General features: G+C 43.8%; 13 protein-coding genes across 22 annotated transcripts in view; 9 read left to right on the top strand and 4 right to left on the bottom strand.

The window, feature by feature from the left end:
* Positions 1-2030, bottom strand: part of kbrs2 (NF-kappa-B inhibitor-interacting Ras-like protein 2) — a 2611-nt gene extending 581 nt beyond the window's left edge. Inside the window, 4 exon segments of one of the 3 annotated variants that reach the window (NM_001140669.1) lie at positions 534-681; positions 1097-1340; positions 1457-1575; positions 1940-2010. In NM_001140669.1, the coding sequence (NP_001134141.1) occupies positions 534-681; positions 1097-1340; positions 1457-1550 (486 nt within the window). In that variant the 5' untranslated portion in view covers positions 1551-1575; positions 1940-2010. 3 annotated transcript variants of the gene reach the window in all.
* A 305-nt stretch (positions 2031-2335) lies between these two features.
* dnjc7 (DnaJ homolog subfamily C member 7) lies at positions 2336-15473 on the top strand. 3 transcript variants are annotated; one of them, XM_045714247.2, is made up of 15 exons: positions 2336-2354; positions 2910-2993; positions 9095-9183; positions 9302-9426; positions 9651-9764; positions 9972-10046; positions 10163-10281; positions 10401-10554; positions 10768-10932; positions 12339-12430; positions 12559-12632; positions 12868-13014; positions 13179-13331; positions 13719-13796; positions 13920-15473. In XM_045714247.2, the coding sequence occupies exons 2-15, from the start codon at positions 2920-2922 to the stop codon at positions 13955-13957; spliced, it is 1497 nt and encodes a 498-aa protein (XP_045570203.2). In that variant the 5' UTR covers positions 2336-2354; positions 2910-2919; the 3' UTR covers positions 13958-15473.
* A 322-nt stretch (positions 15474-15795) lies between these two features.
* On the top strand, positions 15796-36587 carry odad4 (outer dynein arm docking complex subunit 4). Its single transcript, XM_014192868.3, has 11 exons — positions 15796-15966; positions 32309-32440; positions 32735-32888; positions 33002-33063; positions 33177-33333; positions 33586-33810; positions 33909-34116; positions 34920-35006; positions 35168-35364; positions 35976-36076; positions 36169-36587. Exons 1-11 carry the CDS (start codon positions 15850-15852, stop codon positions 36196-36198), a joined length of 1470 nt encoding a protein of 489 aa, XP_014048343.1. The 5' UTR covers positions 15796-15849; the 3' UTR covers positions 36199-36587.
* LOC106601018 (heat shock 70 kDa protein) lies at positions 24052-27428 on the top strand. Its single transcript, XM_014192866.3, has 2 exons — positions 24052-24206; positions 25186-27428. Exon 2 carries the CDS (start codon positions 25209-25211, stop codon positions 27141-27143), a length of 1935 nt encoding a protein of 644 aa, XP_014048341.1. The 5' UTR covers positions 24052-24206; positions 25186-25208; the 3' UTR covers positions 27144-27428.
* Positions 36588-37532: 945 nt separating the features above from the next.
* On the top strand, positions 37533-42614 carry LOC106601016 (2',3'-cyclic-nucleotide 3'-phosphodiesterase). 3 transcript variants are annotated; one of them, XM_014192862.3, is made up of 4 exons: positions 37533-37703; positions 39126-40676; positions 40781-40908; positions 41712-42614. In XM_014192862.3, the coding sequence occupies exons 2-4, from the start codon at positions 39146-39148 to the stop codon at positions 42174-42176; spliced, it is 2124 nt and encodes a 707-aa protein (XP_014048337.2). In that variant the 5' UTR covers positions 37533-37703; positions 39126-39145; the 3' UTR covers positions 42177-42614. The 3 variants fall into 3 exon arrangements, with proteins under 3 accessions (XP_014048337.2, XP_014048338.2, XP_014048339.2); XM_014192863.3 differs by having other exon boundaries at positions 37578-37703; positions 39113-40676; XM_014192864.3 differs by lacking the exon at positions 37533-37703 and adding an exon at positions 38042-38316.
* Positions 42615-47014: 4400 nt separating this feature from the next.
* LOC106601015 (ATP-citrate synthase) lies at positions 47015-74326 on the top strand. 3 transcript variants are annotated; one of them, XM_014192860.3, is made up of 28 exons: positions 47015-47298; positions 53348-53527; positions 57608-57730; positions 59998-60060; positions 60455-60645; positions 61760-61839; positions 62689-62819; positions 63781-63899; positions 64480-64678; positions 64782-64899; positions 65074-65228; positions 66549-66642; positions 67108-67137; positions 67823-67964; positions 68173-68341; positions 68439-68543; positions 68657-68853; positions 68945-69026; positions 69312-69422; positions 70987-71114; positions 71246-71339; positions 71561-71715; positions 71869-72019; positions 72180-72323; positions 72429-72542; positions 72636-72718; positions 72874-72950; positions 73099-74326. In XM_014192860.3, the coding sequence occupies exons 2-28, from the start codon at positions 53369-53371 to the stop codon at positions 73191-73193; spliced, it is 3309 nt and encodes a 1102-aa protein (XP_014048335.3). In that variant the 5' UTR covers positions 47015-47298; positions 53348-53368; the 3' UTR covers positions 73194-74326. The 3 variants fall into 3 exon arrangements, with proteins under 3 accessions (XP_014048335.3, XP_014048336.3, XP_014048334.3); XM_014192861.3 differs by lacking the exon at positions 67108-67137; XM_014192859.3 differs by lacking the exon at positions 67108-67137 and having other exon boundaries at positions 66549-66681.
* A 560-nt stretch (positions 74327-74886) lies between these two features.
* LOC106601012 (kelch-like protein 11) lies at positions 74887-81371 on the top strand. Its single transcript, XM_014192856.3, has 2 exons — positions 74887-75458; positions 75762-81371. Exons 1-2 carry the CDS (start codon positions 74929-74931, stop codon positions 77344-77346), a joined length of 2115 nt encoding a protein of 704 aa, XP_014048331.2. The 5' UTR covers positions 74887-74928; the 3' UTR covers positions 77347-81371.
* A 563-nt stretch (positions 81372-81934) lies between these two features.
* LOC106601013 (kelch-like protein 10) lies at positions 81935-84802 on the bottom strand. Its single transcript, XM_014192857.3, has 5 exons — positions 84234-84802; positions 83489-83975; positions 82794-83411; positions 82558-82707; positions 81935-82456 (listed from the first exon to the last, which is right to left on the bottom strand). The coding sequence occupies exons 1-5, from the start codon at positions 84428-84430 to the stop codon at positions 82088-82090; spliced, it is 1821 nt and encodes a 606-aa protein (XP_014048332.3). The 5' UTR covers positions 84431-84802; the 3' UTR covers positions 81935-82087.
* A 120-nt stretch (positions 84803-84922) lies between these two features.
* LOC106601014 (cytosolic 5'-nucleotidase 3) lies at positions 84923-91680 on the top strand. The gene is made up of 9 exons (XM_014192858.3): positions 84923-85120; positions 85916-86014; positions 86143-86212; positions 86352-86398; positions 86596-86681; positions 87468-87557; positions 87719-87881; positions 88089-88289; positions 88514-91680. Exons 1-9 carry the CDS (start codon positions 85118-85120, stop codon positions 88622-88624), a joined length of 870 nt encoding a protein of 289 aa, XP_014048333.1. The 5' UTR covers positions 84923-85117; the 3' UTR covers positions 88625-91680.
* A 151-nt stretch (positions 91681-91831) lies between these two features.
* Positions 91832-97270, bottom strand: LOC106601011 (peptidyl-prolyl cis-trans isomerase FKBP10). Its single transcript, XM_014192854.3, has 10 exons — positions 96957-97270; positions 96068-96213; positions 95707-95896; positions 95474-95619; positions 94387-94576; positions 94131-94276; positions 93781-93970; positions 93281-93423; positions 92972-93135; positions 91832-92749 (listed from the first exon to the last, which is right to left on the bottom strand). The coding sequence occupies exons 1-10, from the start codon at positions 97148-97150 to the stop codon at positions 92561-92563; spliced, it is 1698 nt and encodes a 565-aa protein (XP_014048329.1). The 5' UTR covers positions 97151-97270; the 3' UTR covers positions 91832-92560.
* Positions 97271-98266: 996 nt separating this feature from the next.
* On the top strand, positions 98267-108579 carry LOC106601010 (endoplasmic reticulum protein SC65). The gene is made up of 7 exons (XM_014192853.3): positions 98267-98904; positions 104261-104410; positions 104973-105144; positions 105438-105566; positions 105699-105844; positions 106818-106901; positions 107719-108579. The coding sequence occupies exons 1-7, from the start codon at positions 98437-98439 to the stop codon at positions 107863-107865; spliced, it is 1296 nt and encodes a 431-aa protein (XP_014048328.1). The 5' UTR covers positions 98267-98436; the 3' UTR covers positions 107866-108579.
* Positions 108580-109426: 847 nt separating this feature from the next.
* Positions 109427-133364, bottom strand: LOC106601009 (disintegrin and metalloproteinase domain-containing protein 11). Its single transcript, XM_045715014.2, is given in 26 exon segments — positions 109427-112012; positions 112387-112404; positions 115430-115520; positions 116611-116722; positions 116888-117056; positions 117303-117355; positions 117357-117423; positions 117840-117945; positions 118152-118215; positions 118683-118733; positions 118840-118920; positions 119187-119279; positions 120312-120383; positions 120693-120792; positions 121160-121211; positions 121752-121842; positions 122066-122150; positions 122327-122493; positions 122701-122772; positions 122850-123022; positions 123161-123221; positions 123387-123450; positions 123705-123787; positions 127980-128046; positions 128747-128823; positions 133183-133364. Coding segments are annotated over 26 exon segments (2139 nt in total). The 5' UTR covers positions 133237-133364; the 3' UTR covers positions 109427-111996.
* Positions 133365-139145: 5781 nt separating this feature from the next.
* The window catches only part of LOC106601008 (P43 5S RNA-binding protein), a 4321-nt gene continuing 3737 nt past the window's right edge, over positions 139146-139729 (top strand). Inside the window, exon 1 of one of the 2 annotated variants that reach the window (XM_014192848.3) lies at positions 139146-139531. In XM_014192848.3, the coding sequence (XP_014048323.1) occupies positions 139400-139531 (132 nt within the window). In that variant the 5' untranslated portion in view covers positions 139146-139399. The remainder of the gene's footprint in view (positions 139532-139729) is intronic. The other variant, XM_014192847.3, reaches the window with a different exon arrangement.

Genomic DNA, 139729 nt, shown 5'->3' with positions numbered 1-139729 from the left:
ATCTTTAGACAATAATGTAATTTTAAAATTCAAAGCGATCTCAAAAGGCAGTAACATTTCTGACATCGCTAAAAGAATAGAGGAATGTTTTTATAATTCTTCAAAATATGGATTTGTTTCATGTACTCTAACTTAAAATAAAATTCAGATCATCCATGCTAAAATAGTTGCCATATTTCATCTGAGTAGATGGCATGCCAGTAGTGTAACAAATCTCCTGATTAACTAACAGTAATATAGTCCCTTATGTATCCTCCATGATACAAACAACCCTCTTGATTTTCCATTTGATGTCAACATTTCCTTGTCGTCAAAGATCAGTCTAAATGGTCAAATATGAGTCTAAATATCAGTCGAAATATCCATGAAACCATTGGTTTCTGATTCAGTCGGTGTACATTCGTGCAGACATAAAATTGCCTGTATTTGTGATTGATTTTTAGCCTGTCTATTGCGTTTCTCCTCTCCTTCCCTCCCTTTCTCATTCTTCCCTCCCTCCCCCTTCTCCCTCAGCTATCGACATAGCCACTCCCCTTGTTCTTATTGCGGCTGAGGGGGAAGGATGATTTGCTCTGGGGCTGGGTCATCTTGCTGGCCAGGTGGACAAAAGGTTCGATGAGGGTCTTCCGGTCTGCCACAGACACCTCCCACAGACGCACCTTTTCTGTCTTGGCCCAGTGCTGGGCCACTTCCGAGTCCACTCTCCTCTGCTCCTGCATGTCCAGCTTGTTGCCCAGCACCACTATGTTCACCTGTGGACAGATCATCTCATCCATTTAGCACAGCCTCACATCACCTGGATATCAGCAAGTGGAGTGTGGTGTGTAGATAAGAACTTTAGGACAAGACACACCATAACGAATGTCGCCACGCGTAGTACATAACCTGCTGGCTGTTGACGTGCGGTGGTGATTCAACACGTAGAACCATCAGGAAATTAACAAAAAATAAAGGTGGCTGACGGTCTGCAGTCTGCCGTTCATCAGGACGGCCGTTCATCAGCAGGATCCGTTTTGTCCTGAAGTCTGCGCTGTTATTTAACTAGCCTACACGACACTGTGCTTCACAACTACCATTGAAATTGATGAAAGTCCTTACCTCTTTCTTATCACGGTAGCGGTCAATGTCTTTCTTGAGGGCCTCCATGCGTTTGAAGGACTCCTTACTGTCGATACTGTAGACCAGGACAAAACCGTCTGCAAAGGAGAAGTAGTGGCGAGGGAACTCCAGACCATCACGAAGACCCCGGGTGTCGTAGAAGCGCACTTGCTCTCGAGTGCCACGGTCCGTTTCTATGGAGCCAATATAGATATCCTCCAGGGTCTCCATGGGCTCTGAGCCTAGGGGGGAAAATGAGGAGAGCACTTTGGGATATCAAATGGGACCAGCGGATCTGTGTAGACAAAACATCAACGTTGTCCTTGATCTAGCTAGGTCTTACAAATTAATTACTTACCCGCAATATGATTGGCATACAGCAGTTGCTCCAGGACAGCAGTCTTGCCAACGGCAGCCAGACCACACACCACCACTTTACAACTCTTGCCCATGATGATGATCCGTCTCTTGGCAACTCTGTAATTGAATAACAAGTCAGATGACAGATGTCTCTGCAGCTAGCAAAACACACACACACACACACACACACACACACACACACACACACACACACACACACACACACACACACACACACACACACACACACACACACACACACACACACGTTTTTCTTACAAGTCATAGAGGTAGGACGCTTTCCCTCACGTAGCAGAACATGATACCGTAGCTAGCTAGCTAACGTTTGTTAGCTAGCTACATGCTAACGTTTAGCATGCATTTAGTTAGCTAACTATTCTATTTAACTGATATTGTCCGTTGTTATGTTCGTCCAGATAACAACTCAATGCAACATTTAATTTCCTTGCAATCTTTTTACCTTTAAAATGTAAATACAGCGCTCCCGTAAATTCCAGACACCACTACCCCAAAATACTTCCTGTTTACAATGCTTACGTAACGTCTTCCTCACTACTTTTAGTAACTGAGACCTCTAGCGTACGATGGTGGTAAAGACTTGTTTGAGCCACAGCCGCAGAGGATGGAAGACGTTAACATTTTCTATTTTAATAGAGCGAGCTAGTTCAATGTTACTCTATTTTTACTGACAAAATAGCCTGTCATGCATTGTTTTACCCTGGCTGGGGGTCTGTTTCTGCTTTCTTGCCAATGCCAACTCCTGGTGGGACAAAAACTATTGGGGGAAAACCCCTTTTAAAGTGAGACTTTACGGCCGATCTGCCAATTTCTGTCTAGCTTCCGAAGAGTTTGGGCTACACACTGTTATGAGAAAGGTGAGTCTCTCACGAACTCATACGTTTCTGTTGTTTTGATTTAGGACGTAAGCCTCACAACACTCGTCTGAAGGTTGCCCGGTACCAGTTAAAACAATTAATGTCAGTATATATGGAAGTAGTTTAGTGCCTAAAAAAAGTGGTTAAATATGTGTGTCATTTTTTTTATAAAAAGTTGCCTGATCTTTCTTATATCTTAAGGGTAGACAATTAAAAACAAACTTAATTTTGGCCTATGTTTTTCCATGTATAAATCTGTTATCCAATGTGTTTCTATGGGCTAATAGCAGTAAGGCCAAATTCGAGGTGTTATCAATTGATATTTTTTATACCTAAATTGGTCCTAAAATTCAAAATCAATATCTAAATGATCCTTGGTATGACCATCTTAAAACAATTAAATATGTTAGCTTAGTAGATGCTGAATGACCAAAAAGGTTTTGGGAAATACAGGACTAACTTTCAGTGATCGTCTTGTCTAGTTGTCAATCAACCCCCCCCCCCCCCCCCCCCCCCCCCCCCCCCCCCCCCCCTCTCTCTCTCTCTCTCTCTCAGTCCCAGCAAAATGGCGACGGTTGATGACTGCGATGTGACCATGGATCCTGAAATGGAAATACTCAGCGACGAGGAATTGGAGAGGTACGTTGCGGAAAATGTACAACAAATGTTACACATTAGATTTGAGTGTTCTCGTGCCATTGTCATGTTATTATAATCTTGGTCTGGCTAGTATTGGTTGGCCTTTGCTTTGTGTCACACGGGAATTAGGCCTTGCTAACCGGTTAGCCATTTCTTTTTTTGAAAAATCCCTACCAACAAAGATAAAGTTGACTTTATCTGTTGTGTTAATGTTACCTAACCAACAAAGTTAGTCACAGTTTTTGACAAAGTTTGCATCGTCGTGTGTTGTTATGGCTAGCTAACGTTAGCTTGCTATTGTACTAGCTAGTTGGCTAACTAACGTTAGCTAAGTAGCCGTTAGCTATGACGGTCGCAAAGCCTATGGTTAATGTTTTTGTTCTATATATTTTTTTAACCAAATGTGTTAAGCTAATTAGTTACTTAGCTAGCTAACATAACTGTTAGTATTGCTATGTACCCACGCACGACCCAGAAAAGTCCCCAAAATATTGCCCCACTCTGCCCACTGATTGTCCTCGCTGTGTGACGTTCTTCCAGAACATTCTCAGGTTTTGATGACCTGAACGTGACAGCTATAAATTAGGCTTTGCGTGGGGTAACTTACTATTGACTGACATGGTCTTCTTGGTATGCCTGAAGGGTGATCAATTTTTGTTTTACTGTGATGTTATCCGAGGTTGTCAACTAGGCCTAGCCAGATCCATATATTAATGACGCTGGGCCTAGCTAATATATTCCCACCACTAGTAATTATGTCTCAACTTTCCTCTTGGCAACAGTGGGGGCCACAAGTTCAACAACCAACCAATGTGTTATGATCAGGTGATATAGGGGTAACTGTCCTGTTTCCTCAAGAACATTACAAGGGAAAGGCATTGTCTTGGAAAATTGCCTTTATTTTCAGTTTCGATTCATTGTCAGCTTTCTTGCTCTAATTGTGATCTGAACTGAAGCATGGTGAAGATGTTGGGGCGGCAGGTAGCCTAGTGGTTAGTGTTGGGCCAGTAACCTAAAATTCGCTGGTTCGAATCCCTGAGCTGACAGGGTAAAAATCTGTCACTCTTGCAAATAAGAATTTGTTCTTAACTGCCTAGTTAAATAAATAAAGATTCCAAGGAAATGGCAGTTGCCCTCTCCCTGGCTTGTCTTGCCATGTGCTCCCTTGTGATCTGCCTCTGTATTTCCCACTGAGCTCAGATAGCTGCTCTGTTTGAGCTGTGGCCACTACCTCTAATTCCATTGGCTGAGACCCCTCACTGCCTGCTGGTATGGCTCTTTCTATGTTTAGATGATTTTGCGCAGCTCCTTACCCCCTCTCCCACCTGCACACCAAGGTTAACTCTTCCAGCATACATGTTTGGAAACAGTAGAATACACTGCGTGCACAATTATTAGGCAAATTGTATTCCTCTGGATTAATTTTATTGTTGAACAAACACAATGCTCTCAGTCAATCCAAAATGTTATTGAACCTCAAACCTGAATGTTTAACAAAGGAAAAGTGAGTTTTGTTTTTCTCAGGGAAATATAAGTGCACAATTGGGCAACTATTAGTGTGCACAATTATTAGGCAACTAAATTACAAAAATAATTTCTCAACTCGTTTATTCTCAATTTTTCGAGTAAGTGTAACACAAAATGACAATTATATACAATTTTTGGCCTTTCAAAAATATTCAGTGACCAATATAGCCACCCTTATTTTCAATAACTGGCATGAGCCTTCCATCCATGGAGTCTGTCAGTTTCTTGATCTGTTCACGATCAATTTTCGCTGAAGCAGCAACCACAGCCTCCCAAATGCTGTTCTAAAAGGTGTATTGTCTTCCATCACTGTAAATCTCATGTTTGAGAAGGGCCCACAAGTTCTCAATAGGATTTAAGTCAGGTGAGGAAGGGGGCCAGGTCATTATTCGGGCATCTTTGAGGCCCTTGCTGGCTAGCCAAGCAGTGGAGTACTTGGATGCATGTGATGGAGCATTGTCCTGCATAAAGATCATGGCCTTCTAGAATGCTGAGGACTTCTTCCTGTACCACTGTTTGATGAAAGAATCTTCCAGAAACTGGCAGTAGGTTTGGGAGTTGAGTTTCAGTCCATCTTCAACCCGAAAAGGTCCAACTACCTCATCCTCAATGATAGCAGCCCATACCAGTACCCCTCCTTCACCTTGCTGGCACCTGACTCAAAGTGGTGCCCTGTGTCCATTACTGATCCAGCCACGGGCCCATCCATTTGGTCCATCAAGAGTCACTTTCATTTCATCTGTCCATAAAACCTTTGAAAAATCTGTCTTCAGGTATTTCTTTGCCCAATCTTGACACTTCAACTTGTGAATCTTATTCAGTGGTGGTCTTGTTTCAGTCTTCTTGACCTTGGCCATGTCTCTGAGCACTTGACACCTTGTACTTCTGAACACTCCAGGTAGGTTGCAGTTCTGGATACGGTGGCACTGGACGATAATGGGTTCCTGGTAGTTTGAGGTTTAATTCTTCTCAAGTCTTTTTCAGTTAATTTGCGCCTTTTCTTCCCCATGCGTTTTTTGCGCCCCAGTTGACTATTCGCAACAAAACGTTTGAATGTCCGGTGGTCACACTTCAATAGTTTAGCTATTAAGAGTGTCGCATCCGTCTGAAAGGCATTAAACATTTTTGGCTTTTCAGTGTCAGTTACATTTCTTTTTTGGCCCATTTTTACCTGAGGTAATGAGGCTGCCTAATAATTATGCACACCTTGATATAAGGTGTTATTCACTTTTGCCACACCCTCCCTCATTACACAAATACATATCACCTGAAAATGATTAAATCCAATAAGCATTCAAGTTTATATGGTTTGGAGTTCGAAAATGTGAATAGAAGCAATGATAAGATCAGAATACTCACTTGCCTAATAATTGTGCACGCAGTGTAGTAGTGTTCAGGAAGCAATCTGATAGTCTATCATAGACCTAGATTAGCCCTGGTCTACAACCAGAGTGAATAATGATTTAAAGAAGATCTTTCATCCTAGTATTGTCCCTTGTCTGTGTTTTGCTTGTCAGCAGTTACGTATAATATGCAGTATCATGTAACATCCTACCTCCTTGCAGTCTGCGATACGGGCTAGGATGAAGTCATTGATTACTTGCCAATGCACCTCGAGGTTTTCCTCTAAGTCCCTTTTCACATTTACTTGGTCTATTTTGTCTCTGTGGATGATACAGTACGACCTGTTAGGGATGGGCATTTGACCTTTTTTGACCGAGTACTCACATTATTATGTTTTTGAGTACGCTAATCCTAACTGCTAAATTTGATCATTTACTATTCAGTCAATAAAATAAAGTGGCATTTATGATTTATTTATTGAATCTATAATACCAACTGGTTATATTATATCATGGAACCCTATCTATCAAAAGGTAGAAGCCTATGGCTGTGCAATGGCATAGCCTTGTTGTGTTTAATTTAGAAGACAATACGCTATTATTTCCCAAGCCCATATCACAGTCAAGACACCTATTTTATAGTAAAAAAAACAAAACATGATGTAATATAACAGAATAATGCGAAGTGATTTGCATCTCGCGTCTGGAACTGTTATTCTGTGACAATTTGAAACCGGGCTCATTTTTGGCTAGTTGAGAAAATTATTCATGGTTAGAAACCAAAGTATGTGTACTTTTAGTTTATTGTGCCTGTTCCTTGGAATTTTCTAAATGGATGAACAATTCTACATTGAACACTGCATGTGGATGAATTATGGCCAGGGCATCTGTTTGGTGAGTAGGCCTAGGTGTAATGATTCTGATAAAAAAAATATGCTCTGTCTTAATCAAACAAATGTTTTGGCATATTTTCAGTGTGGAACCTGTCTATCCACTTCTAATTGCAAAGTAGGGTCATCACTAACATTAGTTACCACAGCCACAAAGTCAAACCCTGCCAGTTTCCACAATTTTGCTCTGCAAAATCAGATTTTAAACCTAACCCTTAATCACAGTATTTTTAGGGAGTCGATCAGCTTTAATATGGCATAGATTGTAACTACCATGTAATTGTCTGCATCATTTCCAATCCCCCATATATTTTTGTAAGTATATCTTTTTAAAATATGTTTTACTTTTATTTTCTCCTAACCATACCACCCCTCCCCTAATTGGAGTAAACTAATGGATAACAACACACCGACTGCGTCGTTGAATTTTGGTACACCAGAATTACATTCATTTCCAATGAAAAGCTGCGTTTGCCTTGCTGCGTTGCACTGCGTTAGGTGTGGTGCATACCTTGGATTTATCTAACGTGGAACAAGCTCCCTCACGACACCAGGACAGCGGAATCAATCACCACCTTCCGGAGACACCTGAAACCCCACCTCTTTAAGGAATACCTGGGATAGGATTAAGTAATCCTTCTAACCCTCCCCCCCAAAAAATATATAGATGTACCATGTAAAGTGGTTGTTCCACTGGATATCATAAGGTGAATGCACCAATTTGTAAGTCGCTCTGGTTAAGAGCGTCTTCTAAATGACGTAAATGTATGCGTCAAACTGTATGCATAGACAGTTTGACAGAAATGGTAGCAGAAGGTGAATGTTGAACTTTTGTTGCACACATATCCAGATGATGCTGCGTACTATTTAGCATCTGACACTGTCGGTGTGTTTAAAGCGTTAGGCTTCTACTTCCAGCTTACACATACTATATACATTTTACGGAGATGTTGTATTTTACAACCGTTATCTTTTGTTTGTTTTTAATCACTTCCTTCAGCTACCCTCAACTCTATCTCTGAAGACCATCCATTGTTTATTTGCCATATATTTTTCAGCAGTGATGTTTCCCAGAAGTTCTGAACCTTTCTATTCTCAGTTTCTACAGATTGTAAGTTAAAAAAATTTTTTTACAAAAATTGCTAAAAGTATTATTGATCAATTGACTGACTTAAGTCACCCGGTAGTGCTATTTGCAGAGTTACCTCCGGGTAAATGTTGAAATTCTTCAGCCATTCCTGGACCTGTGACCAAAAACAATCTACGTGTGGACAGTACCAAAACAAATTATCTAATGACTCTGTCTTGTTGACGTGAAATCTGACGTGAAATATATATATGTGTATGTTGCAATACATTTTAATAAAACAATTCTAAGTTATGAATCCAACATCTTTTTGTGTATCATTTCATACACCATGTGCCATGGAATCGATACATCAAATCTTTTATTTTGCAATCTTGGGCCAAAAGACAAGTATCTTACTTTCCCCCTTCTACTTGCCTCTCCCATTTTTGCGGTAAGGCTGCAATTAGTTGGTAGTAATTTTAGGATGAGCGGACATTTCATTATTTTTGCTAGCTGCATGTGAGACAACTCCACCACTCCTATTTATGATATTATTTATATACATTTTAAACATTGTTTTGAATATATATATATATAACTGTATTTGTTCTGTCTTTTCTGGTGGATTAAACTGAAATTACGAACAACCTAAGGATTGTTTTTAAAATAGCAATATTTTGGAGTTCATTTAATTTTCAAATAACCAAAAGTGAGAATAAAGGGGAAAAGGCCATACTGTTCACGCTATGCCTAACCTTAAATTAAGACCAAATAGCTCATTTTTATTTATGAATTTTTACAATATAGCCAGTTTTGACTGTGGCTGTAGTAACTTGTTACAACCACAAAGTATCCTAAGTGGAAAATTATGCAATTATTTCAAAACGTGTGTGTGTGTAGAGGGAGCGGTCCGAATGCAATTGAGTTAGACCCGGAGGGGAAAGGGAATTTAGGCAGCAGAACTGTGTGATGCTTGGCTTGGTTTCTTTTTTGTTGTGTCCCGCAAATGCATGTGTACAAATGGAACACTAGAGTCAAAGCAAATGAATGTTGTCTTCAAGATAAAATTGACCAAATAGTTCTACAGTATTTGGAAAAAAATGTGATCTCTGGTTAAAGATGGAGTTTTGACATCAGTTTGAGTCCTCGATTAGTCATGCCCATCCCTACATCCTGTCATTATGCAGTTTTACTCAGAACTCTCTTGGGTAATGTCAACAAATGGCCTCATTCTCAAGTTCTTTCTGTCTTTTATTTCTCTGTGTCATCCAGGGAAGCGGAGAGCTTCAAGGAGCAAGGTAATGCCTACTACATCAAGAAGGATTACTCTGAAGCATTCAACTACTACACCAAGGCCATAGGTAAGAATTCTCAGGGATATCAACTGCAAAGAATATCCTCTTTATAGAGAGGGGGAACATCTATTCTTGTTAATGACGGTGAGTGATTAAAAAAAAAATGTCTATGTGTTCTCGACAGACATGTGTCCTAAGAATGCCAGTTACTATGGAAACCGGGCGGCCACGCTGATGATGCTGAGCCGGCACAGAGAGGCGCTGGAGGACTCCCAGCAGGCAGTGCGGCTTGACGACACTTTCATGAAGGTAGGGTCCACCACCAGGCGTAGCAAGCCTTGAATACCCAGCTAGCTCCTAGGCAGACAAGTTAGTCAGACTTTCCAGTTTGTCTCATCTCATAATACATTTGGCAGTTGGATGAGTACAACGGTTAAGGTAATGGAAAGATCTGAGTCATGGTTTGTGGGTGGGTCTCCTCCCTGCCTGTGTCAGTGTTCCTGCCTGTTAACTGTGAGTCAACTTTCCCACAGGGTCATCTACGGGAGGGGAAGTGCCACTTGTCCCTGGGCAACGCCATGGCAGCCAGGCGCTGTTTCCACAGGGTTCTAGAACTGGAGCCTGACAACAGCCAGGCACAGCAGGAGGTGGGTCAGACAGTCTGTCTGGCAGACTAGGTCATAACAGCAATGCATTGTAAAGGGCTAATTGCTCTACAGTAATTGAAATCCTTTGTTAATTGTGAGATATTCCGTGAGTTTTGCTTAGATTGAGGAAAACATCAGGCAGCGTAGAGGATTCCTTATATAAAAGCGTAAGTTTGAATTCTTGTTCAAGTTTGGATCTATTTTCAGGTAAAGAATGCAGATTCCGTCCTGGAGTATGAAAAGATGGCTGAAATAGGATTTGAAAAGCATGACTTCAGGATGGTAGGCTCTTGGCTGCATGTTGTCTTTTATCAAGCAAATTGTTAACTTTATTTGGGGGAATGGGCAGATTGGTGCTAGATTTGATAGGACAGTGTTTCTCTCGCTGGACTGTGCAGGTTGTGTTCTGTATGGACCGTGCCTTGGAGTCGGCCTCCGCCTGCCATCGGTTCAAGGTGCTGAAAGCAGAGTGTCTGGCCATGCTGGGACGTTACCCAGAGGCCCAGTCGGTAGCCAGGTAAACAAGACATTGTTGGAACCTGGAAAACCATTAAATAAAGGCAATTTCCCTAGCTGATACACACCATTGGAAATGTGTGTTGTCATGTAAGACTTGTTTCTTTGTCGTCCTCTCAGTGATATCCTGCGGATGGATGCTACTAATGGCGATGCCCTGTACGTCCGTGGTCTCTGTCTGTACTATGAGGACTGTATTGACAAGGCCGTCCAGTTCTTTGTCCAGGCCCTGCGCATGGCCCCTGACCATGAGAAGGCTCGCCTGGCCTGCAGAGTGAGTCCTCCATCCACCAGCCACCAGGACTCTAGCCCTGCAATTAGGCTCAACTAACCTGCCTAATAATTATGCTAATGTGGACAAATTGCCTCATCCTTACCTTTTGTAAGAGGTAGCCACAGAACACTATAACCAATTATTTCTCCACTACTGGCTTGCTGACACATTAAGTTTGCAGAGGTTGCTAAGTGCTCTCTCTTTTCCACACAGAATGCCAAAGCACTCAAAGCCAAGAAGGAGGATGGGAACAAGGCCTTCAAGGATGGGAACTATGATGCGGCCTACGAGCTGTACTCTGAGGCCCTGACTATAGACCCCAACAACATCAAAACCAATGCTAAGCTTTTCTGTAACAGGGGCACCGTGGGATCTAAGGTGAGGCTCAAACACACAGCACCAGGAGGAGAACCCCTCATCTGCCATACCATGTTGTCTTGTCTTATGCCATACCGTGTTGTCTTGTCTTATGCAGCCATGGTGTTTCTGCAATTTTGGTCCCCAGTTCACTTCGGCCTATTATTATTATTATTATTATTATTATTATTATTTTAGTCTTCATTGAAAGGCTCTCCGTTCGCTTGCAAAGGAGGTATTGCTGTTTTATATTACACCGTGGTTGTTTTGCCTTTTCAGCCAGGCAGCTGATATTTGATACATTTAGGTCCCTATAAAATGTGTGCATTTTTTGTTGTTGCCTGATTCCGTTTAGCGTTTTCCCAAATTCAGTTTTGTTTTTCCAGGGTTTGTTTTTGTTCTTCAGGTTTTCGCTCTCTAAATCACACTTTTTATATAACATCCTAATGTATTTATTATTGTCCACAACCATGCTTAAACCACATCAGGAGACCACTTTTGAGGTCTGTGAAAAATCTATGAAATTTTGATTTTTGGGTATACTTACCCTTTAATTCAACTGTGGACAAGCTAGGGACCTCTTTGGTCACAATGTTTCTGTAGCGCTCATGTGATTGCAGAGTTTGTAAAACAAATGGCCGCTGGATTGATAATCCATGATATCATTCTGTCAGGTAGGCAGGCATAGGCTACTTTGTGTGTTTTTAATATTTTAATTGTATGTTTTTGGGAAAGCCTTTCCATATACCAGAAGATGGTTGTCATGACATTAGCATCATCACTAATGGCTACACAAAGTTGTAGGCGCGCACACACAGGGGCATTCCTGAGCCATTGCCTCTTCAGAAAGTTACAGGAAAATATGAATCACTGATGCATGTCTTGTAATAATCTTGGACAAATTTAATGCATTTTATAATAAGTTCAATAATTTAGTTGATTTCCTACTAAGTAAAATACATTGAGTTGTTGAATTCTGTTTTAATATCTGAATTCCGTGATTCCATCCGAATTCTTTGCAAAACAGATTTTAAAGGGCCTTATACCTGTATAACTCTGCTCAAAATGTTTCCTGGCAGCATGTGTAGCTTGTTAGATTGTAAATCCTCCAGGAAGTCACTCATATGGACCATTGTAGCGCTACAGTACTGGCTGTGAGGTGGCCTTCTGCATGGGCACCTGCATACTCACTCTGTCGCTCACACGTGGGCACACACTCACACATACGTGCCACAAACCCTCACACACCTCTCATACAGTGAGGCCCCTCTTACTGTGTGTATTTTTAGCGGTGCTCTGCACTTTGCCTCATTTTCTTTATCTAGAACTAGGCCAGCATCTTTTCTTCTGCCGCACGCTTCTTTGCACATTTCCCAGTCCTCTTACTCTCTTATTTCAGTACATTTTTTGTAATTTTTTTTTCAAAGCTGAAAAAAATTGACCAGGCCATTGAAGACTGCACAAAGGCAGTTAAGCTGGATGAGACCTACATCAAGGCCTATTTACGGAGAGCACAGTGGTACGTCAATCTACCTTAGTTTCCTAGCAATATGTCCGTAGTGCTTATTATTAGAGTGCATGCAAGAATATGGATATTCATTTGATATGGTTATGATCCCTCAAGCTTGTTTCTATATCTGTGTTCAGTTACATGGACAAGGAGGAGTACGATGAGGCTGTGAGGGATTATGAGAAGGTCTACCAGACAGAGAAAACAAAAGGTATGTCTGTCTCATTGGTGTGACTCAACCACCCCTCTCTCCATCCCAGCCACCACGCTACCTCTCTGTCTGGGTCCTGTTGCTTCACACTCCTGTTTCCCCCCCACACCCTGTTATGACACAATGTCTCTGAGGGGTGGAATTACTGTATAGCTCCTCCTGCTGTTACGGTGCTCTAACTGCTCTTGGTTATTAATACTATCTTTGTCGTCTCACTCTTAACTCCTTTCCTTAGAACACAAGCACCTCCTGAAGAATGCACAGTTGGAGCTGAAGAAGAGCAAGCGAAAAGATTACTACAAGGTGCTAGGAGTGGACAAGGATGCCACAGAGGACGAGATCAAGAAGGCTTACCGTAAACGGGCCCTCATGCACCATCCAGGTAGCTAAGAGAGCCCATTTCTCAGTTCAACTATCCAGTCTATTTTACTAATATAAAAAAGCAATGTGTCAGACATATTTCAATGCAAAGGGGAAATAAAACATTGAACTTATTACCTTCTCTCATTTCCCCTGATTGACGGCCCTGGTTTGTCTCTCTCTCAGACCGTCACAGCTCGGCCAGTGCTGAGATTCAGAAGGAAGAGGAGAAGAAGTTTAAGGAGGTGGGCGAGGCGTTCACTGTGTTGTCTGACCCTAAGAAGAAATCCCGCTACGACAGTGGTCACGATCTGGAGGACGACACGGGCAACATGGGAGGTGAGGGCTGGAGATCAGCAGGGGGGAAGGGGCTGAAACTGCTGTGTCTGTTTGTGAAATTACCCCAGGCATCATTTCACACCTTAGAATAGAATGCCATTTTTTTTACTACGATGCTGGCTGCTCCTCTGCTCTGTTTCGTTAACAAAAACAATAACAAAGGCGCTGGGGTGAAAAGTGGCGCTCTCCCCCCCCCTTTAGGTATTTCAGCTTTAATAGGGACTAAATTACTTGATTTAAACACCAACTGGGTTCAGCCATTTGTATTTCAGAGCTGTAAACATTTGTTTACCACATTAATTTTACATGGTTAGTTTTGTGAGATTGTACTGGCTGCTTCCCTCAGCTGTGATGTTGATCCTCATAATGTGTTTCTGTCCCCAGCAGATTTTGATGCCAACAACATTTTCAAGGCATTCTTTGGTGGTGGAGGTGGCCAGGGCTATAGTTTCGAAGCGAATCAATGTATGTATACAAACAGCTGTAGGAAACAACAGTACTGTTTTTATGATTTAACAAATAATAAATTCACAATTCGGCCTATTTCAGATTCTGTTGAATAATTTACACTTTTGTTTTGTGTTGTAGCATCCGGACCAGGAAATTTTTTCTTCCAGTTTGGTTAATTGGAGGATCCTAGTACTTATACAGTAGCTCAATCATGGACTCTATTCAAATGGATTCACCCCCCCAACTCCACCCTCATTTTTAATTTGTCTGGCTGTTCCTCAGTTGGACTCTGTCATTACCTGAACGAATAATGCTGTCAAATCACATCATGCAACAAACGAATGACGCAAGGATCCATTGAAGACTAATACTATTTTGATATTTGGTTTAATTTTGTCAAACAATAAAAACATTGAAATTCAAATTTGTATAAAAAGAATGTTGGCCCAAAAAAGTATGAATCATAATGGAACTATTAAACGGGACTGTGCAGATATCTGGCCTTCTGAAGGCTCAGGCCAAGATGTGACTTCAAGATGGGGAAATCTGAGATGAACCTGGGGACCTACAAACCTCCTACATTTGACCTACTGTCCAAGCAGTATTCAAAGCATGCATATCTTGCCCAGTATTTAATGGTGAAAAATTCCATGGGAAACTGAACAACTTGCATGTTGTGTGGGCAGCCTACTTTATACCCAACAACCAAAAGATGACTTAGCAGCTGTGGATGATTGCTTAATGAAAGAAGTCTCCATTTCATCATGTTATATGAACAGTTAATTATTTTCCATAACAGCCTGGGGTAAATAGAGTTAAATCCATAAACTACTGCTTAAGTACAGTCAGAAGATGGCTGTGCTGGTGTACTATGCCAGGCCTGTTGCCATCTTGTGGTCAGCTTCCTCACCACAGGTTTTATGTTTGATGTTGCCATTCACCGGTTGCTACATTGTACATTTTACTGGAATGTAAAGTGTTTATTTGTGTTGATAGTTTGACTGTTTTCTTATTTTTTTTTTAAATGTATATTTATTGTAAATTGGCTGTCTCAGAGCCACTACCAGATGAGGATGCTCCTCTATTATGGAAAAGACTGAAAAAGGGCACCAACGAACAACATCCTTTTGGCACAAACTCAGGAAATGAATTTGGTTGTGCTTGCCATTTTATAAGATACTGTGTAGACATCTATATATTTAACTGGCTGTGTACCCTAGAATGCTGAACTTGAGCAACCACTCAGTCAACTAGTACAGTAAGTACCATCTCACTCACAGCACACATAATGCATACAGTCTATGATTGGGGTTATCTAGAACGTGTCTAGGCAAACTGTCAAATGAGTTAACATCTTATTTTGCCCATGCTGTTTAAAAGTATACCCTAGTATAATGTATAGGTTGTCTATGGGCTATGACCCTAGCAGTATTTAACTATTCAGGCCTGAGTTCCACTGCCCTGTGTAAATTATGCAGCTAATATAAAAAAGAGCTTATCATACAATTGCTATGACATTATGGATGGTAGAGGTTTTGATCTTATTTTTAAGATCTCGGTGCACTTTTAAGAGGAAGGCATCACCATCCTGGACTTGCTCTCATGAAGCCCTCAACAGTCTTGACTATGGAGTCTTTATCAAACAGCCATGTAAATAAAGTAGGCCTCTTGTTCCCCCCTTCACCCTTCAAATGTCCCTTTTGTCAATGTTTGTATTGCGTTTTTATTTTATTTTCGAGGTGTACCCCAAGCTCAAAGAAAGTGCTAAAAACGTAATATTTTGGGTTGCAAGACACTTTTTTTGTGGCGTTTTGGAGAGATGGCAGGTGGTGAATGAGTATAAAATCCTATGCATATTTAACTGTTCAAGGTTAGGGTTAGACAAAAGATTAACAGTGTGGTTAAGGTTAGGTTTAAAATCACGTTTTAAGAAGATACATTGTAGAAATAGGCTGGGTTTATGCCTTTGTGGATGTGGTAACTAGTGACGACATAGAATGACCCATCGAGAGACTTGTTAGGCTGGTTGCTAGGATACCACTGGGACTTTGTTGCAAAAATTGCAAACATGTCTGACAATGAAGGAGACCAAGGACCCAAAAGCACATTTTCTACTTACATGGCCGAGGGGGACCAGTTGTACCACAAAGGAGAGTATGTCAAAGCCATTGAAAGCTACTCTACGGTACGGCTTTAACTTTACTCTGTGTTGTTAACTAGCAGCTACAGTACTGTAGCTAGTAAAGTTAGCTAGCTAACGTTAGTGGGAGAGAGGATTGGCAGAAGTAGGAAGAGGGTGGAAGCAGGAATAGGTGCAGGGAGGACTATTGTGTTGCTTCGTTCGTAACCAAGTGCTAAATGGGAATTTACCACATACGACAAAAAAAAAAATCACTTGAACACCCCTCCAACTGGTAGCTAACAATTATACTAGTGGGAAACTCGTCAATCAGCCTGCCCACGGCTCTCATGTTATCTATTAAGGAAATATTCGTCAGTTGAATGCTACAAGTTATTATTTATAAAATACATTTATTAATATGGTTGTTAAACCATATGTTTTTACAAGCATGATCGCTGTACTTTTAGTATGTGGTTTATGCAGGTTGTTGGTCATTAGCCAATCAGCGTTTCTCAACGAGTTCAAAGCACGTGAACGCATCCAACTGGTATTTACAACTTCGCCATAGAGGACTGCATACATTAGCCTGGTCTCATAGACTAGACGTAACATAGTAAACGTAAATCCGTGACACTCAAATTTGACTTTAGGTTCGGTAAGGTTACTTAAGGGAGGGTGGATAGGCTTATAACGCGAACGTCTAGGAACCCGCTGGTTGCATGTTCAAACCTCAACACAGACAACTTGAGCATTTGAGCTAATTATGAACTTCAACTATTCACTACTTTTTAGCTACTTTGCAACTATTTAGCATGCTAATTAACCCTCCCCTTAACCCTTTAACCTAACTCCTAACTGTAACCCTAACCTAGCTAACATTAGCTACAACAAAGTTGCCCCTTGGCAACTTTGCAGTAATTTTTTTCTGTGTTATTTCTTACATTACTAGCCCAGAATTTATTTGTTTGTTATTACATACAGCCGGGAAGAGCTTTTGGATATCAGAGTGGCGGTAACACACCAGCATTACGACCAGGAATATTACTTTCCCGAATCGGATCCTTTGTTCGTACCCTCTAGGGCAATTTAACTGATTCCAGATGCTGATCCAAAACACCACTGGCGGAAAAGAGGTATTTGGAGTGGACTTCTAGTCCAACTCAGGAGGTGCACACACCACCCACTGATTACAAGGATGTTACTCACTAATGTTCAGTCTCTGGATAATCAAGTTGACAAGCTCAGGGCGAGGATTTCCTTCCAAAGAGACATCAGGGATTGTAACATACCCTGTTTCAAGGAAACATGGCTCTCTCAGGATACACTGAGTCCATACAGCCAGTTGGGTTCTCAGTTCATCGCACAGACAACAATAAATATCTCTCCGGGAATAAGGAGGGCTGGGGTGTATGTTTCATTATTAACTACTGATTGTGTGATTGTGATAACATATAGGAACTCAAGTCCTTTTGTTTACCCGACCTAGAATACCTCACAATCAAATGCCGACCGTATTACCTCCCTAGCCGCGTCCTCAGAGCATGCGCAGACCAGCTGTACCCAAGCAAGAAAACTGAACTGAACTAAATGACTATCTTACACTCACTTCTGTCATCATGAAGTGCTTTGAGAGACTAGTCAAGGATCATATCACTTCTACCTTACCTGACACCCTAGACCCACTTCAATTTGTTTACCGCCCAAATAGATCCACAGATCCACAGCCCTATCCCATCTGGACAAGAGGAATACCGATGTAAGAATGCTGTTCATTGACTATAGCTCAGCATTCAACACCATAGTACCCTCCAAGCTCATTATTAAGCTGGAGGCCCTGGGTCTGATCCCCGCCCTGTGCAACAGGGTCCTGGACTTCCTGACGGGCCGCCCCCAGGTAGTGAAGGTAGGAAACAACACCTCCACTTCGCTGATCCCCCACAAGGATGCGTGCTCAGCCCCCTCCTGTACCTCCTGTTCACCCATGACTGCGTGGCCACGCACGCCTCCAATCATCAAGTTTGCGGACGACACAACAGCAGTAGGCCTGATTACCAACAATGACGAGACAGCCTACAGGGAGGAGGTGAGGGCCCTGGGAGTGTGGTGTTGGAAAATAACCTCTCACTCAACATCTACAAAACAAAGGAGCTGATTGTGAACTTCAGGAAACAGCAGAAGGAGCACCCCTTTTCCACATCCTTGGCGTACACCACTGACAAACTGAAATGGTCCACCCACACAAAGACAGTGTGGTGAAGAAGGCACAACAGCACCTCTTCAACCACAGGAGGCTGAAGAAATTTGACTTGGCAGCGAAAACTCTCACAAACTTTTACAGATGCGCAATTGAGAGCATCCTGCCAGGCTATATCATCGCCTGTTATGGCAACTCCACCGCCCGCAACCGCAGGGCTCTCCAGAGGGTGGTGCAGTCTACCCAAGCATCACCGGGGGCAAACTACCTTCCCTCTGTGACACCTACAGCACCCGATGTCACAGTAAGGCCAAAAAGATCATCAAGGACAACAACCACCGAGCCACTGCCTGTTCACCCCGCTATCATCCAGAAGACGAGGTCAGTACAGGTGCATCAAAGCTGGGACCGAGAGACTGAAAAACAGCTTCTATCTCAAGGCCATCAGACTGCTAAACAGCAATCACTAGCACATTAGAGGCTGCAGCCCTATATACATAGACTTGAAATCATTGGCCACTTTAATAATGTAACACTAGTCACTTTAATAATGTTTACATATTTTATTACTCATCTCGTGTATATACTGCATTCTATTCTACTGTATCTTAGTCTATGCCGCTCTGACATTTATATATTCTTAATTCCTTTACTTTAGATTTGTGTGTATTGTGTATATTGTTGTGAAATTCTTAATGTTACTTGTTAGATATTACTGCACTGTTGGAGCTAGAAACACAAGCATTTCGCTACACCCTCAATAACAGCTGCTAAACACGTGTATGTGTTCAATAAAATTAGATTTGATTTCAACATATTGTTAAGGCTGCGTCAATTCAATTCAATTCTGGTATCAGAACAAAATTTAACACTAGGCTACTGAATATATTTTCAGCTGTTTTATTAATAGAATTAGTCAAGCAGAATAAATGGTAAATGCAATCTTCGTATATACGGGTTCACTGTAACACCTCGCAGGGCAAACAGAGAACTGAAAATGACATAAGTTCTTCATTAAATACTCTGACAGAGATAGTTCCCGCTCACTACTGGCCTGTCAGAGGGAGGATGAGCGTGGTTTAAACTTACTCATCCTATTGTTGGCGTGCAGGCTGGTCCCAGCCTCTAGACGCATCTTTGTTGCCAAGCATAGTTGTCTTCTAGCTTATCTTCGTGTGTGTACCCGAGAGTCAGACACCCAAGGACAGTGCCTGTTCTTGTGCCACAGCCATTCTCCCCTCTATCAGTTCCTCACATACACCTGTCCATGAGCGGCCCCACCACCAGGCATTGTGTGTGTGTGTGTGTCACGAGTCTACTCAGCCTACACTCCTACTAGCCAGCAACCCTCCAGTTAGTCATGTCTATTATATGTTGCTCAATCTATGTTAATACAATATAATGTAAATGGTAATGCATCACATCTAATAAGTGAAATAAAACCCAACAATATGTTTTGCCAATTCGTAACATATCATACCAAGTCGATGATGGACATCCACAAATTAATACATACCATTAGAAAACGTAACATATCACACTAAATATAGTGTCTTGGATTTACACCCCCCCATCGGTTCCTGAATGGACACCCCTCCCCTGCTTTACTAGCTGTAGACAGTGTCCATCGCCCCCAGCACACAGCAGGCGGGAGCAACATCATGTGCTAGCTAGCTTGCTAGTTAGCTAGCACACGGTGTGGCCCCTGTTTGCTGTGTACTGGAGAAAACCATTCCCGACAGGCGGGGGCAAAAGACACTGTCTACCAGTAGCCCCAACATCCCACCAGCACAGCTAGCTTGCTAGTTAGGTACACCACATGCTAGCTAGATAGCACACGGTGTCGCCCCCATCTCCCACCTGCTGTGTACGGGACTAGCTTGCTAAAATAACACACAGTGACCTTCGCTCCAGCCTGCCAAACACCTGTCCTCACCGTTGTTAACGTAACTGCGAGAAAACAGTGCCCTACAGGCAGTGACGAAGGACACTGTCTACTGGTGTATGGCCAGCTAGCCACCGTTGCCGCCCCTTCGTCTGTGGGGTTTATCGGCAGCTGGCATCCAACGGTATTGTGCGTTAACGCAACCTACTGTACTGGTGCACCACCCACCTTCCGTCTCCTAGCTTAAAAGTTGACCAATATAATTATAAAGAGGGGTTTCTGCAGATATAGGAATGTCCACATGCAGGAACGCCCCGAATTGCAGGCCGCAATTATCTTGGTCCCAACAGAGATTGTCTCGCGGAAGGAAAAAAAATCATGTAAAAAATTAGCTGCTTCAACTTCAGTGGCCTTCCTCTCCTAGTCCGGCATGCGAGTTCAAGTGCGCCTAGTATATGTGTGGTCTCATTGAAATGGAGTAGGCTGCCTATGCATGGTTTGAAAATCACGTGGCAGTTATCATTCCAAGGAAATGTACTTAAATAGGATTAGACTATAATTTAATACAGTGTGTGTAAATAAATATTGATAATGGAAAAAAGTGGAGGGCGCTCAACCAATGTGAGTCCAGGTGCAATCAAAATGTTTTATCATCATTGAAAAGCGCAATGGTGAGTGAGAGTTGTTCTTTCATTTTCAATAAATATTGATTACTGATTTATTTGTCTCAGCCTGCAGATCGTCCTCCTGAAAGGTAGGCTATATCCTATAAGCAAAACGTAGTACAAGAGAAAGTGCAAGTGTCCGCTGTCGTCATTCTTGCTGCTTCAAGTTCAGTAGCCATACATCAGGTGCTCATGTGGTCTCAATTTAGCAGAGTAGGCTTTAGCGGCATGGGCAGAGAAGCACAGGGCAGTTATCTTTCCAAGGAAATCTACTTCCTAAATGATTAGGTTATAGTTTACTACATTGTCTAGAAATAAATATTGATCACCCATATTAGTCTCCATCTATTTTTTTTTTTTTTTTTTAATCGTCCCACTCTTAAAAGGTAGGCTATAAAAATAGCTCAAGAGAAAGTGCAAGTCTCTCCAACTCTGCTCTCTTCAAACTACACTGAACAAAAATATAAATGCAACATGTAAAGTGTTGGTCCCATGTTTCATGAGCTGAAATAAAAAATCCCTGAAATGTTCCATACTCACAAAAGCTTATTTATTTCATATCAACAAGCTGATTAAACAGCATGATCATAACGCAGGTGCACCTTGTGCTGGGGACGATAAAAGGCCACTTTAAAATGTGCAGTTTTGTCACACAACACAATGCCACAGATGTATTCAAGTTTTGAGGGAGCGTGCAATTGGCTTGCTGACTGCAGGAATGTCCACCAGAGCTTTTGCCTTAGAATTGAATGTTAATTTCTCTACCATAAGCTGCCTCCAACGTCGATTTAGAGAATTTGGCAGTACGTCCAACCGGCCTCACAACCGCAAACCACATGTAACCACACCAGCCTAGGACCTCCACATCCAGCTAATTCACCTGTAAGATCGTCTGAGGGGGTGTGGGGAGGGTGCTAAGGAGTATTTCTGTCTGTAATAAAGCCCTTTTATGGGGAAAAACTCATTCTGATTGGCTGGACCTGGCTCACCAGTAGGTGGGCCTGGCTGCCAAGTGTGTGGGCCTATGCCCACCCATGGCTGCACCCCTTCCCAGTCATGTGAAATCCATAGATTAGGGTCTAATTTATTTATTTCAATTGACTGATTTCCTTATATGAACTGTAACTCAGTAAAATCTTAAAAATTGTTGCGATAGCGAGTCAGACAGAAAGCCAGCGTGTGCGGGCAGGTGCTGTATGACTCTACTTCATAATTGGTCAATTCCCATCTCCCACTTGGTTATGAACGCAGTATATATTTGCATCATGTTTCCATGATAGACGGAGGGCTACAAAATATTTTTGAAAGGTTGCAATCACCACCGTCTGAATTTTGTGAGCAGTAAATACGTCTCATACTGATGTATTTATCAATACAACTAGCTACTGCTACATGGGAATTATGTTTACAATACAGTGCATTCGGAAAGTATTCAGACCCCTTGACTTTTTCCACATTTTGTTACGTTACAGCCTTATTCTAAAATTGATTAAATTGTTTTTTTCCCTCATCAATCTACACACAGTACCCCATAATGACAAAGCAAAAAAAAAAATTATTTAAGCAAATTTATAAAGCTCTGTCAGGTTGGATGGGGAGCGTCGCTGCAAAGCTATTTTCAGGTCTCTCCAGAAATGTTAGACCGGGCTCTGACTGGGCCACTCAAGGACATTCAGAGACTTGTCCCGAAGCCACTCCTGCGCTGTCTTGCCTGTGTACTTAGGGTCGTTGTCCTGTTGGAAAGTGAACCGTCACCCCAGTCTGAGGTCCTGAGCGCTCTGGAGCAGGTTTTCATTTCATCTCTGTACTTTGCTCCGTTCGTCTTTCCCTCGATCCTGACTAGTCTCCCATTCCCTGCCACTGAAAAACATCCCCACAGCATGATGCTGCCACCACCATGCTTCACCGTAGGGATGGTGCCAGGTTTCCTCCAGACGAGACGCTTGGCATTCAGGCAAAAGAGTTCAATCTTGGTTTCATCAGACCAGAGAATCTTGTTTCTCATGGTCTGAGAGTCCCTTAGGTGCCTTTTGGCAAACTCCAAGCAGGCTGTAATGTGCCTTATACTGAGGAGTGGCTTCCATCTGGCCACTACCATAAAGGCCTGATTGGTGGAATTCTGCAGAAATTGTTGTCCTTCTGGAAGGTTCTCCCATTGCCACAGAGGAACTCTGGAGCTCTGTCAGAGTGACCATCAGTTCTTGTCACCTCCTTGACCAAGGCTCTTCCGATTGCTAAGGACAATTCCTTCGACCTCTTGGCTTGGTTTTTGCTCTGACATGCATTGTCAACTGTGGGACCTTATAGAGAAAGGTGTGTGCCTTTCCAAACCATGTCTAAACGATTGAATTTACCACAGGTGGACTCCAAGTTGTAGAAACATCTCAAGGATGATCAATGGAAACAGGATGAACTTGAGCTCAATTTCAAAGTCTGATAAGTATGTGGGTCTGAATTGTTCTGTAAATAAGGTATTTCTGTTTTTTATTTTTAATAAATATATATCAATTTCTAAAAACCGGTTTTCGCTGTGTCATTATGAGGTATTCTGTGTTGATTGATTAAAAAATACAATTTTATCAATTTTAGAATAAGGCTGTAACGTAACAAAATGTGGAAAAAGTCAAAGGGTCTGAATACTTTCCAAATGTACTGTGTATTAGCAAATTCTTTAGCTACCATTTGTGTTTTTTGTAATTAAAATTCACAGGAGAATGTCACAAGCAGTTCACATTTGCTTAGCATAAGCAAGATATCCCCATAATGGGGATATCATGGGGATATCTTGTTTGTGGTAAGCAAATGTAAACTGATGGGCCATCAGTACGGAATAGGCTAGACTAGAATGGTATAGAACAGAATAACATTGAATAGAATAGAGAAGGATTAGCCGGTGTGTTCATCATTTGTCTTTCATTTAAAAATGAATACTGGATATTTTATATACTCTGGCTGTAATACAAAAAAGGATCTTCCCTGGAGGCACATTAACTTGTGGTGAGTTGCTTGTATACCACTTGTCCAGTAGGCACTCAACGGTCTTACAATACATATCTATTATTCATTAGTGAGACAAAATTATAGACTGACATCTCGTGAACTGTTGAGCAACTGCAGTGTTGCCGATAGACTGAAATGTCGACTGAATAAGGTTAAACCGCATGTTTTCATTTGTGTTGAAATTTGAATCATTAACTGTTTTTGATTATTTTAATCAAGACAAATAATGGTTTCATTATTTGTGTGCTGTGTGTGTGCGTTCTAGACAGGTCTCCGCGCCTCTCGAACACTCTGGAAAGACGAGAACTTTCTTTTCCTGCGCGTGCAATGCATGCGCCTCGCAGGTGCGTCATTGCGCAGGAATGCTGCGCTCTCATTGGGCAATGTAGTCAGAGCGTTCGAGAAATGTCTAGAAATCATAAGTACATTTTTTTTAGGCAATGGGGATGGTATATATTCTGGTGAAGTAACGTTAAATTCAGATTCAAACATCGACTCAACGAGAATACTAAAGGGAAAAGAGAAGACCACGCTCGAAAGACCTCTACATTCATAAACTGTAAGTAAAGGGAAACTAATTCAGTACCCTATTTTCATAATGGCTGTGACAGTTATAAAATTGATAGAAATAGAAAATGACGCTATGTTGGTTGTGTCGACATAGCCGATTTAGCTATAACATTATGCCACAATATTTGGTTAACTAATAAAGAAATAATATTATAAAGATATAATGGTCATCCATTTATTATCTTATTTCATTGTTCAGACTATGCCTAAATTCTTTTTTGTTGTAGCATATTATAATTAGTTATTTCTTCGTTTTTAAGAACATCTGCTCTAATTCTGTGACGATAATACAATATTATTCAGGAGTGTTCATAGAAAAAAATGTAGGCCTGTTGTGAAAAGAGTTTCTCTGTAGTAGATTAGCAGAAATGATTGTGTCTACCATTGTCTTTGTTAAACCCCACTGAATATGTGCCTGGCCAGTATTAGTGTATAACACTAATATATAACACAAACATTGACAACAGTGTTGTTATCATACCTGGGTTCAAATGCATATTATTGTTTTTTAAGGACTTTCAAATACCAGTACATTTTGAAATATAAATAGTTGAATATTGGAATGTGTTTGGAAATACATTTGGAAAGTATTGGCATGTATTTGAAAATACTCAAATACACAGACAAGTGTATTTTAAAATAGAAATATTTCATGCATTTGAACCCAGAATTGTTTGTTCCTAGGTGTATTTGAAATGTATTTGAAAATAGTTTCAAATAGTATTTATATGAAATTATTAGAAAATACTTTCAAATACTTTAAATAGAAGTTGCCGCATTATCTGAAAATATTCAAATACACAGAAAATAAGAATTACAAATACTTAAGTACGCATGTATTTGAACCCAGGTCTGGTTGTTATTCCAGTATATTTAGGATAACATCTCTGTTGGTGGAGATTGACATTACTTGCATCTAGATTTTCGTAGAATAATATCAATTTCTAAAATATTTCATTATTTTGTAGGCAACTAACTCCAAACCATCAAGATGTCATCAGCTAAAGGCCTGTCTATCGGCATTGACCTGGGCACCACCTACTCCTGTGTGGGGGTGTTCCAGCACGGCAAAGTGGAGATCATCGCCAACGACCAGGGCAACAGGACCACGCCCAGCTATGTGGCCTTCACAGACACTGAGAGACTCATCGGAGATGCAGCAAAGAACCAGGTGGCTATGAACCCCAACAACACCGTTTTCGACGCCAAACGCCTGATTGGCCGAAAGTTCAACGATCAGGTCGTGCAAGCTGACATGAAGCACTGGCCCTTCAAGGTGGTCAGCGACGGAGGAAAGCCTAAAGTTCAGGTAGATTACAAAGGTGAGAACAAATCCTTCAACCCAGAAGAGATCTCCTCCATGGTCCTGGTGAAGATGAGGGAGATCGCTGAGGCTTACCTGGGCCAGAAGGTGTCGAATGCAGTCATCACAGTCCCTGCCTACTTCAACGATTCACAGAGACAGGCCACTAAGGACGCTGGAGTGATCGCTGGGCTGAATGTGCTGAGGATCATCAACGAGCCCACGGCTGCAGCCATTGCTTACGGTATGGACAAAGGCAAGTCCAAGGAACGCAACGTCCTGATTTTTGACCTGGGTGGGGGCACCTTTGACGTGTCCATCCTGACCATCGAGGATGGGATCTTTGAGGTGAAGGCCACGGCTGGAGACACTCACCTGGGCGGGGAGGACTTTGACAACCGCCTGGTCAGTCACTTTGTGGAGGAGTTCAAGAGGAAACACAAGAAGGACATCAGCCAGAACAAGCGGGCTCTGAGGAGACTGAGGACAGCCTGCGAGAGGGCCAAGAGAACGCTGTCCTCCAGCTCCCAGGCCAGCATTGAGATTGACTCCCTCTTTGAGGGCATCGACTTCTACACCTCCATCACCAGGGCTCGTTTTGAGGAGATGTGTTCTGACCTCTTCAGGGGAACACTGGAGCCTGTGGAGAAAGCCCTCAGGGATGCCAAGATGGACAAGGCCCAAATCCACGATGTCGTCCTGGTCGGAGGCTCCACCCGGATCCCCAAGGTCCAGAAGCTCCTGCAGGACTTTTTCAACGGCCGAGAGCTAAACAAGAGCATCAACCCAGACGAGGCGGTGGCCTACGGCGCTGCCATCCAGGCGGCCATCTTATCTGGCGACAAGTCTGAGAACGTCCAGGACCTGCTGCTGCTGGATGTGGCTCCCCTGTCCCTGGGCATCGAAACCGCTGGAGGTGTCATGACCGCCCTGATCAAACGCAACACCACCATCCCATCCAAACAGACCCAGACCTTTACCACTTACTCCGACAACCAGCCCGGGGTCATGATCCAGGTCTACGAGGGAGAGAGAGCCATGACCAAGGACAACAACCTCCTGGGGAAGTTTGAGCTCTCTGGGATCCCCCCTTCCCCACGAGGAGTCCCTCAGATCGAGGTGACCTTTGACATCGACGCCAATGGTATTCTGAACGTATCAGCGGTGGACAAGAGCACGGGCAAAGAGAACAAGATCACCATCACCAACGACAAGGGCCGGCTCAGCAAAGAAGATATTGAGAGGATGGTGCAGGACGCTGACAAATACAAAGCTGAGGATGACGCACAGAGGGAGAAGATGGCAGCCAAGAACTCCCTGGAGTCATACGCCTTCAATATGAAGAGCAGCGTGGAGGACGACAACATGAAAGGCAAGATCAGCGAGGAGGACAAAAAGAAAGTAGTGGACAGGTGCGACCAGACTATTTCCTGGTTGGAGAGCAACCAGCTAGGCGACAAAGAGGAGTATGAGCATCAGTTAAAGGAGCTGGAGAAAGTATGCCAGCCTATCATTACCAAGCTGTACCAGCAGGGAGGGATGCCCACAGGTTGCTGTGGAGATGAGGCACGGACCAGCTCTGGTGTCAGCTCCCAAGGCCCAACCATTGAAGAGATTGACTAAAGTGAGGGACTTGTATAAAGGACTTTTCAAAATGTATAAGTATCACTGCATACAATTTGCTATTCAGGAAATACTTTGTACTTATACTTATTTCTACTGGTTAAAATGTTAATGCATTTTTATGGCTCAGTGCTATTTAGGAAGTGCTATATATTTATTGGTTGTACTGTAAAGATGACAATATATAAACATACTGAAAGATTTTTAAAAAACACACTGATGTAAATCTGTTGTTTCATACCATATTTCATTGCTGGACATTGCAAATAAAATGTATTGAAACAAGTTTCTAGGTCTGTTGGCTGTTTCCTTGAATTCCTTCTCATCATAACACATTCAGTATTCACATTTATATAATATTTCTTACACAATATCATGAAATATTGTAAACAAACTTTGATAGATGGCTAAACCACCAGAGATTGGAGAACAGGTGAAGACACTCTTTATTATCTGATAACATCTGATACAATCACTACGGTCCTTCTTGGAAAAAGAGGCACAAATACATTTCTGGCACATATTTTAAAAAACTATTACAGGTCACAATTTTCTTTACTTTGTGCTTATTGATGTTAAGCAAAGAGAACCAAATACTGTATAGTTAATTGATTTTGAAGTATTTAAAGTGGAACTGACAGCATTTTAACTACTTTGCAGATATGAAACAAATGGACAATCATAATATTAGTAAAACATCAAATTCCCAGTTTATGCTTCAAAACCAACTTTATAAGAGGTTTTAAAAATATGTTCTATTTGTCTCAAAATTCCATGAAGTAAAGTAAGGCATTTTTGGGAGAATAGATGGATGCAGTTCAATGCATGATTAATATAATTCACCAATACATTTCTTGGTAGTCCAAAGAATTTTGCTATCAGGTTGTAAATTACAGCTGGCCTGGTACATTGTTTGCTGCTACCATTCATTCGGGATACACCGTTTCAGTTTCAATAACTTAATATTTTGAACAAAAACAGACGACTTTAACTAATGCTGGGAATGTCAATGCAATGAAACTATAAGGTGTTCACCCATAAAATGTATGTTTCATTCAATGAAAAACATGTTTTAAGTTTAAATTTGTTATGTGGCGTGTGTGTTTCTATACAATCATTCAAATTCGTTTCCAGCACCAATTAGCTGTTATGAGCGTTTTGGCTAGCTATTGTCCAATTTAATTTCTCATCAAGGTGTGAACTGCAACCCACGTCCATTACTACTTTAAGCCCAGTATTCTAAAAATGAAAACACAGCATCTACAGTACTTTTTTATCAACATCTTTGGGTTTTGTTAATAAAATATATTATAATTCGATTTTAAAAAGACTTTCAAAATGCAGATGTTTATTAGGTTACTGTACAGCAGCTGTTACCAAACTAGGGGTCGGGACCAAAGCTCCCACTGGATATCTGACACCTAACTTGACATTGTCTGGTAAAGACTCTGCATCAAAACTCAGCAGGACAGACAGTATCTTCTCTGTTTCACCACACTCTCCACCGGGTCTGCGTCACACCAAGCGGCAGGCGTCACAGACACCGGGAATCTTCAATTTCAATTGGTTCTCAACATTTAACACCACCCCAGTTATCACTCCTTTCAACAGCGCTCAGCTCCAGAGAGCATAGCAAATCAAAGTTCTTGTCCCAAGACGTGTGGTATCTTGAATTTTCCCGCCATGTGGCGTCGACTCAAGAAACTCTTAACAGTCGCCATTACACTTCACCTTCTTCGATATGATGATGGTCCGCAAACAAACGTTTAAAGTGTACCTACTGTGCTGGAATGTACGATCAATCATGATCTGTCCCTATTCTGTACGACCATGAACATAAAATTCAAAACCAAATAAATCCCTAACTTCTACCACACCCTCCACCCTACCCCAAAAAAACTCTCCCCAACCCCATTAAACTTTATCTATATCCTGCTGAAACACTCCACCTTTAGGATTGTTCAGCATGTCAACAACCATTTCAACAGTAACATCTGTTACCTCCAATATCTCTTTTGCCATCTCCACAATAACCTCCAACCTGGCATTTCTGCTTTCCACAACCCGAGTTGTATTGTTAACCTCACCAATAAAAGCTATGAAGTCAACTAAATTCAGTAGGTAGGTCCACTTATGTAGGTCCATAGTAGGTCCACTTAGGTAGTTCCACAGTAGGTCCACTTAACTACAGGTACATCCATGTGAGGTCTATCAGTCCTCACTGTAGTTCTACCAATCTGTTTTATGGCCTCTGCATATGATACATCATGACTGATCCTATATCTCTGAGCCACTTTAGCCTCTCTCTGTACCTGGCATCCACCAAATGCTGCACTGTGTTCACCCCCACAATTACAGCACTTAACCTTCACATTTCTTCTACATTCACCGTAGTCATGTGCCCCTCCACACTTGGCACATATTTTCTTTCCTTTACACTGAGCAGCTACATGTCCTATTATTTGGCATTTAAAACACCACAGTGCATATGGGACAAATTCTCTAAGATTGAAACTATCTGTACTTTTCCCAGCAAGACTTTGTCAAACCTCAGCATCACTGATAAGCCTCTGTCCTACTGATCAACCTTAAAGCCTAAATCACTCAGCCTCCCTTTGCATTTTCTTTACTTTCATCTGTTGACGTAGATATTGGGACCCCAGTGATGACTCCCCTCAATCTAGCATAATCACCAGGGACATGGCTTTTAATCTTCTTCCCATTAAGGTTTTCCATTTTCAGAATCTTCTCTTGCTGAGCCTGGCTACCACACAATATTAACAATATACAATTTCCGATGAACCGAGCTAATTTCACTTCAGCTACCTCTTTCTCTACGGCATTAGTTAGTCGGATAGGGTGTAAGTGAGGCCCTGTGGTCTCATCAAACATTATCACCACTTTCCACTCCAACACATCATTAATCTTGCTTCCTTGGCACTCTTTATGCTTTTCATGATCTCTCTTCTTCCTATGTTTTTCCACTAAAGGCCATTCCCATCCTTGACTCTCATCCTCCCACTCCACACCATCAGAACTGACACCCATATTGTTTGCATTCCAGCACAGCTGTTGCTTCACCAACTTTTTCTCCATTTCCGACCTCTCGCCCCTTCGTCCAAAATCTTTGCCATGCTTCACCTGCCCCACCGCCATTACACCTCGCGGCCATCCTCCCCCATTTACATGTTTTATTTGGATGGGCAAGGAGTTATGGTAGGGCGGACAGGCCCCCTAAGGCCCGCCCATAATGCTGACCCAGGTTTAAAGTTGAGAGATATCATTCACGCAAGGTAATGAGACAGGGTGTGTAAGTATGCCTCCCGGATAATATGCTAAAGTTGGCCTCATGTAAAAAAAGACCAAGGACATCCAAAATCCATCAGATTAACTGTTTTTAATGAAGCCAGCAATGCAAATAATTAATGTCAGTGATAGACAGTATACAGGTATTATTGCATGTTGACCTACCAATCGTAGTGAAATTAAATCTACTCATGATCAGTTTCATATATTTCATAGTATATTGTCTTGATAGCGGCATTGACGTTGTTGGTTGGCTAGCAAGCAAAATGTGACATTAGTTTACACACTGTTCCCATTTGGGAAAACTGGTCCACCCACTTGGTAGCTAGCAGTGGAGGCTGGTGGGAGGAGCTATAGGAGGACAGGCTCTGTGTAATGGCTGGATTGGAATAAGTGGAATAGAGTCAAACGTGGTTTCCATATGTTTGATGTGTTTGATACCGTTTCATTTATTCCATTCCAGCCATTACAATGAGCCCATCCTCCTATAGCTCCTCCCACCAGCCTCCACTGGTAGCTAGCTATCGTTAGTTCAAATACAGCAAAATGATGTACTGATATGAAAGTGCAATTGTAAACCCAAGGGTTGCACATTTTGTTGTTTGCCCTAGCGCTACATAGCTGATTCAAATAATGAAAGCTTGATGATGAGTTGATTATTTGAATCAGCTGTGTAGTGCTAGGGCAAAAACCAATACGTGCACCCCTTGGGTCCCGAGGGTCAAGTCTGGCTGAAATGTATGAAAGAGGTCCCAGGGGGAGGGTTCTCAGTTGAACGTTGACGCTCATCAGACAGTCTTTGCACTTTGAAACCCACGCCCACCATGATGTATAGCACCGCCCACTGGGAGAAATGGCGTGAAAAGAGTGGGCGTGTTTGAGTGGTAAGGCTAAAGCAACAGACTGGGGAGGTATATCTCACACAGCCAAAAGTCGGACACTAATGTGGTTTTCCAACAGCAAGGCTCAGATCAACATGGCAGTGTTGCCATTGTTTATAAAATGTTTTCATTATAACCACAAACGGAAATCATACGTGTGTACATTGTACAATCAATTAGTGAGAGAGCGCCTCAAACATCACATTCACATCATGGCACAGTTGGTTCCTGTTTCAGTCATGTCTTTGGTCACGTAAAAAAAACGAATGATTGGTTGGCAATAGAGCCTCCCACAATGCAAGAGATGGATGCAGGATGAAGTTATGAAAAGAAACTTGCAGTTGACTGCAGTCAAAATGTCATGACCTTAGATCACATGATTTTTGTAATGCTGTTGACATGTAGGCGCAAGTCGGACAATTATTATCCCCATAATGCAACACACTTTGAAAAGCTGACAAAAGTGATCCGCTCGAACTTGCCCAGTGTGGCCCCTCTTGAGGACTTTTTACATTTCTCCCAGTGGACTGAACAGCACAGGTTAACAATGCAGTGTGTGCATGCTCGGTTGCTCGTTTATTGACTGAGTGGCGTGACGAAAGTTGCATTACCGCCCCCTGCTGTGGAGTTTGTGTAATGGGTGATCTGATTAAATCTTGGGTGTCCAGGAAGGGACTAGTAGGAAAGATGATATCTGTGGGGTAGCTCTAATGATAGCTAAACAATAAACATTTAGCCACTTATAGCTAGCTATTTAGCTATGACCATATAATCAATTTGCTGTGGTTGAATACAATCTCTGTGTATGTGCATTTAGACAATTTCTTCTGTTACTCAGCTGTCAATCGAAAACGTATGTACTGGTTGCCAAGTCGTTTGGGCTGTCTCCCCAGTCAGTGGCTGGTGGCTTTTTTGCTACTCAAGTCTACACTACAAGTTTGTATTTGTAGCTAATGACAGTTCATACATTTCTTTCAGGCATTGATTCTTCAGCCAGATGACAAAAATTGTCTGGTTGCCAGATCCAAATGTTATGTAAAGATGGGAGATTCTGATAATGCATTGAGGGACGCAGAGGCCTCGCTCAAGGAGGACAAAGAATTCTTCAAGGTGCAATTTAAACATTTGGCATCATTATATAGCCCTGTTCTATTTTCAGCCTTTGGCTTTATTGTGTAGCAGTCATTGTATTATCTCTCAGCCAGTGTATGCCATTATTGAGGGAAGCTTTGTATTGTCTGCTTTGTTTGGAACGGAACAGATGTATCCCCCTGTTGGCCAGCTACTGTACTGAAATTCAACGTTTTTTTATTTTCAATGACCACTAGGGCTCCCTGTTGTTTCTGATTTGTCATCATTTCCCAAGCAAAATCCATTGATTTATTTGTATTCCTCATGTTCCAGGGTTTGTATCAGAAAGCGGAAGCTTTATACACCATGGGAGACTTTGAGTTTGCCCTGGTGTTTTACCACAGGGGGCACAAACTGCGGCCAGAGCTGCAGGAATTTAGACTGGGAATCCAGAAGGCCCAGGAGGCTATCGACAACTCTGTGGGCAGTAAGTACTGGGTCCAAATATTTTTGTAAAACATCAACAGATTGTTCTCATAATGCAGTTTTTGTAAGTTTTGCATATGGTTTTCTAAATCTCTTATCTTTCCACCACCTCAGGCCCCTCATCTGTGAAACTGGAAAACAAGGGGGACCTGTCCTTCTTCCACAAGGCAGATGAGGTGAGTCAATGGTAAAGCCTTGAGACGATGAGCTGCATCTTTTTCATAATTCCTCCCACCTCTGCATGTATGTCATCCTCATGATGAGTTCTTTGTGTGGGATTGGTTGGCAGGTGAAGAAGGGACGGCCAAAGGGGCTGATTCACCCCCTGAGAAGGGAAATGAGGCAGCAGAACAAGAAGACGCCTAAGAGTGAGAAGACAGCCAAGCAGCTTCTGGGAGAGCTCTACAGCGATAAGGAGTACCTAGAGAAGCTACTGAAAGATGAAGGTAGCGCAGCCAAAAATCTTTTACTTAGCATGTTCCTGTATTTTCACTCTTTCGTTTGAGTTTCAGTACACAATCAATACACTGTCACACTTGGGAAGATAGTCTTTTATCACGTACCGTATCTGGAGAATTGACCACTACGTGTCCTTTGATTTCCCTTACACAATCATTATTATCAGCATGAATTACAGAGCCCAGTGTGTGGTAAAGGGCAAATATTCCATTAAAGTCAAAGTCATAAATGGCCTCCAGACTTGGTGAAAGGTAAGATGCGGGGTGGGGAGAGACTGCAGGACCTCATCCTCAACTGCATCACCTATCTGGACACTCGCACTGAGTTCTGGCGCCAGCAGAAGCCCATCTATGCACGGGAGAGAGACCGCAAGCTCATGCAGCAGAAGTGGAACAAGACCCGGCAGAACCCTCCCTCTGATCCCACCCGTTTTGTACTCAAGAGCCTGGAAGAGATTGATGCAGGTAAGACAGAACAGACCCAAGGATGAATATGGTAGTTTGATGCTTATCAATACATCCTGGTCAATGGTAAACAATTCCCCCCCCCCCCCCCCTTTAAGCTTTGACTGCAGGCAATGCAGAGAGCAGCCTGAAGAAAGCTCAGGAGGTCCTGAAGTCAGTTCAATGCTGGTCAGAGGAGGTGGTTCCCAATAAGAAAGAGGTGCTGGGGAACCTTCACAGCTGCATTGGAAATGCCCTGATTGACCTGGGGAAAATGGACAGAGCATTAGACAACCATCAGAAGGACTTGGACCTGGCCAGACAATGGTGAGTGCTGTGGAGTGGACACTTAATTTCAGTCTGAAAGGTACACTCAACTGCGCATTTATTTTGATAGTGAGGCTAAAACGTTTAATTTGGCTCTATACGCCAGGATTTTGGAGATCAAATGCTAACTTCCCCTCTTATTGGTAATGTTGAGAGGTTAGCATGTATTGGGGGCATGATCTTTGTGCATCTTTCTCACTCATCTTTATACATGATTATCCTTAATCATGATAGCATCCACATTAATGTAGAAGTGTTCAGAAATGTTGTTCTTATTTACAATCAAAGGGATTCCAAAATGACACAATACATTATTTACCATTCATTTCTTTTGGGCACAACATAATCCAAAACACAATCAAAACAAACAGCAAATGCATCCAGCAAGTTTGTAGAGTCACAAGCTTGATGTTGTCATTGCGTGCTAGGAATATGGGACCAAATACTAAACTTTTGACTCCATTTAATACACTAAGTGAATTTGTCCAAATACTTGACACCTTCAAATGAGGGGACTAGATACATAAAGGGCATTCATATCTAAAAGGTAAAACAGATATGTATGGAAATAACCTCAAATATAAGGAGACATTCTGTACTGTCTCCTCATATAAAACATTTGATCTCAAGTCCAAAATGCTGGAGTATAGAGCCAAATAAAGAGTTTTAGCTTCACTATCCAAATAAATACGTAGGGGAGAGTATATGATTTTCTAATGACCCGCATTTCAAATCAAGTGCTTTTCACACACTGCATCTTATTGTTTTAACAGTGTTGTTTCACTTTCTTTGTTGTCCAACAGCAAACTCCCAGAGGCAAAGTCAAGGGCACTTGATAATGTTGGCCGAGTGTACGCCAGAATAGGAAAGTTCCCACAGGCTATCGATGCGTAAGTGGAAACTCAAAGTATATGGCATCACATCTGTGTTTTTATATGTTTTGATTGTTTGATGAAGCAAATAGTTTTCTTGAATACAAAGGACTCCTAATGTATGGATTCACTGTGCCATTCTATTCACTGTGTTTGTGTATTTGCTTCTCCATTCTCAGCTGGGAGGAAAAGATCCCCCTGGCCTGTGGCGGTCTGGAGAGGACCTGGCTGTTCCATGAGATAGGCCGCTGCTACCTGGAGCTGAAGCGTCACACCGAGGCCCGGGACTACGGCGTTCGCTCACTCGCTGTAGCCGATGAAATCGCTGATGAGAAGTGGCAACTGAATGCCTGTGTGTTGGTGGCACAGTCAGAGAGTAAGTGCAGGTAGAAGTGTGGAGAAACCCTTCCCTTGTTTGTGATGTGTACAGCAATAGCAATGGCCCCCTGGTCTGTATTTAAAGTTCATCTTTACAGACTCTTAAAGAAAACGCCATTATCTCATGTCTGAACTTGATCTAATTAATAAAATGTATTTTTTATGTACTGTGGTTCCATTGAGGGGCGGCAGGTAGCCAAGAGGTTAGAGCGTTGGTACAGTGTTGTTCGAATCCCCGAACCGGCATGGTGAAAAGAAATCTGCCATTCTGCCCTTGAGCAAGGCAGTAAACCCCCACAACAGCTCCCCAGGCGTCGATGCCATGGACGTCGATTAAGGCAGCCCCCCCGCACCTCTCTGATTCAGAGCTGGGTTAAATGCGGAAGACACATTTCGGTTGAATGCAGTCAGTTGTGGGAAAATGTCCGTACAACTCTGATCAATGCTGATTCTTTTGAATTACAACCTGGGGACAAAAGCGTTTATTTCATAGAAACTTTGGACACAAGTGTTGATTTCATGGAAACTGTGATTAGTCTTGGTCTACTTGATCTTGGTCATAGCATTAAACTGGTCCTAACAGTCCTTTCCTTATGTGTCCCCTCCCAGTGAAGCTTGGCAACTTTAAATCCGGTGTTGCCCACTTTGAAAGAGCTTTGGACAGGGCTAAGGTTCTCCAGGATGACCCTGCAAGGGATGCCATCCAGAAGGTTACCTGAAGATCCTTGTCAATTCAAGTCACTTCTTTCCTATTGTCAAATCACAATGGCTCACTGATACAATATTTTATGCCCTTATTTAGGCTCTCCGTGAGGCAAGGCAACGTTTATGAGCGCTCATCAGAAGATGACTGAAGAGGAGCCACAGACAGATGTTCAAAGACAATGTAATAACAGTCTTTTAAACATGCTTCTCTGACCTCCACTTGAGTTTTTTGCACTCTTTTATTTTAGTTTTTGATTTACGTATTTAGAAATAGAAAAATTGCACACATACAAAATGTACATACCCCTTACAGAATAAACTTAGGAGATACAGCTGAGGAAAGGGCTTCACTCGGGTGGGAACAAAATTGAATTATCCTATGACGTATTACTTTGGAAATCTATTATTCATCTACACAGGAATTCAATCGTAACAGCTATGTAGTATAATTTGATGTCTTCCTTTTCATTTATGTGTTTTCTGTAGTAATGCAATAAATGCATGTTTCCAGTGTAATGTTTTGTAGTGTCTCATTAATAACGCATTTTGTTAAGCCTTGCCTAGTGTTTTGGAGTCATGTTTGTTTGCAGTGTAACGTGCCACCGACTAATGATCCAGAAAGCAATTACTGTGTGTTGAGGTCGTTGGCACTTGGCACACATGGTATTGTTAATCTAATTAAAACTATCTGAGAGACAGAGAGAATGACCCAGAAGCTTTATACAAGGAAATATAGGTTAGAAAGATGGTTAAGATGTGTTTGGATTGCATTATGAAACTCATGAACTTTTGCTGATCTGGCACATTTTTCAGCAGAGCCTGTTAGCAGGTGTTGGGTAACTTGGGTTTAATTGCCTGTGCCAATGTACATGTAAGCAGGCCATTGGAGACGAAAACAACAGACAAGTACTGACTGGCACAATGCACCCAGTCAAAAATCATCGTATTGTTCTTTAGAACTGTGTACACGTTTCCCTGTAGTGTGTTTCTGTCTGATTACAAGGCTAGTTCCCTTTCTGCACTCTGATATCATTGTTTCAGACTGGCATGCTGACAATGCTGTTATTCACTAGGTAGCTGATTCCCTTTATATGGGTATTAAGAAATCCTGCCATGTTATCAGATCAAAAATGGATTAGACTCATCTGATCTCATTAAGTCCCCAAACTGCAAATTTCCATTACAGAACATGCATTTCTGGAAACATTTTATACAGAGCTTTATTTTTCAAGGAGTTTGTGTTGTGGAAGCGGACCTAAAATCATTAACTGCCAAAATATAAAATGACTCATTGTTGTCACTTATGCCATGAATTATCAGACTTTCTGGCATTATTGCCATGGGTTATGGAATTTCAATTCAACAAAACGCATATTTAATTTTCTTCTCCAGGTCTACATTGTCATTGCTGGGCCGTTCGCGTTGATAAGAGCGGGGGCGCGCAAACGATAGGAAGCACCCCACCCTCAAGAGCACTAAGCCTTGCGCGTGCTCAAGAGACAGTAGTTTCCGTTTTGTTTCCTGCGTGTTGTGGGCAGATTTCTGCGCGGAGCGCCGACTGTCCACTGCTTGCCAGCTTTGAAAACGCCTAAATTGCAGAGTCAGCGGCATACTCCTGACACAACAGGCACGGTAAGAAACCTCCGTCGGTAATCTCGTCCCATTCATAGCAATATGGTAGTTAGCCTAAATCGCCCGATTAAAAGCTGCTGTCATATAGTACGATCTTATAACTTGACTGAAGTGATCAGAATTTTCAGACATACTCGCATTTCAGACAGCCTATTTCAAAACTAAAGAAATTGTATCGTTATTGTTCAGACGTGGCATCTAAATTTGGACATGACATTGCCACGCTGATTTTTGTTGTATCTGTAGCGTGGTGATTGCATTGCAGCCACTCCCCGTTTCACCATTTCATTGTTACATGGCAGTAGCCGCGTTTACACAGTCGCACTCAAAACATTATTCTCATCTGACCGCCTTTTCCTGAATATTCACTTCCTAGAAATATTGGCCATTGAGCTGTTTCGAATGTCGTTTGTTTCTTGGGCAACTTTTCTAGACTGTAACGGGATGACCATGATTTTTTTTGTCATCTAATTTCACGACTCAATAGGCCATTGTGCTACTGACCGTCTGCTACTCAAAAATTATAATTTCTACGTACTTCTCTTGGTGTTACTTGCGATTTTTATTCAAGTGCGTTTTAAAGAGGATATACGAGCCCTTGTCCACACAAAAGGTTGGTATAATCAGTCGCAGGTGTTCATTTCTCACCCCGGCCTAGTCGTCGGAGGCTGAGTACGCCTCTACCTTTCTATTCGGCAATTTTGCGTAGCCTATATCTGAATCTTTTCCATTAGTCGATCTAATTCAGTACCAAATTGGTTATGCGTATTTTATCGGTTTTATGGATGAATGTTCATGCATTCTAATTGGCGTTTTGTTTCTTCCCCAGTTACGTTTTTCCCACCTAACGTTACACGTATAATGCAGACTGGCAGTCGTTCAAGCCGATTATGTGGATGTTTTGCGAATTGAGCCATGAAGGCATACATTACACATATCCTCGTCTCACACACCACTCCAAATATGCCATCTGTGCTTAAACCATTTAGTAATCAGGTCGATAGAGCCAAGCCAACCACCCAATGCCTTTGTCAACCCGGCAGAGGCCTTGCCCACGATGAGCTCTGGGTCCGCAGGACTCCAGAGGGGCGACACAGAGAAACCGCTGCAGTACAGTAATTAAATAAGGATTCTGCTCCTCCCTATAACGCTTATTAGCAATACCAGAATATATCAGTTGACTCCCTCACTCAGATAAGTGTGGTATCCCAAATATTTGCACAAAAGGGAAGAGTTGTCCAATTTTGTACTTTTTTTTTTACAGCTTGAAGTTTAAATGAATTCCAGCGCCATTGCATTGTTTGTATACTGTACAGTTTTATTTTGATCAAGTTCCTGTTTTCCCTATGTATTGAATTTGTATCATATCATTGCATGTACTTTCATGTTAAATCTTTTGTCTAAACCAGTGTTTATCATTAGGTCCATTGAGGAACCCAGATATGGATGCTGAGCAGAACCAGGTGTTGGACACCGCGTCAGAGACTGGAGAGCAACAGGAGACTGGATCAGGAGACTGCCCCCAGTCACAACTCGACTCTCCAATAGAGCCTGCAGAATCACCAGTGACTAGGCAAGAAATGGAGCATTTGCAAGATGTGGTGACAGAATCAGGAAGGTCAGAAGAAATGCAAGAGACGGCGCCTAAAGCAGAAAAATCACCAAAGAAATTGGTTGTATCTCCTGAGAAGGTTCCAGAGACCTCTACAGAAGTTGTGACTAAAGCAGCGACGTACCCAGGAAAACAACCAGAACTAGAGAGCTCAACAGAGGTCTCTGAGCCAGCTACAGCAATGTACGTAGAACGTGAAAACATCCAGACCGCAGAGCCCAAAAAGCAGCCAATGCCAGAGAAAACACCAGAGCCTCTAGCAGAGAATAACATTGAAACTGCGCCAGAGAAAATGGCAGAACCCGTCCCAGAGGCTGTTAAACTGTCTGAGCAGGCAGCACCCAAGCCTGTCACACAGCCAGAATCTGAGGATGTGAAACTGCTCGAACCAGAAGAGAAAGAGCCTGAGCAATCTGAGAAGCAGGCAGAATCTTGTATTGTGTTGGAGGTGGCGCCAGAGATGCCAGCGAAGCCTGAAACTGTAAAGGAAGTGGAGGCAGACAAACAGACCGAAGCTGAAATTGTACCGGAACCAGAGCCAAAGAAACCAGTAGCAGCTGAGACTGTGAAGAAAGTGGAAGCAGAGAAACCAGTAGCAGCTGAGACTGTGAAGAAAGTGGAAGCAGAGAAACCAGTAGCAGCTGAGACTGTGAAGAACGAGAAACTGGTAGAAGCTGAAATGGTAAAAGAAGTAGAGTCAGAGAAACAGGCAGGTGGTGATGCAGTGGAGCGGCAGAAGGCAGAAGTTGATGTGCAGGTCCCTGCTCCTGGCACTCTGTCTTTCGCTTTCCTGGAGCATGAGCAGACCAAAGCCACCCTTCGCACCTCTCGCACTCTAATCATCCTCAGAGGTCTCCCTGGCAGCGGCAAGAGCCTCTTGGCACGTGCCATTGCAGATAGCTACCAGGGTCTCTGCACTGTCTGCTGTGCTGATGACCATGGTGTGAAACCGGAGAGTCCAGAAGCATCGGCAGATGGGTACAAGGCTTTTGACGATGCTGTGGTAGCCTGCTGCAGTGTAGGAACATCTGCTCAAGTGATAGTGGTGGATGACACCAACCATACCCATGATCGGCTGGCCCGTCTGGGGGAGGTGGCAGAGCAGCACCGGCTGGTGGCCATGTTTCTGGAGCCCCGCACTGAGTGGAGCAGAGACTTGCCACAGTTGGCCAAGAGAACTCTGCGGGGGCTAGAGGAAGCCCAGATCCAGGCCATGAAAGTTCCTCTTGAGGAGACGTCCCTGCCCCTTTTCTTTGGCTGGTTCCTTCTCCCTGGCATCCAGGACAAGGTCAGGTGCACGTCCATGGATTTCCTGAAGACGCTGGACACGCTTGAGGCCTTCAAGAAGCACTTGCCTGACTGTGAGTTTAGCACAACTGATTCACAGAATTATTGTTTAGATCTAAATCAGATTTTAGTCTCTTGAGCTTGACTGTGACAACTGAGCTTGCTTTGTTTTTTTCAGTCACTGTTGAGGCTGAGAAAGAGGTGGACCTGGAGCAGTATTTCCAAGCCAATGGCGCTCTTCATTGCACTACCAAATTCTGTGACTATGGCAAGGCTGAGGGAGCCAAGGAATATGCAGACAAATCAGTAAGTCTGAAAGAATATTGAACAGAAAATATAAACGCAACAATTTCAACGATGTTACTGAGTTACAGTTCATATAAAGAAATCACTCGATTTAAATATTAATTTAAGCCCTAATCTATGGATTTCACATGACTGGGCAGCAGTGGGCCACCCACTTGGGAGCCGGGCCCAGCCAATCAGAATGTTTTCCCCCATAAAAGGGTTTTGTTACAGACAAATACTAATCCGTTTCATCAGCTGTCCAGGTGGCTGGTCTCATACAATCTCGCAGGTGAAGAAGCCGGATGTGGAGGTCCTGGGCTACCCTAGTTACATGTGGTCAGCGGTTGTGAGGCCAGTTGGACGTACTGCCAAATTCTCTAAAATGATGTTGGAGGCGGCTTATGCTAGAGAAATTAACATTAAATTCTCTGGTAACAGTTCTGGTGGACATTCCTGTAGTCAACATGCCAATTGCACGCTCTCTCAACTTCTGTGGCATTTTTGTGACACAACTGCAAATTAGTGGCCTTGTCTCCAGCACAAGGTGCACCTCTGTAATGATCATGCTGTTTAATCAGCTTCTTGATATGCCACACCTGTCAGATGGATGGATTATCTTGGCAAAGGAGACATGCTCACTAACAGGGATATAATATAAACAAATGTGTGCACAAAAAAAGCAAAATAAGCCTTTTGTGCATATGGTTAATTTCTTGATCTCTTTCAACTCATCTCAATCTGATGACCAGTGCATTGTTTAAATTTATTTTCACTTTTCAGTGGACTGTTTTGAAATATCATCTTTTCTTTTCCCACTCTAGGCTGTTAAAGAGTTGTATGGCTCTGCGTTCGAGCTGTCTCTCAGTGCACTCTTCGTCACACCTCGCACTGTTGGGGCCCGGGTTTCACTCTCTGAGGATCAGTTAACCCTGTGGCCTGCCGACGCTGAGAAGGAGGCAGTCCCTCTAGTCCCGGCTGCCGCCACACTGCCCGCTGGCAGCCGTGCCCACATCACCCTGGGCTGTGCGGAGGGCGTTGAGGCAAAGCAGACGGGCTTCGACCTGCTGGAGATCCTAGCGCTGCAGCAAGAGGGTCAGGAGGGGGAGCTGGTGGAGGAGATGGAGCTCGGCTCCCTGGCCTACTACGGCAAGGGGAGGTGGCTGCTCAGTCTGAGGGAGCCCGTCTCCGCCCAGGCCTGCTTCTCCAGCCTCTACGGGCCCAAGAAGGCCGACGCGACCAAGAAAGACGGGGACAAGAAGAAGAAGCAAAAGTGCACCATACTGTAAAGGAGAGGGGGAAGGTGGTGGTAGTGGATGGCTCGGGATGAGTGGCGTACTAGTGTTCTGATTTGTCTGTGGGGAGGTTTGTGTGTTTGTGCTACTGTTGGGGTTTGGGAGGCGTCGTTGATATCCACCCCAAATCCACAAGCTGTGTGCCTTTCTCTATTGCTTTGCTGCACAACCCAAGAGGCCTTTAAACCACAGTTTAGGTCAAGCTTAGCATCTTGTTCAGTGTCTTGTCATGAGTTTTAGTGCCATAGTTGCAATTGGATAGGATTTCTGTAGACAAGGCCTGATTTCATGGCTCAGATGTAGTACTGCTTCACCTAGTACCGCTTCTCCCCGTTTGTGACCACTATTTTTTCCCTACTCAATTAATGTCTAACACTATATACAACCCCTTCCACATATGTCAATGTTAAGCATTTAGATGTGTTTTCATGTTTGGTGTGAGTGGCTCAAGTAGTATTTTCATTGCATGCCAGGTTTAGCAGATGTAGCTCTAGTCATGATTAGCTTGTTTGCAAAAGAAGTTGCACATCTCTTTCAGTAATTTCTCGTGACACTGGTAATTTCCTGTGATTAGTCAGTCAGCCCTGTCATGTGTTTGTGCATTTGTGTGTGTGTTTGGTACGACGGAAAGAGCTGGGTAATTTCATAAGTAGCTCATGGGCCAAAAAGGGTGTCTGTGTGCTTGATCTGATGAACTGTGAATGTCATTCATAGAGGCCATTCCTAATTAACTCTTTTTGCACGATGCAGCAGAAATCAAAGGGAGAGTGCTGATGAATGTGCAGTTTGTTTCATTAGCTGGCACTTGGTACTTATCAAATGCTGTGAAACCAAGGCCACAATTTGCAATATTCTGTAGTATAGGAGACTGCAGTCTGGGATCATCCCTCTTTCTGTTAACCAGTTTTTGCATGTCAACTTGTATGTATCCACTGTCTGTTCATGACTGATGTGTAGGTCTCTTAGGGCAAAGCCATGCTTGTGTAGTTCTTCCAATGAGTCACTATTTTTGCACATGTTTTGTACACTTAATAAAGGAATTTGTTTTGCGCCAAATATTGTCTAATGCAATTTGTACTGTTACACCCTGTTCAAGACTGTTTCCTTGTCTCTACACCAGTGGTGAATTAAGCATGTAAATGTTGCTGAGGCAAAAATAAGTGGGATGTCAGCAAAGCCACAACACTATACATTAATTGCACTATACCACTGCTACACCTGGCTATCAGCGGAGCCTTGTCTGGAGGTGACACAGTTCATTCGGCCTCATTTACTGCCTTTAATAATTTTTTTCAACAGCTCATATGGCTGACTTGATTAAAGAAATGTGTTTTCTACTGATAATTGAGATGTACAAACTATGGCATAAGGGGACGACAAGCAGATTAGAGGCAATCTGTAATTTCAATTAATACATGAGCAACCTAGGATGGACGTAGTCAATATAACTTTAAAGCACTTTTGAAATGTACAGTGACAGAATTCAGAACATGGGCTTTTCTTACTGTGCTCTCCCTGTACCCCAAGTCAGAACAGTAGGATAAATAAAGGTGGCATATAAGCAGACAATGAAAGCTCTTACAATATTTGATTACATTTCTCAAAAACCGGTTATGGGCTACATGTACACCAAGTCAGACACAGTAGGTGAAAATAGACCAAATTAGGGTGAGGCACACGGGCTACTAACAGCTTACTACACAACATACACTTAGTATTACTTTCTTAGCTACAGTATACATATCTCCCTGGCATATTACATTTATGCAGAAGCATACAAGACATTTTTGGAATCACCTTGCACTGTGCTCACTTGAAAACGAAGGTATCATGGCAGTCCTTCTTGTGCAAATTTTGTCATTAAAGTCTGGCATTGTCTGTATTTATGGTGCTTTCAAGCCAACTGGGAACTCGGGGGGAGGGGGGGGGTTGTATCATGATGACGTCATAGAAAGAGGCCCGAGTTCCCGATTTACCATTCCAAGTTGGATGAAAATTTAAACCGTATTTTCCCAGTCGTAGCTCGTTTTTCCAGAGTTCCCAATGTCTTGAACTCACTAAAGTCAGATTTTGCAGTTTTGAGTGCGGCACAAATCATGCTTCATTGACAGTATGGACAATATTGAATGTTTATCATTTTAAACTGGAAAAGAGACCCATAATCTTAGACTTGGGACCACACAGCCACAGCCACTCCACTGAATAGCAGTCTAATGATTGCTTTGCAATGCTTGCAGTTAGCCACTGATTCCTTCCAAACCATTCATTGTTGAATTTGCGATTTCCAACTTGTTGTGTAATGTTTATGTCCAATGGCCGATGAGCACCGATATGTTGTATCTATAATTTTTATTCGTTATTTCTCTTCGTCTGACAAGGATTAAAAAGGATTTGCCACTAGATTGTTGACTTGATTCACGATGATGATGGCTAGCTAATATTTTGAAAGTATGATGTTGAAATTATCAGTCCAATCAAAGCTACTGTAGATATAACGTGATGTGACATAATTGTATCTGTGGCCAATGAGCTTGAGCCTTCTTGGATGGGCACTTCTAATGTAACTCTATGGCAGCACCCAAGGGGCTAGAATTTTAGAGCTCTACCCTTAGACTTGGTGGTGACGTACAGTCCCCGAGTGACAGAACACTGAGCCAATTATGGCGCAATGCTCCGTATTTTCTCCTAGCACAGAAAGCACTGAGCTAGGCTGAAACAACTGCATTTTGGAGCTGCCTTACTCAAGAAAACAAAAAAGAGACCATGTTTGTATGCAGCTTTATTAACTCAATGAGATATATATTTTTTACATTGTTTGCAAACTGATATGTGACATGTATTAATGCCAAAATAACATGCAAAACAGGCAAGCCCCCCCCCAAAAAAAAATCTATATATTTTGGTGCTAAAAATGTGGGGCTGCCCTGAATGACGGGTCGCCACTGCTGCGCACCCATTTGAACAGTTAGGAAGCTATTGACTCTTGACACTACAGTGAGACTCAGGCATTTTGTTTGTAGATGGAGAGGTTGACCAGCAGATGGCACTAAGCCTCTGGATACTATAAGTACAATGTATGAAGAGAACATAATCTAAAGTATATTTCTCATCAGGCCAGTCAATGTTTGAATCTACCAAAACTGAAGTGACATTGTTTCATCCACTTTTGAGGAAGTGTATCCTAGGCCACAGGCTCTCGAACACCCACAATCCTACCTTCGTTACATTTTATTCTGGAGAGGCTCTGAGGTGAATGACCCAATTGTCCGACTGTCTAGTGGTGTGCCATCACCTCCCATTGCACCATATTTCACCACAACTGTGCAAGTTTTGATATTAATCATTTACACACCGGTGTGTATGAGAGAAAGAATTGCAACTCTTACCAAGGTCTGTATTGCCAGCTGCACTAGACTGATGATTACACACACTGACTGTACAGGGCACTTGGCTCATCTGACTAATATGATGCAAAAGAGTCTTGCTCCTACCAAATGAAATTGCTCCACCTTGAAATGGTCTGATTTTATTACACATTTTAATGTATTACCCTGGTTCTGTTCGTCATACCGTAATGAACTATCTATACTAGAAAAAAATATTGCATTGGTTAGACAGCTGGTGTTGACATAATTTTTTGAATTTGTTGATTTGTGCACAAGGCAATACAAAACAATGTGATGAAAGGCAAGGCAAGCGATAACTGCATGTGCAGGATAGGTAAAAAATTATTACGATCTGGGATCCTTCAGACTTTCCTACCCTAAACCCTAACATTAACCCCTTACCCTAACCCTTACCTAACCTTAACCCTTAACCATTTTGAAATTCAACTAAAATCGGGTTTATGTATACACTAGATGATTAATAGGGGCGTTGTGTTGAAGCCACCTTGCCTCCATCTTGGCACTCCCCCCACCTTTGTAAAATATATTTTGGAAGCTATAAAATGCATTTATTAATGTCTACACTCGTTTTGCCACATTTATTCTATTAAAGACACCTTAATGCATACTTTTAAATTATATTATATGAGCTAAACATAAAAATAAAAAAACATATAAAAACATTTCCTCAAAGTATAATTTTTTTAGATGACTAATGTTACTGTCCCCACTACAACTAAAAAAGTACTTAAATGCATGCTATGTTCTTCCTTGAAACATTTAATTGAAATAGAATTCTATGTATTCTTATGGAGTACTGCTCCTACTGGTGAGTGCCAAAATGGCCGACCGGCGGCTTCAAAGCCTTCTCAATAACCAAAGACAGAGCATCAGCAAACCATGGTTTGGTATATATGCATCATTGGACGTCTCAAGGATCTCAGATTGCACGGAGCCCCAAAAAACCCTGAGGTGCATAAGGCACCTCCCCTTTCAAATATTACTCGAATAAAATAAACAAAAAAACGGTATCCTGTTTAATCAAACAAAGAAACAAATAGTTTGGGAATAAAAATACCAGAGGTAAAAAAGCACAATACTGCAGTTTGTACAATTTACTTCAAGGCCACTAAATGAAAATGCCTTTGGTGAATCATTGGCTACATGTTTATGTATTTATCTATATATGGTCAAGGCCAAGAGCAACGGGAAAATATAAATAGCCTTAATGTAGATCGACTTCAGTTCACTGGTGCCAGAATGTACTCAGATTATTAACTATTAGTATAATTGAAAAAGGGAGACAATTTTACTATCTTTTATACATGATCATGTGATTCCATTCTGATTGGCTACAATACTAAACAGACAATGCCAGCCAATCAGTGTCCTACAGTTGAATAGCGTAGTCGTTTCTTTCAACGAGAGATGGGTGTGAGCGTTATGAAGCAACAGCCATGGGGTGGTGTGACCCAATCGGAGAGCAGGAATATATCAGCCAAGTCTATCGTCAGATAGGAAGAGGAGAGAAAACTGAGGAAAACCCAGAAGTGTAGTCAGTGGTCCACGCCGACAGCCAAACCACAGATAGAAGGAGCAGTTAGCAGTATCTTTGGCCAAACTGTTTCTTTCCTAGAATTGCCGGCTGAAATCGTTTCACATCCGAAACGAACCAAATCTTCTCAACGCAAAATCTGGGAGATCTTTTCCACAACTCTCAAGATATAAAGGTGAGATACATCTATATCTAGATTTATTTCGTTGTTTACAGATTGCAAGGAGTAATTCAAAGCTGACTTGAAAGTTACATAAAGTAGTGTAACATGCGCAGTAAAAAAAAAATCTAACACAAAGAGTGTGTGTGTGTGTGGTGTGTGTGTGTGTGTGTGTGTGTGTGTGTGTGTGTGTGTGTGTGTGTGTGTGTGTGTGTGTGTGTGTGTGTGTGTTTACTGAGTAAGGGAAAGAAAGAGACAGGACGAGTTGAACTGGTCAATCAACAGTACCAGTCTTGAATTCATAAAGAATGAAGACATTATGAAATAATGATTGTGGCCACGGCATAGCTTACTATAGTTTATTGTAAAATGTGTCCCCTCATGGGCTGTGGCTAGTCTAATGCCATAAAAGCATGTTTATTTGTTTAGAAAATGTCCGTATTACCCTTAATGTAGTTATTTATTGCCATTTAATCATTTTCACCTATTTCATTCTGGTAAAATGTGAATCATAATGAATTAATCATTTATTTATATTTAACCTTTATTTAACTAGGCAAGTCATGTCTATGGCATGTCTTTGACTAAATCAAATCAAATGTTATTGGTCACGTACACTTGGTCAGCAGATGTTATTGCGAGTGTAGTTAAATGCTTGTGCTTCTAGTTCCGACAGTGCAGCAATATCTAACAAGTAATTAAACAGTTCCACAACAACTACTTAATACACACAAATCTAAGTAAAGGAATGGAATAAGAATATATATATATGGATGAGCAATGACCGAGTGGCATAGGCAAGATGCAATAGATGGTATAAAATACAGTATGTACCTATGAGATGAGTAATGCAAGATATGTAAACATGATTAAAGTCCCATTATTAAAGTGACTAGTGATACATTTTATTAAAGTGGCCAATGATTTAAAGTTTGTATGTAGGCAGCAGCCTCACTGTGTTAGTGATGGCTGATTAACAGTCTGATGGCCTTGCGATACAAGCTATTTTTCAGTCTCTCAGTCCCAGCTTTGATGGACCTAGTCTGACCTCGCCTTCTGGATGGTAGCGGGGTGAACAGGCAGTGGCTCGAGTGGTTGTTGTCCTTGATGATCTTTTTGGCCTTCCTGTGACAATTTGGTTCTGTAGGTGTCCTGGAGGGCAGGTAGTTTGCCCCCGGTGATGCGTTGTGCAGACCGCACCACCCTCTAGAGAGCCCTGCGGTTATGGGCGGTGCAGTTGCCGTACCAGGCGGTGATGCAGCCTGACAGGATGCTCTCAATTGTGCATCTGTAAAAGTTTGTGAGGGTTTTAGGTGACACACCACATTTCTTCAGCCTCCTGAATTCGAAGAGGCGCCGTTGCACCTTCTTCACCACGCCGCTCAAACAGATCCACAGATGATGCAATCTCTATTGCACTCCACACTGCCCTTTCCCACCTGAACAAAAGGAACACTTATGTGAGAATGCTATTCATTGACTACAGCTCAGCGTTCAACACCATAGTACCCTCAAATCTCATCACTAAGCTAAGGATCCTGGGACTAAACACCTCCCTCTGCAACTGGATCCTGGACTTCCTGACGGGCCGCCCCCAGATGGTGAGGGTAGGTAGCAACACATCTGCCACGCTAATCCTCAACACTGGAGCCCCCCATTGGTGCGTGCTCAGTCCCCTCCTGTACTCCCTGTTCACCCACGACTGCATGACCAGGCACTACTCCAACACCATCATTAAGTTTGCAGACGACACAACAGTGGTAGGCCTGATCACCGACAACGACGAGACAGCCTATAGGGAGGTCAGAGACCTGGCCGGGTGGTGCCAGAATAACAACCTATCCCACAACGCAACCAAGACTAAGGAAAGGATTGTGGACTACAGGAAAAGGCGGAACGAGTACGCCCCCATTCTCATCAACAGGGCTGTAGTGGAGCAGGTTGAGAGCTTCAAATTCCTTGGTGTCCACATCACCAACAAACTAGAATGGTCCAAACACACCAAGACAGTCGTGAAGAGGGCACAACAAAGCCTATTCCCCCTCAGGAAACTAAAAAGATTTGGCATGGGTCCTGAGACCCTCAAAAGGTTCTACAGCTGCAACATCGAGAGCATCCTGACTGGTTGCATCACTGCCTGGGACGGCAATTGCTCCGCCTCCAACTGCAAGGCACTACAGAGGGTAGTGCGTACAGCCCAGTACATCACTGGGCCTAAGCTGCCTGCCATCCAGGACCTCTACACCAGGCGGTGTCAGAGGAAGGCCCTAAAAATGGTCAGACCCCAGTCATAGACTGTTCTCTCTACTACCGCATGGCAAGTGGTACCGGAGTCCCAAGTCTAGGACAAAAAGGCATCTCAACAGTTTTTACCCCCAAGCCATAAAACTCCTGAACAGGTAATCAAATGGCTACCCGGACTATTTTTTTTTTTTCCCCCCCCCCTTCTTTTACACTGCTGCTACTCTCTGTTAATCATATATGCACAGTCACTTTAACTATACATTCATGTACATACTACCTCAATTGGGCCGACCAACCAGTGCTCTCGCACATTGGCTAACCGGGCTATCTGCGTTGTATCTCACCACCTGCCAACCCCTCTACGCTACTGCTACTCTCTGTTCATCATATATGCATAGTCACTTTAACCATATCTACATTTACATACTATCTCAATCAGCCTAACTAACGGGTGTCTGTATGTAGCCTCGCTACTTTTATAGCCCCGCTACTGTTTTTCACTGTCTTTTTACTGTTGTTTTTATTTCTTTACTTACCTGTTGTTCACCTAATACCTTTTTTGCAGTATTGGTTAGAGCCTGTAAGTAAGCATTTCTCTGTAAGGTCTACACCTGTTGTATTCGGCACACGTGACAAACAAACTTTTTTATTTGATTTGTCATGTCTGTGGATAGGGGGGTACTCCCTCTGTTTCCTGAAGTTCATGATCATCTCCTTTTGTTTTGTTGATGTTGAGTGAGAGGTTGTTCTCCTGACACCACACTCCGAGTGCCCTCACCTCCTCCCTATAGGCTGTCTTGTCATTGTTGGTAATCAAGCCTACTACTGTTGTGTCGTCTGCAAACTTGATGATTGAGTTGGAGTCGTGCATGGCCACTCAGTCGTGGGTGAACAGGGAGTACAGGAGGGGGCTGAGCACGCACCCTTGTGGGGCCCCAGTGTTGAGGATCAGTGAAGTGGAGATGTTGTTTCCTACCATCACCACCTGGGGGTGGCCCGTCAGGAAGTCCAGGACCCAATTGCACAGGGCGGGGTTCAGACCCAAGGCCTCAAGCTTAATGATGAGCTTGGAGGCTGCTATGTGTTGAATGCTGAGCTATAGTCAATGAACAGCATTCTTACATAGGTATTCCTTTTGTCCAGGTGGGATAGGGCAGTGTGATGGCGATTGCATCATCTGTGGACCTATTTGGGCGGTACGCAAATTGAAGTGGGTCTAGGGTGACAGGTAGGGTGGAGGTGATATGATCCTTGACTAGTCTCTCTAAGCACTTCATGATGACAGAAGTGAGTGCTACGGGGCGATAGTCATTTAGTTCAGTTACCTTTGCCTTAGGTTTTCTTTTTAAATCAGAATGTTCAAGTGGTCATGCATTTTAATAAACTTGAAATAAGATTATTTGAGAATCTTAATTGACACAAATCATGCATTATTAGTCCACTCTCAAAACACAGCTCTTGCTTTTTTGAAACCACTTCCTTGCTTTTCCCAAGTTCATTGTCCCGACAGATATCTTCTCTAGCAGGCAGACAGATGCTTCTTTACATTTTTGAAGCACTGAGGTATTTTTGTAATTTCTACCTGTCAGACCCAGGTGCAGATGTGTTGTTGTAGTATAAGGGAAGGTCATCTGGAGGTGTAGGGGACCAGGCCAGGTTAAGGTTAATTGCGTTCTGTCTTCAGTGCTGTGAAAGACAAATTCTGTTTCTGTGAAAAGCACTATCAGATTTTCTGATGAGAAGAAGCCTGTCTTTCCGCTGTAGGTGTCTGGTTTTGATAAGTGTGTGTGATATGCATATTTTCTGGTGTGTGGGCCTTCATTCGTGTGCGTTTGTTTGTCTCATGTAGCAGTCTACAAGCGTTGCGCCTCAACCACTCTTGATCAATGTTATCCGTGCTGGATATTTCATAGCGCTGACAAGCTGCTAGCAGAGGGGAAATAGACAGATATACTGTAGTGAGTCTGTCTCCTCCCCTCCTGTGTTATATTGGCCTCGGACCAGAGCTATAGTGACTGAGGAAGAAGAGGGATCAATACTGAAGATGCTCCAACACCACCTCCATTCATTTATCGTATCAAGGGCTAGCAGGGCAGCAGCCCAGAGCAAAGCCTTCTCTGGTAGCTACCAGGGCTTTTTATCTAAAAAACACTGTGATGCAGTGCATTACACCACTGCACCACCCGGGAGGCCACAGGGCTCTTTATCTGATGAAGGACACCGAGAGCAAGTTGACTGGGTGCTCCATCACTGCAAGAATACTTAAGAGCAACTTGTTGTTTTATTGTCAATTTCTTAGTAGTGATATTACAGAGACTAGTGACTGAGTGGGTCTGTATCAGCACAGTAATAGGACACATTTCTCATCATTGATATCCATCTGGTCTGTGGTAAAATAAATGATAACGCTCTGAGTGTAGCAGGAAACCAAGGCCAGATCAATAACAAAAGAATTGCAACATTGTGCTGGCAGAAGGAGAGAGAGGGGGGCTGGGGGATAAAGAGGGGGCAGGTGGTGTGGTGGAGGCTGGAGGTTGGTCACGTTTGGTTCTGTGAGTCTGGACTTCCAAGTACCACATTCTTCTGTATAATATCTAGAATGATTTCTTCATGATTAATGAACATTTAATTTTCAAATCCAAATATATTGAATGTTCTGTTGCAGAGGCAACATAGTGAGTGATTAAAGGTTGACTGACTGAGGTTGACTGACTGACGTGGTCCCAGTAGACTAGTCATTCGAAACTTGAGTTTGTTCCATTTAGGATATGGCTTAATTTAAGCCAGCAGGAGGATGCCAGGAAGAGTCACAACCCTTGTCTTTGCCATGAAAGGAAAACAAAATTCCATTTACACATCCTGTTGGGTTTTGGTATTTCTGCTTAAATTCAATGTGCAAATTTCCCCCTCATTTATGATTTGTATACATGTGTGCTGACAGACAGCTGCCTTTGATAGTCTCTTGGGAATATCCCTAGTATGGATTTCCGGGTCACGACGTCATACCAGGATGAACCTTCACCCGTTACAGGGTTTAGACACGTGACCATGACATCATAGTAGTCTGACAATCGGGTCATCAGGCTGATCTTGTTTGTGTATGAGACTGCACGTCTGAAACTGGCACGTCTCATAATGTGTAGTTCATAGTGGAGCGTCCTCTCCTTCAGGAGTGATGTCCTTTATCAACTGTTTATTCCTAGCTCTACAAACACTGACTACACCCTTTTTATTCAGTAGCAGTAGGTTCAAGGTGTGTCTGTGTGGGCGATTGTTTCTCAGTGTTTGTTTGAGACAGCAATGCATCAGCCTCTCTGAAGGTTGTTTAGTCGTGTGTGTGTGTGTGTGTGTGTCTGGTTATTGTCCTCTACACTAACTCCAGGCCCCCTCTCTTTGCTGTCGGGTGATTTTAAAGCTCTGTGTCTGTCTCAGGGTTCACCTGATTTTGTTTGAGAGGCAGCCAGATGAGGTTCCTTTATTCCATTAGAGTGCAGATCCTAGACCTGGGCTAATCAACTTAGCCTCAGCATCACTGGCTGCCTGGACAAGGGAGATGACTGGGTTGATCCTACAACATAGATAGAGACCTCTGATCTGCAGTTTGTGTGTAAATGAATAGCTCAGTATATACCATTATCATGTAAGAGGCGGCTGTTGTTAAAGGTAGGCCTATCTTCTCTGTGTCATATTTGGGAACATAACTAGAATATCTTATATACTTAAGCTAGTCACCCTGTACTGGTATGCACTTGTGGTTATAAACGGGTTTACCTAATCTCTCTTTCGACCTGTCTGTCTCTCTCTCTCTCTCTCCTCTCAGACCACTGTTCTCTGATCTACCATGTCGGCCAAAGCCATCTCAGAGCAGACGGGGAAGGAGTTCCTCTATAAGTACATCTGTACGTCTGCAGCTGTCCAGAACAGGTTCCGCTATGCCAACGTGACGACCGAGACCGACTTTGACCGGCTGGCGCAGGACCACCCCTGGCTACTCACTGAGGTAAGGAATAATTGACCCATCGAAGGCCCATTTTACAACCAAATAACGATCTAGTACCTATATCTTAACAGCTGCTCTTATGTCATTCAATCACCAATCACCAATGGCACGACTGTCTTTTGAGACAACTATTTCTTCATAATGATGACTGATCCACGCAAGGTTAAATGTTTGCTCAAAACAAGGATTACATTACATTGCAGTCAGTAGATTCAGTTTGGCCACATCATAGTCATAAATCTGACTCCATAACTATCACAATAGCCACCTTCCCTGACTGCAGCCTGCGTGAAATGCTAACATATTTTTTGCGGACACAATCACTTAGCAGGCCCATCTTCACTCCAGCCACTCTTCTGTCTGTAAAATGTAAACAAAGCAAAGTCAATGTAGAGGAGAATGAACGTCCGCATCGTCATCGGAATGTATCATGAGGAATAGAAAGTGACATCCACAATGGGAAGAGACACACTCTCTTTAAGAGCCGTCATAATTACCTCAGACCCCTCTTTCTCCCAGACTCCTAATATAATTACAGTATGACTCATCTCCCAGGGTAAAATCTCTATCTCTCACTCACTCACTCACTCACTCACTCACTCACTCACTCACTCACTCACTCACTCACTCACTCACTCACTCACTCACTCACTCACTCACTCACTCACTCACTCACTCACTCACTCACTCACTCTCACCTGGAAGGCTGTTTTAGTGCTTTATCAAGTTGGATGCAGTGAGGTATGGAAGGGAGGAGAAGGATAGAGGAAGGCAGGTGTAGGCCCAGATACACGTGACAGGATTGATTAGGAAATTCCATTAACTTTCCCCCTGGGCCCTCTCTGCCTGGTTTTACTGGCAGCATCCAGATGATAATGGCTCGAGTCTCATAAGTCACTTCTCTCTCCATCTCTGATTGATCCAAGAGAGGTAGCAGCCAGGGGTAGGGGGGAGGATGGAGGAATGGAAGGAGGGACCGAGAGACTGATAAACAGCGTCTATCTCCAGGCCAACAGACTGTTGAACAGTCACCACTACCTTAGTCACTGTTACCAGCTGGCTACCACCCGGTACTCTACCCTGCACCTTAGTGGCTGCTGCCATATGTACATAGATTGATTGAACTCTGGTCACTTTAATAATGTTTACATATTGTTTTACCCACTTCATATGTATATACTGTATTCTAGTCAAGGCTCATCCTATATAACTACTGCTGTATACACCTTTTCGATTCATATACTGTCTATATAGTGGGCTCCCGAGTGGCGCAGCGGTCTAAGGCACTGCATCTCAATGCTAGAGGAGTCACTACAGACCCTGATTCGATTCCAGGCTGTGTCACAACAGGCCGTGATTGGGAGTCCCATAGGGCGGCACACAATTGGCCCAACGTTGTCTGGGTTAGGGCTTGGCCAGGGTAGGCCGTCATTGTAAATAATAATTAGTTCTTAACTGATTTGCCTAGTTTTATACATACATACATACATACATACATACATACATACATACATACATACATACATACATACATACATACATACATACACACAGAGAGTACCAGTCAAAGGTTTGGACACACCTATTCATTCCAGGGTTTTTCTTTATTTTTACTATTTTCTACATAGTAGAATAATAGTGAAGACATCAAAACTATGAAATAACACATGGAATAATGTAGTAACCAAAAAAAGTGTTAAACAAATAAAAATATATTTTATATGTGAGATTCTTCAAAGTAGCCACCCTTTGCCTTGATGACAGCTTTGCACACTCTTGGCTGCTTTCAAAAATCTCAAATATGTTAAATATATTTTGATTTGTTTAACACTTTTTTGGGGGGGTTACTCCATGATTCCATATGTGATATTTCATAGTTTTGATGTCTTCACTATTATATTCTACAATATAGTAAAAAATAAAGAAAAACCCTGGGATGAGTAGGTGTGTCCAAACATTTAACTGGTACTGTATAATATCTATACATGCATACATACAGTGCATTCGTAAAGGATTCAGACCGCTTGACTTTTTCCATATTGTTACGTTACAGCCTTATTCTAAAATGGGTTACATTTTTTTTTCCCTCTTATCAATCTATACACAACATCCCATAATGACAAGGCGAAAACAGGTTTTTGGAAATGTTTGCAAATGTATTAAAAATAAAAAAACATATCACATTTCACAAGTATTCAGACCTTTTACTCAGTACTTTGTTGAAGCACCATTGGCAGTGATTACAAACTCAAATCTTAGGTATGACGCTACAAGCTTGGCACACCTGTATTTGGGGAGTTTCTCCCATTCATCTCTGCAGATCCTCTCAAGCTCTGCCAGGTTGGATGGGGAGCGTCGCTGCAAAGCTATTTTCAGGTCTCTGCAGAGATGTTCGATCGGGTTCAGGCTCTGGCTGAACTCAGAGACTTGTCCTGAAGCCACTCCTGCGTTGTCTTGGCTGTGTGCTTAGGGTCGTTGTCCTGTTGGAAGGTGAACCTTCACCCCAGTCCTGAGCGCTCTGGAGCAGGTTTTCATCAAGGATCTCTCTGTACTTTGCTCTGTTCATCTTTCTCTCGATCCTGACTAGTCTCCCAGTCCCTGCCGCTGAAAAACATCCCCACAGCATGATGCTGCCACCACCATGCTTTACCGTAGGGATGGTGCCTGGTTTCCTCCAGACGTGACGCTTGGCATTCAGACTAAAAAGTGAAATCATGGTGTCATCAGACCAAAGAATCTTGTTTCTAATGGTCTGAGTCCTTTAGGTACCTTTTGGTAAACTCGAAGCGGGCTGTCATGTGCCTTTTACTGAGGAGTGGCTTCCGTCTGGCCACTCTACCATAAAGACCTGATTGGTGGAGTGCTGTAGAGATGGTTGTCTTTCTGGAAGGTTCTCCCATCTCCACAGGAACTCTGGAGGTCTGTCAGAGTGACCATCGGGTTCTTGGTCACCTCCCTTACCAAGGCTCTTCTCCCCCATTGCTCAGTTTGGCCGGGTGGCCATATCTAGGAAGAATCTTGGTGGTTCCAAACTTCTTCCATTTAAGAATGATGGAGGCCACTATGTTCTTGGGGACCTTCAATGCTGCAGACATTTTTTAGTACCCTTCCCCAGATCTGTGCCTTGACACAATCCTGTCTCGGAGCTCTACAGACAATTCCTTCAACCTCATGGCTTGGTTTTTTTCTCTGAAATGCACTGTCAACTGTTGGACCTTTTTATATAAACCAATGTGTGCCTTTCCAAATCATGTCCAGTCAATGGAATTCACCACAGATGCACTCCAATCAAGCTTTAGAAACATCTCAAGGATGATCAATGGAAACAGGATGCACCTGAGCAAAATTTTGAGTCTCATAGCAAAGGGTCAGAATACTTATGTAAATAAGGTATTTCTGTTTGTTTTTTTATACATTTGGAAAAATGTCAAAATACCTGTGTTCACTTTCATTATGGGGTATTGTGTGTAGACTGAGGAAATGTTTTTATTTAATCATTTTTAGAATGAGGCTGCAATGTAACAAAATGTGGAAAAAGTCAAGGGGTCTCAATACTTTCCGAATGCCCTAATAATATATATATATTTAAATAAATATAAAATATTCCAGACTCGTTCTGATATTTCTTTTTTACTTTTTTGCATTGTGTGTGTGTGTGTGTGTGTGTGTGTGTGTGTGTATTACTGCACTGCTGGAGCTAGAAACACAATCTTTTTCGCTGCACCTGCGACATTGCAAATCTGTGTACCCTACCAACAAACTTTGATTTGAGGGACGACCCAGAAACCTATCTCCTGATCTACAGATGTATCTCTCATCAAGATGGGCTTCAAATGCTGACGATTTGAAATGTGTAATGGTACCTGAAGTGAACTCGCCCGTTTGTGCCACACCTAAATGTCATCATCGGCATTTAGCCTGTTATCATAAACAGCAAATTAGCAATGTGTTAATGTGAGGCTAACTACATTATCCTGTCATGGGTAGTCTAGTCTAAGGATGATCACTAAATCACAGTCACCTATGTCCTTATCCTGGTGTTGTGATGCTAACAGTTCGGCCGTGTTGTCTGTTCCCTAGCGGCTGGTAGTGAAGCCAGACCAGCTGATCAAGCGGCGGGGGAAGCTGGGACTGGTAGGTGTCAACCTGGACCTGAAAGGTGTCCAAGAGTGGCTGAAGACCCGCCTTATGAGAGAGACCGTGGTAAGTAATGGCGTAACACCCACACACACACACACACACCAAGTCATCCTGAAGTGGATCCTCCTAAATACAGTACCTACAGCTAGGTTCAGGCCCATTCCTGCTAGGCTCTTCAGTCTGCACTGTAGTGAACTCTTTCACTCTGCTCACGGTTCACTCTGTCTCCTGCAGAACATTTGGTTCCACTCAGCCCTCTCTCTCCTCTTATTTCTCTCTTCATCCCCTCTTTCCCATGCCCACTAGTACTACCCATCCAAGTTAAGTGTGTTTTTGTTTTGATGCATGTTTAACTCTGCCTCCAGAGCTGTACAGATTGCTAATCGGCTCTCGGTCAGGTGCTTGTCAATCAGGCCAGTCAGCCGAAACAGAGAGTCCTGCCTGTGAGTAAACATGTTTCCGTGTAAGCCGAGCACGCTACAGTAGGTCCATCACTCTGTGTGCCACTTAGATGTTTGTGTGCTTCATAAACCATGGGCTAAGAGAGGGAGTGTGTGTGTGTTGGATAGATCACTGGCCAGACATTTTAGACGAAAACGTCAGTCGCTGCTGGAGACAATAAATAAGAAATAAATGAATTGGCAGGTTTTAAGATGGTGTCTATCTGGACGAATCATTTTACTCTGACTGGCTTGAACAGCTTTTGCTGTTCATTTAGAATCTGGATAAGTTGTTACAGTTATAGAACATGTTTCACAATATGTCATGTGTTTTCATTGCTTAGATGTGTTTATGGGTAGCTGTATATGGGATAGTTAGTGTATTTGTATTTATTATGGGACCCCCTTAGCAGGAGCTACTCTTCCTGGGGTCCAGCAAAATGAAGGCAGTTTACCATTTAAAAAAAACATTACAATACATTCACAACAGATTTCACAATGCATTAGGTGTGTTCCCTCAGGCCCCTACTCTACCACCACATATCTACAACACAGAATCCATGTGTACGTGTGTTTGTATAGTGCGCATATTATCGTGTGTCTGTGGGAAGGGTGTTGCTGGGTTTTGTACTACAGATTGAGGGCTACAGTATGTGTTAGTTATTTATGTAAGTGAAGGACATTATTTAGAGTTTGTGTGTGTGTCTGAGAGAGAGACTGGTTTTGTCCAGACTAGAGAGAAGAGGTGGGGTAGATTTCAGTCACTGTGAACAATTTAGTCTGTCAGCTCGACTTTTTGTTCTCGCTCTCCTCTCCCAACCCATCATTCTTTCTCCTCAGCTTACCAAATCACTATTCCCAGAGTTTGAGATGACTCCCTGCCTGGCAATTTCCCCCAGTCTTTGACGCCATAGCTTCCCTCAGTGATAGGGTGTGACCAGAATAGTTAATGCGTTTCCAAGCAAATGGGTGTGAAAATGTCAGTGGTTATTATGCATCAAATCAGTTGAATTGACCCCTTTTTGGTCACGACTTTTAAAGTTTGTGTAAAACCTCAATCATGTTTCACCTTCCTACTTTTTGTTGTTGAGCTTCTTAATCAATATATTCCTCCAACCTTTTTGTCCATCTCTTCCGCTGTCTCCTCCCTCGTTCTCTAGAGAGCAATGAGAGAACAGTATGGAGATCATTTCAATCTAAATTGGCCTCAGCCCGTCTTTAATCAGATGGCCTCTTTTCTCCCTTCATCGTCCCTCTTTTTTTCCCATCTCTCGGAAATGTCAACCTTCTCCTTTCTTTCTGTCGGCTGACTGCTCTCCCGGGGAGTCCCTGGTTGTTTTATGCCTGGGCACCTTTTAACACAGGCAGTGTGACAGCCAGCTAAATGAGCTCTCATTTCCATGTTGAATTCACCTAGGACTATACTAGACTGCTGCTCTGTGTGGACGTCATCCTCTGTCAGTTTGGGCCTCCTTTCTTCAGGCTTTATTCAACGACACTTTCTTATCCTGTGGCCTGATTATTTAGTTTGTGTCTGCTCTGTGGCCACTTTGTGTTCACTTTGGGGCCTCGAGGTGTGTTCATTCATACTGCTTTTTATAGCCCCCCCCCTCTCTTGTTTTCTCTCTCTCTGCTTCTCTCCCTCTTAGTCCTGAGGGTGTACCTGTAAACAAGTTCATTGTTGCGTTATGAAGGATCCTCCGGACTCGCTACAGCTGGCTCACTTCAACTGCTTAGAGGAATAGTCATTATAGCGTTGTAGTCTCCTGTGGGAAATCATGATGGTTTTGCCAAATTAAATGCAGCCTTTTTGCGTCATAAGTTCTCTATTTCTCCTCAACACAATGTCTGTTTGTGAGCTTCTAAATAAGTGCTGTATGTGTTTCTCAGGTGGGAAAAGCAAAGGGGATCCTGAAGAACTTCCTCATCGAGCCGTTCGTAGCCCACAAGCAGGTAAACTATCTACGTGATGCGATTTCTCTAGTCTAGCTTCCTCTCAGAGGACTGCAGCCGAACATGTTTTCCAACTTACTTTCATTTTATTCATGAGTTGTGTGAGGTACTGCACCTTCACTAAACAGTATGTCAAATCTCAAGGAATGGCTTTAAAGGAATAGTTCACCAAAAAAAATGATACTTAAGTATTTTGTTCATTAGTCCATTGTTAATGCCATCCCAAACAGTGATGCATGTCAGCAGTAAAGTTTTCAAGATTGAGTACTTTTAAGTACAGAACAAAAACTCTGAAGGTAGTTTGAGTGAATTATCCCTTGAACAAAATGGCTTCTATGACGTACACGTCTCTGGTTGTCTAGAACTGACCTGTGTGTGTCTCCCTATCCCTCAGGAAGAGGAGTTCTACGTGTGTATCTACGCCACACGGGAGGGAGACTACGTGTTGTTCCACCATGAAGGAGGGGTAGACGTGGGGGATGTGGACGCCAAGGCCAGTAAGCTTCTGGTAGGTGTGGACGAGAAGCTGACCGAAGACGCAGTGAAGAAACAGCTCCTGACCCATGTCGCTGCGGACATAAAAGAGTGAGTGGCGCGAGACAGTGCGTTCATTTAAAAACAGAATTCTACTTTGTAAGAGAGAGACTTTGCACACTGAAATAACAGGATACTAGATTAATGGAAGGTATATTTCTGGGAGAGAACCTCATTTCTTTCTGAGGTAGAGAAGTGGAGGGTTAGAGAAAGAACCTGTTGTTGCGTAAAGCTGGCTGGCAACACCCACTACAAAACAGAGAGGGGAAAGCGATGGTGAGGTACTCTAATAATGCTGGAGGGAGAAGGAGGAGGGGGGTGAGTTCCATTAGAGAAATGACATACTCCCTCGCCTTTCTTCGATCACCCCCTCCTTTCTCCTTAGCCTTATTCTGAGCACGTTCCTGGAGCCTGACGTTTATCTTGATGGGTGTGATACAGTGACCCCCCCCCCCCCCCCCCCTTTGCTCGAAACAGCTCTCTGTGAAGACAGGCAGGGCCTGGCTGGGCTCCCCACGGTCTTGGCTGACATTGAGGAAGATGGCTCTGCACTGTTCACCAACCCCCCCCTCACCCTCTTCTCTCCTTTTGGATCCAGGACTGGAGCGGTGGCCTGATCCCCCCCCCCCCCCCCCCCCCCTCACTCCTTGAGGCCAGTGTTCTCCTGGCAGCTAGAGTAGCCCTCCTGACAGACAGGAGACTGATGTGGTCACAAGGCCACAGAGCTGCCTGCACAGCTGACAGACAGGCAGGCACAGAGAGAGGAGGAAATACTGCCCTCACCACAGCCCTTCACCCATCTGTTTTGACAGGAGGGTGTAATGTAGATGTTTCCTACAGCGAGGTTTACCAGCTAATTTACAGGTGCAGTGGAAGAAAGCCGCTTCCTCCTCCAACACTGCCTCCACCCCTCCCTCTTTCCCTCACTTCTTCCTTATTAGTGTTGGCTCTTGTTTTTATGGATTTAGTGCTGTGGAAAGTGCCATCACTAAGGGAAATTAATTAGAATGAATAGTCAGTTGACAGATCTTCCACTGAACCATATTTATTTCTCTGCACATAATAAGGAAGAGAAAGGGGCTGTCTGTATTTTAGGGAAAGTTAAACGATTGAAGGTGTGGCTATAAAACAGTTGAACTTGTTGGCTGGTTATTTCCTCCTGCAGGGTTCTGGCCAGCTTCGTCGTTGGACTGTTCAACCTGTATCAAGACCTATACTTCACCTACCTTGAGATCAACCCACTGGGTAGGTCCTGTCATACAATCCTACCACATCCAACACTCCTACCAACCTCCTACCACAGCCTAAACATGATGCTCTGAACAACTCCCTCATCCAGACATACACTCACAGCCTCGTCATTTTGTCATAGAATTAAGAAGTTTGAGGGGGGAAAATAAAGATCTGACGGAATCTAAAAACATCTCCTTGTAGGAAAACGTATAGAGGAGCAGAAGTTCATTACAACATTCTAATTCTGAGGGGGGAACTAGTTGAATAATTCATGTTCCTGCTGTTTGATGACTGCAGTGTGTTTATCAGGGTGTAATTGGTCATCAGTACCAGGTTATATGCCCCGTGGCAGCTGTTCCTTTGGAGGGGAGAGGACTGGGGCTGCTGAGACCTCCCCTCCTGCTTTGATGTCTCCCCCACACCCCCTGCCTCTCCAATCTCCCCTTCCCGCAGAGTGAGTAGGGACTAGGGAGGTTAGGACGCCCCCTGGGGGTGGACATGGTCCTCTCTCATTTCCCCTGTGTTGTATTTTAGAGATCACCCCCACAGTGGCACCGCTGGAGACGAGCAGGTTTCTGTGGAAACTACACAAACGAACACACAGTGTCAGTGTTTATCTAAACAAAACCGTGCCCTTTCCAACCATAGCTGACCCCAGAACCAATCCACTTAGGTAGGATGGAAGCGGTGAGGTACAGATGGAGAGCAGTTCTCTGATTCAATCACAGTGGAAGAAGCCAAGTGAATATCAATAAGAGGATGTGGTTGTTTGCCTTCTGTATTTAACCCTACAATGCCCTGGGCTAACATGCTACTATGTGCCTTCCATGTCGTGTCTCTCTCTCCGTTTCCTTCTCCCAGTGGTCACGAAGGATGGCGTGTTTGTGCTAGACATGGCGGCTAAGATCGATGCCACAGCTGACTACCTCTGTAAGGCCAAGTGGGGCGACGTCGAGTTCCCTCCACCCTTTGGCAGGGAGGCCTACCCTGAGGTGAGGACAATCACCTCACTGCTAGCCAGAGGCTGCTATGTCCATATTGTTACTTAGAAGGATATGGGCAGTTCCAAGGAAGTCATAAAATATTATACAATCGCTTTACAAGTAATTATGTATCATGTAAAGACCAGGGTTGGGGTCGATTCGAAAAGTAAATCCAATTCAACATTTTCCTCATTGAAAATCATGGCAGAGAATTTGAATTTCAGTGTACTTCCGGAATTGAAATGGAATTGACCCCAACCCTGATAAAGACTTTACATATATTTTCAAATAAGCCTCTAAGGTAATCTGCATAAAAATTCCAGATGTACATACTATATCTGGTTCCTCATTAGTTAGTTTTTTGCTGACTAGATGCACACCCATACAGTGATAAAGGTTTCAGTTCCTTCCTGTTTATTGATGACACATGACTATTTTATGTGTCCTCTGGCTGTCCCAGCTATGGAGAGAGATGTTGATCAGGGAAGGGACTAGGGGAGTGACTCTGAGCCTTGACTCATACTGAGTTAGTACCATATCTCCGTGGCGATATCATAGCACACCCCAGTAGCGATGGTCGTTGGGGTGTAGGGCTACATGACAACAGGGATGTTGTGACCTCATTAGACGTTATTATTCTACGCTTAGATATTCTGTCATCTGTCTCCCATTTCTATGGCCCAGTCTAGATTTAAAATGTTTGACCTGTGTTTTTGTGCACATACTAAAAAAAGAATCTGAGGAGAAATACTGATATTTGAAAGTGTGGACCTGGGCTACCAGAGATGTTTATCCTCTGTCGTTGAACCAGGATAAAATGAGTTTGAAAAGGAAACAACATGAGTGGATTATTACAGCCTAATGAAGTGGTGCTCAAACTGATGTCTGGCCTGATTACTGCTGCCCTCAGGAAACCCTGCACTCCCAGTACCACTGGACCTTCAGCTAACCTTCCCTTTGGCTCTTGCAGGAGGCCTATATTGCAGACCTGGATGCCAAGAGTGGTGCCAGTCTCAAACTCACCCTGCTCAACCCCCGTGGAAGAATCTGGACCATGGTGGCAGGAGGAGGGGCTTCCGTCGTCTACAGGTAGAGTCACCAATCACAATGTCTCAATCTCAGCCATGCGTCTTCACCTCAGCATGCCAAACGATGTTACTGATAACATGTTCTTTCATTGTGGTGTTGCTGATGGCCCTGTTAGCTTAGTTTCTGGCTGTCTCCTAGGCTACGCTACCTCGGTTGGAATTGGGTTTAGCATTAGGAGAGTGCACCGGCTGGTGATGGAACAATCAGATTGATGGCGCAGCCGAGGTCAGACGCTGCCGCTTGTTCAGCAGAGAGCTAAATGAGATCATTTTAACGATGCGATCTTAACGAGAGTCTGGAGGAATGAGGAGACTTCCGTCTGTCAGGGGCATGAGGCGTAACGTTCAGACACACCTACTGTGACTGAATGCTTCTGTGGATTGGAGTAGTGTTTGTATAGCTTGTTTTAAGTGTTTACAGACTTGGCGAGAGAGAATTGGTTGATATAATTAAACTTTCACAATGCACTACTATACTGAATGTACAGTATACTGTAGATGTTTTCTTCAGGTGATTGTGTGTATTGTCCCTGCACCCCTGTGTTTGTGTGTTTTTATCCAATGGGATCCCTTCTACACAGTGACACCATCTGTGACCTGGGTGGGGTTGACGAGCTGGCCAATTACGGGGAGTATTCAGGAGCGCCCAGCGAACAGCAGACCTATGACTACGCCAAGACCATCCTGTCCCTGATGACCCGCGAGAAACACCCCGACGGAAAAGTCCTGATCATCGGAGGAAGCATCGCAAACTTCACTAACGTTGCAGCCACATTTAAGGTAGATATAAAAATGCTGAGTTGAACACAATATCTGAAGCAATTGTGATTTAGATTCCCCTAGGGTTAGATTACTCTGAGATCCTCTCTTGTCTCTGTTCCAGGGCATTGTCAGGGCCATCAGGGACTACCAGGGCCCCATAAAGGAGCATGAGATCACCATTTTTGTCCGCCGGGGGGGCCCCAACTACCAGGAAGGCCTCAGGGTCATGGGCGAAGTGGGTGAGTAGCTCCACAATAGATAAAAGTTCCTTTTGCAAGAGATGTTCAAGGTCTTGTATTTCTCCTAATTTCCTCTGTGATAAAAGGTCAGGCCAATGCTATTTTTTAGCTTTGATTGACACACTCGACCTTCTGAAGACATTCAGTGTGTGTGTGTGTGCCATGTTTCCACAGGTAAGACTACTGGCATCCCCATCCATGTCTTCGGCACAGAGACTCACATGACTGCCATTGTCGGCATGGCGCTGGGCCACCGACCAATACCCAAAGAGCCTCCCGTCGCCGCCCACACCGCCAACTTCCTGCTCAACTCCAGTGCCAGTTCATCGGTAGGTTACACTGGGCCTATAATTAGTTACAGGGCAATTCTACCACTTTTCAATGCAGTCAAAAATGTGATGTTGCTGTTTTTTTATGATATTTCCACACTGAGCTCAAAATAACATGATGATAATGCCTTTTTAATGTAAGAGATTTGAGAGAAAAAAATGCCTGGAATTTCAGCCTGTTCAGGTGGGATAATGGGATTATTCTGATCAATGACCAGTCACCATTTATTTGCATATGTATCCTCCTACTTTGAAAGGGTAAGCAGGGTGGGCTCTAGAGTCTAGATGATCCTATCTACTAATTAGTGTATGTAAATATATTAACATTTGTATCAGCCCCCCGCACTATCAGACAGACCATTTCAATGGCAAAAGGAGGCTCAGGGAAATAAATCATTTCAAATGATAGTTATTTTCATGAAATATAAACACACAGTGATTTATTAGACCTACAGTGATGATAGAAAAATAAGACTGCATGGGGGCTTTAATAAGTTATACCCGATCACATAATCAGAAATGTGAACATTTTAAAAAACAGTTTTTTTTTTTTAAATATTTTTTTTTTCAAACACTGAGATTCGCGGTGACGTGTTTCCCGTGCTGGCACGGTGAGGTCATCTGAGGTGCGTCTTTGTGTGTAGAGCATTGCCTGGCTTTGTATGCTGCTGTGGTTTTTAAATGGCAGCCAGGAGACAATACACTAGGCCTGTGCTGTAGCCTGCAGGGCTCCATTAGCAATGTGCTGCACCAGGGCTTTCAGAGAGATGCGTCCGTGGTCATCCGTGTGTTATGGGAAGGGGGCCTATATCCATTTGATGATGGAGGATGTCTGGGCAAAAGGGCAAAAATATGAAAGCAGCAAATACACATGCACAGGTTCGCAAAAGTGTCGATTTGGCTTCCTGGGGAATGCACCCATCTCACTCTAAACACAGCTCAACTCAATGTCGTTTTAATGAATTTGAATGAATTTAATCTGTGGGGGCAGCATGTAGATTGTTTTTAAAGCAAGTTCAACACGTGAGTCCGCTGTGCCATAGACATAGTTTGTACATAGGGCCCTACTGTGCAGCTGGCATCACTGCAGTTTCATCACACAAGGCTTCATTGTAAAGCTTGCACTGTGCTACTCTCTCTCTATGCAGGTAATGTGGCACTGTCACAAATAAAACATGACTGTTTTTTTAGGCAAGTCATTCAAATCAAGGCTGTTCTAGGATGGCATGTGTGCATCAGGGCTGGTGTTAACCTGATTAGCTCTTCAACAGAATGTAACACTTGTTCTCCTGTCTTCCCTCTCTCCTCTGTCCTCTCCAGACCCCAGTCTCCAGCAGGACAGCCTCCTTCTCTGAGAACAAGGCTGGCCCCGGGGCCTCTGCTGCCAAGAAGGCCAAGTCAGGGGCCCCTCCAGGTGAGCTCCTCGATGAGACCACACACACACATGGGAAATGTAAGAATGATGCTTCTCAGGTATTTATGTAAAAGTAATCCAATGCAGTTTTACAAGACGGGTTGGGGTCAATTCCATTTAAATTCCAGTCAATTCAGGAAGTACACTGATATTTAAATTCTCTAAATATGCTTTTTAATTAGGAAAATTCCAATTCCACATTTTTATTTTCTGAATTGACTAGAATTTAAATGGAATTGACCCCAACCCTGGTAGCAAGAGGCTTCCTTGAGAGCCACTTCTCTCATAAAATGGGAGTTTGTCTCCCAGCTCCCCCTGGTGGCCATTAGGGGTCTCACAGCCCAGGATCTGTTGTGAAAAACCTCCCCTTTTAGAGGGCGTTATCTACCCACGTTCTGAATGTAATAACATTGATTATAATGTTTCTGATTTGTTTTTATTTTTTTTATTGTTGTGGCACCACAGAGCGACAGGCGTCGTCAGACAGTCCAGGAGGTAGGACACTCCCCTGTCAGACAGACTGACTAGGGTGGGCCTGGGACATGGCTCTCCCCCTAGCCCCCCTGTGAAGCCCTCGAGCTGGGTCATGTGCTCCTGTCCTCTCCTCTCTCATGTGTCTGTGCTAGAAGTGGCTTTTATTTCTATGGTGTTCTAATGCTTCATCCATGGGAACAACTAGGACAATATTGACGTATAGGCGACTACATTTCTGATCACATTTGTAGTCCTTAGAGGGGAATTTCTGACATCCAGAAATATAACATGTTTTGTATGGTTGCGCTTTCAGCTTCTGTCTCACTGACCCCTGTGGTTTCCTGTCGGTTGTGATGTCTCAGTCAGCGGCTGGCTGTCAGTGTTTGGTTCCTTCACTGTCTAATAACTGTTTGCCCTTCCATGTGTCTTCTGTTGATGTTGTGTGCCCTGCTCTATCACACCTCTTAGCAGAGCAGGATATGACTTCTTTAAAGCTCGTACCTCTCTGTAGTGAGTTAAAAGCCCTTTCTCTCCTGGTGCGGTAATAAGGAGATCAAGCTATTTTTCTCCCTCTGAGTAAGTGTGTGTGCATGCCAAACCTCTGTTCATTGTTTGAGTGACTTTGCATTTTGTAGTTAACCTTCCCCTCCATCTTTCCTCCCCTCCCTCTCCTTTCCTTGTCCCCTGTGTGTTCCTGTCCCTGCAGTCAAGGCGTCAACCCTCTTCAGCAAGCAGACCAAGTCCATCGTGTGGGGCATGCAGACTCGGGCCGTGCAGGGCATGCTGGACTTTGACTACACCTGCTCCAGGGATGAGCCCTCTGTGTCTGCCATGGTCTACCCATTCACGTAGGTGTCTCTTTCTTTACTTCCTGTCTCTGTACTTACTGTTTCCTCTATACCACTTTAACTGTCGTGCCCCGAGACCACAGAGAGGTGTTGAAAATAACAAGCGCGTGTGTGTGTGTGTGTGTGTGTGTGTGCATTCACACGTGCTTATCTTATTTGCCTGGTTCATCTTTCGAGACTCAACGTTGTGACTGTCTGTGTGTTCCAGTGGGGACCACAAGCAGAAGTTCTACTGGGGCCATAAGGAGATCCTGTTGCCTGTCTATAAGAACATGGGCGACGCCATGAGGAAACACCCGGAGGTGGACGTGCTCATCAGCTTCGCCTCGCTCCGCTCTGCCTTCGACAGCACCATGGAGACCATGCAGTACCCGCAGGTTGGTAGTGCCTCCATGCCACCCAGAGGGTGTCATCTAATGGTGAGCGAGCCGTAGATCTGACCGACTGTAATACTTCATATCCTCACCCCTTCAGATCCACACCATCGCCATCATAGCCGAGGGCATCCCTGAAGCCCAGACCAGGAAGATCATTAAGAAGGCGGACGAGAAGGGTATCACTATCATCGGCCCGGCAACGGTAGGGCCCTCCTACTCTACACCACTCACTTACAGTATGTGAGGCCTGCTTTTTTTTAAGGTGTAGAGAAGGGTATCATATCTAACTCTGTGTGTGTGTGCGCGCTTGGCCAGGTTGGAGGGATCAAGCCTGGCTGTTTTAAGATCGGGAACACAGGGGGCATGCTGGATAACATCCTGGCCTCTAAGCTGTACCGTCCAGGCAGTGTGGCCTACGTGTCCCGCTCTGGAGGCATGTCCAACGAGCTCAACAACATCATCTCCCGCACCACCGACGGAGTCTACGAGGGAGTGGCCATTGGAGGAGACCGGTAAGAGTGGCTGTGTGTGTGTGTGAATGGGGTGGATAAGATTACTGATGTATGTCTGTGTGTGTATAATTAATGCTTATTTCTTCATTAGATACCCAGGCTCAATCTACACAGACCATGTGCTGAGGTACCAGGACACCCCAGGGGTAGAGATGATCGTAATGCTGGGAGAGGTGAGGTTTTGAAAGACACCACACACACACACGTCCACATCATTGCTGCTAATGAGCCCCCTCCACTGAGTAACTAACCATAGAAAAATAAACCTTATCCTTTTAACGCAATCAATTTATTTTCATCAAACGTAGCTAATTAACATCGACATTTATGACCAGACTAATTCCATGATTGGATACTCACCTCTGTGTGTGTGTGTGTGTGTGTGGGGGGGGGGGGGGGGGGGGGGGGGGGGGGGGGGGGGGACTTCCATTTAAAAGCACTGTTGGTCTCCCTTCTAGATTGGCGGCACAGAGGAGTATACGATCTGCCAGGGCATCAAGTCAGGCAGGATCACCAAGCCTGTGGTGAGCTGGTGCATCGGGACCTGTGCCACCATGTTCTCCTCAGAGGTGAGTGTGATGGGAAGAGTTTGGGGGGGAGGGGTTAAAGTCATTGGATTGATATCAGAGACTTGCAGGGCAGGCATACTGGAAGAAGGGGTCTGGTTTAGAGGTCGACCGATTATGATTTTTCAACGCCGATACCGATTAATCGGCCGTTTTTTATTTATTTATTATTTATATTATTTGTAATAATGACAATTACAACAATACTGAATGAACACTTATTTTAACTTAATATAATACATCAATAAAATCAATTTAGTCTCAAATAAATAATGAAACATGTTCAATTTTGTTTAAATAATGCAAAAACAAAGTGTTGGAGAAGAAAGTAAAAGTGCAATATTTGCCATGTAAAAAAGCTAACGTTTAAGTTCCTTGCTCAGAACATGAGAACATATGAAAGCTGGTGGTTCCTTTTAACATGAGTCTTCAATATTCCCAGGTAAGATGTTTTAGGTTGTAGTTATTATAGGAGGCTATTTCTCTCTATACGATTTGTATTTCATATACCTTTGACTATTGAATGTTCTTATAGGCACTATAGCCTAATCTCAGGAGTTGATAGGCTTGAAGTCATAAACAGTGCAATGCTTGAAGCACACGCGAAGAGCTGCTGGCAAATGCAGGAAAGTGCTGTTTGAATGAATTCTTACGAGCCTGCTGCTGCCGACCACCGCTCAGTCAGACTGCTCTATCAAACATCACATCATAGACTTAATTATAATATAATAACACACAGAAATACGAGCCTTAGGTCATTGATATGGTCAAATCCGGAAACTATCATTTCGAAAACCAAACTTTTATTCTTTCAGTGAAATACGGAACCGTTCCGTATTTTATCTAACGGATGGCATCCCTCCTTGCTGTTACATTGCACAACCTTCAATGTTATGTCATAATTATGTACAATTCTGGCAAATTAATTACGGTCTTTGTCAGGAAGAAATGGTTTTCACACAGTTCGCAACGAGCCAGGCAGCTCAAACTGCTGCATATACCCTGACTCTGCTTGCACAGAACGCAAGAGAAGTGACACAATTTCCCTAGTTAAAAGAAATTCATGTTAGCAGGCAATATTAACCAAATATGCAGGATTAAAAATATATACTTGTGTATTGATTTTAAGAAAGGCATTGATGTTTATGGTTAGGTACACTTGGTGCAACGACAGTGCTTTTTTTCGCGAATGCGCTTGTTAAATCATCACCCGTTTGGCGAAGTAGGCTGTGATTCGATGATAAATGAACAGGCACCGCATCGATTATATGCAATGCAGGACAAGCTAGATAAACTAGTAATATCATCAACTATGTGTAGTTAACTAGTGATTTAAAAAAAAAAAAATTATATATAAGATAAGTTTAATGCTAGCTTGCTCCTTGCTGCACTCGCGTAACAGGTAGTCAGCCTGCCACACAGTCTCCTCGTGGAGTGCAATGTAATCGTCCATAATCGGCGCCCAAAAATGCCGATTTACCGATTGTTATGAAAACTTGAAATCGGCCCTGGTTATGGGGTTGGTGACTGTCTCCTATGATATGCTGACCCGGTCTGTCACCTGTAGGTCCAGTTTGGTCATGCTGGAGCGTGTGCCAACCAGGCCTCAGAGACAGCCGTGGCCAAGAACCTGGCTCTGAAGGAGGCCGGAGCCTTCGTACCCAAGAGCTTTGACGAGCTGGGAGATGTCATCAAGTCAGTGCAGAAAATCACACACTGATATGATTTAGAAAAACATACATCCAAGCCACAACATAAGATTGACAGTTTTAATGAATGTACAAAAGCACTGTTGTGAAATTGAAGTTTCCCATCCTCATGTACAGATCAGTGTATGACGACCTCGTTGCCAAAGGAGTCATCGTTCCAGCTATGGAGGTGCCCCCTCCCACGGTGCCAATGGACTACTCCTGGGCCCGGGTGAGTAATGACAACCAGTCAGTGCCACGCTAGCTCATGTCCCCTGTGAGTTAGCGGTGAATCAGGATCTCTTATTGGCTCTGGACAATGTTATTGACTTCCATATAAGGCAAACTTCACTGAACCGTATCAGACTGTGTTAAACTGAAACAGATGGAGAGCAATGAGAGGGTGTGGTGACTCCCTCCCTCTCCCCCTCTCTCTATCCCTCTGTGCTGTAGGAGCTGGGTCTGATCCGTAAGCCAGCCTCCTTTATGACCAGTATCTGTGATGAGAGGGGCCAGGAGCTCATCTATGCTGGAATGCCCATCACTGAGGTGTTCAAGTCAGAGATGGGCCTGGGAGGAACCCTGGGACTGCTCTGGTTCCAGAGGAGGTACAGTTCTGTCCCCCAAAACATGAAACCGTGAACCAGTCAATAATAATAATAATACTGCCATTGTTCACATAAAACATTAAACATACACTATCATAATTAAATTTGAATACAATTCTATGTCTCTGTGTCCTCCCTCCTCCTTGCCCCAAGGCTGCCCAGTTATGCTGCCAAGTTCATTGAGATGTGTCTGATGGTAACTGCTGACCATGGTCCTGCCGTCTCCGGTGCCCACAACACCATCGTCTGTGCCCGTGCTGGCAAAGACCTCATCTCTAGCCTCACCTCTGGCCTGCTCACCATCGTAAGAACATAGTCAAGTCAACCTCGACATACTTAGGCCCACTCAAACCAGCAGAGTAGCCTCTTCTGAAGATAATGCCTCTGTTTAATTAATTCATTGAGCTTTGGTAGTCGACGTGTGTCTCTATTTGAGTGTTTCTTTCTGTATGTGTGATTTCCAGGGGGACCGGTTCGGAGGGGCCCTGGACGCTGCAGCCAAGCAGTTCAGCAAGGCGTTTGACAGCGGCATGTTGCCCATGGAGTTTGTCAATAAGATGAAGAAGGAGGGCAACCTGATTATGGGCATCGGACACAGGGTCAAGTCGGTGAGCACCGTCCCTGTGTCTCTGTTTGGATGCCATGTGTCTTTCATATTTTTTTACTGTGTGTGTGTGTGTGTGTGTGTGTGTGTGTGTGTGTGCGCGCTTCAGATCAACAACCCAGACATGCGGGTGCAGATCCTGAAGGACTTTGTGAAGAAGACCTTCCCCTCCACCCAGCTGTTGGACTACGCCATGGATGTAGAGAAGATCACCACCGCCAAGGTACTAACCCTGTCGTCCTCTCCTGCACCCTGGATCACCCCACTGGGATCATCTGTTCTAAACCATGTCTTCTCCTCTCTGCTGCGGTTTCAGAAACCCAACCTGATTCTGAATGTGGACGGTTTCATCGGAGTAGCCTTTGTGGACCTGCTCAGGAACTGTGGTGGATTTACACGGTAAATCCTATGCTATTTAACTCCAGTCAATGACATTCTGTACAATGCAACTATACTACTGTCTGGGTCATCCGGCTGTCCTTTTGTTGGCCTTAGCCTACATTCAGTGTTACATCAACTCACCATTGCCCCCTGGTGTTTGTCTTCCCCCTCAGGGACGAGGCTGATGAGTTTGTGGAGATCGGAGCGCTGAATGGAATCTTTGTCCTGGGGCGGAGCATGGGTTTCATCGGTGAGTTGGGGGTCATGGGTCATGACCCTGATGAGTTTGACCCCTAGAAATGGTAATGGGGAAAGGGGCTGTGATGTAAGGAGCGGAGGATACGCAATATAATATTGCTAAAATTGGAACCTTACCTACGCTTCTACTTCTCCCTCAGGACACTACCTGGATCAGAAGAGGCTGAAACAGGGTCTGTACCGTCACCCTTGGGACGACATCTCCTACGTTCTCCCCGAACACATGTCCATGTAACCACAGAAACCAGGCCATGGACACCCCCCCCCCCCCCCCCCAGTTACCGCACCCTAACCTCCACCCTCACCTTTACTGTGTTCTGTCAGCCCTAAGTGGTGGGAGAACAACAATGAAGACTGATATTATTATAGATGTGTCTATACAACAGTAATAAGGACAACCATTTTTTAAATTAATACAGTTTCAGTTTTTTTAAATCAGTAAGCTGATCAAACATGCTGCAACCCCGTTAATAATAGCAAGGCCTGCAAAACTGTGAATGCGCACTCCGATGTGTCTGAGTCTGCTAGAGAGATCAAGCAAGCTGCAGAGAATGAGAAAAGAGGCTCATTCATTAGTTGACCCTTAACCCTATAGTGTGTGAGTGCAGTTAAAGCAATTCTCTTCCCAAGATTACCAGTAGGGATACAGATGATTGTCTTCCCATTTACTGCAAATACTACTGTTATTACTACTAGTACTACTACAACAGCTTCTATACTACACCTATGCCTACAGTGAAGTACGTCGATGAGACTGTATCTCCCACTATCATCTCTCTCCGTAAACCAAGCATGTGTCTGTGTATCACAGACTTCCTGTGTTAGCTGTGCAGTTCTCTTTCTTGAGTGTGTTGGTGCCATATTAAAATCATACGCTTTTTATCGGGGGTGAGCCGTAGTGCAATAATACTTGCTACAGTTTTACAGTTATAGATTCTAACTTTATTTATGTATAGATGTTTTAACAGCCGAGTAAATAAATGTAATAGAAAGTATTAGCATTTTTGATGTACTGTAAATGCCCATGAAACGGTTGCGTTTTAAACCGTAAGGTATCTCCCTGACCAATCACATTGGGCTGTAAATACAGTGAAAGCTCATCCTCTGTCCCAAACAGGACGGTGCCCAGAATGGCAAAGGTACCATTGAATGCAGCATTATTTATCTGAACGTTACTAGCTAGACCAGCTCCATTGTGACCGGCTATTTCTTGCAAGCTGTATCTGTCCGTACTATTTGTGTTGTCATGTCAACACAATTTGTTTGACCTAATGCGATGTGAACTGAACGTGCCTCTGTAGAGATGTGTCGTGATATATTTTCAGAACGGTGTGACTGAGTATATTAAAGGTGACCCATTGGAACACAGCTCTGTCTAGTTCTTCCATAAAATGCATGTGGTATATAATCATTTTAATTGTTTCACTGTGTCGTACTCCATCCATCAGTTTATCAAACCATTGGTTTTAAAACCGACACGTTAATGATATCATATCCAATAACAACAGAGGCCGTAGTGGCCTATTGGGAGCTGTCTTCGTTTTCTCAAACAGCCAGTGCATATGAGGGTCTACTAGACGGCTATAGAGCTTATTCTTCAGACCTCAGTCCTGTTTTATGTGCTCTGGGGGTGTCATTTCTGTTCATTCATGGCAAAGTGATTCTACTCACTTATGTAACAGAGTGGGACTATGTATTGGCCTGGCCCTTTTATGTGAAAGAACATCCATCACATTAAATGAATGGAAACATCCATGTGTAGCTTCCATTCATGTCATTCAAAGACACCCACTCAGAGAAGGTGAATTGATGATACCCTGCTTCGGCAGAGAAAGCTGAGGTTGAAGAAGCACAAAAGCTTCTCCTGTCCGCCACAAATTAGTGGGATGGGCTTTACCGCACACGCCGAGCAGTAACGCCTTGCATCCACTGCGCATGTCAGTAATTCCGCCTGTGTTTTGAGTTTATGTATGTGTGTCTGCGTGTGTGTTCTTTCCCACAAGAGTTTACTGGAATTCCGAATGCTCACAACCACCGCCAGAATGGCAGCTGCACCCCCGAACTCAGACGACTCTAGCCGGGGTAGTAGCGGTAGCAGCACGCCCGGCGTCCTTGTCGGGGACGGGGACACGGAAGAGGCCGAGGATTTCACCTCCTCCTCCCACTGCACAGAGCTGTCTCGGCGGCAGAATGAACAGAGGAAGCAGGGATTGTTCTGCGACGTGACGCTGGCCTTCAGCAGTGGGGCGGCAACCGGGAATGTTCAGAGCTGTGAGTTTTCCGCTCACCGTTCTGTACTGGCCGCGGCTACGGACTATTTCACGCCGTTGCTGGGAGGGCAGTTCTCCGAGTCGCTGTCGGGTCGGGTTGAGTTGAAGGAATGGAGCGCTGAATTGGGACCAGACCCGGAGACGGTGGAGAGTGTCATTCAGTACATGTACATCGGAGAAATACGTGTGAGCACCTGCAATGTGCATGAAGTGTTAGAGCTTGCTGACAGGTTTGTTTACAATTTACATTAGTGTTCCTTTTAATGTGCATAATCCATTTAATCGCCACTTGTTAGTACTTGATTATTTGTATGTAGTTCAGTGACATAATGTTGTTTTGGCTTACTGGAGGTGTCACTGAAGCATATTGGTTAGGGTTTAGGGTCGGGACGTCCCATGGGTCCCGGATAGCACTGACCATCCTGTAACCTGTCAACCCTGAATTTGAGTGTGGTGAGTTCATGGGTGTCATAATTGGCCTTGCCAATGTTTGTTTCTCATGTTCTGTTATTGATTGTGTGTTTTGGCTGCAGGTTCCTGCTGCTGCATCTGAAGGAGTTCTGTGGGGAGTTCTTGAAGAAGAAGCTGAGCCTGGCCAACTGTGTGGCGGTGCACAGCCTGGCCCACATGTACACCCTGGACCAGCTGGCTCTGCGGGCCGCAGACATGATCCGACGCAATTTCCACAAGGTCATCCAGGATGAGGAGTTCTACACCCTGCCCTTCCACCTGGTGAGGGACTGGCTGTCTGACGCGGAGATCACCGTGGACGAGGAAGAGGTGCTGTTTGAGGCTGTGGTGAAGTGGGTCCAGAGGAACACAGAACAGCGGGGGAGGTACTTTGAGGAGTTGTTCCGTCTCCTCCGGCTACCCCAGATTAAGCCCACCTGTCTGACGCGCGTGGTGAAGAACGAGGCGTTGGTGGCTGCCAACGAGGCCTGTCTCCGCCTGGTGTCCGATGCCGTGGAGGGCCACGCCATCCGCTGTGAGAACCTCAAGTCAGCTGACCTGGAGTTCTGGTCGTCCTATATGGCCTCCTTCCAGCCGCGCTTCGGCCAGAACATGGACGTTATCATGGTGGTGGGCGGGGTGTCTGAGGGGGGTGACTACCTGAGTGAATGTGTGGGTTACTTCATCTACGAGGACCGCTGGGTTAACCTGCCCCACATCCACAACCACCTGGATGGCCACGCCATCGCCACCACAGAGTCCCACATCTACGTAGCAGGATCCATGGAACCGGGCTTCGCCAAGACCGTGGAGCGCTATAACCCCAACCGCAACACCTGGGAACAGGTGAGCAACCTGACCACACGTAAACACTCATTTGGTCTCACCTGTATCAAAGACATCCTGTATAGCATCGGTGGCCACGGCAACTTCAGCCCCGGCTTCAAGGACGTGAGCGTGTACGAGCCTGAGCCGGACAAGTGGCACAATCTGGAGTCGGCGCCCAAGATCCTGCGGGACGTGAAGGCGGTGAGCGTGGAGGACCGCTACGTATACGTGACGGCGCGCACGCCGGTGGACACGGACAACGAGGACGGGCTGAAGACGGTCACCACGCGTTACGACACAGAGAGCCGCCAGTGGCAGGACGTGGACTCCCTGCCGCTCATAGACAACTACTGTGTGTTCCAGATGGCCGTGGCCTCCACCAACTTCTACCACACGGCCTCCTGCTGCCCTAAGAGCTACACGGTGCGGGACGAGGCCGCCAAGCAGAAGATCAGCGCCCACATCTCAGACGAGATCCTGGAGAGCTTGCCGCCCGAGGTCACCAGCGTCGAGGGCGCCGCCATCTGCCACTTCGACGAGGACGTCTTTGTGATCGGTGGCTGGAAGAACAGCGACGACGTGGACAAGCAGTACCGCAAAGAGGCCTACCGCTACTCTGCCGAAAGGAAGCGCTGGATGCTGCTGCCGCCCATGCCCCAGCCGCGCTGCCGCGCCACCGCCTGCCACGTACGCATCCCCTACCGCTTCCTGTACGGCTGCCAGCGCTACCCCATGCCCCAGAACCTGGCCCGCCAGCGGGACCGTATGCAGCAGATGCAGCAGCTACACCGGCGCACCCTCACCTTGCGCAGGCAGCTGCAGTCTCAGATCGAGTGCTGAACTATCTCAACCCCTGTCTGTCCATCACATACACTCCAGAATGGGAGCAGCCCAGTCCAGCCCCAAGCCCCAAACATCCCCTGGCATCCATCGTCATTAACCCCCACCCATAACCTGCTGGAGCAGTGGCTCCTATGTTGCTCTCATGTTGGTTCTTTTTCAAGAGAACGCTGTGCCAGATCATCAGGTTGAGACGATGGTGTTGGTTGAGACGATGGTGTTGGTTTGTGACGATGGTGTTGGGTTGAGACGATGGTGTTGGGTTGAGACGATGGTGTTGGTTTGAGACGATGGTGTTGGTTTGAGACGATGGTGTTGGTTTGAGACGATGGTGTTGGTTGAGACGATGGTGTTGGTTTGTGACGATGGTGTTGGGTTGAGACGATGGTGTTGGGTTGAGACGATGGTGTTGGTTTGTGACGATGGTGTTGGTTGAGACGATGGTGTTGGTTTGAGACGATGGTGTTGGTTGAGACGATGGTGTTGGTTTGAGACGATGGTGTTGGTTGAGACGATGGTGTTGGTTTGAGACGATGGTGTTGGTTGAGACGATGGTGTTGGTTTGAGACGATGGTGTTGGTTTGTGACGATGGTGTTGGTTTGAGACGATGGTGTTGGTTTGTGACGATGGTGTTGGTTTGAGACGATGGTGTTGGTTTGAGACGATGGTGTTGGTTTGTGACGATGGTGTTGGTTTGAGACGATGGTGTTGGTTTGAGACGATGGTGTTGGGTTGAGACGATGGTGTTGGTTTGAGACGATGGTGTTGGTTTGAGACGATGGTGTTGGGTTGAGACGATGGTGTTGGTTTGAGACGATGGTGTTGGTTTGTGACGATGGTGTTGGTTTGTGACGATGGTGTTGGTTTGAGACGATGGTGTTGGTTTGAGACGATGGTGTTGGTTTGAGACGATGGTGTTGGTTTGTGACGATGGTGTTGGTTTGAGACGATGGTGTTGGTTTGTGACGATGGTGTTGGTTTGTGACGATGGTGTTGGTTTGTGACGATGGTGTTGGTTGAGACGATGGTGTTGGTTGAGACGATGGTGTTCAAGGCTGGGAGATGTGGGGGTGATGTGACCCTGTGCTGGCCAGGTGTTTGTCTATGTGGGGAGGACAGGCTGAATGTTACAAATGTGAATAGAGTGTTGTACAGGGACCAACATCGGACTCACTACCTATGTACGTCAGGCACAGGTGATGTTTGTCTTTTTATACATACATATAGTATATAGTTGTATACTTTTATTATATATAAATATTTTCTGTCCCCCTTTTATTGCTTATATGATGTAGGCAATGTGACCCTTCGGTATGGCAGAATCTACATTCCTCCAATCCAATGTGACCCTTCGGAATGGCAGAATCTACATTCCTCCAATACAATGTGACCCTTCGGTATGGCAGAATCTACATTCCTCCAATACAATGTGACCCTTCGGTATGGCAGAATCTACATTCCTCCAATACAATGTGACCCTTCGGTATGGCAGAATCTACATTCCTCCAATACAATGTGCTTAGTGATGTCAGTCGCTCTCTATGACATTCCATCAGGACACTGACAGTCTCTCCATGCAAATATCACATATATACATACATACACTCTGTCCAGCTGAAGGCTCGGGACAATACCAGTATTGCGATACTCGTTAGTGTCGTGGCAAGTGAACATAACACGAAGCACATTTAACTTGTTTAGGAAAACAAACATCTTATGTCATCCAGTCACATTTATTTTTCCAAGCTATAGCACACAATATGTTACATACAGCAGGTTATTAAAGGACCTAAGGGTTCGGTCTGTTTCGTGTTTTCATTTTTGCCATGGAAAAATGATTGCCATACTGGTGTCATCCTGGCCCAACCAGTCAGTCGGACCAAACCCTTACCAACACCTGATGGCTTTGCTGTGCTTTATATTAGCTTCATCTGAATGGCTCTGCTTGTTGTTGTTATAACTTTGATACAGTAGCTCAACATGAATGAAAGGAGAATAGTCTTATATTTATTATCAGATCTACGGTCCAATCAAGAGTGGACAACTTAATTAGTGACTTACCACCACTATCTATGTGGGCTGTGGTTTTCCCCTGTTTCCTTAATGGATCACAGTAAATTAGACGTCTCTCCTCCCCTCGTTGCTCCTAATGTTTCCTCTGTCTTATTACTGACGTTCGATAGTGTATTTCTTTGAGCAGTCAGTGCAGAGAGGGGGAGTCGACAGAGAAATCTCCCATGTGGCATCAGTTAGAAAGAAAGGAAGTTGGAAAGGAGAATGGAGATGGTGGGAGTCTGAGACAGATGGAGAGAGAGATTGTTCATCCATCCCCAATCTCTTAATTAGACTCGTGTGCACCCATCCGTCTGCAAGAGTGATGGTCATTATTCTGTTCATGTCTGAGTCTTGTGGAAAATTCTCCTTGTCAGTTTTTTCTGACAGGTATCTTAATGAAAGTCTTTTTAATTACTTTTTTTACCCAATTGGTAGTTACAGTCTTGTCTCATTGCTGCAACTCCGAGTCTGTACGGTAGTCTGTACGGGAGCTACACGCCTCTCCCGTACAGACTCGGGAGAGGCGAAGGTGTGCATCCTCCGAAACACAACACAACGACCACTTAACCCGGAAGCCAGCCGCACCAATGTGTCGGAGGAAACACCATACACCTGGCGACACTGTCAGCGTGCACTGCGCCTGTCCCGCCACAGGAGTCGCTAGTTCGAGATGGGACAAGGGCATCCCTGCCAATCTCTCCCCTAAACCGGACGATACTGGGCCAATTGTGCGCCGCCCCATGGGTCTCCCGGTTGTGGCCGGCTGCGACACAGCCTGGACTCGAACCCAGAATCTCTAGTTGCACAGCTAGCGCTATGATGCAGTGTCTTAGACTGCTGCGCCACTCGGGAGGCCCCTTAATGAAACAGTCTTAACTTGGTAACATTCCATTGATCATTTGAAATTCCATCAACCATTCCGTTTAATTATTCTTCAGTCTTCTGCTCGTCCCATTCCTGTTAGTAGGAACATTGTGTAGAAGGACCTAGGTGGGAGTTTGAATGTTTCTCTTCTTATTTTGTCTGCATTGGTTTTGAGTTTAATGGCTGGAGGGTGTAGTTCCCGATGGAGGACTTGATAACGTGTGTGTCTGCGTATCTGAGTACGCTAAACAATGCTTGGCAAAGCTGATGAAAAGCATGCTTAGTAGTGCACTTGTCTACCCCTTAATCAGTTTGTAATATTTAAGTCCGAGTGGGTTTACCTGTCATATTTGTCTTCAGATTTGGCCGATTTGCATTTTTTTCTTTTAATTTATCATTTAATCCAACACCAGCCGATAATCTATTCTGTTCCCATGTGAGAAAATATGTGCACTTAGTAATCCAAAATGAATGTGATGTGAAGTGTGGGGCAGCCCTGTTGCTGTACCTTATACAGGTGTTCATCTGCGAGATCCTGCCACATTGTTGTATGTTCTCCTCACCCTCCAAAGACAGTCAGATGAGATGTATAGACCAGTGGTTCCCAACCAGGGGTACGAAGACCCCTGGGGGTACTTGGCCTAGCCACAGGGGGTACTTGAAAAGACTGAGTCCATAGGGTTAGTGGTAAAATGCACATGAGGGGGGTACTTCAGGGGTACTCCGGGCAGAGCAAAATTCAGTTGGTGGTAGGTTGTGAACCACTGCTATAGACTAGAGGGTATCCTTATGTTACTGAGCGGAATGACCATATCAAGGTGAATGTGTTGCCATTGAGTTCAAGAGTTCATTGATTGTTATAAGCACTATCCCTGAAGCTAATTTATAACGTAAAGCACTATAATTTTGAGAATGCAATGAAAGGGTATTTCCTCAGTTTTGTTCCTCTTGCATAGCATTTGAAAAAATATTATTGACATATGTAGGCAACATATATTTTTGCTTTGCATGTGGCAGTCTGGCATTGTGTCAATATATTGGATGTAAAAAAAAATATGCTGATGTCATCACTTGCAATTAAAATGTCAATTTCTTTTTTTTACAACCTTGGTTTCCCATCTATCTTGTGTAAGGGGTAATCTAAATTCTGAATGTCATTTTGGTCAATGTTATTGGGCAGTTTTCAAGACTAGCTCTATATACATCTGTCTTTTCCTTGGGTGGAATTTTCTCCTCCAACGTGACAACCTCCTTCTTTTTTCTTTTTTAACATTTTTTTACAAAGCATAGAGTGATAGAGAAATCATCCCTCTATAGCTCCTATTACGGCACCTGTGAGAGCATGGGCAGTGTCATTGAGGCAATCTCCATTTTTAAGTAGTCCATTTTCTTCACAATCACCCTGATGACCATGAGGGATCAGCCAATAATGTTGGAAGTCCCACCCAGTTGACAAAATTAAAATGTTGGAAGCCCTCGATGGTGCTGCCAATGCTAAAACAGCATTTTGGCCACTAGAGGCCTCTATCATACTCTGACACTAAGCTACATACATACACATGGACATTAAACAGTACTATGCACTGAGTCATTGGGCATGAGCCAAGCACAGTAACAAATTCAGTCCAGTCAATCTTCCCTTCTACTAACACAGTAGGAAAACAATAGTACAATCATCCTTGCAGATGCAATAAGAAATATAGACATTTATATATGCATATGGGATTTCCTCTGGGACATAGTTGTGGATTTATTTTTCTCATGATAAATGCCAGTGGTAAGTGGGATACAGGAAGGGGTAAGGATAGGGGCGAGGGGGCGTCACACAGACAGGATGCTGTTGGAAGCGGAGAGCTTCAGCTCTTCCCGGGGGGCCTGGAGGGAGTCCCGGGGGGCAGCGTACTGGGCCACGTTGGGCAGCCCGTGCACCACACAGCAGCTGAGGGCACTGCGGAAGATGCCCATGTTGTGGGCGTCGTACCACTCCTCTGTTTTCTCGTCATAGCACTCCACGTTGAAGGTAGTGGTGAAGCCGTTGAAGCCCCCCACCACGAACAGGAGGTCGTCCACCACCTCGATGCCAAAGTTGCTGCGCGGGTTGAACATGGTGGGCACCGTGCGCCATGTGTTGGTCAGCGGGTTGTAGGCCTCAGCGCTACGCAGGCGGTTAGCCCCATCGAAGCCGCCCACCTGGGAGAGGACAGGGGAAACTTGAGTCAAATATTTCTTAACTTTCAGCTCTTACTGAATAAGGCGCTGAAATGCATTGTGCATGTGAATGTTCTGCTCACCGCATAGACCTGCTCCGCATAGGCGATGACCCCCACACCACTGCGCCTGCTTCTCATGGGGGTGGTCAGAGTCCACTGGTTGGTCTGGGGGCTGTAGCTCTCTGCTGTGAACAAGCACTCATTCCCATTGAAGCCACCGCAGATGTACACCTAGAGAAAAGATCATGCCAACATTTTATTAGCAAAAGTCATTATCCATCATGAAGTTCTCTCCCAGGTCCCTCTGTTCCGCTCACCTTGCCATGTAGTGTGGTAGCACTGGCATCACTCCTCTGCTCATGCATGGGGGCAATCAGGGTCCACTGGTTAGTCTCAGGCTCATAAGACTCAGCGGTGTTCAGTCGTACGTAGCCATCAAAGCCACCCATGGCATAGATACAGCCATCCAGCACCGCCACACTGACGTAGCAGCGCCGCGAGTGCATGGGGGCCACCTGGTGCCAGGTCCGTGTGACGGGGTTGAACTTGCGTACACTGTTAAAGTAGTCAACGCTGTCAAAGCCACCCACACAGTAGACAAAGCCATTGAGGTAAGCAGCTCCATGGTAGGCTCGAGGGCTCTCCTCCTCCCGGGTCACATTCACCCACCGGTCAGCCCGCGCATCATACGCCTCAATGCCATTGGTGGGGCTGCCACCACTCCAGCCACCGATGGCCAATAGGATGGCATAAGGCAGGCGTGGGCGGGTCAGAGGGTTGCGGAAGTCAGTGTTGGAGGGCCCGTTCATGTTCAGGTCGTACATGGCCTTCAGGGCACTGATGATGATAGGCTTGCAGTCGTCATTGTCCTTCACCAGGGTATTGTTCTTCACGTTGTTCATGAAGTAGTCGGCTGTCATCAAGGCCATGCGGACCTAAGCACACAGACACAGACAGACAGACGTGTGGTTAGCTGTTGACTAGCACGACACCCAAACTGTTCACCTCTCACCTTGGGCAGCAGCACAGAGACGTGGGCCTTGCGGTCCTGAGGCGAGTGGTTTATCCAGCGTAGGACCGCCTCAAACACAACATCCTCCTGCTTCACATTCAGGTCGTCCTTCTTGATGATGTCACAGAGCTGTGCCAGAGAGAGCTCCATGAACTCCTCTGAGAAACACACCATCTCAAAGTGGTGCAGGATGAAGAGGTAGGCCCGGCGGCGCAGATCAGGGCAGGAGTAGAAGTCCGCAAACTTGCAGATGCCGATGCAGTTCTGCAGACAGAGGTGGGCCTCCAGATAGTCGCAGCAGGCTCTCACGATCCCCAGGATGCAGAACTGGTCTGCAGCCGCCAGGAGAGGTTCTACATTCTCTGCAGTCACAGGCACGGAACGTGTGTAGGCATACTCGATGATCAGGCGCATCATGTCTGGGTTCACACCAGGAATGCTGTAGACCCGCTTCTCAATGTTGTTCCAGCCGCTTGTGAAGAGAGCACTGTGGGTCAGGGGTTATAATAATACAGGGAGATAGAAACATCAATATTCTTCTCACTACAGCATTGCAAGTGAACAAAGTTCCTCAGGACTCCCCAAAAGGAGTCCTAATAATTACAGAGAGTTGCACCAAGGCAGAGATACCATAAATCAACGATGTTCTCGCATTCTCATTCAAAGTCAAGTGGTGCCTGAATGGGAATGTCGTCTAGCCAGCACATCCCAACCCAACCTATCCCAACCAGGGGAGGCTACTCACCGGAAGTATGAGCTGCATCCACAAAGAATGTTCTTGTGGGCATTGAACTCGATGCCGTTGACTTTGATGACCACATCACAGAGTTTTCCCTCCAGACGTAACTCGTTAAAGATTGTACAGGTCATAGCACTCATTTTCCTCTCCATGATGCATCTTTGAAATTTGGTTGAGGTGGCTGTCTCTTCCTGATCATTCATTCCTTGCGTAATAAATCTATTATGAACTATATTTAATGTGGTTTTGCTAGCTCTTCAGCTTAGACATTTAGCTGGTTTACTACAGCAGTTGTGTTCATCTAAGGATTGTGAATTGTGAATGTTCCACTTATATTATGTTCCAAAATTGTTCATTATTACATCACTGCGATGAGCAAATGGAATTAGAGCATCAGCCTCACTTGTCATAAAAAATGTTGTGTTTAATTTGATCTATCTGACTGATATGCCTACTGATCTTACAGTGAATGTGTAACAGTCATTTAACACTAATATTTGACACTACATAATACATTTTATTAAATACAGTCCATTTCAGATGTAGTGAGAGAGAGAACGTGAATTAAGAATACATAGAAGCACACAATTTGCCATAATACTTTCTTAATCTGCTCTATCAGAACATAAATTATATTAGGAACATGTAATACTGCTTTTGTGGTACTGGGGAAGATGTTACACGCACACATTTACTTCCTCAATTTATGCCAGCAAATGCGAGCCCTCGGTGTAGACTGGTTATTGCAGCATAGCTAACTAGCTACAATCCTAGCTAGCTAGCTACAATCCTAGCTAGCTAGCTATATAACTTATTGATTGCATTTCTAGCTAGATCCATCGTTTGGATCTTTGAACTTTTCTTGAATTAAACAACATCTCTCTAGAAAAATGGTATGTGTACTTTAGTTTCCTGATTGCCACTGAGTGAATGACTCAAATGGCTAGCTAGCTATCAAACGTAACGTTAGTTATTACAAACTACTTGCCTCATTTCTGTTGTTAGTTATGTGACAGTGACATAACATTACAATCCCAAAAAGTAAAATCACACAGAGTACTTGTTCATGCTTGTTAAGTATGTGATTGGGGTATTAGTTTACCCTAGTGTAAGAATCCATTAATTCAAGTCCTAGCTGTGACAACCGCTGCAAATGAGGGGGTGACATGCAATAGATATGTGAAGAGTTACGTCGGCTACAGCTCCTCAGTACAGTATTATAACAATGTATCAGCTGGATGCATGTGATGTTATCAGCAGCAGGACTGCTGTTAGCTTTGGGACACAACATCAGGAGTCTGTGATGTAACGTTATTGATCCAACCAATACACGGACTCCTGATGTTGTGTCCCAAAGCTAGGCTGCTGTGCTCTGTATATTGTAAATGCCGTAAACAGTAGCAAGCACAGTGGCCTTCAGTAAGTATGAGGGTTTATCGTCACATAAGTGTTTAGGGGCTGCAAGTGGTTAAGAGCGTTGGGTAAGTAATCGAAAGGTTGTTGGTTTGAATCTCTGAGCCAACTAGGTGGAAAATCTGTTAATGTGCCCTTGAGCAAGGTACTTAAGCTTAATTGCACCTGTATGTCACTCTGGATAAGAGTGTCTGCTGAATGACAAAAATGTAGTGGAGTAATATTTAGCTCTTCTGTTTTTCTCTCTCCTCACTCCTTGTCTCCATCCTCCAAAGATCCCAGAGCTGTCCAGTCCCTCAGTGTGTATGAGGGACCCTCAGAGGGTGGAGGAGATCATCAAGACCATGCAGAAGGCTGGCCCCAGCACTATTCAGGTACCACCACAGAGATCCTATTCAATTAGGATTGTATATGTAATTCTATGCGTACCACACCCAAGTGTTTTGATTTATTCTGAGAGGTTTGTTTGATAATATGGTGACAATGTCTCTTGCTTTTTCAGGTGATTTCTGACTTTGACATGACCCTCACACGGTTTGCCTACAATGGGAAGCGGTGCCCTACCAGTCACAGTAAGTACAAAATCTGGGATAGATTGTACGGAGAAGATACTAATGTGTATGTAGAGTTAAGGGGTCCATGTCTTGTCACTGATGTTTTTTCTACAAGCCCATGAGAGTGATGATGATTGCATCGGTATTGTTTTTATAGATATCCTGGACAACAGCAAGCTCATCAGTGAGGAGTGCAAAGCTCAGGTATATTTCAAATGTCATCAGAAAAACAACTGGAGCACATGACAGAACTTCCTCTGATTTGGCAAATAAAGTTGTGTAGATTAGAAAAACGATGACACAAGATTCACTGCTTAAATGAGTGAAAAATAACTGTCTTTTCTAGATGCGTACTAGCCCGTTTCTCCTTTCTGAGTGTTGTCCATTCTCCCTCCGTTCAGCTGAAGGACCTGCTCAACACATATTACCCCATAGAGATCGATTCCAAACGGACAGCGGAGGAGAAGCTGCCCCTCATGGTGGAGTGGTGAGTCGCAGCTCTCTGAGCCAATCACTGCCCTTCTAGACCAGGAACGCATCACTTTGCTGTCAAACTGACCAATGCCCTCTGTTCTATACCAGACAATGGCGCCTCCCTGCAGTCTCATTTACCCAATGAGTCCCACTGTAATACTGACACGTTTTCTACTTCTAACCCATTTTTAACATTGTATGTTTAAGCTACAGACTTCTGGGTTGTACTATCGGATTCGTCTCATTCTTCTGCGTCCAGCCATTAGTCTGTGTGAAAAGCTATCTATGAAAAGCTGAGACTCTCACGAACACACACGCTTTGCTCTATGACGCTTACAAGCTACAGAAGAGTCGTTAGAATGTAAGGGGTTCTTCTACATAGAAGATCGTAGGAAATCCTAGGACATAGTGTCTATAATACTGCAATAAGCTCACGTAGCTCACAACTCCAAACAGTTGTCATTGACTAGTTGGATAATCATTTCCCGCTGAGCGAACAATTTCTCGACGGCATTCATATCAATTCATTTTAATTAGGTTTTTGCTTCAGCAGACTTTCTTTTCTTATTGACATTTGTCAATACAACTCATGAATGCCGCTGTTTATGTCAAATTGTTCTGTGTTCTACTTGTAGCCCTGGTTGTCCTGAAAATAAAATGGTCAAACACTTCATTGTGAAGCTAAATATAAGGGCTGGACATGCAGATAAATGAAAGTCAGATAAATGAAAAGGCGATTTTTGATGGGGTCTCGGGACTGATGGGCTTAACCAATCCCCTTGCGCCGTGCATCCCATAGGTGGACTAAAGCCCATACTCTTCTGGTGCAGCAGCGCATCAGGAAAGACCTGCTGCAGGATGTGGTGAAGGAGTCCGATGCTATGCTCAGGTGAGAAGACCCTGCTACTGTTGCCAAACCACAATTAAGTCATCGATAGCATAGATGGTACCAAATTATGAAGCCATATCAAGTCAATAATGTTAATGACGACCAGGATGATGACTATAATGGTAGTGCTTACAGCGCTATCTATGCTGCTGTCTCCCCAGGGAGGGCTACCAGCTGTTCTTTGACCACCTGCAGGAGCACAGCATCCCTCTGCTCATCTTCTCTGCTGGGCTAGGAGACGTGCTGGAGGAGGTGATCCGCCAGGCCGGGGTCTTTCACCCCAACGTCAAGGTCTTCTCCAACTACATGGACTTTGATGAGACTGTGAGTAGCCTATCACTGACACACAAACCACAGTATATACAATACAGGTAGCCTCTATGGGATTGAGTAGGGAGAAGGGGTTGTCATGAAAACACTTAGTTTCATTGCATTAAATGCGCTTTTCCTATGCTGGTGATGACGCAGAGACTGGGTAAAAGGTTAGTGGTTTGAATGAGGATTTAACCCATTGGTGTCCCTCATTCTCAGGGAGTGCTGAAGGCGTTCAAAGGGGAGCTGATCCACATCTATAACAAGAAGGAGGGAGCTCTGCTGAACACGGGCCACTTCCAGGAGCTCAAGTCACGCCACAACGTCCTGCTGTTGGGAGACTCTCTGGGGGACCTGACCATGGCTGATGGGGTGCACAGCATGGAGAACATCCTCAAGATCGGCTTCCTCAACGACAAGGTAGGGTACTACTGGCTGCACATACACCAAAGCTCTCTCTCTTACACCCTAATAAACCCTCAACCATGCAAAATGTGTTGGTTTTATTTTTACTCCGAAGTTTTATTGTTTTAAGGCAATTGAGTGCTTGTTTTAATACACAGTCAGCTTGTTCAAGCACTGTTTAAATGTCGTTGGACATTGACCCCTTGTTAACGGTTCCCTCTCTGCATGATCTTTCTCAGGTGGAGGAGAGGAAGACGTCCTACCTGAATGCTTATGACATCGTGCTGGTGAAGGATGAGACCATGGAAGTGCCGAACGCCCTGCTGCTCCACCTCACCAGCACCAAGTGACCTGACCATGAACTTCATCTCACTGGCCAATCACTAACGAGCGTTCCGACGCTACAGGAAATATGCCGTGCTGGTTTAGGAAGCTCTTGCTCAGGAAGTGCCAGTAGTCAGATACCATGAGCCAAGTCAGAATGGTATTGTTTTTGGTTTGTCTTTTACTAAAGCTCCAATGGCTGTTTGTGTGGGCCGCTGGGATGGATTCCAGACTGTGTTTTGGAGCCGTCCTTCCACGCTCCTCCAGTTGAGTCTCCTTGTTTAACACTTACAACTTGAGAGCAACATTCTTTAAGAGTCCTACAATTTGATTTGATTTACTCAACAACCCTACTGTCACATTCTCAATTGTTTTACAAACCATCAATAGTCCAACTGAAATGGAACAGGAAAACTAGATGACTTCCCCGTCTGGTAAATGTGTATTGGGTTTGTGGGGAGAGAAACGTTTCGGGTGATATGTATGCCCTGTCTACATATGAGGAATGTACAGCACCAGTAAAACGTTTGGACACACCTACACACATTATTTTTTACTATTTTCTACATTTTAGAATAATAGTGAAGACATCAAAACTATGAAATAACACATATGGATGGAATCATGTAGTAACCAAAAAAGTGTTGAACAAATCAAAAGATATTTTATATTTGATATTCTTCAAAGTAGCCACCCTTTGCCTTGATGACAGCTTTGCACACTCTTGACATTCTCTCAACCAGCTTCACCTGGAATGCTTTTCCAACAGTCTTGAAGGAGTTCCCTTTACTCTGCGGTCCAACTCATCCCAAACCATCTCAATTGGGTTGAGGTCGGGTGATTGTGGAGGCCAGGTCATCTGATGCAGCACTCCATCACTCTCCTTCTTGGTCAAATAGCCCTTCCACAGCCTGAAGGTGGGTTGGGTCATTGTCCTGTTGAAAAACAAATGATAGCCCCACTCAGCGTAAACCAGATGGGATGGCGTATCGCTGCAGAATGCTGTGGTAGCCATGCTGGTTAAGTGTGCCTTGAATTCTAAATAAATCACAGACAGTGCCACCAGCAAAACACCACCACACCATCACACCTCCATGCTTCATGGTGGGAACCACACATGCAGAGATCATCCGTTCACCTACACTGCATCTCACAAAGACACAGCGGTTGGAACCAAAAATCTAAACTTTTAACTCATCAGACCAAAGGACAGATTTCCACCGGTCTAATGTCTATTGCTCGTGTTTTTTGGCCAAAGCAAATCTCTTCTTCTTATTGGTGTCCTTTAGTAGTGTATCTTTGCAGCAATTCGACCATGAAGGCCTGATTCAAGCAGTCTCTTCTGAACATTAGATGTTGAGATGTGTCTGTACTTGAACTCTGTGAAATATTTATTTGGGCTGCAATTTCTGAGGCTGGTAACTCTAATGAACTTAGAGGGGGTTTTCCTTTCCTGTGTCGGTCCTCATGAGAGCTAGTTTAATCATAGCGCTTGATGGTTTTTGCGACTGCACTTGAAGAAACATTCACATTTCTTGAAATTTTCCACATTGACTGACCTTAAAGTAAAAATGGATTGTCATTTCTCTTTGCTTATTTGAGCTGTTCTTGCCATAATATGAACGTATCTTTTGTATACCATTCCTACCTTGTCACAACACAACTGATTGGCTCAAATGCATTAAGAAGGAAAGAAATTCCACAAACTAACTTTTAACAAGGCACACCTGTTAATTGAAATGCATTCCAGGTGACTACCTCGTGAAGCTGGTTGAGAGAATGCCAAGAGTGTGCAAAGCTGTCATCAAGGCAAAGGGTGGCTACTTTGAAGAATATCAAATATATTTTGATTTGTTCAACACTTTTTTGGTTACTACTTGATTCCATCCATATGTGTTATTTCATAGTTTTGATGTCTTCACTATTATTCTACTATGTAGAAAATAGTAAAAAATAAAGAAACACCCTGGAATGAGTAGGTGTGTCCAAACTTTTGACTGGTACTGTATGTATGCATGTGGGTGCTGTTGTTTGGATCTAGATGTTGTTGTCTTCTCTGTATAGATGAAAGTTGAATGAGTTGCGGTTTGTTTGTCATGTGGGACCTTATCTTTGTCATATAAAGGGAAAGAAGACAGGATAAAGGGCAATCTAACTAGACTTTTCCCGTGTCAGTTTGAAACGCCAGTGTTTTATCTTAGTGTTCGGTACACGATATGCCATCTTTTTTGTTTCGTGAGACTTTGTTCTCCCCCTTTTTTTTGAGAAGTGTCTATTCTATGAGAATGATTACAGTAAATGATGTTCATGTTAGGCACTTATTTACTTTCAGCTCATTTACTCAAGTTTTATGTGGATATCATCAGTATGGAATCTGATGGTACTGTGTCACAGTATTATGGCATAGGGTTGTGTGCGTGGCTACGTTTTACAATGGACTTTTTTGGCGCCACAGTGCCACCATGTGGCCAAAGTACAGTATCACTCCATGCTGGTCTCAAAGAATCCATCCACCTTTAGCCTTGATACATTGAAAGTACATGAGAAAAGTAATAACATTTTGAATATTTGCCGTGTTTATATTTTCTCTGAAATGCCATCACTTTCTGTAGAACAGCAGAGTTTTGATTATGTTTTATCTTTTAGAGTCCTGTAAAAGTAATGGTTGACCTATTCGGTTTATGGTGAAGAACATCTGAATATTTAGTACTTTTAATTTTTTCGTATGATGGCAAAACATTTAATTGCCACATAATGGAGGTTTTTAGTTCTTAGTACAGCAAGGCATCTGATACTATTGCTTTATTAGTATGTTTTGCCAAATTATAGTAAAACATTTTCACCCAGTTACATGTTTAAAGATTTGAAGTGGAAATCCATTCATATTAAATGGCGGTCACTGGTACAGAATCCAGTCATACATTTCTCTTGAGACGTGTGTTACTGGGGGGACAGTGTGTTCGCTACATATTCTAGTGTCACTAGATTGTGTTTTTCACCTGTATGAGATATGTAGGCATAACAGGAAAACCTCTCCACAACTCTAAATAAAATGTGGCCACTGAACCCTTGTTTCACTTCATCTAGGTCTATTTCCTTTTTGTAAAACATGCCAAAATCCAATTTTGTAATCACCAGTGTGATGCTATTCCCAGGGAACTCTATATTAATGTTATTCCCAGTCTACACAATCCCTAGACAATGGACATGGATCCCAAACACAGGAAACAATGCATTTTTTATAGGTTTTTATTAGAAAAACAGATGTTGTTTATTATGTGATGTATGTTCCACAATGCAAGGCACTTAAAAAATCTTGTATTGTACAAAATAGCCACTCTTAAAATATACAACCTACAGTCTTAACATTATTTTCATGTCTGGGAAGAAGGGGAGGGGTGGGAGACAGCCATTTATTCCTATCAGCCATTTTGAAGCCAACTGCATTGCATCCTGGGAAGAAGGACCATCCCAAATGGCTGACAAGGTAGTTCAATGAAAGTGCTTTTAGCAAAATGTGTCTGAGTCAAACATTTTTTTAAAACATAATGATGCAAGACTGCAGAATAAGTTATTTATAAAAAGTATAGATGAACCACATTTTCATAAGGCAATTTACAACACATGGAAGCAGTCCTTCGTTTAAATAAGTATGGACCATTTTGGGTTATTTTCAACCAGTGGAGGCTGCTCAGGGGAGAACGGCTCATAATAATGGCTGGAACGGAGCGAATGGAGTGGCATCAAACCATGTGTTTGATACCATTCAACTTCGTACGTTCCAGCCATTATTATGAGCCTTTCCTCCCCAATTAAAATGCCACCAACCTTCTGTGTTTTCTACATAATAAAATGTATTTAAGAGCTCCACTAGTTGGTAACCCCCTAATTGCATAGATTCTGTCAGTCTGTTGTGTCTCTCTCCGTCCCCACACCCCTCTGCCCGGCTCGACTGTACCCCCTCACAGCTCCTCATGTCTGGCCCTGTCAGAATCCTCCTCCACCTTCAGTTTGAGCTCCTCAGCCACTATCTTGCCATCCGTGTTGCGGTCCTGGTTGTTGAACATGTCCTTGATGATGCCGTCAGCATCCATCCCTGGCCTCAGGCGACCTGTGCCCTCTGCCACCTGGATGTTTATGAAGGCTGTGAACTAGAGAGAGGGAGAGCAGAGAGAAATATGAGAGGTGTCCTTTCAAGAGCTACATCATTTGAAGAATAATTGCAGTTTTAGATGATCACCTGACTTGTTGTCCTGACCTACACAAGGATGTTACCAGCACCAGTGCCTTACCAAGCAAAGGGCAGAATGTATTGGGTGAATCCTGACTTTGATTGATGGATCATGCTAGATGTCTGACGTGTGTTATCTTACCTCCTCCAGAGGGACAGATAGATCTTTGTTGAGGTCCATGGCAGGGAACAGGGGATCTGGGCTGTCCCCCAGCCACACAAACATGTAGCCGTCAGGCACTCCCTTCTGCAGGTCCAACAGCTCCAGCTCAAAGTGCAGCACGGCACTGCTGGGAACGCCCTTGGCTGCAGGGACATGGGAGGGGAGAGCATGATGAGAGACATAGAAACGGTGTCAGAATAATGGAATGTCCAAATGCAAGATATCGCCACGCAGGATTTGGTTCTGGGTTTCAAGATGAAAGTGATCATGATTATTTCATTCACTCACCTCCATTTTCTCCATGTCCCAGATGGGGTGGGACGATCACCACTCTCTTCTCTCCCACGCACATGCCCCTCAGGCCCTCGTCCAGACCCTCAATCACTTTGTTGGCTCCCAGGGTGGTGATGGGGGCATTCTCATAGTGGTCCCTGGAAGAGGAGGGAGATATTGATCAAGGCCCCGCCGATGCTCCGACGTGCTATCAGTCAGTAGGAATTAAGTATGTAGCCCTATACGTTCTAGGTTGTAAGATGTATATAATATGTAAGATACAGTATATAGTTATAGATATGGATGGTTTCTATATCTTGGTTATATTTTGTATCATATATTTTCATTTCTACACAACATAAGTAGCTGATAAGTCTTCCTGCCTGTTGGCGTGGAGGCCTAGTGATATCAGTCAGACAAGTAGCCAGGGATGATTAGATTACATGACTGGGTCAGGCGTTGCAGTGTGGCGTTGCAGTATGGCGGTGCGATGGACAGGTGGCGCTCCTACTCACGAGGAGTAGAGCAGGGTGCCGTCCATCAGGGAGCAGTTGTAACGGTACTGGATCAGGTCGTCCACCTCACTGGTCAGGTTGCACTTCTTGGGCTTGCTGGTCACCTTGATCTCAATGAGGTCTTTAGGGTTGTGGAAGTCGATAACGTGGATGTCGAAGATCAGGACGGCCGAGCCAGGGATGAGGTCTCCTAGAGTGGGGGAGGAGGAGAGAAAAAAAGAGAAGAAAGGAATTTGAATTTGAGTAGGGACATGACTCAGCGTGGGCACTGGACAGTAAGACATGCAAATGCTACTCTGACTCCTCCCACCCCAAAACCTTTGGCCAATGCCACAGAGCCACATACTCACCAGTTCCCTTCTCCCCATAGGCCATGTGAGGAGGAAGGATGACACGCCTCTTCTCTCCTATACACAACCCCTGGAGGGCCTTGTCCATGCCCTGGATCACATAGCCCATGCCAATGTAGGTGTTGTATGTGCTGTTGCGCTGGTAGCTGCAGAAAGAGGAAACATAGTAAATGCAAATTAGAGTCAGTCTTTACAATGCGCGCTTTCACTCACACTAGTCTTGGTTTGACAGTAGATGTACTAAACACGCTCCTACCTGGTGTCAAAGCCAGAGCCGTCCTGGAAGGTGCCGTTGTAGTGGTAACGGATGTAGTCTCCCACCACGGTTTTGCGGGTGCAGGTCTTAGGCACCTCCTTGACCACCACGGTGATGTCATCCTTAGGGTTGAACAGGTCAATCATGAAGACCTCAAACACCAGAGTGGCCTGGGATGGAATCACGGTGCCTGGAAGAGGAGGATGGGTGTTTAGAGTCAATTATATGATCTATACACAGCCCAATGCAAATCTTACTTCCTCAGAGGGGGTGGTCCACAACATTGTTTTTAATCTGTAATATTTATTTTATTTGACCTTCATTTAACTAGGCAAGTCAGTTAAGAACAAATTCTTATTTTCAATGACAGCCTGGGAACACATTTGCCTGTTCAGGGACAGAACAACAGATTTTATCCATGTCAGCTCAGGGATTCGATCTTGCAACCTTTCGGTTGCTAGTCCAACCACTAGGCTACCTGCCGCCCCAATATGTCTTGTTAACTGTTGTTGTGGAGTGACACTTGAATAAACCTTTCTAGACTCTAAACTCTATGTAGCCTACTATACACTTCCTGTGTTTATCAGCCCAGGCTAGGGGTTATATATAGTTTTACCATATCCCTTCTTCTCATAGGCTAGGGATTATAAACAGTGGTTACTAGTAGCTACCATATCTCTTCTCCTTATAGGCTAGGGGTTATAAATAGTTTAAGTTTAGTTTATTAATTCGACCATTTAAAAAACAAGCACACATAAACTTGAAAAAGCCATACATGCACATTAATAAAACCATTGAGGATAATCTTGAGACAAGATGGCTAGACAAGATGGAACACAGTATGGCAGTGAAATAATAAAACAAAAACATAGAAGAACATCTATCTAATCATTCCAGTTACATCATAGGGGTTATTCATATGGGCACAGAGGACATCAAACATATTTTTACTTTATTTTTAAAGCTGCCCAGAGAGGACGTTGTTTTTATGGGCAGAGGCAACTCAACTCATTAGTGGTTACTAGTAGTTACCATATCCCTTCTCTTCATAGGCTAGGGATTATAAACAGTGGTTACTAGTAGTTACCATATCCCTTCTCCTCATAGGCCAGGAAGGGTGGGATGATGATGGTGCGTGTCTCTCCCACACACATGCCGATGAGACCCTCGTCCATGCCCTTAATGAGGTAGCCCATGCCCACGTACGTGTCATAGGTGCCGTTCCTAGAGTGGCTGAAAGAGACATGGACGGAACGGGTTAACACACGCGCGCACACAAATACAGCATGACTGCTTTTCCAGATTAGATATGGACCTCACCTGGAGTCGAAGGGCACGCCGTTCAGCAGTGTGCCGTTGTAGTGATAACGGATGAAGTCAGTAGCCTCCACGAGGCGCTTGCAGCTCTCAGGTTTGCTGAGGGTGCGTGTCTGGACCTTGTCTTCTGTGTTCCAGATGTCGAGCAGAACCACATCAAACACCAACACAGTGTCAGCAGGGATCACATCACCTAGGAGAGAGAGACAGGTTGGGAATTCATTGTGTGCCACTGGAATATACGACTGGGGCCAACATCAGAGGATAACTATATGTGGAATTTAGTTTGTACAGGGCACACCATCTGGCGCCAGGCCCTATGTAAACTGTAAAGGTCATATAAGAGAATGTAATGAGTTGTTACCTGCTCCTATGCTTCCATAGGCAAGGTGTGGGGGGACGGTAACTTTTCTGCGCTCATTGACACACATGCCCTGAACTCCCCTGTCCAGACCAGTGATGAGACGCCCCAGTCCCACCTGCCCACTGAAGGGTGCACCACGTTCATGACTGGAAAGGGGGGATGGTAGAAGAGAGGTTAGAGGGAGAGAATAGAAGAGACATTCCTCAAGATTACAAAGATTATATTTCTTTCAATGGTAGGCGGGGTCTAGTCAAGTTATTCTGTTCTATTCCTATTATTATATTAGACTATTTATATTCATTTTAACTGGTTGTAAACCATGTATCTAACCATATCTGAATGGGTTGTGTGCAAAAAAATGAAATAATTAATGAACAAAACACAAAAGTAGACCATGGTATAATAACTAAACAGGCCAAAATAATGCATTTTAAGATATAGCCTCACCTAGCCTATCAACCAACTGAATGCAGCTGTTCGTCTTTGCTTTGAGTGTGCGTGGCATTTCGTAGTAGTAAACACCATTGAACGATATTGTGCAGAGCGCCACATAGGCCTCGTTCGAGGATGCGCATGACACGCACCAACGCACACGGCAGTTACAGTGTATCTGTGCAAAAATGCACAGCTCAGGGACAAAGTTACAATGTATCTATGAAGCGCACGGTCTTCCATAAAAAGTTTCAAAATGGTTGCTTAGAGGGGCTGCAAATGTAGTGGTAGGACACGTCTGCAACAGGCCAACTGCGTGAGACCATAGTTAAACGAAAATGTCCACCAGCCAGCACAGAATTTATTTGCACAGGAATCAGATAGGCTTGCTCTGCCTTGATGCTCTTCTGCACTATGTCAATAGACCTATACAAGCGAGTCGTGCGTCGTAGCTTACCTGGAATCGAACTTCTTGCCGTCGGTGAAGGTACCGTTGTAATGATAACGGACGAAATCTCCCGTTTGCACTTCTCTGGGACAAACTCTTGGAATGTCATACCGATCAATAACCACGTCTTCTAACGGGCCCGGGCTACTGCTTACATGGGTTCCCGTTACACAGAGCAAAATTAACGCAAACATTGACTCCATTATAAACGTATTCTCTGGTGTTTTGTTAAAGTATGAGAAACAGACGGATGATTTCGCCGTGACTTCTCCGTTGGCTACCGTCTATAGATGCAGAAAGAGAGAAGTGCGGACGTAGCTTCTGCTCGTTCAGAAGGGGGAGGTGTGTGGCATCCAATTCACCCCCTCCTCTTTAGAGGAATTCTGTAAACGTGTAAAGTAGCCCTCGGCCACATATAATAGGCCTAGGTATCTGACTCGAGCGCAAGCCAGAGGAAGCCGACTTAAAGCATAGCCTACTATGTAATAACGTCTGTGCTATACTATTTACAAAGCCTTATTATTTGAATGCCTATCGAACATAGACAGTGAGCGGAAGTTATTTGCACTGTGTGGGAATACCCCACAGGCTTCTATAGAGAAGCTCGTTTAACCGGGAGGCGCCCATCTGGCTGAGTCGGAAAGAAAGGCCCAGAATGATGTTCTCGGAGGTCCTACATTCCAACCTTTGGTCTACTTCTCTATTTAAATATGAATTGTTATTTATCTAACATTTACAATGGGCTATGTTAATTTTCTGCTCATATTTTCACTGTTCAAAATTAAAAAAAGCACGTCCCTCTCATGACCATCTCATCTGGAAACATGCTTGCTGGAATGTTCGTAGATCCAACAAACCTACCCATGCAAAAAAACAATGAAGAGTTGTCGAATCTGTGAAAAAGTATTTGCTTTAGATGTTTAAATATGGAAATAATAGCATATTCCTTATTAGACCACCACACAGTCATACATGTGCTATATTTACATATTTTACAGTGTGTTCATTTCCTCCACATATATATTTCCTCCATATATATATATATGACCAAGTTACGGGAAAATACAACAAAACTTTTAATGATTTAGCATTTTGATGGGCCGATGGAAGGTCCTACATTATTTTTAAAAAGTTATATAACTTTTTAAAAATAATGTAGGACCTTCCATCGGCCCATCAAAATGCTAAATCATTAAAAGTTTTGTTGTATTTTCCCGTAACTTGGTCAATGTTATCCCCAAAATCATGAGGGCGTTATGACCCAGGGGCTAATCTAAACCCGAAATCACTGCCTCCGACTGACTCCCTGTGAAACTCCTGCAGAAGAACCCTGACTTTTCTGTCCCCTCCTCTCCGTCTCTCCAAGCCTGGCCAAGGCTCTGTACGTGCAAACAGACATGACCATTCACTGGTGAAGAAAACCCTGGAGAAATTATCCCGAAATCGTGTTTGGTTGGAGAAACGGAGGGCATGATAGAGAATAAGCATAATGGCCCCTACAAACGTTAAAGAAACCTGGCTTTCATTTTGTTTCTGTGTAGTTTTGGTCGCTCCGCTTCTGGTCGAAGCCCAGTATGAGAAATATAGCTTCAAGAGTTTCCCACATAACGATCTAATGCCACTTGAATCTGCTTATGGACATGCTCTAGACCAGTATGGAGCGCAGAACTGGAGGGACAGCATCAAGTACCTGGAATTGAGTTTGCGTCTTCACCGGCTCCTGAAAGACAGCGAAGCGTTTTGCAGCCAGAACTGTAGCACTGTCAGTCGGGACAATGATACCCTCTTCGCGGACAGCAGTCTCCGCATCATGCAGCATTTCTTACTCCGAGCTTCGTGCCTTAAAAAGTGCAAAACACACTTTCCAGTGTTTACAGTAGCCTACCCAAAGAGAGATGTTCTGGAAGCTTTTGAAAAGAGGGTACCCTACCGGTACATACAATATGCTTACTACCAGGTGAGATCAAAGAGTTATTCTGCTGGACATTAAATACATTTAGGGTAAGATATCCAAATAACGGTTTACAAATAACGGTCGACATGGTCACAGTGGTTTTTCCCTTTAGTAGATAATAGGCCTATTTGTAAGAATCTTATGTGGAATAAATTCTTAATTCTAATATTATATCATTGTAACAACCTGTCCTGGTACACCTATTACACGATATGAGTAACTAATGCGTAACAGGACGATATTTACATAGGCTACTGTCATAGCCTGATACTTCGAATGAAATATCATAGTAGCTTGTTTTCCATGAGCAAGACTGTGACACAAGCGTGAAACAAAAAAGTTTTTCGTAGACTTTCCTCAGCCCACCTGTTGAGAATACTGCAAACTCAGTAGTTGAACACACATGCCACGTCTCTCTAACAGCGCCCCGTTAAACGGTCCCCCAATAAGAACAATCGTCTTATTATTTTATACCAAAGCAAACACCACACGTAGGCCTATGATGCAGAATACCAAGCAGGCAAATCAACAGTGTTCAAAATAAAGAGGATTTACTTTTGAAGTGAAAGTAAGCCAAACACTAGTGCCATTGGAATGTGCGTAAAATATACGTGTGCAACAATTTCTGCGGCCTGTGCGCACACGTGAGTGTTATAATTGGAATCTTTCCTCAGGCAAGCCAACTCCTCCATTGGAAAGCATCTTCTCAGGTCATCACCTCTGGATGCTCTCATCTGTCTCGATTTTATTTTTTAAAATTTTTATTTCACCTTTATTTAACCAGGTAGGCCAGTTGAGAACATGTTCTCATTTACAACTGCGACCTGGTCAAGATAAAGCAAAGCAGTGCGACAGAAACAACAACACTGAGTTACACATGGGATAAACAAACATACAATCAATAACACAGTAGAAAAATGTGCAGATGAAAAGAAAGATGTGCAGATGAGGATGTGCAAGTAGAAATACTGGTGTGCAAAAGAGCAGAAAAACCAAAACAAATATGTGATGAGGTAGGTAGTTGGTTGGATGGGCTATTTACAGATGGGCTGTGTACAGCTGCAGCCTGTAAGCTGCTCTGACAGCTGATGCTGTAATGTGTGTATATGGGAGGCGAAGTCAAGTGCAGGAGAGCGGAGTATAATAAACAGGTGCACTTTAATACCGGTTACCAACTGACAGCACATAACACATACTAGTGCCAAAAACCCAGTCTATAACAAAAGTGCAATGCCTGACAATAATCCACGTAACAAATAACAATCACTCACAAATACAACATGGGGAACAGAGGGTTAAATAATAAACAAGTGATTGGTGAGTGAAGCCAGGTGTGATAAGACAAAGACAGAACAAATGGAAAATGAAAAGGGGATCGGCGGTGGCTAGAAAGCCGGCTAGAAAGCCGGTGACGTCGAACGCCGCCGGAACAAGGAGAGGGACCGACTTCGGCGGAAGTCGTGACAGATGCTTAAAGTTAGTGAGGGAGAAGTAAGTTTCCAACTTCAGTGATTTTTGCAATTCGTTCCAGTCATTGGCAGCAGAGAACTGGAAGGAAAGGTGGCCAAAGAAGGTGTTGGCTTTCGGGATGACCAGTGAAATATACCTGCTGGAGCGTGTGCTAGGGGTGGGCATTGCTATGGTGACCAGTGAGCTGAGACAAGGCGGAGCTTTACCAAGCAAAGACTTATGACCTGGAGCCAGTGGGTTTGGCGACGAATATGTAGCGAGGACCAACCAACAGGTCGCAGTGGTGGGTGGTATATGGGGCTTTGGTGACAAAATGGATGGCACTGTGATAGACTGCATCCAGTTTGTTGAGTAGAGTGTTGGAGGCTATTTTGTAAATGACATTGCCAAAGTCAAGGATTGGTAGGATAGTCAGTTTTATGAGGGTATGTTTGGCAGCATGAGTGAAGGAGGCTTTGTTGCGAAATAGGAAGCCAATTCTAGATTTAATTTTGGATTGGAGATGCTTAATATGAGTCTGGAAGGAGAGTTTACAGTCTAGCCAGACACCTAGTTATTTATAGTTGTCCACATATTCTAAGTCCGAACCGTCCAGAGTAGTGATGCTAGTCGGGCAGGCGGGTGCGGTCAGCGATCGGTTGAAGAGCATGCATTTCGTTTTACTAGCATTTAAGAGCAGTTGGAGGCCACAGAAGGAGTGTTGTATGGCATTGAAGCTCGTTTGGAGGTTTGTTATCACAGTGTTCAAAGAAGGGCCAGATGTATACAGAATGGTGTTGTCTGCGTAGAGGTGGGTCAAAGAATCACCCGCAACAAGAGCGACATTAATGATATATACAGAGAAAAGAGTCGGCCTGAGAATTGAACCCTGTGGCACCCCCATAGAGACTGCCAGAGGTCCGGACAACAGGCCCTCCGATTTGACACATTGAACTCTATCAGAGAAGTAGTTGGTGAAGCATGCGAGGCAGTCATTAGAGAAACCAAGACTGTTGAGTCTGCCGATAAGAATACGGTGATTGACAGAGTCGAAAGCCTTGGCCAGGTCGATGAAGACTGCTGCACAGTACTGTCTTTTAATCGATGGTGGTTATGATATCGTTGAAGACCTTGAGCGTGGCTGAGGTGCACCTGTGACCATCTCGGAAACCAGATTGCACAGTGGAGAAGGTACGGTGGGATTCGAAATGGTCGGTGATCTGTTTGTTCACTTGGCTTTCGAAGAGTTTAGAAAGGCAGGGCAGGATGGATATACAGTTGAAGTCAGAAGTTTACATACACTTAGGTTGGAGTCATTAAAACACGTTTTTCAACCACTCCACAAATTTCTTGTTAAAAAACTATAGTTTTGGCAAGTCGGTTAGGACATCAACTTTGTGCATGACACAAGTAATTTTTCCAACAATTGTATACAGACATTATTTCACTTATCATTCACTGTATCACAATTCCAGTGGGTCAAAAGGTTACATACAGTAAGCCTGTGCCTTTAAACAGCTTGGAAAATTCCAGAAAATGATGTCATGGCTGTAGAAGCTTCAGATAGGCTAATTGACATCATTTGAGTCAATTGGAGGTATACCTGTGGATGTATTTCAAGGCCTACCTTCAAACTCAGTGCCTCTTTGCTTGTAATAATGGGAAAATAAAAATAAATCAGCCAAGACCCCAGAAAAAGAATTGTAGACCTCCACAAGTCTGGTTCATCCTTGGGAGCAATTTCCAAACGCCTGAAGGTGCCATGTTCATCTGTACAAACAGTAGTATGCAAGTATGAACACCATGGGACCACGCAGCCGTCATACCGCTCAGGAAGGAGACGCGTTCTGTCTTCTAGAGATGAACGTACTTTGGTGCGAAAAGTACGAATCAATCCCAGAACAACAGCAAAGGACCTTGTGAAGATGCTGGAGGAAACAGGTACAAAAGTATCTATATCCACAGTAAAATGTGTCCTATATCGACATAACCTGTAAGGCCACTCAGCAAGGAAGAAGCCACTGCTCCAAAACCGCCATAAAAAAGCCAGACTACAGTTTGCAACTGCACATGGGGACAAAGATTGTACCTTTTGGAGAAATGGCCTCTGGCCTGATGAAGCAAAAATAGAACAGTCTGGCCATAATGACCATTGTTATGTTTGGAGGAAAGATGGGGAGACTTGCAAGACGAAGAACACCATCCCAACCATGAAGCACGGGGGTGGCAGCATCATGTTGTGGGGGTGCTTTGCTGCAGGAGGGTCTGGTGCACTTCACAAAATAGATGTCATCATGAGGAAGCAAAATTATGTGGATATATTGAAGCAACATCTCAAGACATCAGTCGGGAAGTTAAAGCTTGGTCACAAATGGGTCTTCCAAATGGACAATGACCCCAAGCATACTGCCAAAGTTGTGGCAAAATGGCTTAAGGACAACAAAGTCAAGGTATAGGAGTGGCCATCACAAAGCCCTGACCTCAATCCTATAGAAAATTTGTGGGGAGAACTGAAAAAGCGCGTGCAAGCAAGGAGGCCTACAAACCTGACTCAGTTACACCAGCTCTGTCAGGAGGAATGGGCCAAGATTCACCCAACTTATTGTGGGAAGCTTGTGGAAGGCTACCCGAAACGTTTGTCCCAAGTTAAACAATTTAAAGGCAATGCTGCCAAATACTAATTGAGTGTATGTACACTTCTGACCCACTGGGAATGTGATGAAAGAAATAAAAGCTGAAATAAATCATTCTCGCTACTATTATTCTGACATTTCACATTCTTAAAATAATGCGGTGATCCTGACTGACCTAAGACAGGGAATTTTTACTAGGATTAAATGTCAGGAATTGTGAAAAACTGAATTTAAATGTATTTGGCTAAGGTGTATGTAAACTTCCGACTTCAAATGTAGGTCTGTAACAGTTTGGGTCTAGAGTGTCTCCCCCTTTGAAGAGGGGGATGACCGCAGCCGCTTTCCAATCTTTAGGAATCTCAGACGATACGAAAGAGAGGTTGAACAGACTAGTAATAGGGGTTGCAACAATGGCGGTGGATCATTTTAGGAAGAGAGGGGGGTGGGGGAAGCATGGCCAGCCGTAGATAAATCCTTATTGAAATTGGATTTATCGGTGGTGACAGTGTTTCCTAGCCTCAGTGCAGTGGGCAGCTGGGAGGAGGTGCTCTTATTCGCCATGTCCCAAAACCTTTTGGAATTAGTGCTGCAAGATGCAAATTTCTGTTTGAAAAAGCTAGCCTTTGCTTTCCTAACTGACTGTGTATATTGGTTACTGACTTCCCTGAAAAGTTGCATATTGCGGGACTATTCGATGCTATTCACATCCAGACGTTCTCATAGGTGTTCCAGGCACGTGTGTCAGCCAAACGGTGATCTCATGGATCTGTTAAGAGCATTCTCCAATGTCTTCACTTGTTCAGATATACAGCAGTATTCCAAAAACCCTCCTCCATAAGACAGACCAAGGTCACAGTTTGAATCTATACACCATGGGTTCTTGACAATTGCCAGGCTTAGCTACCACATAGTAATCTTTGAATATAGGCATACAGTATTCTTCTTACCGCCAAAAGTGTTGATTAACAGTTGATCATTTCAGCACATGCCTTAAAGCCACATTGAGTCAGTGGCTGAAGCACACCTCTTAGCAGTTGGTGAGGTGATTTGAGGTTAGAAGTCATGCTATTCTCTGAGGACTAACTAGTGTTAGCAAGACCTGCTGCATGCAGAGAACCCCTTGCTTCAGCTAGGCATTCGTTAGAACGAGAGATAGTGTCTATAGACAACAATGACACCAACTACCAGAGAGCCAAGACCGACCAATCAAGACTACTGGACCCTATATGACCCATAACAATAATGATGATACATTCTGTGTCTCCTCTCTCCCACAGTTAAACAACATAGAGAGGGCCGTGTCAGCGGCCCACACGTTCCTCCAGAAGAACCCAGAAGACCCCTTTATCTCCAAGAACATGAACTACTACAAGACCCTGTTTGAGCTGGACGAGTACCTCATCGACCACGAGGAGCGGCCCTACGAGGTCAGTGTGAGGTCAGCTCACAACCAGCCCCCATACACATCACAACTAGCTCTGATACCCATCGCCTGGCACAGTACTAGAACTAATGAGAATGGCTGTCCATGAAAAACTTCCAAAATAACTAATTCGAGATAAAAAGGAGTTGGAGCACTGGAAGATTTTCTTGGTAAGCCATTCTCATGTTTTTTTGTCATTGTTGTTTTGCACCCCTCCTTTCCTTTGTTTGCTGAAGCGCGAAGTCCCATCTGAACACAGTACTAGAACTATTCATTGAAAATATGTGTTGGTTAGTATGTTATCGATGGCTTTCTCAATCTAAACATGAATGGCGGAGAAACATACTACAGTATTTTTTCACAACTCTGTTAGAAAAAAGTATCAGAATAGAATGTAGGTTTGAATTCTATTCAAATGTTGGTTGTTGTTCTGCAACTGTGTGCTATGTCCCTTCAGCACATATCTATTGTCTCTAACTGTGCTGTCCTTTCTGACCCCTGCCTGTTGTCCTTTCAGCCGATGTCTAGTGTCTCTAACACTTTGATTTGTCCTTTCTGTACTCCAGCCTGTGTTCCTGAAGGCTGTGAAACTGTATAACTCTGGAGATTTCAGCGCCAGTGCTCGGGACATGGAGCAGGCCACTACGGAGTACCTCAAAATGTACGACCTCTGCCTGGCAAGCTGCGAAGGGTCATATGAGGTCACAGAGTACAAAGACTTTTACCCTACACTGGCAGGTGAGTGTCTGACAAATCCCCATCTACTCATGGTCCCTATTGAGAGGGCAGAGACTCTGGTCATAGCAGTATAATCTCTCTCTCTCTCTCTCTCTCTCTCTCTCTCTCTCTCTCTCTCTCTCTCCTCTCTCTCTCTCTCTCTCTCTCTCTCTCTCTCTCTCTCTCTCTCTCTCTCTCTCTTCTCTCTCTCTCTCTCTCTCTCTCTCTCTCTCTCTCTCTCTCTCTCTCTCTCTCTCTCTCTCTCTCTCTCTCTCTCTCCTCTCTCTCTCTCTCTCTCTCTCTCTCTCTCTCAGATCTCTACACAGAAGTTCTGAAGTGTAAAGTGAAGTGTGAGGAGAACCTGATGCCCAACGTCGGTGGTTTCTTTGTGGAAAAGTTTGTGGCTACCATGTACCACTACCTCCAGTTTGCTTACTATAAACGTAAGGACATGAAAGTGTCACACCTCAATAGAGCTCCAAACTCTACTGCACTTGCATTTCATGACCAAAATAGTACAGCAACTATTCAAGTTGTTACGCCGTTGTCAGATGACCCACCCTCCCTCTGTGCAGTGAACGACGTGCGTAACGCGGCTCCGTGTGCGGCCAGCTACATGCTGTTTGACGCTAACGATCAGGTGATGCAGCAGAACATGGTGTACTACCGCTTCTACCGAGAACAGTGGGGCCTGGAGGAGACGCACTTCCTGCCTCGCCCGGTGAGTAACCAGATTATTTGATATAACCTTGACGCCCAACTCAGCATCCCGATGTGCCCTGTCAGGACTTAACATGTCATTTCTGATTAATATGAACCATCATCTAGAACAGTGGTATTCAAAGTCAGGGTCGCGACCCTGGGAACCGCAGTGGGATGGCCAATTTTTGTTGTTGTTGTATGGGACAATATACAAACGTTTTGGAGAAAGATAATGGAAAAAGGGGAAAGAAATATTGAGTAAATGTATTTATTGGTTTCTTTTCATTTTGGTAAGAGATGAAAATGCAATCAATTAAAGGTTATTTTTTGATGTAAAAATCAAAATGTACAGATTTTGGGGTGGGATCCCCATAAATTCTGGCGGAAACAAATGGGGCTCTGGCTGAAGAAGTTTGAATACCACTGATCTAGAATGATGGTAATAAACTTTACCCAGATGAACCTCATTCCTGAACCTGATTCCAAACAAGATGTGTAATAGTTTCAGATTTGGGGTATGGTCTAGCTGTTGTTTCCTTACTAAAATATGCTATGGAGCACCACAGCTCCACGAAGAAACAAGAAAAGGAAAGCTGTAACATATAGCTATGGTGTGAACACCAACTCCCTACAAAGGTGGTCAATTCAAATATTTTATATTCAAATTAAAAAGGATTAGGTCCTATAATTTCTTGGTTATGCCCTACCAGTACAGCACTTACAGCAGCTGCAACGCCATCAATTAAATAAAACCAACAAAGCTCCCTGAAACGTATAGGCCTTTTTGAAACGGTGATCATTTCAAATGGAGTTAGTGGTACTGTAGATACTCCATGATATGCTAACTGGAGGGAAAATGAGCATTAAAATAAAGGGAAACATCATCAAATGTTTCGTCTTCTAGAGCTAAAACCAATTTTGAACTGTAGCTTTGTGTTCTCCTTGCATCTTGAGTCAACCAATGATATTGACGCACCACGTTTGTTGCGCAGGAGGCACTGAGGTACTTTAACCAAACGACCAAGCAGAGGGAAATGCTGGAGTTTGCACTGAATTACCTACAGACAGATGATGAGGTAAGGCTTGCCCGCAAAGGGGTGGAGATGGAAGTAACAGAGGAAACCCATTTTTATGTGCAGGACAAATTCTGGACAGAAGCACCAAACTCAGAAGTAACAAACTGTAATAAATTGGCTGGTTCGCTTCAAATCTGGCGAGAATTTGGTTCTGGGCTGCTGAGAATATTTCCAATGTGCAAAACAATTTTTGGGTACAGTAGCTAGTATGCTATTTTGTTTTGTGGGAGGTGACTGAAAAATGAGCGGCAAAGTGTTTGAATCAACTAGGTGGAAAGAAGTGGGGGGAAGGGACCAGTCAATCACAGTGTTTACTTTGATTCTGATTCTGACTACAGGGGATCTATGAGGGAGACTACTGTAGAGAGAGTGGGATGGATAGAGGTTGAAAGAGGGTCAGTAGCTGGAAGGGAGAGAAATGGAGAGAGAGAGATTGAGATTGAAAGGGAGGGGCGTTGTGTTTTCCGACAGTGGAGTGTGGTATGTAGCTGGGAGGTGTCGGCCTCTGAGGCCCTGCCACATGCGTTTTTCTCTGGTCAGCCCCTCCCAGCTAACCACACAGCCTCAGCTTAGACCTGAGAGGGGGGAGGAGGACAGAGAAGGAGAAAGAAAGGGAGAGATAATTACAGCATGCACTAGTAGTGAGAGATTCATAGGGAAAGAAAATAAGAACCAAGAGAAAGGCAAAGAAAGTGTGAGAATGATGACAACATGTGTTAGAAATATATCCCTGAGATGTCTGCCAAGTGAAATCAAGCCTCACCTTGAAGTGTAGATGTGTTGTATGTCTCTAACTCAGTGTTGTGTTCCTTGGCAGGATGTGGTGAGTCCAGAGGAGGTGGCTTCTCCCTCGGCCCCCCCTGACGCTGAGTTTGAGGGGATAGGAGATTACGAGGAGTCCTTCGTAGCAGACTGGTGGCAGGAACCCAAAACCAAGGGGGACGCTGGGGAACCTGCAGCCTGACCCCAAACACCAACTCCGCCATGAACACCACCCCTCCCCCAAACAGAACACTTCTCAAATCCCCTCTCAAAGAATATGGACAGCCCTGCAGAGCCAGACCCCATCCAGAAATGCCAGGATACTATAATTAGTACACCCCACACATTAAATTGTTCCATGGTGTATATACACAAACACACACAGACACATCATTTCACAGCTTAAGGAACACAAAAGGGAGAATTTACATTGCCAGTTGCACACAGTTCCACCATTAGCAAGATCACACAAACACCCACCCACACAGGACTTATTGAAGGTCAGAGCTGTCCATGTCTGAACTGAAAGCTGAATTGTGCATCTGTTTTGGCATAAGGAAAGGGAAAAGAAAAGGGAAAGGGGGATACTTAGTCAGTTGTACAACTGACTGCCTTCAACTGAAATGTGTCTTCCGCATTTAACCCCACCCCTCGAAAGGTGTATTATAATTGTTAATACTGTATGACTGTTATTGTTGTTGTTACATTTCTTATTTAATGAAATGATTTGCCTTTGTGCCATAGCCCTGGTAATATGGCACTGATCTATGCCTTCTGTCAATATCTAGGATGTTTGATGTTGAATTCTGACTTATTGGAGGTGTTTTTTGTGGGTCCAGTGTTAAGATAAAAATCCACACAAAATGCTAAGTGAACAACAGCAGAAAGTGTGGAATAAAGTGACATTATTTTAGTACATCGCTGTTATTGTCTCTTTCAGAAAATCCATTGCAGTACAGACATACAGTATAATGGAAACTTACTTATGACATCCTTAGGATGTGTTTACACAGGCAGCCCAATGCTGATCTTATGCCCAATTATTGGTGGTATTATTTGAGATACTCTAAGGAGGTAGGGTTTGAGACGTGGTTTTCAGACCTCAACTCAGTTTGGGGTGTAGGGTTTGAGCGTAGCCTGAAGGTAGGGAGGGGCAGTTCCTCTTGCTGCTTCGTAGGAAAGCACCACGGTCTTGTAGTGGATGTGACCTTTGACTGGAAGCCAGTGGAGTGTGCAGAGGAGCGGGTGACATGGGAGGATTTGGGAAGGTTGAACACCAGGCGAGGTGCAGCGTTCTGGATGAGTTGCAGGGGTTTGATGGCACAAGCTGGGAGCTGTGAACCGTGAGAGGTCTTGGGAGTGTGCAGGCCTTCCCAGGGAGGGGAAGCTTGCAGAGAGGAGTGTAGATCACAGTCATTCCACATCTTCATTCAAGAGAACATTTAATGAGGTGCAATGAAGTCTGAAACTAGAAATACATCTAATGGAAAACAAAAATGTGTCAGTCAAAAATGTAAATGTATAATCATTGGCCAAGTTCAAGAACATAGAATACAAGGCAATGTCCAATTTTCCTAGTCTCTTGAAGTTTCCCTTTAAGAATCTTATATAGAGAATCACATTTAGGCAGTAGTTACTGGATTTAGTTATTCTAAACAATAATTAAACACACTGAGCAAAGTACATACATCTTGGCCTCAAGTAATGACACCATTGTCATAGCATCCCAGATATATTCACGCAATGGAACCAGAAGAAATAAATACTTTTTGCTTTTATATTTTATTTCCCCTTCATTTCAATTCATCTACATTGCTTATTTCAATTTGTCTACTTAAAAAGATAGTGTTTAAAAATATGGGATATAACGCATTTCTTTTTCTCTGCTTCCTAAATTCAAAACACAAGCAAACTGGCCACCATCTAAAGATTGTACATATTCTGTACATATGGTGAAGAACTATAGTGCATCTGCCAGAGTGCAGAACTCAGCTGAATCAAACAGACCTCTCCATACACCTAGTGTACCAGACCCCAGGTTGTGTCCTAAATGGTACCCAATTACCTACGTAGTGCACTACTTTTCACCAGCAGAGCACTAAGGGCCCTGGTCAATAGTAATGCACCTCATCTCATCACATTTCCACTGAGGAGCTGTCCTGGGGTCATTTCAAACTCACTGTGTTAAAGCATCATCAGCATAAGGCTCAGAGCCTATCAACAAGTGTCCAATATTTAGATGGCATTTAGATTGACAGCTGCAATGATAGATAGATAGATGGCCAGATTGCTAGCTTACTAGGCAGTGTGCCTGCTAGACAGATAGATGGACAGCTAGGAATGGCTTAAAGGAGATGTACAGTTGTATGGCAGGAGACAGATAGATACTTAGTTGAAACAGATAAAACGAATCAATATTAACATTGAATTTTAAAACAATTCCATACAGTGTATTCAACATTCAGTATTATCTTCTTGTACATACTGTATATACAAATAGATGTGCATATGTGTTCTCACATTCTGTAGGCTAGTGCTCGTTTAAGTTGGTTGTTACATATTCAATACAAACCATTTGTTTGTTAGTGTGCTGCCATTGGCTCCCGAGCACAAAGCCAGGCAACAGAAAGATAACTATTTCTTGAAGTAAAAATCTATAAACTATCTACCAGTGTTATTGGCAGGAGTGTCACGGTGAACAAGGGCATAACTGTCCCAAACACAACAAGTACCTTTCTCATTCACCTGCTCTCTTCCTCACCCAATCTCTCTCACACACGCACACACACACACATCATTTTCAGGAATCTGGTTTTCCAGGAATCCTGGTTGGAGGATTCCATATTTCCCTGCTTATTCCTTCACAATTCCGGGAATCTTCCTACCATGATATCAGGAAAACTTGGCAATATTGGGAAAGTTACTGAAATTTTGGTACCACACACACACACACACACACACACACACACACACACACACACACACACACACACACACACACACACACACACACACACACACACACACACACACGCTCACATACACACGCTCACATACACACGCTCACACACGTGCTCACACACACACACAAGCTCACACACAGACGCTCAAACACACATGTACACACACACACGTACACACACACACACACACACACACACACACACACACACACACACACACACACACACACACACACACACACACACACACACACACACACACACACACACACACACACACACACACACACACACACACACACACACACACAGTTTCAACCTCCTTTACCATACACACTTTGGGCCTCTTAAGAAGGTGGTGAATAGAATACAGACACATACAGACAGGCTCTGTTAACTAACACTATGTGGAATGTTGTGTTGGTAGATCTACGGTTGAAAACACTGAGTTACGGTCTCTGCTGCATTTTAAATATGATCCCAAAACCATAGGGTCTAACTCCCCCTTCCTACATCTCAACACATCTCAACAGACAGGGACAAATAATTAACAATCAACATAAACCCTACATCAGTCCATGATGTTTTGAATGGTCTACTGCTTTTGTTTCATAGTCATTCTCACAATAAGTTCTTCTGTCTTTGGAAATGGCCTGTACACAACATGTCCAATACAGGATTCTTCTTGGGTCACATCCGTGTTGTTGTAACTATAATGTCTGAATCTGGGTTGTCATCCAGTCACTTGACATGGCCTCTCTGAAAGGGGCAGTTCAACTGATCCAATGGCCACTTGAGTCTTTGATCAATGTTTGTTTTTCTGTGTTTCCTTGACAACATCTTATGATTTAAATAGTTTTTCAGATGGCAGGTCTGGGCCAGTCCAGCATTCTCAAACAGCGGCCAGAAGTGTGTTTCAAGACAAGCATTGGAAAGACATGTCTGATACTGAATTTGTCCACTGTTGACATGTTCTTCATTGGACTGTCGTAAGCGAAAGGAAAGAGAACTACAGTACGCAGACACCGAAGTTCATACTACTTAGTCGCTGGAAAGGAGGAAGACCCTGACGCCCCTCTAGGGACCAACAACAACCTTCTAATTCTGTCCATGGCAAAGACTTTATCCTGATTGGATAATATAATTGGCTGGTATGCAATGTGGGAGGTGCTACACTGGCCAGGAGGGGCCGGAGATAGACAGGTGGACAGACAGGAAGTGGACAGGAGAGGAGACGTTAACAGAAGAGGTCTGGAGAGGTTTGGGACAGGAGTGGAAGACTTGTTCTTTTTCCCTCTTCTCCGACTTGGAAACATCACAGAGTGATTGAAAGACAGGAGCAGACAGACAAAGACAGACAGACAGACATCTTATCCTCCTCCAGATCTGGAAAGAAAGGAAACAGTGTGAGAGACTAAAAGTTGTAAGGCTGTAAATAAGTTGAGCAGTTGACAGAAGGTGATTGTTGGACTTGGGTGTGAGGAGGCTAAACGAGACATGAAATGGAACTGAAAGAAAACTGCATTCTGGGTGGAACAGGTCATGAGGTGGAGAAGACAAAGGCTGAGACTGATGCCAGAGTTTTTCTGTGCTATATGGGATTAGGTCAGAGGAGGAATGAGGTTTAAGGTCAGAGGTGGGATGATGTCTGATGGGGGTCTGAGGCCATGCTGTGAAGAGCTATGGGATGAGGAGGGGGGTGGGGGGGGGGGGGGGGGGGTGAAGGATGTCACCCTGCAGTGTCAGGAGCTAGGTCATACCTTCCTCTTCGGATATTCCTTCAACCAGGAAGGAGGAGGAGCAACACATTGGGAGAGGAGACACGAGGAGAGGAGAAACATCAGTTACAGTAAGAGACAATGAAAGCTCAACAACAGTAGATAATGGATAGTCATAACAAAGGCAATTCAAAGTCATGGTACAGTGCCTTGCAAAAGTATTCATCAACCCTTAAAATGGATTTAACTGTCATTCTTTTGTCAACAATCTACACAAAATACTCTGTAATGTCAAAGTGGAAGAAATAGTTCATAAAAAATGGAATAACTAAAATATAGTCGTTGCATAAGTATTCAGCTCCCTGAGTCAATACATGTTAGAAACACATTTGGCAGCGATTACAGCTGTGAGTCTTTACACACCTGGATTGTGAAATAGTCGCCCATTATTCTTTTCATTTTTATTCAAGCTCTGTCAAGATGTTGGGGATCATAGCTAGACAGTAATTGTCAAGATTCCTGGCCACTCAGGAAAATTCACTGTCTTCTTGGTAATCAACTCTAGTGTAGATTTGCCCTTGTGTTGTAGCTTATTGTCCTGCTGAAAGGTGAATTCCTATCCCAGTGTCTGGTGTAAAGCAGACTGAATCAGGTTTTCCTCTAGGATTTTGCCTGTGCTTAGCTCGATCCCGTTTCTTTTAATCCTGAAAAACTCACCAGTATCCATACCATGATGCAGCCACCACCATGCTTGAAAATAAGGAGGCAGTTGGTTACTCAGTGATGTGTTGTGTTGGATTTGCCCCAAACATAAGGCTTTGCATTTAGGCCAAAAAGCGCATTCCTTTGCAGTATTACTTCAGTGCCTTGTTACATACAAGATGCATGTTTTGGAATATTTTTGATTCTGTATATTTGTATTCTTTTCATTCTGTCATTTAATTCATTATTGTGGAGTCACTACAATGTTGTTGACCCATCTTCAGTTTTCTCCCATCATAGCCATTGAACTCTGTAACTGTTTTAAAATCACCAATGGCCTCATGGTAACATCCCTGAGCAGTTTCATTCCTGTCTTGTAGCTCAGGTCAGAAGGACGACTATCTTTGATGTGTCTGGGTGATTTAATACATCATCCACAGCATAATTATTAACTTGACCATGCATAAAGAGATTTTCAATGTCTGATTTGTTATTGTTACCCATCTACCAATCACTGCCCTACTTTATGAGGCTTTAGAAAAGCTCCCTGGTCTTTGTAGTTCAATCTGTGCTTGAAATTCAATACTTGACTGAGGGATAATACATACATATGTGGTATGTATGGGGGACAGAGGAAGGGTTAGTTGTTCAAAAATCATGTCAACCCCTATTATTTCACACAGAGTGAGTCCTAGTAACTTAAGTGATTTGTTAATTAAGCCACATTTTACTCCTGAACTCATTTAGGCTTGCCTAAACAAAGGGGTTGAATACTTATGCAAGAACTAGATTTTATTACATTTCTATAAATCATATTTTTTATTTTTTTTATTCTTCCACTTTGACATTAGAGTATTTTGAGTAGACTGATGACCAAAAATTACAATCAAATCAATTTTAATCCCACTTTGTAACACAATAACATTTGAAGAAATGCAAGGGGTCTGAATAGTTTTGCAAGGCACTGTATAAAGCCTATTCAAAGTGGTGTAGTAGCCCGTGTTCTCCCACTGCTCACTCCGACTACAAGAAGTCCAGAGTTTTTACACTTTTTTTCATACTCAAATTAAATTATGTTGTAATTAGGGCTGGCACAATTACCGTATAATCGTGTAACTGACGATTATGGATGGAGGCCATCATGAAATGAAATAACCGTCATAACCATTTGTTTGTGTGTATGTGTGTGTGGAACGAACAGCTGACTGAAGGATGGCCGGGGATTCATGCGGTAGAGTCCGTTTCCGCAGTATCGTGGGCTCTAACAACGTGATGAAACTTTGTTTCAACGTGAAGGAACAAGCAAGGCGTTGTAGCAAACAAGTCTTTGGTTGCCTAGGCAACTCCCGCTTCCCTGCAGCAGCACAGCACATGCAGTCAGGAGCGGAGGAGAAAACGTGCGTCTTAAAAAACGTTGCTACTCAAACGATTATGACGGTGACTGCGGTCATTTAGCTGACTAATAACCGTCATCCAAAATTCCATGACGTCACAGCCGTAGTTGTAATAAACACTTTTCTTGTTTGTTCAAATGAGTGTAAAGCTTACCACTACAAGAAGATATCATAGAAGATATTTAACCGACCACATAAATATTGACACAGATCATGCACACATGCACACACAACTACCTCTGTCCCCAAAAGGATTACTCATTATTCCCAGCAAAATATGAACTATTGGAGAAATGGATCAAGCAAATTAATTTTGATGAACCAGACAAAGAAATGTAACACAGATTTGATCATTCTTGATGCATGTGATGACAGGGAAGTGGTATAATCCTTTTGGTTCAGAGACTAAGGAGTGAACAGGAATTAGCAGGCCAGGCATGCACACAGCTAGGGCTCTACAGAGACAGCCACTGCAGCAAGGGCACTTTGGTTAGGGCACTACTGAGTGGGCACTACTGAGCGGACACTACTTTAAAGATACTCCAAATTAAGAGCTGCACCAAGGAGAGGCATCAAAGAATGAACACTGCACAAGAGGCTTCAAAGAGAACCACAACAGTTTGGGAACTTCATAGGAGACTACAGGGGAACTGAACACTCCTGTCCCTGGCAGGAGAGCTGGGTTGGAGCCAGTCTGAAGGTGTGAAGGGGAGGCATCTCTTTCTCTCCCTGGAGAGATGCACGGAGGTCGTCAGGGTTCAATTCTACTAGATCTTACAGAGTGAAGTATCAGAGGTACCAGCCGGATACTCATACTAAATATATCCATATGTTTCAAAGCAACTGGATGGTGAACTCAACCCATGTGTCCCCACCGTCGGTGGGGCAATGAGTTGCAAAGTGGGTGAAGTCGTTTTTTTTGGAGGGGGTGTGAGTGGGGGCCTTGGGGAGAAGCAGACAGGTACACAGAGGCATGCCAGAACTCTTACTTAAATCCCCATCCTGTCCCCCCTAGGACTATGGCTGCCAGAAGAATAGCACCTGCGATGGACCCTATTATGATATTGGTGCCACTGGGACCTGCGCAGAGGAAGGAGGGGGGGGGGGGGGGGGGGGGGGGTGCAGAGGGGGAACACAACAACACCACCAAAAACACACGTCAGAGGACAGCATCAACACTGCACATCAACAACATCAACATAGAGAAAGAGAGAGAGTGAGAGAGAGAGAGAGAGAGAGAGAGAGAGGAGGAGGAAGAAAGAGATAGAAAAGATACCCAAAGAAAGAGAGTAGGAAAGAGAAAGAGAGAATAAGAAAGGACATGGGGTGGAGGAAGGGAGAACGCGTGGGAGAGCGAGGGAAGATCAGGGAGGCGACAGTTAAGAAAGGAGGGTGTTTTTATTACTTCTTTCTCATCCCCCTCTCTTGCTCTTTCAGCTGGACACCCTCTTGCTTAGGATGGGTTTGGTTTTTTGGGGCCTATGAGAGCCCTATGAGCCCTGTGTCAATGGAAAGGGAAAGGGGATACCTAGTCAGTTGCACAACTGAATGTATTCAACTGAAATGTGCCTTCCGCATTTCACCCAACCCCTCTGAATCAGATACAGACTGGAAGATAGGAAGGAAGACACTTGAAGATAGAAGCCAGGTGTCTGTAACTTACAGAAACACCCACACAAACACACAGACACACACATACAGTATATGCACACATGTACACATTCAGCATACACATTCTCACACTAACTCACTCACACATGTAGACACAAAGTCAGTCAGTTTCCCTGACTTTACTCCACTGCCCCTTTCACCCAAAGCATGACTAAGGCAATAGCTATCGGAAGAGCTAGACTATAGATACCCTTTACTCCATATATGTACACAAAGAGATAAAGTGATAGTGTAGACAGACAATGAGAGGGATACGAGGAGAACAGGCAGACAAACAGACAAACAGACAGAGAGACAGAGAGACAGAGAGACAGAGAGACAGAGAGACAGAGAGACAGAGAGACAGAGAGACAGAGAGACAGAGAGACAGACAGACAGACAGACAGACAGACAGACAGACAGACAGACAGACAGACAGACAGACAGACAGACAGACAGACAGACAGACAGACAGACAGACAGACAGACAGACAGACAGACAGACAGAGGAGCTTTGGACCTTTCTTCTCCGTGTTGGCAGGCGGCGTGGGGTCAGGGATGGGGTCAAAGACACTGCAGTCCTTCCCGGTGTAGTCCCTGTCACAGATACACTTCACCTCGTTACTACATGTCTGAGAGAGAGAGGGAAACAGACAGATTAAAACAAAGGAGAACAGCAATTGGCACAGTAGTCAAGTAGACAGCGTTTACTTTTGAAAACACAAACCCAACAAGCTAACATCCCTCTATTTAAATGCAGGCATGTGTGGTGTGGTGGTCCCTGTGTGCCTCCTCACCCCGTGGTCAGAGCAGGTGCGTCCCAGCGTGGAGCCGGAGCAGGTGCTGAGGTTGAAGGCTGCCACGGGGAGACAGTGGCGCTCCAGACACATCATGTTGGGGCCGCACGGCGTACCATCCTCTACGTAGCCCAGGTCTGACCCATCCTCCAGCAGGACATGGCCCCCCCTGGACACACAGACGGGAGAGGAGGAAGAGTAGAGAGGAGATGACAAAAAAGAGAGGAGAAAAGTGGAGGAGAGGGAGGGAGAAGAGGAGGACGAGGAGGAGGAGGAGGAGGAGGGAGAGGAGGAGGTGGAGTTGAGAGGAGGGGGGAGAGGCGACGAGGGATAAATTAATCAATTAATCTATTCTGATCAATCTATGAAAGCCTCCCAAACACAAACAATAAAGGGGTAGAAAGGTACAACTCACCGGCAGTCCAGGTACTTGTTCTGGTGGTATATTGTAAGGCTGGTCACTTCCCCCCTCCAGATCCCCAAACTTTGGCTTCACCGTCATATTGATACAGAACAGGAAACCACAAAGCACATCCCTGAGAGAACGAGAAAGAGAGAGAGGGAGAAAGAGAGAAAGAGAGAGAGAGAATGGGAGAGTGAGAGGAGAGAGAGTGAGGGGGGAGAGCAAGAGAGAGAGAGAGGGGGGGGGGGAGAGAGAGAGAGAGAGAGAGAGAGGGGGAGAGAGAGAGAGGGGGAGAGAGAGAGAGAGGGGGGGAGAGAGAGAGAGAGAGCGAGAGAGAGAGGAAATAAGATGGGGGAGAGAGAGAGAGATAGAGAGGGGGGGGAGAGAGAGAGAGCGAGAGAGATAGAGAGGGGGGGAGAGAGAGAGAGAGCGAGAGAGAGAGAGGAAATAAGATGGGGGAGAAAAACATTAAGAATAATAATAAATAAAACTCCGGTCATGTCTATTGTGTAATAATGAGAGTGATAAGTCATGTGATAGAAGGCTCACGGCTTGTTGCACTGCAGCCATCCCTGGCCCTCAGGACTCCGCCCACAGTTGCCCTTCTCTGTGCCCTCTGCATTCAGCTTCTCATAGCAGAAGCGGTCTGCTGAATCTGAGACAGCACACACAGACACAACACACATTAGATCCATATCACCACCATCTGTAACTCAGATGAAGTTCCATATCAGTCCACAAGATGGCATAGGACTGTCATGGGCATAGCCATAGAAACAATACCAATACATGACTACTGGCAAGTGAGTAATTCAGGGGTGTGAAAGACATTAAAGAAATTAATGAATCATTAATACTTACTGTAGCCCCAAAGTCCCTTACACTGGCCATCGAGAGTCCTGCACCGACCACTATAACAACGACCCTGAGAGAGAGACAGAGAGAGATAGAGAAAGAGAGAGAGAGAGAGAGAGAGAGAGAGAGAGAGAGAGAGAGGAGAAGAGAGAGAGAGAGAGAGAGAGAGAGAGAGAGAGAGAGAGAGAGAGAGAAAAGAGAGAGAGAGAGAGAGAGAGAGGGAGAGAGAGAGGGAGAGAGGAGAAGAGAGAGCCAGATAGAGAAAGAGCAAAAGAGGGAGGGAGAGAGAGAAAGCAAGAGAGGGAGGAGAGAGAGAGAGAGAGAGAGAGCAAGAGATGGAGGGAGAGAGAGCGCGAGAGAGACAGCAAGAGATGGAGGGAGAGAGAGCGCGAGAGAGAGAGAGCAAGAGATGGAGAGAGAGAGAGACAGAGAGAGAGGGGGACAGGAAGATGAACAAAAGATAGCAGCAGAACAGACATATCTCAACAACACACTGACTGCAGAGCAAAACCCCATTCAAACAAAGGTGTGCCTTACCTGACTACTGTCACACATGTATCCATCCAGCTTGTGCACATTATGAGGGCACTGCAACAGGAGAAAATGACATACAGTATGGTTTACTCCAGACCAACACATGCTCCCCAATCTCCCAACATACACCAGGGTAATAGTGTAGTGTAGAGTAGAGTACCTGGCTGGAGTCTCCTGTGCAGCTCTCTGGGATGTCACAGTCATTCACAGCCTGTCTGCAAACCGCTCCTCTCAGCTCATACTGACACACAAGAACACAAGAATGACCTCTTCCTGTCAAGAGAGGTGGACTGTGTAGTAGCACCAACAGACTCTTAATAGTCAAGATCGGATGATTTCATTATTAAAACTGTGTGTGATTCTTAATAAAAAACGTTTGGTAATTAAATGGTTTGGTAATGAATGAGTTAAATACTGAAGAGGCACTGGCCTCCATAGAGTGGACTAGCTAGTGTGATGAGTAATATGTAACTGAAGCGGTGGTGGTAGTGGAGTAGAGGGACTCACCCTGCACCCACTGCAGCACAGTCCACTACTGCACATGGCATCATGGGTCAGGGTACACTTCTTACAGCACGCCCCTCCACTACGGGCACACTCCTACAGACAAACACACACAGTCACTGAGACTGTTCCTCATACCAACATTAACCCTCTAGTATCACCATGACAGTTTCTGTCTCAAATGGAACCCTAGTACCTTTATAGTGCTCTGCTTTTAACCAGGGCCCATAGAGCTGTGGTCAAAAGCAGTGCACAATATAGGGAATATGGTGTCATTTGAGACGCAGACAGAAGCTCCATTCATACTGGAGGGTTCTGGTTCCTCATCATTACAGTTCCTTAGGGCTAGGCCCCCTTTTTTCTCCACTTCCTGTCTGAATGATGTGCCCAAAGTAAACTGCCTGTAGCTCAGGCTCTGAAGCCAGGATATGCATATAATTGGTACCATTGGAAAGAAAACACTTTGAAGTTTGTAGAAATGTTAATATAATGTAGGAGAATATAACACAATAGATATGGTAGGAGAAAATCCAAAGAAAACCAACCGAAAATCTTTTTTTTTTGAGAGACCATCCTCTTAGAAATGCAAGAGTAAGGTCATATTGAAAATTAGCTCCCTGTATGCAATTCCTATAGCTTCCACAGGGTGTCAGCAGTATATGTTCAAGGTTTCAGGCTTGTAACTTCAAAAACAAATAAGAAATATCATTTTTAGTAGTGGGACACAGTCTTGTAAATTCGTGTTTGCGCGTGTCATGAAGACATTACGCACCTGCTAAAATCGGTTTCCTATTGAACATACTTCTTTCCAAAATAAATATTATAGTTTGATTACATTTTTGGGTATCTGAGGAGTAAATAGAAACGTATTTTGACTTGTTGAAACAAAGTTTAGGGGTAGAGTTTTGGATTCCTTTCTCTGCATGTTGAACGAGTGGATTACTCAAATCGATGGCGCCAACTAAACTGACTTTTTGGGATATAAAGAAGGATTTTATCTAACAAAACGTCACTACATGTTATATATATATATATATATATATATATATATATATGTACATAAATGTTTAAAATCCATAATATTTATGATTATTTTTTTGAATTGAAAGATTTATTAGAGAACCTCACCAGCTGAGACCCACAGTCACACTCCTCCCCTGTCTCCACGAAGCCGTTCCCACACTCAGGAGGGTCCAACAGCTGATAGAGAGACGGAGGGATAGAGGGAGAGGAGAACAGATGGAGGGAGAGACAATAGACAAGTAAGATGGGAGGACGAAAAGAGGGGAAGAAGGGAAAAGAGAAGGTCGTAAAGAAGAGGAAGAGAGAGATAATCAAGGATGGGCACAGAGCTGTATGTAAATATCTAATATGGAGAAATGAGGACATTGGGATAATTAATTAGGCTATATATAACAGCGCTCCTGGGACCTTCAGCTTACACTCCACTCCCCACTAGAACATCAGGCTAGGCCAGCCTCCCACATCCCTCACCCACACCAACCTCACCTTGTTGGGCTTGTTGAAGAGGCAGCTCCCGCCCCCCTGGAGCAAGAACTGGATGTACTCATCAACACTGCAGCGAGAGAACTTTCTGGGCAGGTAATATCTGTACACACAAAATAAGCACACACACACATACACAGATGCAGGGAGAGAGAGAGAGAAAAGAGAGCGAGAGATAAAATGGTCAAAGCCAATGATAGTGTGTTTTTTCCGAAAATGAAGTGCCAAATCAAATGTGACAATTTTTTCAGCAATTTTGCAATCTGACTCAAATGTTACCATCTGTGGTAAAAAAAACCCTGCTAATTGTAGTAGATGGATTTGACAATAGCTTGACAATAGCTTATCAAATCACCATTGTACCATCTGGTATTGAATAAGCCGAAGCCAAACGCTTCTGAGCACATTGTGTGTTCTTTAGACTGATGTACTGTATGTACAGTATATGTAGTCCTAAAGTCAGTCTTTACCCAGTGTCTTCCATGATACAACCAAGCCAAGAATCAGGACATCTGCAGTCTCCTGAGAGAGACGGAGAGAGGGAGGGAAAAGAAGAAAAGGAGGGTGAAAGACGGAGTGAAAAGTCAATGCGAAAACATGAGATGGTTAATGACATTCATCTTGACTAGAAGGAATTTACATTTATTCACTGAGGTAAATCCTTGAGAAAAAATACAATTATTTCACAAGTAAGTTTGAAATAAAGTCAATCCATCGCTTCCTGTGCCACTCCCTCCATCCATCCCTTCCTTTCTTCCTCCTTTAACTGAATCCATGGGCTGCTGTCTCCTGTCTCTACCTCTCGCTTAGTCTTTACACTATCTGTACCTGTTCCCTCTCGCTCTCCATCTCTTTCTCCCTCTCCCTCCTTCCCTCTCTCTCTCTCTTTCTTTCTCTCTTTCTTTCTTTCTTTCTTTCTTTCTTTCTTTCTTTCTTTCTTTCTTTCTTTCTTTCTTTCTTTCGTTCTTTCTTTCTTTCCTTCCTTCCGTCCTTCCACCCTCCCTCCCTCCCACCCTCCCTCCCTCCCGCCATCACCCATCCCCCTGCTCTGATCGTCCTCACCCGCAGAGCTGCGTATGTTGTTCCACCTCATCCCAATGTTCTGACCCAGACTCTGGCACAGAGTGATGGCCATTGGACCCACGTTCCCATACTGGAACACAAACACACACATCCACTCTGTATCAATGGCGTTCTGTTTGACTGAAGTTACACTCCTCACATTCTTCACTGAAGGAAGGAAGTAGTCAAAGAAGAGTCATTCTTAAGTGTAGTAGCTGTGTCAGATCCTAAACCATGAGCCTGGACTACGAGCCCATTGTTGTGAGTCACAGTCCTTTGAAGCTGAGTAGGAAGCACACAGTTGTCTCTCTTACCTCGTTGATGCCCCCTCCTCTGGTGAGAGAGCACACCCCTCCGGTGTAGGCCGTCCCACTGCGACTGCTCTGGAATGTACGCCCCCTGGAGGAGATGGAGGAGAACAGGGGTCAAACCTGGACTAAAGTACCAGGACATATTGTAGTATATATAAACCGGCTGCAACCAGTCAACAACACTGACTGCCCCAGGTTAGATACAGGAGCATATCACCCTCCTCTATTTTACATTTCAGGGGGACATAGACAGGGGGCGCTCACGAGAAGAGGTGCACGACGTCACTTTGCTCCTTAATACTGTCCTTCCTGTACTTCATGAAGTTCTGCAGCGTCGTCAACGGGTCTGTCACCACGGGAACCATGTTGGCCGACGACCAGGTTTCCATGGCAACCAGCACGATACGTGTGTTCAGCTGTTCCCTGTAAATCTGCAGGCCAAACATACACTGGTGGTATACCCAAATTCATATCTAGGAGGATGGACATAATGAGTAAGATATGTTAGATTGTTCTTATAGGCTACAACCTAGCCTATGATTATTGACATGACTTTAACTTTAACAACATAACAATATCATCATAATTGACGATGGGTATCAGTACAAAAGTTAAGTATGGAGTGACAGAGCTCTTACTGCATCAGCCATATTGACCACTGCTTTGGCAAAGTTCCTGGCCTGGGTAGTGGAGCGTCGGAGCTGCACAAACTGCAGACAGACAGCAAACGTTAGGTGCAGTGGACGAACGCACACACATCAATTCTTTTCACAAAAGGCTAACTCACCATTTCGTAGTCGTTGACCACCATCAGCTCGATGTATTTGGTCTCTGACTGCACGGTGGGCCTGCGTGGCAGCTGTCTCTTAGAGCGCCTCAGCACCTCACTGACCCGGGGATCCTTCAGCTGCTCATCACCATTACCTCTGGCTCTATCCCCCTCACTGTCGTCTGTGCAGTCTGGACACAATACAACACAGAGGACTGAGAAATGACTTCAAAGAGCATGGATCTACCAACCTCAATGTGTCTTCTCATTGGTAAGTATGAACATGAATGATTGTATAAAGGAGAGAGGATGTAGGATGTTGCCAGTACCTTGACAGTCTGGGGATAGTCTGACATCAGGCATCCTACGCACTAGGTGGGCCCCCTCAGTCTGGAGAGGAGTCAATGAGACACCAGGAGAAAACAATACCATCTTTACTACGCTCATCCATATTCCTCGTCTGCATCCCTGTTACTATGAATGAATGAATCAATAACATCAACACTACTACACAGGGCTATCTATACCATTATCTCCCAACCACCACACACTCACCTGATTGGTCCCGTCGAAAAGAGGCTCAATCCCATAAGAGAACATCCCATCAGAAAACATACCACTGAGAGAACGAGAGAGAGAGAGAGAGAGAGAGAAAGAGAGAGAGAGAGAGAGAGAGAGAGAGAGAGAGAGAGAGAGAGAGGGAACACGTTCCTTATATATCCGTAAGACTCCCATTGTATAGCAGTGATATTAGTACATGAAGATCAAAGATACCATATAGCTTATCAAAGCCATAGTGCCAGTACTGTACCGAGTCAGTGTGGTGAGGCAAGGCCATTGACAGACAGTTTATAGCTATGGGGAGAGTCTCACCATAGGCCAAGACAGGTGGAGAGAGCTGCCCAGGACTCTGGTAAGCCCCTCAACCTCCCTTGATAGTAGCAGTGCTCCCCTCCCTGTGAACACAAAGACCATACCATTGTTAATATACAGTCACATGCTCAAGTAAATCGACTGTGTAGTGGTACATTGGTTTGCAGGTTTCCACACACTGACTGAGGAGGACAGTGACGCTCATTTCACAGTCCCCTAAAAAAACTATATGGAGTCCCCAGGAGTTGTGCTTTAAACAGTTTCTACTTCTATTCCCTCTCTGTCTCTCTCTCTCTTCCTCCCTCTCTTCCTCCCTCCCTCCATTATACTGCTAGCTATATGTACTATATGTGACCTACTTGTCCTCAACTCTACTCTATTCCACTCTACTCTATTCCACTCTACTTTATTCCACTCTACTTTATTCCACTCTACTTTTTTCCACTCTACTCTATTCCACTATACTCTACTCCCCTCTATTCCACTCTCCTCTATTACACTCTACTCTACTCCACTCTACTCTATTACACTCTACTCTATTCCACTCTACTCTATTCCACTCTACTCTATTACACTCTACTCTATTACACTACTCTATTCCACTCTACTCTATTACACTCTACTCTATTCCACTCTACTCTATTACACTCTACTCTATTACACTCTACTCTACTCTATTACACTCTATTACACTCTACTCTATTCTACTCTACTCTATTACACTCTACTCTATTCTACTCTACTCCACTCTACTCTATTCCACTCTATTCTATTCTATTCCACTCTACTCCACTACTCTATTCCACTACTCTATTCCACTCTACTCTATTCCACTCTACTCTATTCCACTCTACTCTATTCCACTCTACTCCACTACTCTATTCCACTACTCTATTCCACTCTACTCTATTCCACTCTACTCTATTCTATTCCACTCTACTCTATTCCACTCTATTCTATTCTATTCCACTCTACTCTATTCTATTCCACTCTACTCTATTCTATTCCACTCTACTCTATTCCACTCTACTCTATTCTATTCCACTCTACTCTATTCCACTCTACTTTAGCTACTGCTCTGACAATGGAGGGGTTTTCTGTGCATGGAGCTTATAAATAAATCGAACATTATGTTGCCCCATAGTGGGAACAGCTTGGAAGGAACAACATGGAGTGAAAATGCATTGGGCTGGCTAAGAATAAACCTGTATCACAACCGGCCGTGATTGGGAGTCCCATAGGGCGGAGCACATTTGGCCCAGCGTCGTCCGGGTTTGGCCGGTGTAGACCGTTATTGTAAATAAGAATTTGTTCTTAACTGACTTGCCTAGTTAAATAAAGGTGAAATAAAATAAGACATTTGAGCAGTGGATGTCAAAGTGTGGAAGAGGAGGACCACACACACGAGACCTCAACACAGATGAAGAAGAGGGCATCCAGCTACAACACTAATGCTCATTCTGAATAAAACATCTACCTTGCCTGCAACCATCTGAGCCCCATCCTTCATTGGTGTGAAAGAGCTGGCCTAGTATAACACTTAAAATGTTTAAAACAATTACTTTTAAAACTGCAGAGCAAATAAAACCATTGGCAGTAAAAATGTCCCCACGTTTGGAGAACTCCCCAAACACTTACACATGGTTAGAAAGACAATGAGAACATAGTAACAATTAACAAGACAATTAGCAGTTGGGGTGTGTGCAACCAGTAATCAGCACACACTACGGAATGTTTGAATTGAATGGCAAATAAACAGAAATACAAAGACAAGCATATTAGGCTACTTGCTTTGACAGTTATACACCGGCCTGTTTATTAGGTACACCCATCTAGTAATAGGTCGGACCGCCCTTTGCCCTCCAGAACAGCCTGAATTCTCTGGGGGCATGGAAACGTTGCTCAATTGGTATCAAGGGACCTAACGTGTGCAAGGAAAACATTCCCCACACCATTACACCACCGCCACCAGCCTGTACCGTGACATCAGGCAGGATGGGGCCATGGATTCATGCTGCTTACGCCAAATCCTGACTCTGCCATCACCATAACGCAACAGGAACTGGGATCTGTCGGACCAGGCAATGTTTTTCCACTCCTCAATTGTCCATTGTTGGTGATCGCGTGCCCACTGGAGCTGCTTATTCTTGTTTTTAGCTGATAGGAGTGGAACCCGATGTGGTGAAAAGGACTGACGAGCTGTGCGTTCCAAGATGCCGTTCCTTCAACCTCTCATCAACGAGCTGTTTTCGCCCACAGGACTGACGCTGACTGGATGTTTTTTGTTTGTCGCACCATTCTCGGTAAACCCTAGACACTGTCGTGCCTTAAAAGCCCAGGAGGCTGGATGTATCTGAGATACTGGAACCGGCACACCTGGCACAGGCGATCATTCCACTCAAAGTAGCTTAGGTCTCTTATTTTGCTCATTCTAACTTTCAATTGAACAGTAACTGAATGCCTTGATGCCTGTCTGCCTGCTTTATATAGTAAGGGCAGCCACGACACTCACTATCTGTAGGAGCGAACCATTTTCATGAACGGGGTGGCCACTGAGTATAAGTCTCTAGCCCAGGTGAAGGCCTCTCCTTCACAATTAGTCTCCTTCAAAAGATTAGAAACAGTTTCCCGCTATGGCTGATCTAAAGTAGTCATTGAGCCACTACTGAGTATGAGATTGGCATAGCAGGAATACAAAACCACTCTAATAAAAGCAGAGATAGAGACAGAGCAACCACAGCTGGCATAGAGTCAAGCGCTCGGCCTGGTCTGGCTGGTCTGGGAGTGTGAGTATGTGGCTCCATCCCTGCAGGCGTACTGTACATCCTCCCATCCACACCACTGCTCTCTGAAGGAACCAACTGTCTGCAAACACACACACACATAATGACTCTCTCTGATAGCATCACCCATCCTGCCATTGTATTCACTGGCCTTTCACTCTCCTTTTTCCTCTCTCTCTCTCTCTCTCTCTCTCTCGCTCTGCCAAGAACTTAATGACACTGCAGAGCTGACTCGTTGCCATGGGAACAAGCTCCTGATTGGCTAGTGAGGGCAGAGGGAGAGTTGGGAATGAGAGTGGGTGAGGATGAGACAGAGGCTCTTGCTGAGGCTGGGGGACGAGGGGCAGTTAGTAACGTGTGTAGCACAATGAACCAAATAGAAAAAACACTACTTTTCCCCAATGGTTTTCTAGAGGCACTGACATTCCTGTAGTAGTCTACTGGCCACTCAATCACACTGTAGCGTTCATTCATTTTGGTGAGATGGTGGTCAACACTAATGTCATTTCAATCTGATAAGTGCTGCCAACAGGATGGACGTATCTGATTTCAGTAAGACACAAAACAGATCTCTGTAGCCTACTGGACAATAGCATACAATGTCAACAGTATGTCTACAGTATGTCTACAGTACGTCTACAGTACGTCTACAGTACATCAACAGTATATCTACAGTACGTCTACAGTATGTCTACAGTACGTCTACAGTACGTCAACAGTACGTCTACAGTACGTCTACAGTACGTCTACAGTACGTCAACAGTATGTCAACAGTATGTCTACAGTACGTCAACAGTATGTCTACAGTACGTCTACAGTATGTCAACAGTATGTCTACAGTATGTCTACAGTATGTCAACAGTACGTCAACAGTACGTCTACAGTACGTCTACAGTACGTCAACAGTACGTCTACAGTACGTCAACAGTATGTCAACAGTACGTCTACAGTACGTCAACAGTATGTCTACAGTACGTCAACAGTACGTCTACAGTACGTCTACAGTACGTCTACAGTACGTCTACAGTATGTCTACAGTATGTCAACAGTATGTCTACAGTATGCAGAAAACACAGTAGCTTTTTCAGAGGCATGGTTAGAACTTCTATTATAACTAGGGCCATGTGTTTTGTGCAATCATGTGACATAGCAAGAATTTATCCTGTATTTTATCCAAAATATCCAAAAATGAATTACACCAAAATTTAAAGCAGTTGTCTGAGGGTGGTGCTGGATCTGACATAGAAAGAAAGTGGTACAGTTTGTTGAAAAAGCTTTAAATAACGGTTAAAATCCAGGCATATCAAATGATTGCGCAAAATACAGGGCCCTAATTATAACACACACACACACACACACACACACACACACACACACACACACACACACACACACACACACACACACACACACACACACACACACACACACACACACACACACACACACACACACACACACACACACACACACACACACACACACACACTACCTTAGACTGTGAGGGTTTGCCGTCTTGGTGAAAGTGCCGCTCCACATAGTCTGAGGACAGGAGGTTACTGCAGAGAGAAAACACAGAGACACCTCTGTTATTATGACAGACACCTCTCTCATAAACTATACCCCAAGCCAAGCTCTACACAACGTCTAAGACAACGAGATATATCCTTTATGTGTATGATTTATCTTCGTCCTCTGCATCTCTATTCTGTTTGTGAATAGATACGCGGTCTGTACGAATATGGTCCGTTCTTAATGAATTCCATTTAAGTGTTCATTGATGAGGGCGGTGTGTAATGCATGGCTGTAGAGTACAGCATTTGGATGTGATTTATGACATTATCGTAGCTAGGCAGTAGCCGTAACAGAGTAGCGGTGGTCTGGCTGTTGTGTTGACTCCTTTACTGTGCTGTAGGGGAGTTACAGTACATTAAGCACATTAATAATAAAGCCATGACAATCCAGGCCACACTCTCTCTGTCCCCCTCATCCCCCTCTCTCTCTCTCCTCTCTCTCTCTAAGGTGGTTAGCTGTATTGATGGAGCTCTCAGGATCTCTGTGTCCCTGATGCTCCACTAAACATTTGATTATGTGTCATAAATGGAAGGAGCAAAGTGTATTTGCTAACGGTAGCGGTTATGGAAATGCCAATGTTGATGATTGTGGCGATTTAGAAAATACGGACCGATGGAAATGGGTGCGGCGAATACGTCAATCAAGTTGATAAATCCAAATTGTGCACAAATCAAATGTACTCACTGGTTTAACTCCAGGTCCAGGGTGAAGGTGTGTCCGAAGGTTTCCACCTGGAAACAACTCTGGGCCAAATGGACTGGCTTAAATAGGGAGAGAGAGAGAGAGACATTACAGGAAGAACCACTCTAAAGTAAACCACTCTAATAGCGATTCGCCCATTTGGTGAGTCACAATGATAGCTATCATTCTTTAAGAAGTATAAGAAATCAAAATACATACTGTACAAATGCATTTCTGCCAGTGCAATACTGCATATACATCAAAAGCATTTTAGCAGCTAACATAGTCGGATTGATAAAGTGTCCGATGATTTGGCTGGACTGAATCCATTCCAACAGGCAGTACTGAAGCCATCCAGGAAGTGCATTTGTATTCAGCAATAGAGATGGACGGGAAGAGGGTTTACAAGAAAGGAGAAAGCTTTAAATACCCATCTACATTAAGCTGGTGTGAAGCCAATGTGTCCCTACTGTCGGCTGCCAAAAAATGGAGAGGTAAGAAGAAGGCAATGGGGAGCTTTACTGGCTGCCAGAGATTTATAGCAGTCAAAACACAGTGTCGCCAAAAGCACAAACAGCGGCAGCATTCAATCCCAGCCCACTGTAATTCCGTCTGCAGGATACAGGCTGCAGTGAATCATTGGACTTTCACTGAGACAAGACTCCCATTCGGAAATCATTCCCTCCAATGATTCCACACAACTCAACTTCAGCTGGAGCAGGGAGAGGGTAGTTCTGCTTGGCTAAAGGAAGGACTAAAATGTGATGTCATAGATATCAATCCAAGGGGTTTTGTAAAGTTTTTATGTGTGTGAAATAATCAAGACTGTTTATTTTGGTCAATCAGTAGATCAATAGATTTGTTTGAATCGATCAGTATTTATCAGCCCTGAATCATAACATCCCTCAGGATATTTAGGTGGCCACCAACAACACCCCTGTCTGTAACACCAAGGCATCTTGATACTGTTCTCATGCCAAAGTCAGTCCTTTGGGAACCTTGTGATAGCAGGTTCATTACTCAGTAACAACCAGAGATTGTAAATAAAATCGGACATGTGCACATGCTGTAGAAACAGATGTATCTTCACTTCCAGTCCATTGATAAGCAAAGCAAGTTGAGGAAACAGTAGGCTGTACAACTTGGCATCGAAGTTAACCTATGGAATAGTTGATCAATCCATGAGTCAGAATGACAGCTAGGAATATTCCATCTAAACTTATTTAGAATCCTCTGTAAAAAAAGAAAAAAAAGGACATTATGACTACAAAAAAATACAACTGAGGCAAAAAATATTTTTTCAATGTAACCAACAGAACCCTCCTAATTAAGTAAAAATATCACCCTTTACCAATTATACCACTTCTCAATAACAACTCCAAAAACAACAACACCAGGCTTTTACACGATCTCCATCCAAATACCCATGAGCCTCTTTAAATAGTTCAATCACATCACACGCTAGGTTAACAAGCAGTGTAATCAGAGGCAGATTTATCTCCAGACGAGGGTAATGATTCTCTCAGCCACCTCAACACTCAACCCACCAGAGGGGTATATTACAAAGGAGGATCAATAAGTTAGCCAGCTAACTTTGATAAACAACCAGAAATAGCTATTGATTTTCTGATTCATTACGAAAGCTAAACTTAGAAATGTGTTTTTGGTTGTTGAGTCAATTCGACCGTACCCATTTCAAGCTTATCCTGAAAAAATATACACGTTATTTCAGAATATTTAGACGAGTCATCTTGTTAACTCATTGATCTCTGGTGCCCCATTGAAAGATGTAGACCTTGCACATCATCATCATCATCATCTGCACATCTCTCACTCCAGTGTTTAATGCTAAATTGTAATTATTTTGCATCTATGGCCTATTTATTGCCTTACCTCCCTATCTTACTACGTTTGCACACACTGTCATAGATTTTTATTTTGTGTTATTGACTGTACATTTGTTTATGTGTAACTCTGTGTTGTTGTTTTTGTCGCACTGCTTTGCTTTATCTTGACCAGGTCGCAGTTGTAAATGAGAACATGTTCTCAACTGGCCTACCTGGTTAAATAAAGGTGAAATAAATAAAATATAAAAATAGAACCTCACCCTCCATCCCACTTACACCTTCCTCTTCAGAGAGAGAGAGAGAGAGAGAGACAGAGAGAGAGAGAGAGAGAGAGAGAGAGAGAGAGAGAGAGAGAGGGTGTATGAAAATTAAAGAAAGAGATGGGTTGAAGGGTGAGGTAGAGTATAGGTCTGAGAGAGAGAGAGAGAGAGAGAGAGAGAGAGAGAGAGAGAGAGAGAGAGAGAGGGTGTATGAAAATTAAAGAAAGAGATGGGTTGAAGGGTGAGGTAGAGTATAGGTCAGAGAGAGAGAGAGAGAGAGAGAGAGAGAGAGTAAGAGATAGAAGAAAAAAATAGGGTGATTTTGTACCAGTGGAATTTTTGGCCCAAGTAGCACTTCTCACACAGGCCTGTTGAATCATTGATGGGGACATACTTCAACACACCATTGAATAATAGAAGAATGGAAGAGAGAGGAGATCTGAATATTTCACCACACAGAGCCTTTTATCATGAGGAGATGAGGCCAAGCAGCTAAAATCACATTCACACAACAGGCTTCTGTTTCAGATCTCTTTCAGATGCTCTTCTCACCGGTGGACTGTAATTCTGAATCTGTGGCATGGGTTGGCATAGTGGGGGAGTACAGTAGGTCAGAAGGTTTTGGGTTCAAGTCTCAGATATTGTGCTCCAACATAGGGTGTAACGCCCGTTGGTTACAGTTAAATATATATACTAAACAAAAATATAAACGCACCATTTCTAAGATTTTACTGAGTTACAGTTCATATAAGGAAATCAGTCAATTGAAATAAATTCATTAGGCCCTAATCTATGGCTTTCACATGACTGGAAATACTGATATGTATCTGTTAGTTGTGGATCAGAAAACCAGCCATTATCTGGTGTGACCACCATTTGCCTCATGCAGCGCAACACATCTCCTTCACATTGAGTTGATAAGGTTGTTGATTTTGGCCTGTGGAATGTTGTCCCACTCCTCTTCAATGGCTGTGTGAAGTTGCTGGATATTGGCGGGAACTGGATCACGCTGTCGTACACGTCAATCCAGACTCCAGAGCATCCCAAACAGGCTCAATGGGTGATGTATCTGATTAGTATGCAGGCCATGAAAGAACTGGGACATTTTCAGCTTCCAGGAATTGTGTACAGATCCTTGCAACATGGGGCCATGCGTTATAATGCTGAAGCGGATGAATGGCACGACAATGGGCATCAGGATCTCGTCACGGTATCTCTGTGCATTCCAATTGCCATCGATAAAATGCAATTGTGTCCGTTGCCCATACGTAGCTTATGCCTGCCCATCCCATAACCCCACCACCATGGTGCACTCTGTTCACAACACTGACATCAGCAAACCACTCACCCACATGACGCCATACTGCGGTCGTGAAGTGAGGTGGACGTACAACCAAATTCTCTAAAAATGACGTTGGAGGTGGCTTATGGTAGAGAAATGAACATTCAATTATCTGGCAACAGCTCTGGGGGACATTCCTGTAGTCAGCATGCCAATTGAATGCTCCCTCAAAACTTGAGACATCTGTGGCATTGTGTTGTGTGACAAAACTGCACATTTTAGAGTGGCCTGTGTAATGATCATGCTGTTTAATCAGCTTCCTGATATGCCACACCTGTCAAGTGGATAGGTTATCCTGGCAAAAGAGAAATGCTCACTAACAGGGATGTAAACACATTTGTGCACAAAATTTGAGAGAAAGAAACTTTTTGTGCATGTGGAACATTTGTTTTATTTCAGCTCATGAAACATGGGACCAACACACATGTTGCGCTTACATTTTTGTTCAGTATATATATAGCAGTAACATAGTAACCACTGTTTTGCAAGACTAGAAAGGACTTGGTGGTCATTCTCTGATGCTGGTTACAGGTGAAACTTATTGGGCTTAGAGGTTGCAACAAACCACCTCCCTTCTCTGTCATTCAGTGAGGGCAGAGCATGCGGCACAGAGCACTGCATTGCTCTTGACCAACTGGCAGAGGTGCCCCCGACATACAGCAGGAGAGAGCCAGTGGGTCTTGCATCAGTCACACCCAAACTAGGTTTCTGACTAAGACTGACTTCATCCCTCAGTGCGAACACAAGCAAGCTGAAGACACCTGGAGGTTCCGAGTAAGCACCTGCCAGTCACAGAGTGGAAGTTTGGGCAATATGGGACTGATAGACTTGTGCAGTTTGGGATGGATCTTATGATAAACTTAGAAAACAAGAGACAGCCAAAAACAGGCGAAAGGGTTCACAAAAGTAATTTGGGTTGGAGAAACTAATAAATAACACTCAATAAAAACAGGTTGCCACACCCACTTCTCCATTATAGTCTATACTTACCGAGGTGCCTCCCGTGGTATTCTTCACGCGGGTATCCAAATAGCCATGGGACATTTCTTCCTCCGACTCCAACTGTTGCACCAGCCGCTTTGGATAGGTGACTTCGGCCGCAATGTCGCTGCTGTCTCCCCGCTCCTCTGGCGAGAACCAGTCCCACAAACTCGCATCCCGCACCAAAGTCGACCTTCCTGTAACGCGGGAGACCTGATAACTGCCAACTTTAAACCACACACGGGTTATCACACAGAAAAACGATAATTATTGTTTTAAAAATGATTTTTGACATAAATAGGCTGATATGGCAGCGCGTCAGGCGCTGGTTCTACAGTACGCGCAAGCCCTGGATGTACAGGGCGACAGCGCTGCGGTGAAAATGTGTTGATGCAGCAAATCTACCGCATCCGTAGAACTGAAGGGAGAGGGATCTTAAAAACACTACGTTCTTGGCACAGATGTAACTATCTCCAGCTGCGCGCTACCACCACACACACTATTGTAGACTAGTCTACATAGGGAGAAGTGATTGCAGATGCAAAAATTGGGGATAGCCTACATTGGGCAGGGGTAAACTTGGAAATGAAAAGGGTGCTTCCTCCCTCTCCCGGTATCCCTCTTACCTGACACGGCAAACCTCTCGCCCACTGCAGCAAAGACCAAGCACCACACCGCCAGCATGATGTTCACATATTCCCCCGAATTAACATCGAGTGCGTTACAGTCTAACAGGCGCAGATAAAAAGAAAACCGACGCACAAACAATTATGGCGAGAGAGAAAAAAACACCGACTGAATCTGGTTGACAGCTGACGCTCGTCCTCTCATCTCCCCATTCAGCTCGTAGCATACAGTCTACCGATATCAGGCAATTGAATGAAATAGCCAATCTATCACTAAATGAAAAAACAAATAGGCCTAATAGTCTATGCCAGAGCCGATCAATAATGGAATTGTAAAATTAGTCTAGATTATGTAGAATAGGTCAAATGGGGAGATTTGAGTGCACGTATGCATAAATCCTACAGGATTGTGCGTGTGTAAGCTGTATGTATGCATGAGTGTATGCGAATCTGCGGTATTTGGAAATGGTAGATATAAAATGAACAGAATTGCGTTGGGTCTGCGGTGATGAGGACACGTGGGACCATAGTACCCTCCCCTCATTCTATCTCCAAGCGTCCTCCCGTTGCCATGCAGTTCTGTATCTCCACAAAAGCAGATTCTACAACCTGGGTACCAAGGTGCCAATTGAGGTAAACATGGTAGGGTTTTGTGTGTTCATTCATTTTCTATGTCAACACGAGTAATTCAAGATCCTGAATAGATAGGTCCATGGATGGACGAGGTGGGAAAAAAGTTCTTCAGAGAAAACAATACATACTGGTCAGTATTGTGGTGCAGCTAAACTCACTAACATAATGTATTGTAATGAACAAAATGGAGATCCACACAGCAATTGAAAAGTGGTATCCAACAGCATGACATGGTGCACCCATTGTGCCCAGAGGTGTGTATGGTAAATACAGATGTCATTCTCCTTCTCTATCTCCAGCTGTCCACTACCATGAGGAGACCAGGAAGCTGCAGGAACACATCGGAAAATGGTACAGTGAAGAGTGTAGAGTGATGACAAGCTGGAAGAAGTGGGCTTGACTAGCAGGCTGTGTGTGTGTGTGTGTGTGTGTGTGTGTGTGTGTGTGTGTGTGTGTGTGTGTGTGTGTGTGTGTGTGTGTGTGTGTGTGTGTGTGTGTGTGTGTGTGTGTGTGTGTGTGTGTGTGTGTGTGTTGGAGCTGATAAGAAGTGTCCTGAGGTGTCTCCATGTAAGCTGGATGTCTTAGATGATCATACAGATGGCTGAATGTGCAGAATGAGGGCTATTGTTGTGCACAAAATAATAATCATGCCTCAATGTTCCATCTCTTTAAAGGAGAATTTTGCATTTTTACAACCAAATCAACATTTTTTTTTATGTAAATGCCATGTTATAGAAGGGTCCAGACTAAAGGTCTTCACGTGTCCGACTGAACCCGAATACCCGAGACCCGACCCGGGAACCGAGTAGGTCTGGGTCAAAAATTCTAACTTTTCCCTTGGGTCTGGGTCGGGGCCTGTTTGATAGTCATTGGGTCTGATAGACCCGAGTGGACCTGAATGGACCCGACCACGGCTCTGTATAGCCTATAGCATATTTATTTTACGCTAATATGGTGAATTTATTGACTTATAGAACGCCTAGCCAACATATAAATACATATTTATTAACCAGAAGAGCAACTTGGCTGATAAACATAATTTTTGGGTCACTCGGCTTCAATCGGGTCTGGTCTAGACCCGGAACCGTTAGGGTACGGGTCGAGTCTAGGTGTGGTTGTCGTCGGGTCTATTCGGGTTCAGGCCTGATTTTCTCCGGTCCATGTCCCCCTTTTTTTGTTAATGATCGGGTCTGTTTGGGTTCAGGTCCAACTTTTTGGACCTGAGAAGATCACTTTTTTTTTGCCAATTTCACTTGTTTTTGAGACACTTACCCCAACCGGCAATTCACTTCTTCATCTTCATTGTGCAGTACGGGGGCTCTGAAAAAACATTAACAAATTCTCCAAAAACACCCGGATATGTCATTTTAGAAATAGAATCACTCTCAGTATACTGATGTTGGTACCTCAGGTTTGTGGGCTAAAAATGAGAACTCTATTGTGATTATCATGTCTTTGATCGTGAATATCTTCTCCTCAGCCACCCAGGCCATGTGCCACCCAGATCATCCTTCTACTTCAGAGGTGCCAATATACCTGGAGTGCACTAAGGCCATGACAGAGATGCACTTGCCAATTTTGCATCCTGCCTAATGCTGCATTCATATTCTTAACCAAGTAGGAAGTTGGTCATTTCCAGTTGTGAAGTAGTAAATACGAGTTGGATGCATTCATGTGTTTTGAACTTGTTGAGAAATGTTGATTAGCTAATGGAAAATAAGCTGCGTCAACCATAAACTAAAATTACAGCTATCATGCTCACAAATTACAGTGTTCAAAAACCATAATTAATAGATTGCTTTTTATGAATCATGTTTTGTTGCATTTAATTCATAGGGTAATTTTTTCCCCTTAATAAGCTTGTACCATTTGAATGTATATATACATATAAGACTATTTTCTTTTACACATTTAAGTAAACGCTTTATTAAAATATGCAAATGAGGTGAAATCTCATTAAATATATGCATATTTTCATATTGTGCAAATCCATTTTTCTGGACACTGGGTGAAGTCAGGCTAAATATTTGGGATTTAATTTTGTTGAGACACTTCAGGACCGGACTTGTCCAGAGCAGATTGTGGATAAATATTTTTTTCAACTTTCTATCTGTAAAATACTAAAGACATGTACGTAAAATGCATTTTTGGCGTATTTTTCAGAAGAAAATGTTATTTACAATAAACAATTTACAACATATCAACAATTCCCTCTGGTCAAGTCTGAAGAATATACCTAAGTATAGCCAGAAAAAATTGTATGAATGCAGATGCTTCTGAAGCTGAGAAAAATGAGTTGGCGCGTGAGAAGAGTCTGCCTTTCGGAAACGGCAGTTTAAGATCAGTACACTGAATTTAGACTAGCAAACGCCAAACACCTATTTAGACCTAATCACCATCTCTTCAAAGTTACTAAATATAGTCCAGTTTGTAACATTCTCTATGAAATTGGATGTTAAATTATGTGTAATTGAATTTAGTGAGATTTGAAATTATTTAGGTATATACATTTTAAAGTGGTTAAAATTCATTAAAATGTTGAGGGACCAAAATAATATTACTGGATCAAAATACCAACAACTCTCAAAATGGATAAGTAGATGCAAAAATGTGGGTTACGTCAGCATGTGGGAGAAGTCGGAGCTCAGGGATGATAGACACGTTTCCCACTAGTAATTACCAGTAGAAGAGGCGTTCAAGATGATTTTTCCCTGTCGTATGTGGTAAATACCATCTATGATTGAAGGTTATGAACGCAGCATAAGAACAGCCCCTAGCTGTGGTATAGTTAAGCAAAAACGCCAGAGGAGGTGTGATATATGGCCAATATACCATGGCTAAGGGATGTTCTTATGCACGATGCAACGCGGAGTGCCTGGATACAGCCCTTAGCCGTCGTACATTGGCCATATACCACAAACCTTGAGGTGTCTTATTTTATTTTTTTTACCCCCTTTTTTAACAGCTGCTCATTTAACCCGGAAGCCAGTCGCACCAGAAACACCGTTCAACTGACGACCAAAGTCAGCCTGCAGGCGCCCGGCCTGCCACAAGGAGTCGCTAGAGCGAGATGAGCCAAGTAAAAATGTGTAACCTTTATTTAACTACAGTAGGCAAGCCAGTTAAGAACAAATTCTTATTTACAATGACGGCCTACACCGGCCAAACCCGCACGACACTGAGCCAATTGTGCGCCTCCCTATGGGACTCCCAATCACGGCCGGTTGTGATACAGCCTGGATTCGAAACAGGGTGTCTGTAGTGACACCTATAGCACTGTGCCTTGTGATGGTTCTAGCTTGTATGGCTCCCTGGGCGAACCCCCCCTTCAGCCCCCCCCCCCCCCCCCCCCCCCAAAACCCATTCTGCACTAACTGTAATTTGTATTCACCCCAAAAGACTCAATATATAACAAAAGATACAAAATATCAGCATAATATCGATGTATCTTAAGTTAGACTACAGCATTGGAAATTCCCCTTACTGAGCTCAGGACCTAGTCAATACAATCACAGAAAACCTTCATGATTCACCGTGGTGGTGTGCAGACTGGTTTTATATTATTCTTAACGATTTCGCACAAACCAGAAAAAAATGCAACAATATGTCTGTGAAACTATATATTGACAGTATTATGAATGAATTGTGGTTTATTTGGTAGCATTTCGTAGTGTGACTGATTTTACTAATTGCATTAGTACTATACAAAGTTAGAGGTGCGCTATTTGATAGATTCCCCCGCTCCCATACCTCCGGCTTCCAGTGGGGAGACCTGAGGTCAACCTACCCCCGCCCCCCTCCCCATCTCGTACTTCTGTGTGGGAGACCTTCCCTGGCAGTAGCCTGCCCATGTCGCCTATACCTAAATCCGCCACTGGCTGCGCCACTCCGGAGCCTCCCCGGCCAAACCCTCCCTTAACACGGACGACGCTAGGACAATTGTGCGCCACCCTATGGGACTCCCGGTCACGGCCGGGATGCCTTATTTCTATTATAAACTGGTTACCAACATAATAACTTTAAACAAGTAATTTTGCGTCCAGAACTACTCCAGAGCTGACTGTAGTAGGCTTTATTAAAATATGCAAATGAGGTGAAATCTCATTAAATATATGCATATTTTCATATTGTGCAAATCCATTTTTCTGGACACTGGGTGAAGTCAGGCTAAATATTTTGGATTTAATTTTGTTGAGACACTTCAGAACCGGATTTGTCCAGAGCAGATTGTGATGTGTTCTGTCTGGGAATCCTTGGGATTGGGAATAATAGTTTCGTATGATCAAGGAATTAATACTCTTGCAACAAATGCTACATCCCTACCTTTCTCTCAAATCTGATTGTAGTAAGATATGCAACCCTCTGCTGTAAGAATACAGTTGTTGCATCGCAGTGTATTGAAAACATGATGAACAGTGGGGATCTGTTGATTGCTAAAAATATATATATAATACATGTTTGACCTAACCTAGGCTGCGTTCTGTATGTGTTTACGTTCTGGAATGTTCAATTGAACGGAAACGGTGCTGTACTGAACGACCGGTTGAAAAACGGGTAGGGGTTGGTTTATGGGTTGGGAACGCTGTCAGCATGGCCACTGGCCTTTAAAGGCGTCACTCGTTACTTCAAGCCACACCCACCAAAAACGTACCTCAAAGTCTGTTCAAGAACATTTTGGGGAATCGTGTCGTTCAGTACAAACCGTTCCGCAACGTATCAAACGTTCATGCGAACTGAATGCACCTCAGGCATTGTGAGATCTGACATGTCTGCAACCAGTCAGCCTGGAACACGGCCATTCACTGCAAACACTGACACCTGAATTAAGCAATTAATTCGGCACAGGTGCAACCTGGGTCAATTAACCTCAGTGCACTCTCAGAGGCTACAAGAGTAGTTGGCGCGGGGGGACAATTTCCTCTTGATTGACAGTGTGCAACCGAATAGACGACTGTTTTCAGGAGACAATGAACGGGGTAGCCCACAAACAGGACTCGGGTCCTCGACAACAGATTTTCAACTGCAACCATGCTGATTGTGGGGCGACGTTCAAACGGGAGTGGCGTTTGAAAGAGCACGAGACCGTGCACAAGGAAGCGGTAAATATGATATGGGGACATGGCTGATATTTGAGTGATATTTGAATTCAACTATGGTTCATGTGGCTGTAACCTTATCCCCGGGTTAATAGATTTCGTGTGATAAAAAATGTGCAGAAGTGTTTAGGCTTCTGCCATAAATGTGGCGAAATAGTTCGAATGGCAGTTTACTTTTGAAGTTTGAGCCTTTTATGATTA

Source organism: Salmo salar, chromosome 03 (assembly GCF_965601325.2).
Source record: "Salmo salar chromosome 03, fSalSal1, whole genome shotgun sequence".
Lineage (NCBI taxonomy): Eukaryota > Metazoa > Chordata > Actinopteri > Salmoniformes > Salmonidae > Salmo > Salmo salar.
This window is presented reverse-complemented; position numbering and strand designations above follow the sequence as displayed.

What these genes read in the sequence shown, in the direction of transcription:
- LOC106601013 (XM_014192857.3), bottom strand. Translation starts at nt 84,430, where the DNA reads ATGAATGATCAGGAAGAGACAGCCACCTCAACCAAATTTCAAAGATGC. An exon ending in GGATGCAGCTCATACTTCCG is followed by an intron (nt 83,976 to 84,233) that starts GTGAGTAGCCTC and finishes CCTGACCCACAG; the next exon opens with TGCTCTCTTCACAAGCGGCT. An exon ending in ATGCGGAGCAGGTCTATGCG is followed by an intron (nt 82,457 to 82,557) that starts GTGAGCAGAACA and finishes GTCCTCTCCCAG; the next exon opens with GTGGGCGGCTTCGATGGGGC.
- odad4 (XM_014192868.3), top strand. Translation starts at nt 15,850, where the DNA reads ATGTCTGACAATGAAGGAGACCAAGGACCCAAAAGCACATTTTCTACT. An exon ending in TCTTCCACAAGGCAGATGAG is followed by an intron (nt 33,064 to 33,176) that starts GTGAGTCAATGG and finishes ATTGGTTGGCAG; the next exon opens with GTGAAGAAGGGACGGCCAAA. An exon ending in GTTGGTGGCACAGTCAGAGA is followed by an intron (nt 35,365 to 35,975) that starts GTAAGTGCAGGT and finishes GTCCCCTCCCAG; the next exon opens with TGAAGCTTGGCAACTTTAAA.
- LOC106601014 (XM_014192858.3), top strand. An exon ending in CTGGCCCCAGCACTATTCAG is followed by an intron (nt 86,015 to 86,142) that starts GTACCACCACAG and finishes TTGCTTTTTCAG; the next exon opens with GTGATTTCTGACTTTGACAT. An exon ending in GAGTCCGATGCTATGCTCAG is followed by an intron (nt 87,558 to 87,718) that starts GTGAGAAGACCC and finishes CTGTCTCCCCAG; the next exon opens with GGAGGGCTACCAGCTGTTCT.
- LOC106601016 (XM_014192862.3), top strand. Translation starts at nt 39,146, where the DNA reads ATGGATGCTGAGCAGAACCAGGTGTTGGACACCGCGTCAGAGACTGGA. An exon ending in CAAGAAGCACTTGCCTGACT is followed by an intron (nt 40,677 to 40,780) that starts GTGAGTTTAGCA and finishes TGTTTTTTTCAG; the next exon opens with TCACTGTTGAGGCTGAGAAA. An exon ending in AGGAATATGCAGACAAATCA is followed by an intron (nt 40,909 to 41,711) that starts GTAAGTCTGAAA and finishes TTCCCACTCTAG; the next exon opens with GCTGTTAAAGAGTTGTATGG.
- LOC106601011 (XM_014192854.3), bottom strand. Translation starts at nt 97,150, where the DNA reads ATGGAGTCAATGTTTGCGTTAATTTTGCTCTGTGTAACGGGAACCCAT. An exon ending in GGCTCTGGCTTTGACACCAG is followed by an intron (nt 94,277 to 94,386) that starts GTAGGAGCGTGT and finishes CTCTTTCTGCAG; the next exon opens with CTACCAGCGCAACAGCACAT. An exon ending in TATCTGTCCCTCTGGAGGAG is followed by an intron (nt 92,750 to 92,971) that starts GTAAGATAACAC and finishes CCCTCTCTCTAG; the next exon opens with TTCACAGCCTTCATAAACAT.
- LOC106601018 (XM_014192866.3), top strand. Translation starts at nt 25,209, where the DNA reads ATGTCATCAGCTAAAGGCCTGTCTATCGGCATTGACCTGGGCACCACC.
- LOC106601010 (XM_014192853.3), top strand. Translation starts at nt 98,437, where the DNA reads ATGGCCCCTACAAACGTTAAAGAAACCTGGCTTTCATTTTGTTTCTGT. An exon ending in CCAGTTTGCTTACTATAAAC is followed by an intron (nt 105,567 to 105,698) that starts GTAAGGACATGA and finishes CCCTCTGTGCAG; the next exon opens with TGAACGACGTGCGTAACGCG. An exon ending in ACCTACAGACAGATGATGAG is followed by an intron (nt 106,902 to 107,718) that starts GTAAGGCTTGCC and finishes GTTCCTTGGCAG; the next exon opens with GATGTGGTGAGTCCAGAGGA.
- dnjc7 (XM_045714246.2), top strand. Translation starts at nt 2,920, where the DNA reads ATGGCGACGGTTGATGACTGCGATGTGACCATGGATCCTGAAATGGAA. An exon ending in AGCGACGAGGAATTGGAGAG is followed by an intron (nt 2,994 to 9,094) that starts GTACGTTGCGGA and finishes TGTGTCATCCAG; the next exon opens with GGAAGCGGAGAGCTTCAAGG. An exon ending in AGGCTCGCCTGGCCTGCAGA is followed by an intron (nt 10,555 to 10,767) that starts GTGAGTCCTCCA and finishes TTTTCCACACAG; the next exon opens with AATGCCAAAGCACTCAAAGC.
- LOC106601015 (XM_014192859.3), top strand. Translation starts at nt 53,369, where the DNA reads ATGTCGGCCAAAGCCATCTCAGAGCAGACGGGGAAGGAGTTCCTCTAT. An exon ending in CGTTCGTAGCCCACAAGCAG is followed by an intron (nt 60,061 to 60,454) that starts GTAAACTATCTA and finishes CCTATCCCTCAG; the next exon opens with GAAGAGGAGTTCTACGTGTG. An exon ending in CCACCATGTTCTCCTCAGAG is followed by an intron (nt 69,423 to 70,986) that starts GTGAGTGTGATG and finishes TGTCACCTGTAG; the next exon opens with GTCCAGTTTGGTCATGCTGG.
- LOC106601012 (XM_014192856.3), top strand. Translation starts at nt 74,929, where the DNA reads ATGTGTGTCTGCGTGTGTGTTCTTTCCCACAAGAGTTTACTGGAATTC. An exon ending in GTGTTAGAGCTTGCTGACAG is followed by an intron (nt 75,459 to 75,761) that starts GTTTGTTTACAA and finishes TTTTGGCTGCAG; the next exon opens with GTTCCTGCTGCTGCATCTGA.